Source organism: Bombina bombina, chromosome 8, assembly GCF_027579735.1.
Source record: "Bombina bombina isolate aBomBom1 chromosome 8, aBomBom1.pri, whole genome shotgun sequence".
In the NCBI taxonomy this organism is placed as follows: Eukaryota; Metazoa; Chordata; class Amphibia; order Anura; family Bombinatoridae; genus Bombina; species Bombina bombina.
This window is the reverse complement of record NC_069506.1, coordinates 218,679,604-218,823,782: the sequence shown is the minus strand read 5'-3', so window position 1 is coordinate 218,823,782 and position 144,179 is coordinate 218,679,604. Positions and strand designations below refer to the sequence as shown.

Below are 144,179 nucleotides of genomic sequence, written 5' to 3'. Positions count from 1 at the left end.
ATCTCCTGGCAAACAAACACCCCCAGGAGGTTGAGAGGAACTGCAAGGGACTGTATGTAAAACTATAAGGGCTTGGGACATCTGAGGAGAAAGCTGAGGCATATCAGGAACAGTCTTAGATAAGCATGCTGCGCAAAATTGCACAGGGGGTACAAACTGAGCCTCCAGACAAAGCAAACATTTGTCAAAGGAAATAGATGTATTTTGGTCTGAACCCATAATTACAGAGCCGATTCACAAATTTTGAAATATTTATATAAAATTCCTACTACCAGTACGGTATATAGAACAGCCACAAACACTTTTTGCAGCAACAAGAAAAAAGTTTTTAAAACATTTTCCTCACCCCTTTATACATCAGTCTAGCAGAGGAGTCTTACCACACATGGACCAGAGTCGCCACTAGTAACTGCAAGGAGACTCTCTGCTTGCTTCAGATCCGCTGTCAGATTTGGCTGTCAGACTTGGAAAGCTGTATTTTCAAGCAGATCCGGTTCAATCAAGCTAGAAGCCAACACAGAGATATGCGATGTGATTGCTAGTACAAAACACTCACTGCCTAACTCGCTCCGCACTACAAATTAATTAAAACTGAAGAGCGGAGAGTCACGTGATCGGACCAAGAAAATAAATTGCACCACTGTAAAAGCGCACATTTCTGTCCGACACTGAATACTGAAAACTTAAGTCTCACCCTTTCGTTAACCATATACTTGCAGAGAAAATAAAGAATGTATAATCTTTTCTAGCCAGATATGAGAAATCCATAATTCACCCTTCAGTCAATCTCTCTATTTTAAGGGTAAAAAGTATTAACCCCTTACCGTTTCACATACACAAGTGCCTGCCCAACTGTTAACCCCCTCTATAAAGGTCAAAACGTGTCCCAGATGTTGATCCACTAGAGGAATTAACCTCCAAAGTGCTGTCCTTCAGTACCTAGAAGGCAAAGGCACTTACCTGTGGATCCAGCTTCCTAGGTGTGACAGATACTCCACTCTCTATCAGGGACCTAAAGAAAAAGAAAGGAGTAATCAACCCTGGTTTTCTATAAAGGAGTAGCAATAATGTTAGAAATAAAGCAGACTACTTCACCGCTTTCTAACTGCTAATAGCCACCATTACTCTTACTAAAGAAATTGACATGGACACAGCATAGCCCCAATCCTTTCTTGCAGGGAAAAGTACTCAGAAAAGGATTAAATATCTTCAGACATCATCTACGCACATCCTCCCTTGACAGAGGCAAAGAGAATGACTGAGGGTTATGGGTAAGGGAAGTGACACTTAAGAGCTCTGCTGGCCAGGAGTTGAATATCCCACTAGTAATTGGAATGAAGTCGTGGACTCTCCATGCCATAGGAAAGAGAAGGGATCAAATAAAGTTTCTATCCCCTAGCTTATAATAAAAGAAGTAAAAATAATATCCCTTATTAACCCTTCAGCCAGTCTCATGTCTTAATTTAAGGGTAACTCATTAACCCCTTAAGTCTCACTACATTAACCCCTTTCACATACATAAGTGCCTGCGATGCAGCCCAATTTTATTTACCCCAAATAAAAATGATAGATTATGTCCCAAACAATGATCCACTTGAGGAATTAACATCCAAAGTGCTGCCCTTCAGTACCTAGAAGGCAAAGGCACTTACCTGTAGATCCAACTGCAGGGCAGAAAAACATAATTTATGTAACAACTTACCTGATAAATTCATTTCTTTCATATTAGCAAGAGTCCATGAGCTAGTGACGTATGGGATTTCTACATTCCTACCAGGAGGGGCAAAGTTTCCCAAACCTCAAAATGCCTATAAATACACCCCTCACCACACCCACAATTCAGTTTAACGAATAGCCAAGAAGTGGGGTGATAAAAAAGGAGCGAAAGCATAAAAAAAATAAGGAATTGGAATAATTGTGCTTTATACAAAAAAAAATCATAACCACCACAAAAAAGGATGGGCCTCATGGACTCTTGCTAATATGAAAGAAATGAATTTATCAGGTAAGTTCTTAGATAAATTATGTTTTCTTTCATGTAATTAGCAAGAGTCCATGAGCTAGTGACGTATGGGATAGCAGATACCACGCAAGAGTCACTAGAGAGGGAGGGATAAAATAAAGACAGCCAATTCCGCTGAAAAATTAATCCACAACCCAAATTAAAAAGTTTTAATCTTATAATGAAAAAAAACCCTGAAATTATAAGCAGAAGAATCAAACTGAAACGGCTGCCTGTAGTACCTTTCTACCAAAAACTGCTTCAGAAGAAGAGAAAACATCAAAATGGTAGAATTTAGTAAAAGTATGCAAAGAAGACCAAGTTACTGCTTTGCAAATCTGATCAACAGAAGCTTCATTCCTAAAAGCCCAGGAAGTAGAAACTGACCTAGTAGAATGAGCCTGTCAGGTATTCCTCTGGTTACCTGCCTACCTTGGTAACCCCTCCCACCTTACCTTTATATCCTGACTACGCCCTGTTCCTAGTGCTTAGTAATTTTGAGTTTGTGCTATGAAGTCAGACTATCCTAAGCTGCTGTCCTCACAGAAATTTCTGTATTGCCTTTTCTCGTTAAGAGATTTTCACCTTTTGACAACCCTGCCATATATTGGATTACAACTTGCTGATTCTAGGCTGAATCTTTACTTTCTGCAACGTTTGATTCATTTTTCCTAATCCTGCACCACCTTCCTAACCGGAGCTTCCTAAAAATAATAATCCAAAAGACATATCAATTCCACTCAAAAGGGAATCCTGCTTTCGGAAAGTCATTGCTGTGAAGCCAGGTATTTAACGCTCTACTTATAAGCGTTTGTTTCAGATAAACCGCCGCTCAGCAGCGGCAGCAGAGAAACGTGACGTCACCTGTCACTCAAACTGAAGGCCGTCTGAAACGCCCAGATACACGCTGCATCATCGGAGCAGCTGTCCGCTCTCACAGCTTTCGCTTGTACCCACAGAGACTTCCAACTGTGTTGCATCAGTTCTAACAGCTCACGCTGAAGGAGGAATACAGGTACTCAACTCCTCAATACCTAAAAGCTATATTTAGAGTCTCACCACGTATCTTCCGGAACTGCACTTATCTTACAAGCATAACAGTTATTCTCACAACTATATCTGATCTCACTTATCAATTACTTGTAATAGAAATACTATTACAGAAAGAATCTTCACACTATCAACTCCACTCACTAAACAGGCCTCTATCTAAGATAATAGTTGCCTTAACAGTCAGTGGTACATATAAATATTTGCAGGTTTGCAGCTGTGACCAGAATAATTAAGGAAGAAGGAGATAGGTGACGTATTTCAATACTAACCTGTATCAACCTTACATAAAATGCGATTACCTTACGCCTTCCGGATTCTCTAAAGATTCATCCGACATTCCATGTGTCTCTGTTAAAACCGCACACCTCTACTAGGGCTCAGGGTGTCATCCTACCTCCTACCCCTCCTCTTTCTCAGTTGGATGAATATGAAGTGGGAGAGATTCTCGACTCTCGGTTGGTAAATCATCAACTCCAGTATTTGGTACATTGGGCTGGATACTCTTCTGAGGAAGATTCATGGGAGCCTTCTCAGAATGTTCATGCTCCACGAAAGGTTTCCTTGTTCCATCGGCGACATCCGGACCGTCCGGGTCCCTGACCTCTGTCTCTCCTTGGGGGGGGAAACATGTCAGGTATTCCTCTGGTTACCTGCCTACCTTGGTAACCCCTCCCACCTTACCTTTATATCCTGACTACGCCCTGTCCCTAGTGCTTAGTAATTTTGAGTTTGTGCTATCAAGTCAGACTATCCTAAGCTGCTGTCCTCACAGAAATTTCTGTATTGCCTTTTCTCGTTAAGAGATTTTCACCTTTTGACAACCCTGCCATATATTGGATTACAACTTGCTGATTCTAGGCTGAATCTTTACTTTCTGCAACGTTTGATTCATTTTTCCTAATCCTGCACCACCTTCCTAACCGGAGCTTCCTAAAAATAATAATCCAAAAGACATATCAATTCCACTCAAAAGGGAATCCTGCTTTCGGAAAGTCATTGCTGTGAAGCCAGGTATTTAACGCTCTACTTATAAGCGTTTGTTTCAGATAAACCGCCGCTCAGCAGCGGCAGCAGAGAAACGTGACGTCACCTGTCACTCAAACTGAAGGCCGTCTGAAACGCCCAGATACACGCTGCATCATCGGAGCAGCTGTCCGCTCTCACAGCTTTCGCTTGTACCCACAGAGACTTCCAACTGTGTTGCATCAGTTCTAACAGCTCACGCTGAAGGAGGAATACAGGTACTCAACTCCTCAATACCTAAAAGCTATATTTAGAGTCTCACCACGTATCTTCCGGAACTGCACTTATCTTACAAGCATAACAGTTATTCTCACAACTATATCTGATCTCACTTATCAATTACTTGTAATAGAAATACTATTACAGAAAGAATCTTCACACTATCAACTCCACTCACTAAACAGACCTCTATCTAAGATAATAGTTGCCTTAACAGTCAGTGGTACATATAAATATTTGCAGGTTTGCAGCTGTGACCAGAATAATTAAGGAAGAAGGAGATAGGTGACGTATTTCAATACTAACCTGTATCAACCTTACAGAGCCGTAATCCTTTGAGGCGGGGATTAACCCGACTCCACATAAGCATGATGAATCAAAGACTTTAACCAAGACGCCAAAGAAATGGCAGAAGCCTTCTGACCTTTCCTAGAACCAGAAAAGATAACAAATAGACTAGAAGTCTTCCTGAAATCTTTAGTTACTTCAACATAATATTTCAAAGCTCTAACTACATCCAAAGAATGTAAAGATTTCTCCAGAGAATTCTTAGGATTAGGACACAATGAAGGGACAACAATTTTCTCTACTAATGTTAGAATTCACAATTTTAGGTAAAAATTTAAATGAAGTCCGCAACACCGCCTTATCCTGATGAAAAATCAGAAAAGGAGATTCACAAGGAAGAGCAGATAATTCAGATACTCTTCTAGCAGAAGAGATGGCCAAAAGGAACAAAACTTTCCAGGAAAGTAATTTAATATCCAGAGAATACATTCAAACGGAGGAGCCTGTAAAGCCCTCAGAACCAAATTGAGACTCCAAGGAGGAGAAATTGACTTAATGACAGGCTTGATTCGAACCAAAGCCTGTACAAAACAATGAATATCAGGATGATTAGCAATCTTTCTGTGAAAAAGAACCGAAAGAGCAGAGATTTGTCCTTTCAAGGAACTTGCAGACAAACCTTTACCCAAACCATCTTGAAGAAATTGTAAAATTCTAGGAATTCTAAAAGAATGCCAAGAGAATTTTTGTGAAGAACACCAAGAAATATAAGTCTTCCAGACTCGGTAATAGATCTTCCTAGACACAGATTACGAGCCTGTAGCATAGTATTAATCACTGAATTAGAGAAACCTCTATGACTAAGTATTAAGCGTTCAATCTCCATACCTTCAAATTTAATGATTTGAGATCCTGATGGAAAAATGGGCCTTGAGATAGGTCTGGCCTTAACGGAAGTGTCCAAGGTTGGCAACTTGCCATCCGAACGAGATCCGCATGCCAAAACCTGTGCGGCCATGCTGGAGCCACCAGCAGTACAAATGAACGCTCCATTAGGAATTTGGAAATCACTCTTGGAAGAAGAACTAGAGGCGGAAAGATATAAGCAGGTTGATAATTCCAAGGAAGTGACAACGCGTCCACCACTTCTGCCTGAGGATCCCTGGGTCTGGACAGATACCTGGGAAGTTTCTTGTTTAGATGAGAGGCCATCAGATCTATTTCTGGAAGCCCCCAGATTTGTACAATCTGAAGAAATACCTCTGGGTGAAGAGACCATCCGCCCGGATGTAACGTCTGGCGACTGAGATAATCCGCTTCCCAATTGTCTATAGCTGGGATGTGAACCGCAGAAATTAGACAGGAGCTGGATTCCGCCCATACAAGTATCCGAGATACTTCTTTCATAGCCTGAGGACTGTGAGTCCCCCCTTGATGATTGACATATGCCACAGTTGTGACATTGTCTGTCTGAAAACAAATAAACGATTCTCTCTTCAGAAGAGGCCAGAACTGAAAAGCCCTGAAAATCGCACGGAGTTCCAAAATATTGATTGGTAATCTCACCTCCTGAGATTCCCAAACCCCCTGCGCTATCAGAGATCCCCATACAGCTCCCCAACCTAAAAGACTCACATCAGTTGAGATCACAGTCCAGATTGGACGAACAAAAGAGGCCCCTTGAACTAAACGATGGTGATCCAACCACCAAGTCAGAGAAGAACGAACATTGGGATTTAAGGATATTAATTGTGATATCTTTGTATAATCCCGGCACCATTGATTCAGCATACAAAGCTGGAGAGGTCTCATGTGAAAACGAGCAAAAGGGATTGCGTCCGATGCAGCAGTCATGAGACCTAAAATTTCCATGCATAAAGCTATCGAAGGGAAAGACTGAGACTGAAGGTTTCGACAAGCTGAAACCAATTTCAGACGTCTCTTTTCTGTCAGAGACAAAGTCATGGACACTGAATCTATTTGGAAACCTAAAAAGGTTACCCTTGTCTGAGGAATCAAGGAACTCTTTGGTAAATTGATCCTCCAACCATGTCTTTGAAGAAACAACACAAGTTGATTCGTGTGAGATTCTGCAGAATGTAAAGACTGAGCAAGTACCAAGATATCGTCCAAATAAGGAAATACCGCAATACCCTGCTCCCTGATTACAGAGAGAAGGGCACCGAGAACTTTCGAAAAGATCCTTGGGGCTGTAGCTAGACCAAAAGGAAGAGCAACAAACTGGTAATGCTTGTCTAGAAAAGAGAATCTCAGGAACTGATAGTGATCCGGATGAATTGGAATATGAAGATATGCATCCTGTAAGTCTATTGCTGAACAAAAGGCAGAATAGTCCTTATAGTCACCATCTTGAATGTTGGTATTTTTACATAACGATTCAATATTTTTAGATCCAGAACTGGTCTGAAAGAATTATCTTTCTTTGGAACAATGAACAGATTTGAATAAAACCCCAGGCCCCGTTCCAGAACTGGAACTGGCATAATTACCCCAGCTGACTCCAGATCTGAAACACATTTCAGAAACGCTTGAGCCTTCACTGGGTTTACTGGAATGCGTGAAAGAAAAAATCTTCTCACAGGCGGTCTTACCTTGAAACCTATTCTGTACCCTTGTGAAACAATGTTCTGAATCCAAAGACTTTGAATCGAATTGATCCAAACATCTTGGAAAAATCGTAACCTGCCCCCTACCAGCTGAGCTGGAATGAGGGCCGCACCTTCATGCAGATTTGGGAGCTGGTTTTGACTTTCTAAAAGGCTTGGATTTATTCCAGACTGGAGAAGGTTTCCAAACGGAAACTGTTCCTTTAGAGGAAGGGTCAGGCTTTTGTTCCTTATTCTGATGAAAGGAACGAAAACGATTAGCAGCCCTATATTTACGTTTAGATTTTTTATCCTGAGGTAAAAAGGCTCCCTTCCCCCCAGTAACAGTTGAAATTATTGAGTCTAACTGAGAACCAAACAATTTATTACCTTGGAAAGAAAGAGACAGCAATGATGACTTAAAAGTCATATCTGCTTTCCAAGACTTAAGCCATAAAGCTCTTCTAGCTAAAATAGATAAAGACATATACCTGACATCAATTCTAATGATATCGAAAATGGCATCACACAAAGTTATTAGCATGTTGAAGGAGTTTAATAATGCTATAAACATTATGGTCTGACACTTGTTGCGCTAAAGCCTCCAACCAGAAAGTTGAAGCTGCAGCAACATCAGCCAAAGAAATAGCAGGTCTAAGAAGATTACCTGAACATAAATAAGCCTTCCTTAGAAAGGATTCAAGCTTTCTATCTAAAGGATCTTTAAACGAAGTACTATCTGCCGTAGGAATAGTAGTACGTTTAGAAAGAGTAGAAATAGCCCCATCAACTTTGGGGATTTTATACCAAAACTCTAACCTGTCAGATGGCAAAGGGTACAATTTCTTAAACCTTGGAGAAGGAGTAAATGAAGTACCCAGACTATTCCATTCCCTAGAAATTACTTCTGAAATAGAATCAGGAACTGGAAAAACTTCTGGAATAACCACAGGAGGTTTAAAAACTGCATTTAAACGCTTAGTAGTTTTAATATCAAGAGGACTAGACTCCTCCATATCTAAAGCAATTAACACTTCCTTAAGTAAAGAACGAATAAACTCCATCTTAAATAAATATTAAGATTTATCAGTGTCAATATCTGAGGTAGAATCTTCTGAATCAGATAGATCCACATCAGAAATAGATACGTCAGAATGATGGCGGTCATCTAAAACTTCATCTGAAATATGTGAAGTTTTAAAAGACCTCTTACGTTTAGCAGAAGGAGGAATAACAGACAGAGCCTTCTGAATAGATTTAGAAACAAATTCTTTAACATTAACAGGAACATCCTGAACATTAGATGTTGAAGGAACAACAACAGGTAATGGATTATTACTAATGGAAATACTATCTGCGTTTGAAAGCTTATCATGACAAGAATCACAAACAACAGCCGGAGGAACAGTTACCAAAAGTTTACAACAAATGCACTTAGCTTTGGTAGAACCGACATCAGGCAGAGTCTTTCCAGAAGTAGATTCTGATCCAGGGTCAGGTAATGACATCTTGCAATATGTAAAATAAAAAACATATAAAGCAAAATTATCAAATTCCTTAAATGGCAGTTTCAGGAATGGGAAAAAAATGCAAAATGAAACAAGCTTCTAGAAAACCAGAAGCAACTGAATAGTGAGACTGAAATAGTGTGAAAAAAACATAATTTATGTAAGAACTTACCTGATAAATTCATTTCTTTCATATTAGCAAGAGTCCATGAGCTAGTGACGTATGGGATATACATTCCTACCAGGAGGGGCAAAGTTTCCCAAACCTCAAAATGCCTATAAATACACCCCTCACCACACCCACAAATCAGTTTAACGAATAGCCAAGAAGTGGGGTGATAAGAAAAAAGTGTGAAAGCATATAAAATAAGGAATTGGAATAATTGTGCTTTATAAAAAAAAATCATAACCACCTCAAAAAAGGGTGGGCCTCATTGACTCTTGCTAATATGAAAGAAATTAATTTATCAGGTAAGTTCTTACATAAATTATGTTTTCTTTCATGTAATTAGCAAGAGTCCATGAGCTAGTGACGTATGGGATAATGACTACCCAAGATGTGGATCTTTCCACGCAAGAGTCACTAGAGAGGGAGGGATAAAATAAAGACAGCCAATTCCGCTGAAAAATAATCAACACCCCAAAATAAAGTTTAAATCTTATAATGAAAAAAACTGAAAATATAAGCAGAAGAATCAAACTGAAACAGCTGCCTGAAGTACTTTTCTAGCAAAAACTGCTTCAGAAGAAGAAAACACATCAAAATGGTAGAATTTAGTAAAAAGTATGCAAAGAAGACCAAGTTGCTGCTTTGCAAATCTGATCAACCGAAGCTTCATTCCTAAATGCCCAGGAAGTAGAGACTGACCTAGTCGAATGAGCTGTAAGCCTTTGAGGCGGAGTTCTACCCGACTCGACATAAGCATGATGAATCAAGGATTTTAACCAAGATGCCAAAGAAATGGCAGAAGCCTTTTGACCTTTCCTGGAACCGGAAAAGATAACAAATAGACTAGAAGTCTTTCGGAAATCTTTAGTAGCTTCAACATAATATTTCAAAGCTCTAACTACATCCAAAGAATGCAACGATCTTTCCTTAGAATTCTTAGGATTAGGACACAACGAAGGAACCACAATTTCTCTACTAATGTTGTTAGAATTCACAACCTTAGGTAAAAATTGAAATGAAGTTCGCAAAACCGCCTTATCCTGATGAAAAATCAGAAAAGGAGACTCACAAGAAAGAGCAGATAATTCAGAAACTCTTCTAGCAGAAGAGATGGCCAAAAGAAACAAAACTTTCCAAGAAAGTAATTTAATATCCAGCGAATGCATAGGTTCAAACGGAGGAGCTTGAAGAGCCCCCAGAACCAAATTCAAACTCCAAGGAGGAGAAATTGACTTAATGACAGGTTTTATACGAACCAAAGCCTGTACAAAACAATGAATATCAGGAAGATTAGTAATCTTTCTGTGAAAAAGAACAGAAAGAGCAGAGATTTGTCCTTTCAAGGAACTTGCAGACAAACCTTTATCCAAACCATCCTGAAGAAACTGTAAAATTCTAGGAATTCTAAAAGAATGCCAAGAAAAATGATGAGAAGAACACCAAGAAATGTAAGTTTTCCAGACTCGATAATATATCTCTCTAGACACAGATTTACGAGCCTGTAACATAGTATTAATGACGGAGTCAGAGAAACCTCTATGACTGAGAATCAAGCGTTCAATCTCCATACCTTCAAATTTAAGGATTTGAGATCCTGATGGAAAAAAGGACCTTGCGATAGAAGGTCTGGTCTTAACGGAAGAGTCCACGGTTGGCAAGTAGCCATCCGAACAAGATCCGCATACCAAAACCTGTGAGGCCATGCTGGAGCCACCAGCAGAACAGACAAACGCTCCTTTAGAATCTTGGAAATCACTCTTGGAAGAAGAACTAGAGGCGGAAAGATATAGGCAGGATGATACTTCCAAGGAAGTGACAATGCATCCACTGCTTCTGCCTGAGGATCCCTGGATCTGGACAGATACCTGGGAAGCTTCTTGTTTAGATGAGAAGCCATCAGATCTATTTCTGGAAGTCCCCACATTTGAACAATCTGAAGAAATACCTCTGGGTGAAGAGACCATTCGCCCGGATGTAATGTTTGGCGACTGAGATAATCCGCTTCCCAATTGTCTATACCTGGGATATGAATCGCAGAAATTAGACAGGAGCTGGATTCCGACCATACAAGTATTCGAGATACTTCTTTCATAGCCAGAGGACTGTGAGTCCCTCCTTGATGATTGACATATGCCACGGTTGTGACATTGTCTGTCTGAAAACAAATGAACGACTTTCTCTTTAGAAGAGGCCACGACTGAAGAGCTCTGAAAATCACACGGAGTTCCAAAATGTTAATTGGTAATCTCGCCTCCTGAGATTCCCAAACCCCTTGTGCTGTCAGAGACCCCCATACAGCTCCCCAATCTGTCAGACTTGCATCTGTTGAGATCACAGTCCAGGTCGGAAGAACAAAAGAAGCCCCCTGAACTAAACGATGATGGTCGGTCCACCACGTTAGAGAGTGTTGTACAATCGGTTTTAAAGATATTAATTGTGATATCTTTGTATAATCCTTGCACCACTGGTTCAGCATACAGAGCTGAAGAGGTCGCATGTGAAAACGAGCAAAGGGGATCGCGTCCGATGCAGCAGTCATAAGACCTAGAATTTCCATGCATAAGGCTACCGAAGGGAATGATTGAGACTGAAGGTTTCGACAAGCTGAAACCAATTTTAGACGTCTCTTGTCCGTTAGAGACAGAGTCATGGACACTGAATCTATCTGGAAACCTAAAAAGGTTACCCTTGTCTGAGGAATCAACTAACTCTTTGGTAAATTGATCCTCCAACCATATTCTCGAAGAAACGATACAAGTCGATTCGTATGAGATTCTGCTAAATGTGAAGACTGAGCAAGTACCAAGATATCGTCCAAATAAGGAAATACCACAATACCCTGTTCTCTGATTACAGATAGAAGGGCACCGAGAACTTTTGTAAAAATACTTGGAGCTGTTGCTAGGCCAAACGGCAGAGCCACAAACTGGTAATGCTCGTCTAGAAAAGAAAATCTCAGAAACTGATAGTGATCTGGATGAATCGGAATATGCAGATATGCATCTTGTAAATCTATTGTGGACATATAATGCCCTTGCTGAACAAAAGGCAGAATAGTCCTTATAGTTACCATTTTGAATGTTGGTATCCTTACATAACGATTCAATATTTTTAAATCCAGAACTGGTCTGAAGGAATTCTCCTTCTTTGGCACGATGAATAGATTTGAGTAAAACCCCAGCCCCTGTTCCAAAACTGGAACTGGCACAATTACTCCAGCCAACTCTAGATTTGAAACACATTTCAGAAATGCTTGAGCCTTCACTGGATTTATTGGGACACGGGAAGGAAAAAATCTTCTTGCAGAAGGCCTTATCTTGAAGCCTATTCTGTACCCTTGTGAAAGAATATTCTGAATCCAAAGATTGTGAATCGAATTGATCCAAATTTCTTTGAAAAAACGTAATCTGCCCCCTACCAGCTGAGCTGGAATGAGGCCCGCACCTTCATGTGGACTTGGGAGCTGGCTTTGGCTTCCTAAAAGGCTTGGATTTATTCCAGACTGGAGATGGTTTCCAAACTGATACTGCTCCTGTAGGGGAAGGATCAGGTTTTTGTTCCTTATTGTGATGAAAGGAACGAAAACGATTAGCAGACCTAAATTTACCTTTAGATTTTTTATCCTGTGGTAAAAAAGTTCCTTTCCCCCCAGTAACAGTTGAAATAATAGAATCCAACTGTGAACCAAACAATTTATTACCCTGGAAAGAAAGGGAAAGCAGAGTAGACTTAGAAGACATATCAGCATTCCAAGTTTTAAGCCATAAAGCTCTTCTAGCTAAAATAGCTAAAGACATATACCTGACATCAACCCTAATGATATCAAAGATGGCATCACAAATAAAGTTATTAGCATGTTGAAGAATATTAACAATGCTATGAGTATTATGATCTGTTACAGAAAGTTGAAGCTGCAGCAACATCCGCCAAAGATATAGCAGGTCTAAGAAGATTACCTGAACATAAGTAAGCTTTTCTTAGAAAGGATTAAATTTTCCTATCTAAAGGATCCTTAAAGGAAGTACTATCTGCCGTACTAATAGTAGTATGTCTGGCAAGAGTGGAGATAGCCCCATCAACCTTAGGGATTTTGTCCCAAAACTCTAATCTGTCAGATGGCACAGGATATAATTGCTTAATCCGTTTAGAAGGAGTAAATGAATTACCCAAATTATTCCATTCCCTAGAAATTACTTCAGAAATAGCATCAGGGACGGGAAAAACCTCTGGAATAACTACAGGAGGTTTAAAAACTGTATTCAAACGTTTAGATTTAGTATCAAGAGGACCAGATTCCTCTATTTCTAATGCAATTAAGACTTCTTTAAGTAAAGAACGAATAAATTCCTTTTTAAATAAATATGAAGATTTATCAGTATCAACCTCTGAAACAGAATCCTCTGAACCAGAAAAATCATTATCAGAATGATGATGTTCATTTAAAAATTCATCTGAAAAATGAGAAGTTTTAAAAGACTTTTTACGTTTACTAGAAGGGGGAATAACAGACATAGCCTTCTTAATAGATTTAGAAACAAAATCTCTTATGTTAACAGGAACATCCTGAATATTAGATGTTGATGGAACAGCAACAGGTAATGGAACATTTCTAAAGGAAATCTTATCTGCATTAACAAGTTTGTCATGACATTCATTACAAACAACAGCAGGAGGAACAGTTACCATAAGTTTACAACAAATACACTTATCTTTGGTAGATCCAGCATCAGGCAGCAATTTTCCAGAAGTATCTTCTGATTCAGGGTCAATCTGAGACATCTTGCAATATGTAAGAAAAAAACAACATATAAAGCAAAATTGATCAAATTCCTTAAATGACAGTTTCAGGAATGGGAAAAAATGCCAGTGAACAAGCTTCTAGCAAGCAGAAGCAAATAAACAATGAGACTTAAATAATGTGCAGACAATAATGACGCCCAGATTTTTTAGCGCCAAAAAAGACGCCCACATTTTTTGGCGCCTAAATGCTTTAAGCGCCAAAAATGACGCCACATTCGGTGACGCCGACATTTTTGGCGCAAAAACGTCAAAAAAATGACGCAACTTCCGGCGACAGGTATGACGCCGGAAATGACAAAGAAATTTTTTTGCGCCAAAAAAGTCCGCGCCAAGAATGACGCAATAAAATGAAGCATTTTCAGCCCCCGCGAGCCTAACAGCCCACAGGAAAAAAAGTCAAATTTTTAAGGTAAGAAAAATTGATTATTCAAATGCATGATCCCAAATAATGAAACTGACTGTCTGAAATAAGGAATGTTGAACATCCTGAATCAAGGCAAATAAATGTTTAAACACATATATTTAGAACTTTATATAAAAGTGCCCAACCATAGCTTAGAGTGTCACAAAAATAAGATTTACTTACCCCAGGACAATCATCTACATGTAGTAGAAAGCCAAACCAGTACTGAAACGAGAATCAGTAGAGGCAATGGTATATATGAGAGTATATCGTCGATCTGAAAAGGGAGGTAAGAGATGAATCTCTACGACCGATAACAGAGAACCTATGAAATAGACCCCGTAGAAGGAGATCATTGAATTCAAATAGGCAATACTCTCTTCACATCCCTCTGACATTCACTGCACACAGAGAAAAACCGGGCTCCAGCCTGCTGCGAAGCGCATATCAACGAAGAATCTAGCACAAACTTACTTCACCACCTCCATGGGAGGCAAAGTTTGTAAAACTGATTTGTGGGTGTGGTGAGGGGTGAATTTATAGGCATTTTGAGGTTTGGGAAACTTTGCCCCTCCTGGTAGGAATGTATATCCTATACGTCACTAGGCTCATGGACTCTTGCTAATTACATGAAAGAAAAACTGGCGCCAGGAATGACGCCCATATTTTTGGCCGCCAAGATAACGCCCACACATTTTGGCGCCAAGAATGACGCCCATATTTTTTTTGGCGCCAAAAAAACGTCCGCAATACACATACGTCAAAAATGACCTCTTACGTTTAGCAGAAGGAGGAATAACAGACAGAGCCTTCTGAATAGATTTAGAAACAAATTCTTTAACATTAACAGGAACATCCTGAACATTAGATGTTGAAGGAACAACAACAGGTAATGGATTATTACTAATGGAAATACTATCTGCGTTTGAAAGCTTATCATGACAAGAATCACAAACAACAGCCGGAGGAACAGTTACCAAAAGTTTACAACAAATGCACTTAGCTTTGGTAGAACCGACATCAGGCAGAGTCTTTCCAGAAGTAGATTCTGATCCAGGGTCAGGTAATGACATCTTGCAATATGTAAAATAAAAAACATATAAAGCAAAATTATCAAATTCCTTAAATGGCAGTTTCAGGAATGGGAAAAAAATGCAAAATGAAACAAGCTTCTAGAAAACCAGAAGCAACTGAATAGTGAGACTGAAATAGTGTGAAAAAAACATAATTTATGTAAGAACTTACCTGATAAATTCATTTCTTTCATATTAGCAAGAGTCCATGAGCTAGTGACGTATGGGATATACATTCCTACCAGGAGGGGCAAAGTTTCCCAAACCTCAAAATGCCTATAAATACACCCCTCACCACACCCACAAATCAGTTTAACGAATAGCCAAGAAGTGGGGTGATAAGAAAAAAGTGTGAAAGCATATAAAATAAGGAATTGGAATAATTGTGCTTTATAAAAAAAAATCATAACCACCTCAAAAAAGGGTGGGCCTCATTGACTCTTGCTAATATGAAAGAAATTAATTTATCAGGTAAGTTCTTACATAAATTATGTTTTCTTTCATGTAATTAGCAAGAGTCCATGAGCTAGTGACGTATGGGATAATGACTACCCAAGATGTGGATCTTTCCACGCAAGAGTCACTAGAGAGGGAGGGATAAAATAAAGACAGCCAATTCCGCTGAAAAATAATCAACACCCCAAAATAAAGTTTAAATCTTATAATGAAAAAAACTGAAAATATAAGCAGAAGAATCAAACTGAAACAGCTGCCTGAAGTACTTTTCTAGCAAAAACTGCTTCAGAAGAAGAAAACACATCAAAATGGTAGAATTTAGTAAAAAGTATGCAAAGAAGACCAAGTTGCTGCTTTGCAAATCTGATCAACCGAAGCTTCATTCCTAAATGCCCAGGAAGTAGAGACTGACCTAGTCGAATGAGCTGTAAGCCTTTGAGGCGGAGTTCTACCCGACTCGACATAAGCATGATGAATCAAGGATTTTAACCAAGATGCCAAAGAAATGGCAGAAGCCTTTTGACCTTTCCTGGAACCGGAAAAGATAACAAATAGACTAGAAGTCTTTCGGAAATCTTTAGTAGCTTCAACATAATATTTCAAAGCTCTAACTACATCCAAAGAATGCAACGATCTTTCCTTAGAATTCTTAGGATTAGGACACAACGAAGGAACCACAATTTCTCTACTAATGTTGTTAGAATTCACAACCTTAGGTAAAAATTGAAATGAAGTTCGCAAAACCGCCTTATCCTGATGAAAAATCAGAAAAGGAGACTCACAAGAAAGAGCAGATAATTCAGAAACTCTTCTAGCAGAAGAGATGGCCAAAAGAAACAAAACTTTCCAAGAAAGTAATTTAATATCCAGCGAATGCATAGGTTCAAACGGAGGAGCTTGAAGAGCCCCCAGAACCAAATTCAAACTCCAAGGAGGAGAAATTGACTTAATGACAGGTTTTATACGAACCAAAGCCTGTACAAAACAATGAATATCAGGAAGATTAGTAATCTTTCTGTGAAAAAGAACAGAAAGAGCAGAGATTTGTCCTTTCAAGGAACTTGCAGACAAACCTTTATCCAAACCATCCTGAAGAAACTGTAAAATTCTAGGAATTCTAAAAGAATGCCAAGAAAAATGATGAGAAGAACACCAAGAAATGTAAGTTTTCCAGACTCGATAATATATCTCTCTAGACACAGATTTACGAGCCTGTAACATAGTATTAATGACGGAGTCAGAGAAACCTCTATGACTGAGAATCAAGCGTTCAATCTCCATACCTTCAAATTTAAGGATTTGAGATCCTGATGGAAAAAAGGACCTTGCGATAGAAGGTCTGGTCTTAACGGAAGAGTCCACGGTTGGCAAGTAGCCATCCGAACAAGATCCGCATACCAAAACCTGTGAGGCCATGCTGGAGCCACCAGCAGAACAGACAAACGCTCCTTTAGAATCTTGGAAATCACTCTTGGAAGAAGAACTAGAGGCGGAAAGATATAGGCAGGATGATACTTCCAAGGAAGTGACAATGCATCCACTGCTTCTGCCTGAGGATCCCTGGATCTGGACAGATACCTGGGAAGCTTCTTGTTTAGATGAGAAGCCATCAGATCTATTTCTGGAAGTCCCCACATTTGAACAATCTGAAGAAATACCTCTGGGTGAAGAGACCATTCGCCCGGATGTAATGTTTGGCGACTGAGATAATCCGCTTCCCAATTGTCTATACCTGGGATATGAATCGCAGAAATTAGACAGGAGCTGGATTCCGACCATACAAGTATTCGAGATACTTCTTTCATAGCCAGAGGACTGTGAGTCCCTCCTTGATGATTGACATATGCCACGGTTGTGACATTGTCTGTCTGAAAACAAATGAACGACTTTCTCTTTAGAAGAGGCCACGACTGAAGAGCTCTGAAAATCACACGGAGTTCCAAAATGTTAATTGGTAATCTCGCCTCCTGAGATTCCCAAACCCCTTGTGCTGTCAGAGACCCCCATACAGCTCCCCAATCTGTCAGACTTGCATCTGTTGAGATCACAGTCCAGGTCGGAAGAACAAAAGAAGCCCCCTGAACTAAACGATGATGGTCGGTCCACCACGTTAGAGAGTGTTGTACAATCGGTTTTAAAGATATTAATTGTGATATCTTTGTATAATCCTTGCACCACTGGTTCAGCATACAGAGCTGAAGAGGTCGCATGTGAAAACGAGCAAAGGGGATCGCGTCCGATGCAGCAGTCATAAGACCTAGAATTTCCATGCATAAGGCTACCGAAGGGAATGATTGAGACTGAAGGTTTCGACAAGCTGAAACCAATTTTAGACGTCTCTTGTCCGTTAGAGACAGAGTCATGGACACTGAATCTATCTGGAAACCTAAAAAGGTTACCCTTGTCTGAGGAATCAACTAACTCTTTGGTAAATTGATCCTCCAACCATATTCTCGAAGAAACGATACAAGTCGATTCGTATGAGATTCTGCTAAATGTGAAGACTGAGCAAGTACCAAGATATCGTCCAAATAAGGAAATACCACAATACCCTGTTCTCTGATTACAGATAGAAGGGCACCGAGAACTTTTGTAAAAATACTTGGAGCTGTTGCTAGGCCAAACGGCAGAGCCACAAACTGGTAATGCTCGTCTAGAAAAGAAAATCTCAGAAACTGATAGTGATCTGGATGAATCGGAATATGCAGATATGCATCTTGTAAATCTATTGTGGACATATAATGCCCTTGCTGAACAAAAGGCAGAATAGTCCTTATAGTTACCATTTTGAATGTTGGTATCCTTACATAACGATTCAATATTTTTAAATCCAGAACTGGTCTGAAGGAATTCTCCTTCTTTGGCACGATGAATAGATTTGAGTAAAACCCCAGCCCCTGTTCCAAAACTGGAACTGGCACAATTACTCCAGCCAACTCTAGATTTGAAACACATTTCAGAAATGCTTGAGCCTTCACTGGATTTATTGGGACACGGGAAGGAAAAAATCTTCTTGCAGAAGGCCTTATCTTGAAGCCTATTCTGTACCCTTGTGAAAGAATATTCTGAATCCAAAGATTGTGAATCGAATTGATCCAAATTTCTTTGAAAAAACGTAATCTGCCCCCTACCAGCTGAGCTGGAATGAGGCCCGCACCTTCATGTGGACTTGGGAGCTGGCTTTGGCTTCCTAAAAGGCTTGGATTTATTCCAGACTGGAGATGGTTTCCAAACTGATACTGCTCCTGTAGGGGAAGGATCAGGTTTTTGTTCCTTATTGTGATGAAAGGAACGAAAACGATTAGCAGACCTAAATTTACCTTTAGATTTTTTATCCTGTGGTAAAAAAGTTCCTTTCCCCCCAGTAACAGTTGAAATAATAGAATCCAACTGTGAACCAAACAATTTATTACCCTGGAAAGAAAGGGAAAGCAGAGTAGACTTAGAAGACATATCAGCATTCCAAGTTTTAAGCCATAAAGCTCTTCTAGCTAAAATAGCTAAAGACATATACCTGACATCAACCCTAATGATATCAAAGATGGCATCACAAATAAAGTTATTAGCATGTTGAAGAATATTAACAATGCTATGAGTATTATGATCTGTTACAGAAAGTTGAAGCTGCAGCAACATCCGCCAAAGATATAGCAGGTCTAAGAAGATTACCTGAACATAAGTAAGCTTTTCTTAGAAAGGATTAAATTTTCCTATCTAAAGGATCCTTAAAGGAAGTACTATCTGCCGTACTAATAGTAGTATGTCTGGCAAGAGTGGAGATAGCCCCATCAACCTTAGGGATTTTGTCCCAAAACTCTAATCTGTCAGATGGCACAGGATATAATTGCTTAATCCGTTTAGAAGGAGTAAATGAATTACCCAAATTATTCCATTCCCTAGAAATTACTTCAGAAATAGCATCAGGGACGGGAAAAACCTCTGGAATAACTACAGGAGGTTTAAAAACTGTATTCAAACGTTTAGATTTAGTATCAAGAGGACCAGATTCCTCTATTTCTAATGCAATTAAGACTTCTTTAAGTAAAGAACGAATAAATTCCTTTTTAAATAAATATGAAGATTTATCAGTATCAACCTCTGAAACAGAATCCTCTGAACCAGAAAAATCATTATCAGAATGATGATGTTCATTTAAAAATTCATCTGAAAAATGAGAAGTTTTAAAAGACTTTTTACGTTTACTAGAAGGGGGAATAACAGACATAGCCTTCTTAATAGATTTAGAAACAAAATCTCTTATGTTAACAGGAACATCCTGAATATTAGATGTTGATGGAACAGCAACAGGTAATGGAACATTTCTAAAGGAAATCTTATCTGCATTAACAAGTTTGTCATGACATTCATTACAAACAACAGCAGGAGGAACAGTTACCATAAGTTTACAACAAATACACTTATCTTTGGTAGATCCAGCATCAGGCAGCAATTTTCCAGAAGTATCTTCTGATTCAGGGTCAATCTGAGACATCTTGCAATATGTAAGAAAAAAACAACATATAAAGCAAAATTGATCAAATTCCTTAAATGACAGTTTCAGGAATGGGAAAAAATGCCAGTGAACAAGCTTCTAGCAAGCAGAAGCAAATAAACAATGAGACTTAAATAATGTGCAGACAATAATGACGCCCAGATTTTTTAGCGCCAAAAAAGACGCCCACATTTTTTGGCGCCTAAATGCTTTAAGCGCCAAAAATGACGCCACATTCGGTGACGCCGACATTTTTGGCGCAAAAACGTCAAAAAAATGACGCAACTTCCGGCGACAGGTATGACGCCGGAAATGACAAAGAAATTTTTTTGCGCCAAAAAAGTCCGCGCCAAGAATGACGCAATAAAATGAAGCATTTTCAGCCCCCGCGAGCCTAACAGCCCACAGGAAAAAAAGTCAAATTTTTAAGGTAAGAAAAATTGATTATTCAAATGCATGATCCCAAATAATGAAACTGACTGTCTGAAATAAGGAATGTTGAACATCCTGAATCAAGGCAAATAAATGTTTAAACACATATATTTAGAACTTTATATAAAAGTGCCCAACCATAGCTTAGAGTGTCACAAAAATAAGATTTACTTACCCCAGGACAATCATCTACATGTAGTAGAAAGCCAAACCAGTACTGAAACGAGAATCAGTAGAGGCAATGGTATATATGAGAGTATATCGTCGATCTGAAAAGGGAGGTAAGAGATGAATCTCTACGACCGATAACAGAGAACCTATGAAATAGACCCCGTAGAAGGAGATCATTGAATTCAAATAGGCAATACTCTCTTCACATCCCTCTGACATTCACTGCACACAGAGAAAAACCGGGCTCCAGCCTGCTGCGAAGCGCATATCAACGAAGAATCTAGCACAAACTTACTTCACCACCTCCATGGGAGGCAAAGTTTGTAAAACTGATTTGTGGGTGTGGTGAGGGGTGAATTTATAGGCATTTTGAGGTTTGGGAAACTTTGCCCCTCCTGGTAGGAATGTATATCCTATACGTCACTAGGCTCATGGACTCTTGCTAATTACATGAAAGAAAAACTGGCGCCAGGAATGACGCCCATATTTTTGGCCGCCAAGATAACGCCCACACATTTTGGCGCCAAGAATGACGCCCATATTTTTTTTGGCGCCAAAAAAACGTCCGCAATACACATACGTCAAAAATGACGCAATTACGTAAAAACTTCCGGCGCCAACTATGACGAAATTCTTTGCGCCAAAAAAGTCTCGCGCCAAAAATGACGCAATAAAAAGAAGCATTTTCTGCACCCGCGAGCCTAACAGCCCGCAATTTTTGAAAAAAGTCAATTGAAAATTTAAGGTAAGAAAAATGAAATTTATTTGCATTTTCCCAAAAAATTAAACTGACAGTCTGAATGAAGGAATACTGATTATCCTGAATCATGGCAAATATAAGTTTAAACACATATTTAGAACTTTACATATAAAGTGCCCAACCATAGCTTTGAGTGTCATAAATGGAAATAAGATTTACTTACCCTAAGACACTCATCTACATAAAGTAGATAGCCAAACCAGTACTGAAACGAGAATCAGTAGAGGTAATGGTATATAAGAGTATATTGTCGATCTGAAAAGGGAGGTAGGAGAAGAAATCTCTACGACCAATAACAGAGAACCTATGAAATAGATCCCCTAGAGGAAGACCATTGTATTCAAATAGGCAATACTCTCTTCACATCCCTCTGATATTCACTGCACTCTGAGAGGAAAACCGGGCTTCAGCCTGCTGTGAAGCGCATATCAACATAGAAATCTAGCACAAACTTACTTCACCACCTCCATGGGAGGCAAAGTATGTAAAACCGAATTGTGGGTGTGGCGAGTGGTGTATTTATAGGCATTTTGAGGTTTGGGAAACTTTGCCCCTCCTGGTAGGAATGTATATCCCATACGTCACTAGCTCATGGACTTAATTACATGAAAGAAATAGCTATTTAGGTGTGATAGACACTCCACTCTCTGTCAGGGACCTGCAGAGAAAGAAAAAACAGAGTAACCAACCCTGGTTCCCTACAAAAGGGTAGCAATGGTGTTAGAAGCAAAGTAAATACAACTTTGCCGCCTTCTAACTGCTAAAAACCACCATTACTCTTACTAAAGAGATTGACATGGACACAGCTTGACCCCAATCCTTGCTTGCAGGGAAAAGTACCCACTAAAGGATTAAAATCTTCAGACACCAACTTCGCACATCCTCCCGATGATAGAGGCAAAGAATGACTGGGGGTTATGGGTAAGGGAAGTGACACTTAACAGCTCTGCTGGGATGCTCTTTGCCTCCTTCTCCTGCTGGCCAGGAGTTGAATATCCCACTAGTAATTGGAATGAAATCGTGGACTCTCCATGCCATAGGAAAGAAAATGCCTTTTACCCATTCCCCAGTTTTGCATAACCAACATATATTTTAATACACTTTTTACCTCTGTGATTATCTAGTATCTAAGCCTCGGCAGACTGCCCCCTTATTTCAGTTCTTTTGACAGACTTGCATTTTAACCAATCAGTGCTGACTCATAAATAGCTCCTCAGAAGTGAGCACGTTATTTATACGGGACACATGATCTAGCACTGTCTGCCTTTGAAAAACTAAAAATGCACTGAGATAAGAGGCGGCCTTAGAAATTAGCATATGAGCCTACCTAAATTTAGCTTTCAACATAGATTAGCAAGAGAACAAAGACAATTTGATGATAAAAGTTAATTGAAAAGTTGTTTAACATTGAATGCCCTATCTAAATCATGAACGTTTCATTTTTACTAGACTGTCCAAGGTCCAGAGATCCCACAAGCAGAGTAAGTGGATGCTCTAGTAACTCCTTGGTCTTTTCATCTGGCCTACCGTTTTCCACCAACTGTCCTCTCTAGAGTCATCTCTCGGATCAGATCAAGCAGGAGAGATATCATCTGTGTTACTGATCGAAGAGCTTGGTATACAGATCTAGTTCTAATGTCATGTTCTCCATCTTGGTCTCTTCCTTTATGACACAACCTTCTGTCTCAAGGACCATCTTATCAACAGGATCTCGAGCCTCTCAGCTTGATGGCTTAGATCTTTCTAGTAACTGGTTTAACCTCAACTGAAAATCAATTATGTTAAATCAAGTGTTCAATCTCCATCACAAGATATGAAAGATTTTTCTATTGTGGTGTGAAAGGAAGAAGGTTAAAGTGGCATTCTTTCAGGAATCCCAGAATTCTCCAGTTTCTACAAGAGGAATTTGGATAAAGGTTAATCTTCAAGCTCTCTTAAGGGCCAAATATCAGCTTTATCTGTTTTATATCATATAAATATTGTGAGACTTCCTGATATTCAAAATTTTGTTCAGGCTCTGACCAGAATTTGTCCGGTGATTAAACCTATTTCCCCAACATGGAATTTGAATTTGGTTCTTAGAATCGTTTAAGCTCCATCATTTGAACCAATGCATTCTTTAGATATAAAATTTCTTTCTTGGAAAGTTTTATTTTTGCTTGTAATCTCTTTTGCAAGGAATGTATCAAAATTATCTCTATCCAGTGAACCTTCTTATGCTATTTTTAATCAAGATAACATAAATTATGCTTACCAGATAATTTCCTTTCCTTCTGTATGAGGAGAGTCCACGGCTTCATTCCTTACTTGTGGGAATACAGAACCTGGCCAACAGGAGAAGGCAAAGACACCCCAGCCAAAGGCTTAAATGGGCAGTAAACTAATGTTATATATTAGAATTATATAACACATTAGCTTACCGGCAGCTTTATACATTAAATTATTGCAAAGAAATTCTAAGTAAATGCTCATTTTACCAGAACTCCGCTCTTTGTTCTACTGAGCGGGTCTGGTTTTTCCACAGCGCATCCGGCAAAACTGTCTAGTTACAGTGTGCCCAGTCGCGCTATTAAAATGAATGTAGCTCGCTCCTGCTACTAGACCAGAGTGGGAGTGAGCTACATTTATTTTAATGGCGTGAACAGGCACACTGTGACTAGACAGTGTTGCCGGATGCGCTGTGGAAAAACCAGACCCGCTCAGTAGAACAAAGAGCAGCGTTCTGGTAAAAGGAGCTTTTACTTAGAATTTTTTTGCAATAATTTAATGTATAAAGCTGCCGGTAAGCTAATGTTATATAATTCTGCAATATGTGCAGAATTATATAACTTTAGTTTGTAAGTTTACTGCCCTTTTAAATACCTCCCCCACTTCCCTCATATCCCAGTCATTCTGCCAAGGGAACAATGAACAGTATGAGAAATATCAGGGTATAAATGGTGCCAAAAGAACAAAACAAAAATTTAGGTCCACTCAACAGAGAATACGGGCGGGGGCCGTGGACACTCCTCATACAGAAGGTAAGGAAATTATCTGGTAAGCATAATTTATGTTTTCCTTCTTAATATGAGGAGAGTCCATGGCTTCATTCCTTACTTGTGGGAAACATATACCCAAGCTCTAGAGGACACTGAATGAACCAGGACGGTAAAAAGAGATTCAGACCCTTATTCTGAGGGCACCACAGCCTGCAAAACCTCTCTCCCAAAAGCTGCTTCAGCCAAAGCAAAAACGTAAAACTGCCGCCCTACAAATCTGATCCATAGAGGACTCATTCTTGAAGGCTCAAGAAGACACTGCTCTAGTTGAATGAGCTTTAATCCTCTGAGGAGGCTTATGTACCGCTCTCTTATAAGTTAATCAAATACTCCTCCTCAACCAAAAAGACAAGGAAGTGGACAAGGCTTTCTGCCCCTTACGCTTCCCAGAATAGACAACAAAGAAGTCTGTCAAAACTCCTTCGTAGCCTGAAGATAGAACTTCAAGGCCCGAACCACATCCAAATTATGAAGTAACCGCTCCTTTGAAGGAGGAGGATTAGAACACAAAGAAGGAACCACAATCTCCTGATTGATGTTGCAATCTGAAACAACCTTAGGAAGAAAACCTAACCCAGTATGAAGAACAGCCTTATCGGCATGGAATACTAGGTAAGGGGGCTCACATTGCAAGGCAGCCAACTCAGATACTCTGTACGTCGAAGCAATAGACAGTAGAGAAAGAACCTTCCAAGACAGTAATTTAATGTAAACTCCAAGGAGGAGCACTAGATCTAAACACAGGCCTGATTCTAGTCAGAGCCTGGACAAAAGACTGGACCATCTGAAAGCTCAGCGAGCCTCTTGTGCAGTAAAACAGATAGGGCCGAAATCTCCCCCTTAAGGGAGCTAGCAGAAAGGCCCTTCTCCAGACCATCCTGGAGAAAGGAAAGAATCCTAAAAACCCTGACCTTATGCCAGGGAAATCACCGTTCTTCACGCCAGAATAAGTAGGTCCTCCACACCTTATGATAGATGCGACGAGTCACCTGCTTACGAGCTTGAATAAGAATATCAATAACACTCTCAGAGAAACCCCTCTTGGCGAGGACTAAGTGTTCAATCTCCACGCAGTCAGCCTCAGAGAATCTAGATTTTTATGAACAAAAATGACCTTGGCTCCAGCAGATTCCTGCAAATCCCCACATGATCCGCGAACCACATCCTTCGCGCCCAAGATGGAGCAATTAGAATCACTGATGCTTGTTCCTGCTTGATGCGGGCTACTACCCGAGGGAGAAGTGGTAACGGTGGAAAAATGTAAATCAGATTGAACCTCCAAGGCACTGCTAATGCATCTTTAAATATAAGATTAGCAGCGCTAAAAAGCTCGGATAAAGTGGAATATCAAATGTTGGGTTTATAACCAAATTAATATAAAATATAGGATATAAAACTGTCTAACTATCCATATAGGGACGTATCCCAATGTAAAACAAGGCAGGTACACAAACAAATAAAATGTAATAAAATGTAGCAGCACAGTTAATAAATGTGGTAACTATAAATGTCACAATGTTGCAACAAAGAGAAAAAACAATTTATGTAAGAACTTACCTGATAAATTAATTTCTTTCATATTGGCAAGAGTCCATGAGCTAGTGACGTATGGGATATACAATCCTACCAGGAGGGGCAAAGTTTCCCAAACCTCAAAATGCCTATAAATCCACCCCACCACACCCACAAATCAGTTTAATGAATAGCCAAGCAATGGGGTGATAAAGAAAGGAGTAAAAAGCATCAACAAAAGAAATTTGGAAATAATTTTGCTTTATACAAAAAATGATAACCACCATAAAAAGGGTGGGCCTCATGGACTCTTGCCAATATGAAAGAAATGAATTTATCAGGTAAGTTCTTACATAAATTATGTTTTCTTTCATGTATTGGCAAGAGTCCATGAGCTAGTGACATATGGGATATCAATACCCAAGATGTGGAAATCCACGCAAGAGTCACTAGAGAGGGAGGGATAAAAATAAAAACAGTAATTTTCAGCTGAAAAAATTAATCCACAACCCAAAAAAATAATTTTATTCTCATAAATGAAAGAAAAAAACAAATCAAAAGCAGAAGAATCAAACTGAAACAGCTGCCTGAAGAACTTTTCTACCAAAAGCTGAAAATACATAAAAACGGTAGAATTTAGTAAATGTATGCAGAGGGGACCAAGTTGCCGCTTTGCAAATCTGATCAACTGAAGCTTCATTCTTAAAGGCCCATGAAGTGGAGACTGATCTATTAGAATGAGCTGTAATTCTCTGAGGCGGGGCCTGACCCGACTCCAAATAAGCTTGATGAATCAAAAGTTTCAACCAAGAAGCCAAGGAAATAGCAGAAGCCTTCTGACCTTTCCTAGGACCAGAAAATAAAACAAATAGACTGGAAGTCTTCCTGAAATCTTTAGTAGCTTCCACATAATATTTCAAAGCTCTTACCACATCCAAAGAATGTAAGTATCTTTCCAAAGAATTCTTAGGATTAGGACACAAGGAAGGGACAACAATTTCTCTACTAATGTTAGAATTCACAACCTTAGGTAAAAATTTAAAAGAAGTCCGCAAAACTGCCTTATCCTGATGAAAAATCAGAAAAGGAGACTCACAAGAAAGAGCAGATAGCTCAGAAACCCTTCCAGCAGAAGAGATAGCCAGAAGGAACAACTATTTCCAAGAAAGTAGTTTAATGTCCAAAGAATGCATAGGCTCAAATGGAGGAGCCTGTAAAGCCTTCAAAACCAAATTAAGACTCCAAGGAGGAGAAATTGATTTAATGACAGGCTTAATACGAACTAAAGCCTGTACAAAACAGTGAATATCAGGAAGTATAGCAATCTTTCTGTGAAATAAAACAGAAAGAGCAGAGATTTGTCCATTCAAGAAACTTGCAGACAAACCCTTATCCAAACCATCATGAAGAAACTGTAAAATTCTAGGAATTCTAAAATAATGCCAAGAGAATTTATGAGAAGAACACCATGAAATGTAAGTCTTCCAAACTCTATAATAAATCTTTCTAGAGACAGATTCACAAGCTTGTAACATAGTATTAATCACTGAGTCAGAGAAACCTCTATGACTTAGTACTAAGCGTTCAATTTCCATACCTTCAAATTTAATGATTTGAGATCCTGATGGAAAAACGGACCTTGAGACAGTAGGTCTGGACTTAAAGGAAGTGGCCAAGGTTGGCAACTGGACATCCAAACCAGATCCACACACCAAAACCTGTGTGGCCATGCTGGAGCCACCAGCAACACAAACGATTGTTCCATGATGATTTTGGAGATCACTCTTGGAAGAAGAACTAGAGGCGGGAAAATGTAAGCAGGATGATAACACCAAGGAAGTGTCAGCGCATCCACTGCTTCTGCCTGAACATCCCTGGACCTGGACAGGTATCTGGGAAGTTTCTTGTTTAGATGAGAGGACATGAGATCTATCTCTGTAAGACCCCACATCTGAACAATCTGAGAAAACACATCTGGATGGAGAGACCACTCCCCTGGATATAAAGTCTGATGGCTGAGATTATCCGCCTCCCAATTGTCTACACCTGGGATATGCACCGCAGAGATTAGACAGGAGCTGGATTCCGCCCAAACACGTATCCAAGATACTTCTTTCATAGCTTGGGGACTGTGAGTCCGACTCTGATGATTGACATGTGCCACCATTGTGATATTGTCTGTCTGAAAACAAATTAACGGTTCTCTCTTTAACAGAGGCTAAAACTGAAGAGTTCTAAAATATTGATTGGTAATCTCGCCTCTTGAGATTTCCAAACCCCTTGTGCTGTCAGAGATCCCCAGACAGCTCCCCAACCTGAAAGACTCGCATCTGTTGTGATCACAGTCCAGGTTGGCCAAACAAAAGAAGCCCCTCAAACTAAACGATGGTGATCTATCCACCACGTCAGAGAGCGTCGAACATTGGGATTTAAGGATATTAATTGTGATATATTTGTATAATCCCTGCACCAATGGTTCAGCATACAAAGCTGTAGAGGTCTCATGTGAAAACGAGCAAAAGGGATTGCATCCGATGCTGCAGTCATGAGACCTAAAACTTCCATGCACATAGCCACTGAAGGGAATGACTGAGACTGAAGGTGCCGGCAGGCTGCAACCAATTTTAAACGTCTCTTGTCTATTAGAGACAGAGTCATGGACACTGAATCTATCTGGAAGCCTAAAAAGGTGACCCTTGTCTGAGGAATCAAACTTTTTGGTAAATTGATCCTCCAACCATGTTTTCGAAGAAACAACACTAGTTGATTCGTGTGAGATTCTGCAGAACGTAAAGACTGAGCTAGTACCAAGATATCGTCCAAATAAGGAAACACCGCAATACCCTATTCTCTGATTACAGAGAGTAGGGCACCTAAAACCTTTGAAAAGATTCTTGGAGCTGTTGCTAGGCCAAATGGAAGAGCAACATATTGGTAATGCTTGTCTAGAAAAGAGAATCTCAGGAACTGATAATGTTCTGGATTAATCGGAATATGAAGGTATGCATCCTGCAAGTCTATTGTGGACATATAATGTCCTCGCTGAACAAAAGGCAGAATAGTCCTTATAGTCACCATCTTGAAAGTTGGTACTCTTACATAACGATTCAAAAATTTCAGATCCAGAACTGGTCTGAATAAATTTTCCTTCTTTGGGACAATGAAAAGATTTTAATAAAACCCCAAACCTTGTTCCTGAAAAGGAACTGGTATGATTACCCCTGAAGACTCAAGGTCTGAAACACACTTCAGGAAAGCCTGAGCTTTTACTGGATTTGCTGGGATACGCGAGAGAAAAAATCTTCTCACAGGAGGTCTTACTCTGAATCCTATTCGATACCCTTGAGAGACAATGCTCTGAATCCATTGATTTTGGACAGAATTTATCCAAATATCTTTGAAAAAACCTTAATCTGCCCCCTACCAGCTGAGCTGGAATGAGGGCCGCATCTTCATACGGACTTAGGGGCTGACTTTGGTTTCTTAAATGGCTTGGATTTATTCCAATTTGAGGAAGGCTTCCAATTGGAAACAGATTCCTTGGGGGAAGGATTGGGTTTTTGTTCCTTATTTTGACGAAAGGAACGAAAACGGTTAGAAGCCTTAGATTTACCCTTAGGTTTTTTTATCCTGAGACAGAAAAACTAAATTTATGCTTACCTGATAAATTACTTTCTTTTATGATATGACGAGTCCACGGATTTCATCCTTACTTGTGGGACATTAACCTCATGCTAACAGGAAGTGGCAAAGAGCACCACAGCAGAGCTGTACATATAGCCCCTCCCCTTCCCCTCCACATTTAATCATTCGGCCGAAGGTATAGGAAGAGAAAAAGGAAAGGCTAAAAGGTGCAGAGGTGACTGAAGTTTACAAAAAATATAAAGAAAAATGGTCTTAAAAAGAACAGGGTGGGCCGTGGACAGGTCATATCGTAAAAGAAAGTAATTTATCAGATAAGCATAAATTTAGTTTTCTTTCACAAAGATAGGATGAGTCCACGAATCTCATCCTTACTTGTGGGAAACCAATACCAAAGCAATAGGACACGAATGAAAGGGAGGTACAAGACAGGAACCTAAACGGAAGGCACCAATGCTTGAAAAACCTTTCTCCCATAGACAGCCTCAGAAGAAGCAAAAGTATCAAATTTGGAAAATTTGGAAAAAGTGTGAAGGGACGACCAAGTCGCAGCCTTACAAATCTGTTCAACAGATGCATGGTTTTTAAAAGCCCATGTGGAAGCCACAGCCCTAGTAGAATGAGCCGGAATTCTTTCAGGAGGCTGCTGTCCAGCAGTCTCATATGCCAGGCGGATGATACTTCTCAGTAAAAAAGAAAGAGTTAGCCGTAGCTTTCTGACCCCTACGCTTTCCAGAATAAACAATGAATAATGAAGATGATTGACGGAAATCCTTAGTTGCCTGTAAGTAAAACTTTAAGGCACGAACCACGTCCAAGTTATGTAACAGACAATCCTTCTTAGAAGGATTAGGACACAAGGAAGGAACAACAATTTCCTGATTAATATTCTTATTCGAAACAACCTTAGGAAGGAACCCAGGTTTGGTACGTAAAACCACCTTATCAGAATGAAATATGAGATAAGGCGAATCACACTGTAATGCTGAAAGCTCAGAAACTCTTCGAGCAGAAGAAATAGCAACCAAAAACAAAACTTTACAAGATAATAGTTTAATATCTATGGAATGCATAGGTTCAAACGGAACTCCTTGTAGAACTCGAAGAACTAATTTCAAACTCCAGGGAGGAGTAATAGGTCTAAATACAGGCTTAATTCTAGATAGAGCCTGACAAAAAGACTGAACATATGATACATTTGCCAAACGTTTGTGAAACAGAATTGACAAAGCTGAAATTTGTCCCTTTAAGGAACTTGCCGATAACCCTTTCTCCAATCCTTCTTGGAGAAAAGACAAAATCCTAGGAATCCTAACTTTACTCCATGAGTAACCCTTGGATTCACACCAATAAAGATATTTACGCCATATCTTACGATAGATTTTTCTAGTGACAGGCTTTCTAGCCTGTATCAAAGTATTGATAACTGAATCAGACAATCCTCGCTTCGATAAAATCAAGCATTCAATCTCCACGCAGTCAGTTGCAAAGAAATTAGATTTGGATGTTGGAAAGGGCCGTGAATGGAAGGTCCTGTCTCATCGGAAGTTTCCATGGTGGCAGAGAGGACATGTCCACTAGATCCGCATACCAAGTCCTGCGTGGCCACGCAGGCGCTATCAGGATCACTGAAGCTCTCTCCTGTTTGATTCGAGCAATCAGGCGTGGGAGGAGAGGAAACGGCGGAAACACATAAGCTAGGCTGAACAACCAAGGTACTGCCAAGGCATCTATCAGTTCGGCCTGAGCACCCCTTGACCGGGATCCGTATCTTGGAAGCTTGGCATTCTTGACAAGATGCCATCAAATCCAATTCCGGTCTGCCCCATCTGAGAATCAATTGGGCAAATACCTCCGGGTGAAGTTCCCACTCCCCCGGATGAAAAGTCTGTCAACTTAGAAAATCTACTTCCCAGTTCTCTACCCCTGGGATGTAGATCGCTGACAGATGACAAGAGTGGGCGTCTGCCCAACTAATTATCTTGGATACTTCTATCATCGCTAAGTAACTCCTTGTTCCCCCCTGATGATTGGCATATGCCACAGTCGTTATGTTGTCTGACTGGAATGTGATGAATTTGGCCGAAGCCAACTGAGGCCACGCCTGAAGCGCATTGAATATTGCCCACAGTTCCAAAATATTGATTGGAAGCAGAGACTCCACTTGAACCCAAACACCCTGAGCCTTCAGGAAATTCCAAACTGCACCCCAGCCCAGAAGGCTGGCATCTGTTGTCACTATCACCCACAAGGGTCTGCGGAAACAAGTCCCCAGGGACAGATGATCCGGCGACAACCACCAAAGAAGAGAGTTTCTGGTCTCTAGATCCAGACTTATCTTTGGAGAGAAATCCGCATAATCCCCATTCCACTGACCGAGCATGCACAGTTGCAGAGGTCTGAGATGAAAGCGAGCAAACGGAACGATGTCCATTGCCGCTACCATTGATCCGATTACCTCCAAACACTGAGCCACTGATGGACGAGGAATGGACTGAATTGCTCGGCAAGTATTCAAAATCTCTGATTTTCTGATTTTCAGAAATACTTTAATGGCTACCGAGTCTATCAGAGTTCCCAAGAAAGGAACCCTCGTCTATGGAACAAGTGAACTCTTCTCTATGTTCACCTTCCAGCCGTGAGTTCTCAGAAAAGACAATACTGTGTCCGTGTGAGATTTTGTCAGATGATATGTTGACGCCTAAATCAGAATATCGTCCAGATAAGTCGCCACCGCTATCCCTTGCGGTCTTAAAAACCGCCAAAAGAGACCCTAGAACCTTTGTGAAGATTCTGGGTGCTGTGGCCAACCCGAAAGGAAGAGCCACAAACTGATAATGTTTGTCCAAAAAGGCAAACCTTAGAAACCGATGATGATCTTTGTGGATTGGAATATGAAGGTAAGCATCCTTCAAATCAACGGTAGTCATATATTGACCCTCATGGATCATTGGCAAAATCGTTCGAATTGTCTCCATCTTGAATGATGGAACTCTTAGAAATTTGTTTAGACACTTGAGGTCCAAAATGAGTCTGAACGTTCCCTCTTTTTTTGGGGACCACAAATAGGTCTGAGTAAAACCCCTGTCCCTGTTCCAATTTTGGAAAAGGACAGATTACTCCCATAGTAAAAACATAATTTAGGTAAGAACTTACCTGATAAATTCATTTCTTTCATATTAGCAAGAGTCCATGAGCTAGTGACATATGGGATATACATTCCTAACAGGAGGGGCAAAGTTTCCCAAACCTCAAAATGCCTATAAATACACCCCTCACCACACCCACAAATCAGTTTAACGAATAGCCAAGAAGTGGGGTGATAAGAAAAAAGTGCGAAAGCATAAAAAATAAGGAATTGGAATAATTGTGCTTTATACAAAAAAATCATAACCACCATAAAAAGGGTGGGCCTCATGGACTCTTGCTAATATGAAAGAAATTAATTTATCAGGTAAGTTCTTACATAAATTATGTTTTCTTTCATGTAATTAGCAAGAGTCCATGAGCTAGTGACGTATGGGATATAAATACCCAAGATGTGGAATTTCCACGCAAGAGTCACTAGAGAGGGAGGGATAAAATAAAGACAGCCAATTCCGCTGAAAAATAATCCACAACCCAAAAAAGTGAAACAATTTGATTGAAACTATAAGCAGAAGAATCAAACTGAAACAGCTGCCTGAAGTACTTTTCTACCAAAAACTGCTTCAGAAGAAGAAAAAACATCAAAATGGTAGAATTTAGTAAAAGTATGCAAAGAAGACCAAGTAGCTGCTTTGCAAATTTGATCAACTGAAGCTTCATTCCTAAACGCCCAGGAAGTAGAAACTGACCTAGTAGAATGAGCTGCAATTCTTTGAGGTGGAGTTTTACCCGACAACATAAGCATGATGAATCAAAGACTTTAACCAAGATGCCAGAGAAACGGCAGAGGCCTTCTGGCCTTTCCTGGAACCGGAAAAGATAACAAATAGACTAGAAGTCTTTCGGAAATCTTTAGTAGCTTCAACATAATATTTCAAAGCTCTAACTACATCCAAAGAATGCAACAATCTTTCCTTAGAATTCTTAGGATTAGGACATAATGAAGGAACCACAATTTCTCTACTAATGTTGTTAGAATTCACAACCTTAGGTAAAAATTTAAATGAAGTTCGCAACACCGCCTTATCCTGATGAAAAATCAGAAAAGGAGACTCACAAGAAAGAGCAGATAATTCAGAAACTCTTCTAGCAGAAGAGATGGCCAAAAGAAACAAAACTTTCCAAGAAAGTAATTTAATATCCAGCGAATGCATAGGTTCAAACGGAGGAGCTTGAAGAGCCCTCAAAACCAAATTCAAACTCCAAGGAGGGGAAATTGACTTAATGACAGGTTTAATATGAACCAAAGCCTGTACAAAACAATGAATATCAGGAAGATTAGCAATCTTTCTGTGAAACAGCACAGAGAGAGCAGAAATTTGTCCTTTCAAGGAACTTGCAGACAAGCCTTTATCCAGACCATCCTGGAGAAACTGTAAAATTCTAGGAATTCTAAAAGAATGCCAAGAAAAATGATGAGAAGAACATCAAGCAATGTAAGTCTTCCAGACTCGATAATATATCTTCCTAGACACAGATTTATGAGTCTGCAACATAGTATTAATGACGGAGTCAGAGAAACCTCTATGACTGAGAATCAAGCGTTCAATCTCCATACCTTCAAATTTAATGATTTGAGATCCTGATGGAAAAAAGGACCTTGCGAAAGAAGGTCTGGTCTTAAAGGATGAGTCCAAGGTTGGCAAGCAGCCATCCGAACAAGATCCGCATACCAAAACCTGTGAGGCCATGCTGGAGCCACCAGCAGAACAAACGAACGCTCCTTTAGAATCTTGGAGATCACTCTTGGAAGAAGAACTAGAGGCGGAAAGATATAGGCAGGATGATACTTCCAAGGAAGTGACAATGCATCCACTGCCTCCGCCTGAGGATCCCTGGATCTGGACAGATACCTGGGAAGCTTCTTGTTTAGATGAGAAGCCATCAGATCTATTTCTGGAAGTCCCCAGATTTGAACAATCTGAAGAAAAACTTCTGGGTGAAGAGACCATTCGCCCGGATGTAACGTCTGGTGGCTGAGATAATCCGCTTCCCAATTGTCTATACCTGGGATGTGAACCGCAGAAATTAGACAGGAGCTGGATTCCGCCCATACAAGTATTTGAGATACTTCTATCATGGCCAGAGGACTGTGAGTCCCTCCTTGATGATTGACATATGCCACGGTTGTGACATTGTCCGTCTGAAAACAAATGAACGATTCTCTCTTCAGAAGAGGCCACGACTGAAGAGCTCTGAAAATCGCACGGAGTTCCAAAATGTTGATTGGTAATCTCGTCTCCTGAGATTTCCAAACCCCTGCGCTGTCAGAGACCCCCATACAGCTCCCCAACCTGTCAGACTCGCATCTGTTGAGATCACAGTCCAGGATGGAAGAACAAAAGAAGCCCCCTGAACTAGAGGATGGTGGTCTGTCCACCACGTCAGAGTGTGTCGAACAATCGTATTTAAAGATATTAACTGTGATATCTTTGTATAATCCCTGCACCACTGGTTCAGCATACAGAGCTGAAGAGGTCGCATGTGAAAACGAGCAAAGGGGATCGCGTCCGATGCAGCAGTCATAAGACCTAGAATTTCCATGCATAAGGCTACTGAAGGGAATGATTGAGACTGAAGGTTTCGACAGGCTGAAACCAACTTCAGACGTCTTTTGTCCGTTAGAGACAGAGTCATGGACACTGAATCTATCTGGAAACCTAAAAAGGTTACCCTTGTCTGAGGAATCAATGAACTTTTTGGTAAATTGATCCTCCAACCATGTTGTTGAAGAAACGATATAAGTTGATTCGTATGAGATTCTGCTAAATGTGAAGACTGAGCAAGTACCAAGATATCGTCCAAATAAGGAAATACCACAATACCCTGTTCTCTGATTACAGATAGAAGGGCACCGAGAACCTTTGTAAAAATCCTTGGAGCTGTTACTAGGCCGAATGGCAGAGCCACAAATTGGTAATGCTTGTCTAGAAAAGAGAATCTCAGAAACTGATAGTGATCTGGATGAATCGGAATATGCAGATATGCATCCTGCAAATCTATTGTGGACATATAATGCCCTTGCTGAACAAAAGGTAGAATAGTCCTTATAGTTACCATTTTGAATGTTGGTATCCTTACATAACTATTCAATATTTTTAAATCCAGAACTGGTCTGAAGGAATTCTCCTTCTTTGGCACGATGAATAGATTTGAGTAAAAACCCAGCCCCTGTTCCAGAACTGGAACTGGCACAATTACTCTAGCCAACTCTAGATCTGAAACACATTTCAGAAACGCTTGAGCTTTCACTGGATGTAAGGGAACGCGAGAAAAAAAAAATCTTCTTGCAGGAGGCCTTATCTTGAAACCTATTCTGTACCCTTGTGAAACAATGTTCTGAATCCAAAGACTGTGAATCGAATTGAACCAAATTTCTTTGAAAAATCGTAATCTGCCCCCTACCAGCTGGGCTGGAATGAGGGCCGCACCTTCATGTGGACTTGGGAGCTTGTTTTGGCTTTCTAAAAGGTTTGGATTTATTCCAGACCGGAGATAGTTTCCAAACAGAAACTGTTCCTGTAGAGGAAGGATCGGGCTTTTGCTCCTTATTCTGACGAAAGGAACGAAAATGATTAGCAGCCCTATATTTACCTTTAGATTTTTTATCCTGCGGTAAAAAAGTTCCTTTCCCCCCAGTAACAGTTGAAATAATAGAATCCAACTGTGAACCAAACAATTTATTACCTTGGAAAGAGAGGGAAAGCAAAGTTGACTTAGAAGACATATCAGCATTCCAAGTGTTAAGCCATAAAGCTCTTCTAGCTAAAATAGCTAAATACATATACCTGACATCAACCCTAATGATATCAAAGATGGCATCACAAATAAAGTTATTAGCATGTTGAAGAATATTAACAATGCTATGAGTATTATGATCTGTTACTTGTTGTGCTAAAGCCTCTAACCAGAAAGTTGAAGCTGCAGCAACATCTGCCAAAGATATAGCAGGTCTAAGAAGATTACCTGAACATAAATAGGCTTTTCTTAGAAAGGATTCAATCTTCCTATCTAATGGATCCTTAAAGGAAGTACTATCTGCCGTAGGAATAGTAGTACATTTAGCAAGAGTAGAGATAGTCCCATCAATTTTAGGGATTTTGTCCCAAAACTCTAATCTGTCAGATGGCACAGGATACAATTTTTTAAACCTTTTAGAAGGAGTAAAAGAATTACCCAGATTATTCCATTCCCTGGAAATTACTTCAGAAATAGCATCAAGGACAGGAAAAACTTCCGGAATAACCACAGGAGGTTTAAAAAACGTATTTAAACGTTTAGATTTAGTATCAAGTGGACCAGATTCCTCTATTTCTAATGCAATTAAGACTTCTTTAAGTAAAGAACGAATAAATTCCATTTTAAATAAATATGAAGATTTATCAGTATCAATCTCTGAAACAGACTCATCTGAACCAGAGAAATTATCATCAGAAACAGAATCAGAATGGTGATGTTCATTTAAAAATTCATCTGAAAAATGAGAAGTTTTAAAAGACCTTTTACGTTTACTGGAAGGAGGAATAACAGACATAGCCTTCTTAATAGATTTAGAAACAAAATCTCTTATGTTAACAGGAACACCCTGAGCATTAGATGTTGAAGGAACAGCAACAGGTAATGGAACATTACTAAAGGAAATATTCTCTGAATTAGCAAGTTTATCATGACATTTATCACAAACAACAGCTGGAGGGACAGTTACCACAAGTTTACAACAAATACACTTAACTTTGGTAAATCCAGCATCAGGCAGCGAATTTCCAGAAGTAGCTTTTGATTCAGGGTCAACCTGAGACATCTTGCAATATGTAATAGAAAAAATAACATATAAAGCAAAATTTATCAAATTCCTTAAATGACAGTTTCAGGAATGGGAAAGAATGCCAATGAACAAGCTTCTAGCAACCAGAAGCAAATAAACAATGAGACTTAAATAATGTGGAGACAATAATGGCGCCCATATTTTTTAGCGCCAAAAAAGACGCCCACATTATTTGGCGCCTAAATGCTTTGGCGCCAAAAAATGACGCCACATCCGGCGACGCCGACATCTTTGGTGCAAAAAACGTCAAAAAAATGACGCAAATACAAAACAACTTCCGGTGACACGTATGACGCCGGAAAATTTGCGCCAAAAAAGTCCGCGCCAAGAATGACGCAATAAAATGAAGCATTTTCAGCCCCCGCGAGCCTAACAGCCCACAGGAAAAAAGTCAAATTTTTTAAGGTAAGAAAATTTTAATATTCAAATGCATTATCCCAAATAATGAAACTGTCTGAAATAAGGAATATTGAACATCCTGAATCAAGGCAAATAAATGTTTGAACACATATATTTAGAACTTAATATAAAAGTGCCCAACCATAGCTTAGAGTGTCACAGAAAATAAGACTTTCTTACCCCAGGACACTCATCTACATGTAGTAGATAGCCAAACCAGTACTGAAACGAGAATCAGTAGAGGTAATGGTATATATAAGTATATCGTCGATCTGAAAAGGGAGGTAAGAGATGAATCTCTACGACCGATAACAGAGAACCTATGAAATAGACCCCGTAGAAGGAGATCATTGAATTCAAATAGGCAATACTCTCTTCACATCCCTCTGACATTCACTGCACACAGAGGAAAACCGGGCTCCAGCCTGCTGCGAAGCGCATATCAACGTCGAATCTAGCACAAACTTACTTCACCACCTCCAAGGGAGGCAAAGTTTGTAAAACTGATTTGTGGGTGTGGTGAGGGGTGTATTTATAGGCATTTTGAGGTTTGGGAAACTTTGCCCCTCCTGGTAGGAATGTATATCCCATAAGTCACTAGCTCATGGACTCTTGCTAATTACATGAAAGAAAATGTATTTTACACAGTGTAAGAACGCCTTGCAGATAATTTTGAAAGATGAAATCTCCCTCTTGGGAGAAAATCCTTGAATTCCAATTGATAACGTGGGTCACTATTTTCTAGTGCCCAGGAATCCTGAACATCTCTTGCCCAAGCCTGAGCAGAGAAAGAAAGTCTGCCCCCAACTAGATCCGGTCCCGGATCAGGGGCCACCCCTGTCTTAGGACCAGCAGTGGGTTTTTTTGGATTGTTTACCCTTATTCCAGTTCTGATTGGGTCTCCAGACTGACTTAGATTGGGAAAAATTCCCTTCCTGCTTTGTGGAAGAAGAAGAAGCGGGGAGTCCTCCTTTAAAGTTCCGAAAGGAACGAAAATTATTCTGTTTACCCCTCATTTTAACCGACCTATCCTGAGGTAGGGCATGGCCCTTACCTCCTGTAATATCAGAAATGATCTCCTTCAATTCTGGCCCAAAAAGGGTCTTACCTTTAAAGGGAATAGCTAAAAGCGTATGTTCTGATGACACATCAGCAGACCAAGATTTGAGCCACAATGCTCTACGTGCTAAATTGGCAAATCCTGCATTTTTTGCCGCTAATTTAGCAATTTGAAAAGCGGCATCAGTAATAAAAGAATTAGCTAGCTTAAGAGCCTTAATTCTATCTAGAATGTCATCTAATGGAGTCTCAACCTAAGAGACTCTTCTAGAGCCTCAAACCAAAAAGCACTGCAGTAGTTACTGGAACAATGCAAACCGTAGGTTGTAAAAGAAATCCCTGATTAACAAATAATTTCTTTAGTAGACCCTCTAATTTCTTATCCATAGGGTCCTTGAAAGCACAACTATCCTCAATGGGTATAGTAGTACGCTTAGCTAGGGAAGATATAGCTCCCTCTACCTTAGGGACCGTTTGCCATGAGTCCCGAATGGTATCTGATATAGGAAACATTTTCTTAAAATTAGGAGAGGGAGAAAACGGTATACCTGGTCTATCCCCATTCCTTACTAATAATTTCCGAAAATCTCTTAGGAACCGGAAAAACATCAGTGTAAGTAGGAACTTCCAAATATTTATCCATTTTACACAATTTCTCTGGAGGAATCACAATAGGATCACAATCATCCAGAGTCGCTAAAACCTCCCTAAGCAACAGGCGGAGGTGTTCAAGCTTAAATTTAAATGACATAGCATCTGAATCTGTCTGAGGCAAAACATTCCCTGAATCAGAAATTTCCCCCTCAGACATTAATTCCCTGATCCCCAACTCAGAGCACTGTGAGGGAACATCAGAAATGGCTAATAAAGCATCAGAGGATTCAGTATTAACATTAATACTTGACCCACTGCGTTTACCCTGCAACACTGGTAATTTAGACAATACCTCTGTAAGGGTAGTTGACATAACTGCAGCCATCTCCTGCAGAGTAAAGGAATAAGATGCACTAGAAGTACTAGGCGTCGCTTGTGTGGGCGTTAAAGGTTGTGACACTTGGGGAGAATTAGATGGCATATCCTGATTCTCTTCAAACTGAGAATCATCCTTAGGCACACTTATTTTATTTAAAATATGCTTTCAGTACAAAAGTTACACAATGTTAGAGGGGGTTGCACAATAGCTTCTAAAGACCTCAATGTCAGACATGTTGGACTAGTAATACCACAAGAGTCGTTTAAACACTTATTTATAGCATAAAATAAACATTAGGAAAAACGTGTACTGTGCCTTTAAGATAAGAAAAAGTGAACAATTTTTCCAAAATGCACAAAAAATGTTATTTAATTAATTAAAAATTATTCCCAAATATAACAATATCGTTGGTTAATCAAAAAATTACTGCACCCAGAAGCAAGGGCAGAAATAAGGCTTTTGAAGTACTTATATCAATATGTAGTCAAAAGATAGATGAAAAATACCCTCTGCAGCTCTGCTGTGGCGCCTACCTGCCCCCAGGGTACTTCGAATCAAGTTTCCAACCCTTCAGACCAGCTACAGAGTCCAGGAGCCACCGAGTTACTGTTTGCTGCTGCTAAGCCTGAAGGAAGTGCGCCAAAATAGGCTCCGCCCCTTGAGGTCAAAAGTCGGAGTAGGCCCAAACACCACCGCATGGGAATGCGGTTTTGCACTAAAGTAAAAATACACACACAATTACAACCCTCAAGCATAAAACCAATAAGTTTTAAGTGCCAAAAATAAAAAAAAAAACATAAAACATTGCTTTTTATATTGTCTACCATGTCACATAATGCCCAAATATCAACTAATGATAAATATAATATAGGGACTCCAGTAACACCCCTCTTATTAAAATAAGTTTTATTGCTTACCCCATCCAGGGAAATAATGCCAACCAGTTCTGATACACCAAGTCTCCTTAGAAAAAAAGGCTACACATACCTTAAAGCTGCTTGTAGCATGAAACAAGTCTCCACACTGAAGATGTCTCATGGTTATCTTCAGAAGTCTTGTGGGAACCAGCGTGGATCTTATTTACAAATGCTAAGATCATCAAACCTCAGGGCAGAAATCTTCTTCCATATCCCCCTGAGGAAAATAGTACACACCGGTACCATTTAAAATAAAAAACTTCTTGATTGAAGAAACTAAAACTAATACCTCACTTTACCATGTCTTCCTACTATAACACAGGCAAAGAGAATGACTGGGGGTGGAGGGGAAGGGAGGGGCTATATATACAGCTCTGCTGTGGTGCTCTTTGCCACTTCCTGTTAGCAGGAGGTTAATATCCCACAAGGATGAAATCCATGGACTCGTCATATCTTTGTAAAAGAAAGAACAACAATCACCTGATTAGTGTTCCGATCAGAAACAACCTTAGGAATAAATCCTAACTTAGTACGTTAAACTACCTTATCTAAATGGAAAATAAAATAAGGAGAATCATACTGTAATGCCGAGAGCTCTGACACTCTCCGAGCAGAAGAAGTAGCAACAAGAAATAAAACCTTCAAAGATAACAGCTTGATATCTAAGGAATGCATAGGCTCAAACGGAGCCCCTTGAAGAACTCTGAACTAAATTCAGACTCCATGGAGGAGCAACTGGTTTGAACACAGGCCTGATCCTGACCAAGGTCAGACAAAATGATTGTACATCTGTCAGACGTTTGTGTAACAAAATAGATAGAGATTTAACTCTTTAGGGAACTTGATGAGAAACCTCTCTCCAAACCATCTTGGAGAAAAGACAAAATTCTAGGAATCCTAACTCTACTCCATGAGTAGCTGATGGATTCACACCAATAGATATATTTACGCCATATATTATGATAAATTCTTCTAGTGACAGGCTTACGAGCCTGAATCATGGTCTCAATGACCTGGTCAGAAAAAACCCGCTTAGATAATATTAAGCGTTCAATCTCCAAGCAGTCAATTTCAGAAAACAGATTTGGGTGGAGGAGGGACCCTTGAATTAAAAGGTCCTTCCTCAACGGAAGTCTCCAAGGTGGCAGAGATGACATGTCCACCAGATCTGCATACCAAATCCTGCGAGGTGAAGCTGGTGCTATGAGGATCACCGATGCCCTCTCCTGCTCGATTCGAGCAATGATCCGAGGAAGAAAAGCAAACTGAGGAAAAAAGCTGGAGAACACTTCCGGTTGGAGTTCCCACTCCCCCGGATGAAAGGTCTGTCTGTTCAGGAAATCCGACTCCCAGTTGTCCACCCCTGGGATGTGGATCACCGACCGGCAGCAAGAATGGGCTTCCGCCCACTGATTATTTTGGATACCTCTCATCGCTAAGGAACTCCTCGTTCCTCCCTGATGATTGATGAAAGTCACTGACGTTATTTCGTTCGACTGGAAACTGATAAACTGGACCAAGGCCAACTGAGGCCAGGCCAGAAGAACATTGTAGATCACTCTCAGCTCCAGAATGTTTATGGGAAGAACAGACTCTGTCTGAGTCCAAACCCCCTGAGCCTTTAGGGAGCCCCGGACTGCTCCCCACCCTAGAAGGCTGGCCTCTTATTGTCATAATCACCCAAGATGGTCTGCGAAAGCAGGTTCCCTGGGAGAGATGGTCCAGAGACAACCACCATTGAAGAGAATCCCTCGTCTCTTGCTCCAGTAGTATACGAGTAGACAAATCTGTATAATCTCCGATCCATTACCTGAGCATGCTTAACTGCAGAGGTCTAAGATGGAACTGAGCAAACGGGATGATGTCCATCAGCCCGATAACCTCCATGCACTGAGCCACTGAAGGCCGAGGAGTGGACTGAATGACTAGACCAGTATCAATACTCTGGTTCCCTGACATTGTCAGAAAAATCTACATTAATATGGAATCTATTATGGTTCCTCAGAATGTTAGCCTTGTGAATGGGACTGAGGAAGCATTTTCCAAATTTACCTTCCACCTGTGAAATCGCGGGAAGGATACCATGTCTATGTCACATCTTACTTGCTGTAAGGATGGAGTCCCGATAGAGCGCCACTGCAATGCCCCGAAACTGAAGCACCGCCAACAGTGATCCCAGAGCCCTTGTGAAAACTAAGAGCTATGGCAAGCCCGAAAGGAAGAGCCACAAACTAGAAGCATTTGTCCAGAAAGGCAAACCTTAGAATATTGAGACGATTCCTGAGAATGGCACATGAAGGAAAGCGTCCGTTAAATCCACTGTTGTGATAAATTGACCCTCTTGGATCAAGGGAAGAATGGAACGAATAGTTTCCATCTTGGACAGTATACTAAGAAATTTGATTAGACTCTTGAGATCTAAAAGTGGTCTGAAGGTTTCCTCTTCTTTGGGAACCACAAACCGATTGGGACAAAAAACCCAGACCCTGAACCCGGAGGGAACTGGAACAATCACTCCCAGGTCTGAGAGGTCTCCAACGCAGTGTAAGAACGCCTCTCCTTTTATCTGATCTGCAGATAATCTTGAAAGAGTTTTCCTCCAGAGGCAGGTTTCTGCTGATTTGTGTTCCTGGGACATTATTTGCTATTGCCCAGGGATCCTGAACATGTCGAACCCAAGCCTGAGTGAAGACAGAAATTCTTTAAATTCCAAAGGATATTACCTTTGTCAAGCCAAATCTCAACAAGGTCTTCCCCTTGTAAGGAATCGCTAAAAGCTGAAACTTAGAGTATACATCCGTAGAACAAAGTTCTAACCATAAGACTCTGAGCTGGAACAGAGAAACCTGAAACCTATGCTCCCAGTTTGATCACTTGAAGGGAATAATTTGAAATAAAGGAATTAGCCAGAAAGTTTTTATCCTATACTGGTTCTTTATCCAGGGGAGTTTCTGACACAGTAGCATCAGACAACGCATCAGACCTATATGCCATCAAACAAGTGACGGTAGCAAAGTACACAGCTGGTTGCCATTGTAAGCCCTGGTGTACATCCCTTTTTTAATTCTTGTCCATAGGACCTTTGAACCCAACTATCCCCTAAGGGTATCAGTTCTCTTAGCTAAGCTGGAAACTACTCCTTCCACTCTAGTTAATGTTTGCCCAGCTTCCTTAGCTAAGGCGGCCATCGAAAAACTTTTTTTTAAAACATTTTTTTGTAAAGATAGGGAATGTGGTTCCTTTTATCCTATCCTTTTTTCGGCTAATCACCCGTAAGGGTCTCAAGGCGCTGCTCATTTTATCAACCTCAGAAGAATGAAAGGCTGAATGGACCTTGTCAGGGATCGAACCTGCAACCCTTGGGTTGCTACAGAGCTCAGCCACAGTGCACTTAGCATGCTGAGCTATCTGGCCTGTCCTAATAACTTATTGGACGCACTAGCATAGATAACACCGGTAGTGTTGGGGTTGCCCAGGGTAGCTAAAACCTCCTAAAGTAACAAATGGAGGTGATCAAGCTAAAAAAACAAAGAAAAACAACCTCAGGATCAAACAAAGATATTATTACAACTGAGTCTGAGAATTCTCTTTCATATAATCCCGAAGTATCTTCCTCTTTCCGTTAAAAGGGAAGAAACAGATGGGATAGCAAATACTGAATCAATCATCCCTAACTGATTGAAATTAATTCCTATAGTAATGTTTTCTACCTCTTGGTAAAAACCTATAATGTATGAAATGCAAAGTAATTCCAATTGTAGTGTTAGAGGAAGCGCAGGGCACTGCATGTGGGCAATAACATTTTGTGGGACACTATAGGAGAAATTTGTGAGTCTGTTGATCTATGCCACAAACAGCAAAAAAAAAAAACCTTAGTAGGAGAAGGTTCAGTTTATTTTTTTTTTATAAAAATTGACACAAAAGTTACTGTCTCTTTAAATTAAAAAGTAACTCATTTTTTGTGTGTTCTTATTCCATCCTAAGACACAAAGGATGGATTAAACAAGTAGACAATGAAATTATTTTAATAAAGATTAACAGAGAAAACCGCTACTGTCTCTTTAAATTAAAAAAATAACTATTTTTTTGTGTGTTCTTGTTCCATCCTACAACACAAAGGATGGATTACACAAATAAACAGTGAAATTCTTGTAATAAAGATTAACAGATAAAAATGTTACTGTCTCTTTAAATTTTAAACAGTAACTTTTTATCCTTGTGTGCAGAGAAGTGCTTAGAATAGCATGCAAATGTAGAAAACACCGACTGAAACCTCAGTTAAAAATAGAGGAGCCCTCCTAATACTCATACCCCTTTAGAACTTCATGTACCTAAGAAGGACATGCCTTAGATTCTAAACTGATCCGGAGCGCAGTGTAGCGCTATCCGGATCCACCGAAGTGAAAGCAGTAAGTATTGAGATAGAAAGGAATAAGAACCTTTCTCCAGAAACCTCTGTTATAGGGCATATCCCTCTGTATCCAGCTCGAATTAAGTGCCCCCAGAAGCCACTCTCCTCAGCCCCAGTGCCTGCTATTAACATGCTGCCAGATAATCCTCCTTAATCAATATACAGGAGATATTTGTCCCAGTAAAGTGCTATACTTCCTCTGTCCTGAATCCTATGTGTGCTTCAGACCTAGAATAAAAAAAAGTTAGCACTTACCTTTGTATTCTGCCCGACAGCAGGGCAGCTCAGCAGGTTTAGGAGGTCCTCTCCCTCCCATAGCCCTGTGAAAATGATAAGGCCTGAGTTAAGTGTGCTCAGTGGCGTCACTAGGGGGGGGCGGGCCGCACCCGGGTGACACACTCCAGGGGGTGACACCAAAAAAAAAAAAATTTTTTTTTTTTTTTTTTTACATTTTATTGAAATTCAAAGAAATACAATGTTGAGATGCATAGATTATTTTATTAGAGGCTGGCATTTGTGAACATTAGTGGGACTGGGGAAGTTGTAGACACAATTTTTTTGCCCCTTGAGCCAGTGCTGCAATTTCAACAAATAGTTTTGTTTGTACTTTGCTCCTCCCCTGCCCAATTTCACTATGAAGGTTGTGGGTGTGCCGTGGGGCTTGCAAAGTTGCGCTGCTAGCCTAAACCTGCCTGCCTATCTGTGCTCACTGCTCAGTGACATGCGGCCCAGGGCTGTGCACTGACAGACTTGGAACAGAGTCAGAGAGCAGAATTTTCATAGTATGCGTGCCTAAACCTTTTTGTTCAGTGATTTATTTTAGAGTGCTCTGTTTATCTTTCATTTGATGTTCTGCTGAGCCAGGGAGCAGCTCTAGGCATGAGCTTCATAATTAATGCAGTGCAGTTTACATATTTTGTATGTGTGTGTCTGAGTTTTTGTGTGTCTCAGTGTTTTTGTGTGTGTGTTTTTGTGTGTGTGTCTGAGTGTGTTTCCGAGTGTTTGTGTGTGCATCTGAGTATGTTTTTAAGTGTGTCTGAGTGTTTGTATGTGTGTTTGCCTGTGTTTTTGTGTGTGTCTGCTTTCTGGGGGGGGGGGTGACACCATGACTTACCGCACCGGGTGACGCCACTGAGTGTGCTTAGGCTATCAGGAGAAGGGCAGCGTAAATGTATAGGAGGCTCTGAAGCCACCAATAGCTCTACTGTAGAGACTGATATGGACTACGGCTACACTCTAGAACAAAGCAGCACAATCTTGCCCTACTTAAAAAAAAATAATAAACTTTTGATTGAAGAATCTAATCTAACACCTCACTTTACCTCTTCCTATCACTAACGTAGGCAAAGAGAATGACTGGAGTGGGAGGGTAGGGAGGAGCTTTTTAACAGCTCTGCTGTGGTGCTCTATGCCTCCTCCTGCTGACCAGGAGGTTAATATCCCATTAGTAATTAAGATGAACCGTGGACTCATTGTGTCTTAAAAAAGAAACAAAGCAGAAGACAGACGAAAGAAGTCCTTAGTCGCCTGAAGATAAAACTTCAAAGCATGCACAACATCTAGGTTGTGCAACTAACGCTCCTTAGGAGAAGGATTAGGACAAAGAAGGAACCACGATCTCCTGATTAAAATTCTTGTTTGAAACCACCTTAGGTAGGAAACCTAATTTAGTACGTAGAACCACCTTATCAGAATAAAAAAAATAAGATAAGGAGAATCAAACTGCAGAGCCGAGAGTTCCGAAACTCTCAGAGCAGAAGAAATAGCAACAAGAAACAAAACCTTCCAGGTATGGATGCACCGAAATTTCGGCCGCAGAAAGTTTCGGCCGAAAATGGCATTTTTGGTTATTTCGTTTTTTTTGCCTTTTATTTTCAGTAAAATTATTGTGTAGCATATTTCAAATTTGATGCCAGCCCAGAGCTGCTGTTTGAGTTCATTACTTGACTTTCCGTTTGCATATAATAGTTTTCTAGGACTATACTTTATTTTGATAATTGGTAAGAAAAACAAACGGTTAAATCTGATTCTGTAACACAGAACTAAATAAAGAATAATACTAGCGATGCACCAAAATTGGGGCCGCCGAAAATGTGCAATTCCAATTTCGGCCCAAAGAGGACCAAAATGGCTAAAAATATATAGCCCTCCCCTGTTCTATTAAGTTAAATGTCTATCCTTAGCATAAGGTAAGCAGCACAGCACTGGCATGGTACACAGAGCACACACATATAAGTACCATGACATGATGATATTTGAAACCAGCAGTGCCCTTTTTTTTTTTTTTTTTTAAGAAGGAAACCAAAGTTCTGAATACAGTTATTAAAGGAGGATAAGTAACATGTTTATAAACACTTGATATTATCAGATACAGTCCTAAGCACACACAGTGAATATGTGTAAGCCTTATATATACAGTGCTCATACATCAGCCTCCTGTGCGTAGACATTCTATTCGCCTGAGGCAAATATGCGTGCACACTATATATGCATAAGCCCCAAGCTCACACACAGTTGGTACAAATTAGCACCCACCAGTGTATACAAAAAAAGCACAGTAACTTTCAATAACCACCTTGCACGTAAGGTCGTAGCTAAGTCCGGTGGTCCTAGTGATAGGCAGACTACATTTGGGGCTCCGGACATATAATCTGACGGGTTAGTGTTAGACCCAAACCAGGAACTAGGCGGAGATACGATGAAACGATCAGGTGCAGCCACGCCCATCACACAGATAACTACATCCAAAAACAAAACATGTCCACCTCATATTGTTGTATGGCTATAACCACACTCTCCCTTGTAGAGCTCCACCAGTTTCACTGCAGATCACTCCCTACGGTACAAGTGACCACGCCCATTTATTGGAGCTTTCCCGCCTACAAGCTCTCTCAGCCACACACACACACACTGTAGTTAAAAAAAAGAAAAAACATTTTTGTTTCGGTTCTCAGCCAGGGGCATCCTGAATTTTCGGTATCAGTTTCGGTCCAGAATTTTCATTTCGGTGCATCCCTACTTCCATGATAATATCTTAATGTCTAAGAAATGCATAGGTTCAAACAGAGCCCAATGTAAAACTCTAAGAACAAGGTCAAGACTCCAGGGAGGAGTAACGAGCTTAAACACAGGCCTGATCCTAACCTGACAAAAAGACTGCACATCTGGCGCATCCGCCAAAAGCTTATGCAATAAAATAGAGGAAGACTTCACGGAGGTAGAGATGACATTTCCACTAGATTGGCATACCAGGTCATGCGAGGCCACGCCGGCGCTATGAAAATCACTGACGCCCTTCTCCTGCTTGATCCAAGCAATTATTCTTGGCAGGAGAGTGAACAGAGGAAATATATAAGCTAGACTGAAATTCCAAGGGACCACCAGAGCATCTATCAAGAAAGCCTGTGGATTGATTGACCTCCAGCCGTACCTCAGAAGCTTGGCATTCTGCCGAGAAGCCATGAGATCCAGTTCTGGCTGCCCCCAATTGAGGATTAGACTGTAAAAAACTTCCGGATGGAGTTCCCACTCCCTCCCCCATATGTAAGGTCTGTCGACTCAGAAAATCCGCCTCCCAATTGTCCACTCCTGGGATGTGAATCGCAGAAAGACAACAGTTGTGAGATTCCACCCACTGGATTATCCGGGCCACTTCTGTCATGGCCAAGGAACTCAGAGTTACCCGCTGGTGGTTGATGTACGCCACCGATGTTATGTTGTTCGACTGGAACCTGATAAACCTGGCTAAGGCTAGGCCAGTAGAGCATTGAAAATTGCTCAGTTCTAGAATGTTTATAGGGAGAACTGACTCCTCCCGAGCCCAAAGACCCTGAGTCTTCAATGACCCCCCCCAATTGCTCCCCAACTTAGAAGGCTGGCATCCGTGGTCACGATCACCCAGGAAGGTTTCCAAAAGCAAGTTCCCTGGGAGAGGTGATCCTGAGACAACCACCACAGATCAGACACCAAAACTTCCCCTCCTCCTTGCACCGCAGGCAAAAAAAATAAAGACTGGGGATTAAGGATAAGGGAAGTGACATATATAGCAGCTTTACTGTGGTGCTCTTTGCCTCCTCCTGCTGGCCAGGAGTGATATTGCCATTAGTAATTGATTCCGTGGACTCACCATATCTTAGGAAAGAAAACATTTGCAGTTTGTATCTATTTTGAATAAAAAAGATTACAACCCCCATTGGACTCAAACATATTGTTTGTTAAACTACTATAATAAATAAAAAAATTTACAAACCTTTTTTGGACATGTTAGTTCAGTCATGTAGAGATGCAATATTTAGACCTACATATAAGCAAGGACGGATCTACTCTTAACACTGAGGTATGCAGGCCATGGCAACTAAGAGTCTACTGCAGGCAACTAGTCAACATCAACCTAGTCTTAAAGCAGGAATAAGGAGGTACTGTTCCTCTATAGAGAGATTTGAGGAACAGGCTCATGAGCTAGCGGAAAGGCTTTGCAGACGAGAGTACTGAATACTGTAGATCAATTTTTAGGGACTGGAATAGGGAAAGATATTCATCTAAACAGTTTGTTACACCCTCATAAAGAACCAGATGTATGTCAACAGAAGTCAGCAGGAAGTAGTACCAGTAGGAGGGATGAGCCCTTAAAGGGACAGTTCACCCAAAAAAATTCTCCCCTTTAAATTATTCCCAATGATCCTTTTAACCTGCTAGAGTGTATTAAATTGGTTACAAGTAGCTCCTTTACTCCTATTTCAACATTTGAAATAGCTGATTTAGCCTGTGGTATCGCCTCCTACGCTGAACAAATTAATACTGGAGTATAGGCTATTGAAAAGCCTACGTATACACAGCCAGCAGAAGAGATTACACTCTCAGTGGGATGCAGTATAGTTAAGTAATAATATGATCATTTTCCATTGTTCTCTCTATGTATTGAGCTTTGGTGTTCCAGCCAAATAAAAGATAAGGAAGCAAGTCTGTTTACACAAACTTAGAACATAATGAGATCTGATATCACCTTTAAGTTCAACCCATTGTAATAGGCTGTGGTTTCAAAGCACAAAATCAGCTACTTCATATACACAAATAAGCATGAAAATGGAATTTCTCAAATATTTTATACTCTGCAGTTGGTATAACAAGTCATTTAAAATACATTAATGGAAAAACAATTTTACAGTGTACTGTCCCTTTAAGAAGACCTCAGATTCCTTTAGCCTTTAAAATATCCTAATACCTCACAGTGCACATTCATAGTTTTATTTTTTTACTACACACAGTGTTCTCCCCAGGACCTTTTGAACGGGTGCATCAACAGGCTGATTTAACCGACCACCAGGCTAAAATGTTAGCTAAGCTAAAGTTTGATATTAAAAAAAGGAAATTTATGCTTACCTGATAAATGTATTTCTTTTTCGATACGATGAGTCCACGGATTTCATCCTTACTTGTGGGATATCGCCTCCTGGCCAGCAGGAGGAGGCAAAGAACTCCACAGCAGAGCTGTATAAATAGCTCCTCCCTTCCCTCCCAACCCAGTCATTCGACCGAAGTTAGGAAGAGAAAGGAAAAGCCAAGGAGCAGGAGGTGTCTGAAGTTTAACAAAATGTTAATAACCTGTCTCAATAGAACAGGGCGGGCCGTGGACTCATCGTATTGAAAAATAAATAAATTTATCAGGTAAGCATAAATTTCCTTTTCTTTTTCAAAATACGATGAGTCCACAGATTTCATCCTTACTTGTGGGATACAATACCAAAGCTATAGTACACGGATGAAAGGGTAGGGACAAGACAGGGAACCTAAATGGAAGGCACCACTGCTTGAAGAACTTTCCTCCCAAAAACAGCCTCAGCAGAGGCCAAAGTATCAAATTTTTAAAATTTGGAATAAGTGTGAAGAGAAGACCAAGTTGCAGCCTTGCAAATCTGTTCAACAGAAGCATTTTTGAATACCCATGAGGAAGACACAGCCCTAGTGGAATGAGCCGTAACCCTCTCAGGAGGATGCTGCCTAGCATTCTCATATGCAAAACATATGCTACTCTTCATCTACTCAGAAAGAGAATAAGTTGCAGCTTTCTGACCCTTACGTCTACCAGAAAAAACTATGAGCAAAGGAGAGGACTGAAGAAAGTCCCTAGTCGCCTGAAGATAAAACTTCAGGGCCCGAACCACATCTAAATTGTGAAGAAGTCTCTCCCCATGGGAAGAAGGATTAGAACACAAGGAAGGAACAACAATTTCTCTGTTAATGTTCCTATCCGAAACGACTTTAGGAAAAAAACCTAAGTTTGTTCTAAAACACTACCTTATCTGAGTGGAAAATAAGGTATGTAGAGTCGCATTGTAGCGCAGAGAGTACTGAGACTCTTCGCGCAGAAGAAATAGCAACCAGAAAAAGAACTTTCCAAGATGGCAACTTGATATCTAAGGAATGCATAGGCTCAAACTGAGCCCCTTGAAGAACTTTGAAAACTAGAAGAAGACTCCATGGAGGAGTAACTGGTTTGAACAAAGGCCTGATTCTTACCAAGGCTTGACAAAAAGATTGAACGTCTGTTACACCTGCTAGACGTTTGTGAAACAAAAATGGATAGAGACGAAATTTGACCCTTTAGGGAACCAGCAGAGAAACCCTTCTCCAGACCTTCCTGGAGAAAAGACAAAACTCTAGAAATCCGAACTCTACTCCAAGAGGAGCCCCTGGATTCACACCAATAAAAGTATCTATGCCAATTCTTATGGTAGGTTTTTCAAGGTACAGGCTTACGAGCCTGAATCAAGGTCTCTATGACCGGATCAGAGAACCCATGCTTGGATAAAATTAAGCGTTCAATCTCCACGCAGCCAGCTTCAGAGAAGCTAGAATTGGATGAAGGAAAGGACCCTGAGTGAGAAGGTCCTTTCTTAACGGTAGTCTCCAAGGTGGTAGAGATGCCATGTCTATCAGGACCACATACCAAATTCTCTGAGGCCATGCCGGTGCCATGAGTATCACCGATGCCCTCTCCTGATTGAGTCGGGCAACTACCCGATGAAGTGCAAATAGAGGAACAGGTATGCTAGATTGAAGTTCCAAGGAACCGCCAGAGCGTCTATTAATTCCGCCTGAGGGTCCCTGGATCTCAACCCATATCTCGGAAGTTAGGCATTCCTTCGAGATGCCATCAGATCCAACTCCGGCTGTCCCCACTTGAGGATCAGCTCGGAAAACACCTCCGGATGGATCGTCTGTCTGCCCAAGAAATCCGCCTCTACGTCTGTCATCGCTAGGGAACTTCTTGTTCCCCCCTGATGATGGATGTAAACCACAAAAGTTATATTGTCCGACTGGAACCCGATAAATTTGGCCACGGCTAACCGAGGCCAGGCCAGAAATCACTCAGTCCTAGAATGTGTATAGGGAGAACCGACTCGGAGTCCAAAATCCCTGAGCCTTCAGGGAGTTCCAGACAGCTCACCACCCCAGAAGGCTGGCGTCTGGTGACACAATTTCCCAAGCCAGCCTGCGAAAGCAGGTTCCCTGGGATAGATGATCCAGAGACAACCACCACTGAAGAGAATCCCTTGGCCCCTGATCTAGAGTTATCAGAGGAGACAGGTCTGTAAAATCCCTGTTCCATTGCCTGAGCATGCTTAGCTGTAGATGTCTGAGATGGAACCGAGCAAAAGGGATGATATCCATTGTCGCCACCAGCAGCCCAATTACCTCCATACATTGAGCCACCGAAGGCCGGAGAGTGTACTGAAGGGCACGACAGGTATGTAACCCCATTGTTTTCCTGACCTCTGTAAGAATTTTTTTTTTTACCGACAGGGAATCTATTATGGTTCCTATAAAGGTTACCCTTGTACTCTGAAACAAGGAGCCTTTTTTACAAGATTTAACTGCCACCCATGAGTACACAGGAAGGATAATACCAGGTTGGTATGGGATCTGGCTTGTTGAAAAGATGGCGCTTGAATTAGAATGTCGTCCAGATACGGCGCCACTCCAATGCCCTGTGATCGAAGAACCGCCAGAAGAGATCCCAGCACCTGTGTAAATATTTTTGGAGCAGTGGCCAGGCCGAAAGGTAACACCATGAACTGAAAGTGTTTGCTAAGAATGCAAACCTAAGAAATTTGTAATGGTCCCTGTGAATGGGAACATGTAGGCATGCGACCTTTAGGTCCACTCTGGTCCTGAACTGACCACCTAGAATCAGTGATAGCATTGAACGTATAGTTTCCATCTTGAAAGACGGAACTCTGAGAAATTTGTCTTAGACTCTTGAGGCCCAAGATTGGTCTGAAGGTTCCCTCTTTTTTGGGAACCACAAACAGAACCGAGTAAAAACCCTGTCCCTGTTCCTGCGCTGGAACGGGAACGATTACTCCCCTGTCAGAGAGATCCTCTACGCAACGTAAGAATGTCTCTTTTTATCTGGTCTGCAGATAATCTTGAAGGCAGTACTGGACGCACTAGAGAACACCAGCAGAGTCGGAGTAGCCCCTGGCAGCTAAAAAAAACTCTAAAAGTAACAAATGGAGGTTTTTATCAACTGTGCCTGAGGATTCTCTATCAGATAATCCAGAAGTATCTTCCTCTTTCCTGTAATAGGGAACAAACAGCTGGGATAGCAACTATTAAATCTATCACCCCTACCGAGTGAAATTAATTCCTCTAATGCATACTGCCTCGTTGCAAAAACAATCATATAAGAAATGCAACGTAAGAGCAAGAGGAAGTGCAGGGCACTGAAGGAGAAATTTGTGGCATAGAATGACCAAAGTCAAAAGACTCCCATTAGTAGGAGAATGTTCAGATAGGACAGAATCCGTTTTCTAAATTTTTTTTTTTTTTTTTAAATCAACACAAACGTTACTGTCTCTTTAAAATCAAAAGTAAATCTTCTGTTGTGTGTACTTGTTCCATCCTAAGACACAAATGATGGAGCAAGCAAATAAACATTGAACATCTTTAAAGACTAACAGATAAAAACTGTTACTGTCGCTTTAAATATAAAAAGCAACTCATTGTGTGTACTTGTCCCATCCGAAGACACAAAGGATGGAGTAAGTAAATAAACATTGAACATCTTTAAATAAAGATTAACAGATAAAAACTGATACTGCTACGCATTGTATGCGTTGATTGCCCCAGTCAGAAAACTGCTCTAACTCCGAGTAACTGGAAGAGCAAGCCCAGGCTAAGACCCAACGTAGCTCCGCCCTTCGTGGGCGTGATAATCACGTCCCAGAGCCTGAACCAAAGCAAAAAGGGAACTGGAAATTGCGCTGCTGTAACAAAAAAACGGCGCGAAAAACAAAATTTATGTTTACCTGATAAATTTCTTTCTCCTACGGTGTGTCCGGTCCACGGCTTCATCCTTACTTGTGGGATATTCTCATTCCCTACAGGAAGTGGCAAAGAGAGCACACAACAGCAGAGCTGTCCTTATAGCTCCCCCTCTAGCTCCGCCCCCCAGTCATTCGACCGACGGTCAGGAGAAAAAGGAGAACCATATGGTGCAGTGGTGACTAATGTACAAAAACTAAAATTTTAAACCAGACTAAAAGCCAGGGCGGGCCGTGGACCGGACACACCGTAGGAGAAAGAAATTTATCAGGTAAACATAAATTTTGTTTTCTCCTACATTGGTGTGTCCGGTCCACGGCTTCATCCTTACTTGTGGGAACCAATACCAAAGCTTTAGGACACGGATGAAGGGAGGGAGCAAGTCAGGTAACCTAAACGGAAGGCACCACTGCTTGCAAAACCTCTCTCCCAAAAATAGCCTCCGAAGAAGCATAAGTATCGAATTTGTAAAATTTGGCAAAAGTATGCAGAGAAGACCACGTCGCTGCCTTACAGATCTGTTCAACAGAAGCCTCATTCTTGAAGGCCCATGTGGAAGCCACAGCTCTAGTAGAATGAGCAGTAATTCGTTCAGGAGGCTGCCGTCCGGCAATCTCATAAGCCAATCGGATGATGCTTTTTAACCAGTAGGAAAGAGGTAGCAGTAGCTTTCTGACCTCTCCTCTTACCAGAATAGACGACAAACAATGAAGATGTCTGTCTGAAATCCTTTGTTGCTTCTAGATAGAATTTTAAAGCACGAACCACATCTAGATAGTGTAACAAACGTTCCATCTTAGAAACTGGATTAGGACACAGAGAAGGAACAACTATTTCCTGGTTAATATTCCTATTGGAAACCACCTTTGGAAGAAAACCAGGCTTGGTACGTAAAACTACCTTATCTGTATGAAAAATCAGATAGGGTGAATTACACTGCAGAGCAGACAATTCAGAAACTCTTCTAGCAGAAGAAATAGCAACCAAAAACAAAACTTTCCAAGATAGTAACTTAATATCTATGGAATGTAAAGGTTCAAACGTAACCCCTTGAAGAACTGAAAGAACTAAGTTTAGACTCCATGGAGGAGTCACAGGTCTGTAGACAGGCTTGATTCTGACCAACGCCTGTACGAACGCCTGAACATCTGGCACAGCTGCCAGACGTTTGTGTAACAAGACAGACAGAGCAGATATCTGTCCTTTTAAAGAACTAGCTGACAGACCTTTCTCCAAACCTTCTTGGAGAAAGGAAAGAATCCTTGGAATCCTAATTTTACTCCATGAGTAACCCTTGGATTCGCACCAATAGAGATATATCTACCATATCTTATGGTAAATTCTCCTGGTTACAGGCTTTCTAGCCTGAACCAGAGTATCTATAACTGATTCCGAAAATCAGAATCAAGCGTTCAATCTCCAAGCAGTCAGTTGCAGAGAAACTAGGTTTGGATGTTCGAATGGACCTTGCACTAGAAGGTCCTGTCTCAATGGTAGCTTCCATGGTGGAACCGATGACATATTCACCAGGTCTGCATACCAAGTCCTGCGTGGACACGCAGGAGCTATTAGAATCATCAAAGCCTTCTCCTGTTTGATCCTGGCTACTAGCCTGGGGAGTAGAGGAAACGGTGGAAAGACATACGCTAGATTGAATGACCAAGGCGCCACTAATGCATCTACCAATGTCGCCTTGGGATCCCTGGACCTGGACCCGTAGCGTGGAACCTTGGAGTTCTGACAAGACGCCATCAGATCCAGATCTGGAATGCCCCATAGTTGAGTTAACTGGGCAAAGACCTCCGGGTGAAGTTCCCACTCCCCCCGATGTAAAGTCTGACGACTCAAATAATCCGCCTCCCAGTTGTCTACTCCTGGGATGTGAATTGCAGATAGATGGCAGGAGTGATCCTCCGCCCATTTGATGATCTTGGATACTTCTCTCATCGCCAGGGAACTCTTCGTTCCTCCCTGATGATTGATGTACGCTACAGTTGTCATGTTGTCCGACTGAAATCCTATGAATTTGGCCTTCGCTAGTTGAGGCCAAGCCATGAGCGTATTAAATATCGCTCTTAGTTCCAAAATGTTTATCGGGAGAAGAGATTCTTCCCATAGACCCTGAGCTTTCAGGGAGTCCCACACTGCGCCCCAGCCTAGAAGACTGGCGTCGGTCGTGACAATGATCCACTCTGGTCTGCGGAAACTCATTCCCTGCGACAGGTGATCCTGAACCAACCACCAGAGAAGCGAGTCTCTGGTTTCCAGGTCCATCTGTATCTGGGGAGACAAGTCTGCATAATCCCCATTCCATTGCTTGAGCATGCACAATTGCAGTGGTCTTAGATGAATTCTGGCAAATGGGACAATGTCCATTGCCGCAACCATTAGACCGATTACCTCCATGCACTGAGCCACAGACGGCTGAGCAATGGCATGAGGGACTCGACAAGCTTTTGAGAGTTTTGACTTCCTGACCTCCGTCAGAAAGATTTTCATTTCTACCGAATTTATTATTGTTCCCAGGAAGGGAACCCTTGTGACCGGGGACAGAGAACTCTTTTCTACGTTCACCTTCCACCCGTGAGACCTTAAAAAGGCTAGAACAATATCCGTATGAGCCTTGGCTCTGGGAAGAGACGACGCCTGTATTAAGATGTCGTCTAGGTAAGGTGCTACTGCAATGCCCCGCGGTCTTAGCACCGCTAGAAGGGACCCTAGCACCTTTGTGAAAATTCTTGAAGCGGTGGCCAACCCGAAAGGAAGGGCCACAAACTGGTAATGTTTGTCCAGAAAGGCGAATCTTAGGAACTGATGGTGATTTATGTGGATTGGAATATACAGGCATGCATCCTTTAGGTCCACAGTAGTCATGTATTGACCCTCCTGGATCATAGGCAGAATTGTTCGAATCGTTTCCATCTTAAATGATGGAACTCTGAGAAATTTGTTTAGGATTTTTAAGTCCAGAATTGGCCTGAACGTTCACTCCTTTTTGGGAACTACAAACAGGTTTGAGTAAAAACCCTGTCCTTGTTCTGCTTTTAGAACTGGGTGAATCACTCCCTTTTTGAAAAGGTCTTCTACGCAATGTAAGAATGCCTGTCTCTTTGTCTGGTCTGAAGACAAGTGAGAAATGTGAAACCTTCCCTTTGGAGGAAGGTCCTTGAATTCTAGGAGATACCCCTGAGAGACAATCTCTCAAGCCCAGGGGTCTGGGACATCTCTTGCCCAAGCCTGAGCAAAGAGAGAAAGTCTGCCCCCTACTAGATCCGGTCCCGATCCCGATCCGGATCGGGGGCTATCCTTTCATGCTGATTTGGTTGGAGCAGCAGGCTTCTTGGCCTGTTTCCCCTTGTTCCAGCCTTGCAATGGTTTCCATGCTGGCTTGGGCTGGGAAGTGTTACCCTCTTGTCTAGAGGCTTGAGAGTTAGAAGCTGGTCCGTGTTCCTGAAGTTGCGAAAGGAACGAAAATTAGACTTATTCTTTGCTTTGAAAAGCCTATCCTGTGGAAGGGCATGGCCCTTTCCCCCAGTGATGTCTGAAATAATCTCTTTCAACTCTGGCCCGAATAGGGTCTTACCCTTGAAATGAATATTAAGCAATTTTGTTTTGGACGACACATCCGCCGACCAAGATTTTAGCCAAAGCGCTCTGCGCGGCACTATTGCAAAACCTGAATTTTTCGCCGCTAATTTAGCCAATTGAAAAGCGGCATCTAAAATAAAAGAATTAGCCAACTTCAGTGCGTGAATTCTGTCCATGACTTCATCATATGGAGTCTCCTTCTGTAGCAAATTTTCTAGTTCATCGAACCAAAAAGACGCCGCTGTGGTGACAGGAATAATGCACGAAATTGGTTGAAGAAGAAAACCTTGCTGAACAAAAATTTTCTTAAGCAATCCTAATTTTTTATCCATCTGATCTTTAAAAGCGCAAATGTCCTCTATTGGAATAGTTGTGCGCTTAGCTAATGTTGAAACTGCCCCCTCTACCTTAGGAACCGTCTGCCATGCTTCCCTTCTGGGGTCAACTATGGGGAACATTTTCTTAAATATAGGAGGGGGAACAAAAGGAACACCTGGCTTCTTCCACTCCTTAGTCACTATATCCGCCACCCTCTTGGTTATCGGAAAAGCATCAGTGTGCACTGGGACCTCTAAGAATTTGTCCATTTTGCACAATTTCTCTGGAATCACCAAAGGATCACAATCATCAAGAGTAGCTAGCACCTCCTTAAGCAGAGCGCAAAGGTGTTCTAGCTTAAATTTGAATGCAACAATATCAGGCTCTCCTGCTGAGAAATCTTTCCTGTGTCAGAAATTTCTCCTTCAGACAGGCCCTCCCTCACCGCCAAATCAGATTGATGTGAGGGCATAATAGATAAATTATCCTCAGCGTCTGCTTGCTCATCCTCTATATTTAAAACTGAGCAATCGCGCTTTCTAGGAAAAGCTGGCAGTTTGGATAAAAAAAGCTGCTAGTGAATTATCCATTACTGCTGCCAATTGCTGCATAGTAACCGCCATTGGCGCGCTAGATATACTAGGTATCGCTTGCGTGGGCAATTCTGGAGTTGACACAGAAGGAGAGGATGATGAACTATCCCCACTACCTTCATTTAAAGAATCATCTTGGGCAACATTTTTAAATGCGACAGTACTGTCCTTAATTTGTTTGGCCCCTATGGCACATTTCGCACAAACATTTAATGGTGGAACCACCTTGGCCTCCATACACACAGAACATAGGCTATCTGAAGGCACAGACATGTTAGACAAACCTAGGCAGCTTTTTAATGCAAGAAAAGTAATTTTATACAAAACCGTTACTGTCTCTTTAAATAATAAAGGAGCACACTATTACTGAAACGTCAGAAAAACATCAAAGAAATATCCGATCTTTCTGAAATTTTCACCGTAGTGTCTTAAAGCTTTGAAAGTATTGCACAACAATTTTCAGACCAATTGACCCTTAAATGCCCAAACCGGAGCTAATAACAGCAATTAACCGGTTAATACACTACAGTCCCCTGCCACAGTCTCCACCCCAGCTTTTACCTTCCTTATGGGTTAACCGAAAACAAAATAAACCTCTTATAAGTCCTTTTCTAAGCCTCTTGACCTTCCACGTGAAGCTGCATGAACCTGCTGATGAAAGGCAGCTGCGCAACTGAGGCGCGAAAATGAGGCCTCCTCCCTCTGCATTCCAGAGTGAAGGGGCCTTTCTGACAAAATTAGGTGTCTAAACGGCTGCCAGGCGCAAATAACATACCCAAAAGTGTTTTAACGTTTGAAAAAAAAAAAAAACACTTCAAGTCACATAAACATGATAAAAAATAAACGACTTAGCCCACAATAGTGTCAACCAGCATAGAGCCCAAATTATAAGCCTTAATTCTGTTACTGAGTCTAAGAAAATGGCTTACCTATCCCAGAAGGGATAACTGACAGTCTTCTAGCATTACTTGGTCTTGTTAGAAAAGTGACTGATCATACCTGAAGCAGATAAGCCTGCAAACTGTTCCCCCTTGAAAGTTCTCTGGTTTAACAGTCCTGCGTGGGAACAGCAATCGATTTTAGTTACTGGTGCTAAAATCATACTCCTCTAACAGAAATCTTCATTTTCTGTTGCAGAGTAAATAGTACAAACCGGCACTATTTTAAAATAAACTCTTGATAGAAGAAATAAAAAACTACAACTAACACCACATACTCTTTACCACCCCCATGGAGATGCTACTTGTACAGAGCGGCAAAGAGAATGACTGGGGGGCGGAGCTAGAGGGGGAGCTATATGGACAGCTCTGCTGTTGTGCTCTCTTTGCCACTTCCTGTAGGGAATGAGAATATCCCACAAGTAAGGATGAAGCCGTGGACCGGACACACCAATGTAGGAGAAACTAACACCCGCCCTTCGTGGGCGTAATATACCTGCTCTCCCGGTCGCCATTACTATATGAAGGATAGACTGCCGGGACATTACACACTGAACCTGGGGGCTAACAAAAGGCACATACAACTGAAGCAAGCCAGTTGAAAAAATTACAAATACAAAATTAACATACTAAACAGTTTAGCCCTCACAGATAAAGGGCATTATCCTCAGGTTTTCTTTTCAAATTAAAAAAAACCCTCAAGCCATTCTCCTAAGCCTCTGCAAGCGGTCAAAAAAATCCTCCCATAACTGTAATTAGGAGATCTATCTCCCATTAAGGTGCTATACTTCCTCTGTGTGCTTCAGACCCAGAATAAAAGTTAGCATGGCAGTCCAGCAGGTTTTCAGAGGTCCTCTTCCTCCCACAGCCCTGAGGACAAAGATCAGCCTGAGTTAAAAGTGCTAAGGCCATCTATAGTAGGACAGCAAATATGTATAGGAGGCGCAGTGAGAATTATGTCCCACCAGTTCCTATTGACTTAAAGCCATCAAATGCTTCTCTTTTTACTGAAGAGTGATCTGGTCTAGGATACACCCTAGCACAAAGTAGCACTCAGTGGCACTTCTTTAAAAAAATAATAAACACTTGATTGAAGAATCTATAACCAACACCTCACTTTGCCTCTTCCTATCATTAACACAGGCAAAGAGAATGACTGGCTTGGGAGGGAAGGAGCTATTTATACAGCTCTGCTGTGGAGCGCTTTGCCTCCTCCTGCTTGCCAGGAGGCGATATCCCACAAGGATGAAATCCGTGGACTCATCGTATCTTGAAAAAGAAATTCAGTTTTTATTGCACAAAAATTCATTATACATTTATGTTAAATGATGCACTTAATTTGTGCTTTGCCTAAATGATTAGAAAAGAAAATTTATGCTTACCTGATAAATTTATTTTTTACAATATGACGAGTCCACGGATTATATCGCCTCCGGGAAAAGGCAAGGTGCAGAGGTGACAAGTTAAACAAAAATAAAGACCTGTCTTAGAAAAAACAGGGTGGGCCGTGGACTCGTATCGTAAAAGAAATAAATTTCAGGTAAGCATAAATTTCCTTTTCTTTTACAAGATACGAGTCCATGGATTTCATCCTTACTTATGGAATACAATACCAAAGCTATAGGACACGGATGAAAGGGAGGAACAAGACAGGAACCTAAACAGAAGGCACCACTGCTTGAAGAACCTTTCTCCTAAAAGCAGCCTCGGACGAGGCAAAAGTATCAAATTTGGAAAATTTAGAAAAAGTGTGAAGAGACGACCAAGTTGCAGCCTTGCAAATCTGTTCAACAGAAGCATTTTTAAATGCCCATGAGGAAGCCACATCCCTAGTGGAATGAGCCGTACTTCGTTCTTGAGGCTGCTGTCCAGCAGTCACATATGCAAAACGGATTATACTCTTCAGCCAAAAAGAAAGAGGTAGCCGTAGCTTTCTGACCCCTACGTTTCCCAGAAAAAACAACAAATAATGAAGATGATTGACGAAATTCCTTAGTCGCCTGCAAGTAAAACTTCAGGGCACGGACTACGTCCAAATTATGTAACAGACGCTCCTTCTTAGAAGGATTAGGACACAATAAAGGAACAACAATTTCCTGATTAATATTTTTGTTTGAAACAACCTTAGGAAGAAACCCAGGTTTGGTAAGCAACACTACCTTATCGGAATGAAAAATAAGATAAGGAGAATCACATTGTAATGCCGAAAGCTCAGAAACTCTGCAAGCAGAAGAAATAGCAACCAAAAATAAAACTTTCCAAGATAACAACTTAATATCTATGGAATGCATAGGTTCAAACGGAACCCTTGAAGAACATTAAGAACTAAATTCAAACCCCAAGGAGGAGCAATTGGTCTAAACACAGGCCTGATTCTAGTCAGCGCCTGACAAAAGGATTGAACATCCGGAACATCTGCCAGACATTTGTGTAGCTAAATAGATAGAGCAGAAATCTGTCCCTTCAAGGAACTTGCTGACAACCCTTTCTCCAATCCTTCTTGGAGAAAAGACAAAATCCTACGAATCCTAATCTTACTCCATGAGCAGCCCTTGGATTCGCACCAATAAAGATATTTACACCATATCTTATGGTAAATATTTCAAGTAACAGGCTTATGTGCCTGAATCAAGGCATCAATGACCGAATCAGAGAACCCTCGCTTGAATAAAATAAAGCGTTCAATCTCCAAGCAGTCAGCTGCAGATAAATTAGATTTGGATGATGGAAGGGTCCCTGAATGAGAAGGTCCTGCCTCAATGGAAGCTTCCACGGTGGCAGAGATGACATGTCCACCAGATCGGCATACCAAGTCCTGCGAGGCTACGCAGGAGCGATGAGGATCACCGAAGCCCTCTCCTGTTTGACTCGAGCAATCACTCGGGGAAGGAGAGCAAACGGAGGGAACACATTAGCTAGGTTGAACAACCAAGGCATTTATTAGTTCGGCCTGAGGATCCCTGGACCTGGATCAGTATCTCGGAAGCTTGGCATTCTGACGAGACGCCATAAGATCCAGCTCCAGTCTGCCCCATCTGAGAATCATGTTGGCAAAGACCTCAGGATGGAGTTCCTATTCCTCGGATGAAACGTCTGTCTGCTCAAAAAATCCGCCTCCCGGTTGTCCACTCCTGGGATGTAGATTGCTGACAGATAACAAGAGTGAGTTTCCGCCCACTGAATTATCCTGGATACTTCTGTCATCGCTAAGGAACTCCTTGTTCCTCCCTGATGATTGATGTAAGCCACAGTCGTGATGTTGTCCAACTGGAACCTGATAAATTTGGCCGAAGCCAACTGAGGCCAAGCCTGAAGCGCATTGAATATTTCTCTCAACTCCAGAATATTGATGGGAAGTAGAGACTGTAACCGAGTCCATACACCCTGAGCCTTCAAGGAATTCCAGACTGCACCCCATCCCATCAGGCTGGTGTCCGTTGTCACTATCACCCATGAGGGTCTGCGGAAACACGTCCCTTGGGACAGATGATCCGGCGACAACCACCAAAGAAGAGAGTCCCTTGTCTCCTGATCCAGATCTATTTGAGGAGACAAATTTGCATAATCTCCATTCCATTGTCTGAGAATGCTCAGTTGTAGAGGTCTGAGATGAAAATGCGCAAAAGGAATGATGTCCATTGCAGCCACCATCAATCCAATTGCCTCCATGCACCGAGCCACTGATGGCCGAGGATTGGACTGAAGGGATCGGCATGTATTCAGAATCTTTAACTTTCTGACTTCCGTCAAAAAGATTTTCATGGATAGAGAGTCGATTAGAGTTCCCAGGAAAGGAACCCTTGTCTGTGGAATTAGTGAACTTTTCTCTAGATTCACCTTCCACCCGTGAGTCCTTAGAAAGGACAGAACAATGTCGGTATGAGATTTTGTCAGCTGATAAGACGATGCCTGGATCAGAATATCGTCCAGATAAGGCGCCACTGCAATGCCCCGCGGCCTGAGAACCACCAGCAGAGACCCCAGAACCTTTGTGAAAATTCTGGGTGCGGTGGCCAGACCGAAAGGAAGGGCCACGAACTGAAAATGTTTGTCCAGAAAGGCAAACCTCAGGAACTTGTGATGATCTCTGGATAGGAAATATGAAGATAGGCATCCTTTAAACCCATGGTAGTCATATATTGACCCTCCTGGATCAATGGAAGAATTGTCCGAATAGTCTACATCTTGAAGGATGGAACTCTGAGAAACTTGTTTAGACTTTTGAGATCTAAAATGGGTCGGAACGTTCCCTCTTTTTTGGGAACAACAAAGATTTGAGTAAAACCCCTGCCCTTGTTCCCGTATTGGAACGGGACAAATTACTCCCATGGAGGAGAGGTCTCTTACACAACGTAAGAACGCCTCTTTATCTGGTCTACAGACAATCGTGAAAGAAGAAACCTTCCTCTGGGGAAGGAATTTTTTTTTAACTATAACTGATACCCTTGAGACACGATTTCTAGTGTCCAGGGATCCTGAACGTCGCCCCTTCATGCTGTCTTGGTAGCAGCAGCAGGCTTATTGGGTTGTTTACCCTTGATCCAAGCCTGGTTGGGTCTCTAGGTGGACTTGGCTTGAGAAAAATTCCCTTCCTGTTTAGCGGAAGAGGGGATCCCCTTGAAATTTCGAAAGGAACGAAAATTACTCTGTCGTCCCCTTTGCTTAGATGTTTTATCTTGAGGGAGGAGGTGACCCTTACCTCCCGTAAAGTCAGGCCTGAATAGGGTCTTTCCCTTGAAAGGAATAGCCAAAAGCTTGGATTTAAAGGACACATCCGCAGACCAAGATTTTAACCATAAGGCTCTTCGTGCTAAGATAGAGAATTCCGAAATCTCAGCCGCCAATTTGGTGATCTGAAAGGAAGCATCCGTAATAAAAGAATTAGCCAGCTTAAGGGCCTTATTTCTATCCTGTATTTCCTCCAAAGAAGTCTCAGTCCTAAGAGACTCTTCTAGAGCGTCAAACCAAAAAGCAGCCGCAGTTGTGACTGACAATGAAGGCCGCCGGGTGAAATAAGAACCCTTGATGAACAGAGTTTTTTGAGAAAACCCTCCAACTTCTTATCCATGGGGTCTTTGAAAGCACAACTGTCCTCGATGGGGATAGTCGTACGCTTAGCCAGGGTAGAGATAGCTCCCACCACCTTAGGGACCGTCTGCCAAGAATCCCGAACGGTGTCAGCTATAGGGTACATTTTCTTAAAATTAGGGGAAGGGGAGAACGGAATACCCGGTCTTTCCCATTCCCTAGCAATAATTTCCGAAATTCTCTTAGGAATCGGAATAAGAAGGAACCTCCAAGTATCTGTCCATCTTACTCAATTTCTCTGGTGGGACCACAATAGAGTCACAGTCGTCCAGAGTCACCAAAACCTCATGTTGCAAAAGGCGGAGGTGTTCAAGCTTAAACCTGAAGGACATGACGTCCGAATCTGTCGGAGGCAATGCACTTCCTGAGTTAGACAGTTCCCCCTCAGACAGGGCCTCCCTACCCCCAATTCAGAGCCCTGGGAGAGTACATCAGAGATCGCCATCAAAGCATCAGAAGTCGCAGGGACCACATGGGCCTCTGACCTACTGCGTTTACCTTGTAAAGCTAGCAACTTAGATAAAACTTCTGAAAGAGTGGATGACATAACTGCAACTATATCTTGCAGGGTGAATGAAGTGGGCACAGTTGAACACGGCATCGCCTAAGCGGGCATTAAAGGCTGTGACGCTTGGGGAGAAAGTTGCGGCATACCCTGAGTCTCATCAGTCTGAGAAACATCCTTAGATATACTTGCATTAAAGAAAATTTGTTCTTTAAACTGTAAAGCCCTCTCAGTACGAGGGACAAAAAGGAAAAGGGGGTTCCAAATTGGCATCTAAAACACATAGAACATGTACTTTCCTGAAGGTCAGCCATAACAAAAACAAGCAATAGCAATATTGGTCGTGGTACTGCAATTAAAAGTGTACTGTGTCTTTAAAAATTAAAACTGTATAGTTTATATAAGTGTATACTCTAACAATGCATAACATCTTAGAGACAAAATTTAGCACTTGCACCTAAGACCGCTTTTGAGATTACAGACACAAGCTGACTTAGGCCACACCGGAGCCTCTAGACATGTTGCCGCAATCGCAAGTATCCGGATATCAACTGCGCGGCTAAGCGCGCAAAACGCTAAGCCTCACCCATAGTGGGCGGAAACTAACTCCGGAAAGTAGAGACCGCATGGGAATTAACATGTCGGAAACAAAATACCTGTCCCACACAACTTATATAAAGTGTACCGTGACCACCAATGTGCCCCCTTGAGCAAAAAACACAACCCTGTCCTGCCATTAGCTTAGTAACAGTTAAGGTTAGGACACCTGGGTCAGCCACAATCTCCTAGCGTCAAGCCCACAATCTATGTGTATCCGCAGGCTAATACTCATTAGGCCTTAGATAAAGCTTCTGCCACTTATAGTACGGCTTAACTTCAGCTTATTGAATAAAAAGGGTAGACCCATGCACACAATTTATCCCTGTGCAAACTGATAACCCCTTCCCGGTATAGGGAATAAATGCCAGTCTGTTCTGAGTTACTCAGTCTCTCCCAGAAGCAAAACGACTGTACATACCTTAATACGGAGCGCAGCACAACGATGTTCTTTCATCACCTCCAGCAGATCTGTGGGAACAAACAGGGTCTTAGATAATATCTGCTAAGACCATCAGCAGGGCAGCAAACAGTATGGGAGTCGCAGAAAGAATGAAAATCTTCCCAGTCTTGCTGAAAAGCCATTAGCTCTAGTCCTGAGAAAAATAATATACATTGGGAACATTTTAAATAATAAACTCTTGATTGAAGAATCTAAACTAACACCTCACTTTACCTCTTCCTATCACTAACAAAGGCAAAGAGAATGACTGGGGTGGTAGGAAAGGGAGGAGCTATATATACAGCTCTGCTGTGGTGCTCTTTGCCTCCTCCTGCTGACCAGGAGGCGATAACCCATAAGGATGAAATCCGTGGACTCGTATCTTGTAAAAGAAAATAATATACTGCCCCCACCCGGCAACTTCATAATGCCACCTGCTTGTCAATTTTCTGTGAAGACCACTGATATTTAGAGAGATAATTTTTATTTATGACTATTTAAATAATAATGTAAATTCAAACTATTACCACAAATAAGCCTTCTCGTTGATTGTAATTTGTAGCCGATTAATCAGAACCCCCCCTCCCAGACTTGTCACCACAAATAAGTCAGAGCACAAGATTTTCATGCCAATAATTTATTGAAGATCGCTGTACACTTTCAGAAACCAGAACAACCCAGATAAACAAGAAGCTGGGCTCCTAGCAAACTACATTCTGGTTTTTGTTTTGCTTCTAACAACAATACAGTATTCACTTCTTGATTCTAAAACAGGAATAAAAAGGAGAGGGGAGGGTAAATAAAATGTTTTTTTTTTAAAAAAGGGCTTTGAAAGGTAAGGGAAATAGGAAGGACCTCAACATTTTCATTAAGAAAAAAAATGAACATATTTACAAAGAAATTATCAGCTACATTTTCTCAGTTAAAAGAATTTGTAGAATGAGAAAAAAAAAAATCTAAATATATATATTTACAAAAGGAAAATAAAATTCAAAATCCGACCCAGAAACAATAAAAATTGACATAAAATCAACTAAAATATCTTTTTTTTGGGGGGGGGAGTTAAAAGATTGGGGATAAAAAGGTGTTAATCAAGCTTCAAGAACCCCCTATATTCATCTTTTAACTGCCAAAAGAAACTTGCACTAACCCCTGGAGTTGGAAGCATGGAGAGCACTATTATGGGCAATTCTCCTTGGAAAATGAAGCAAATACTGGTTATCATGCCAGACTAGCAGCACTCAGGGGAGCTTCAGACTAAATATGACCTGAAGTAGTTGTCAGGAGCAATCCCAATTACTCAAAAAAAAAAAAAAAAATATATATATATATATATATATTAAAAATGCACCAGCACCCCTTTATAGGATGTTCAGGGTGCACTGAATAGCTTGTGGCAAATGGAGTCACACAGAGAAGATATAAATTTATAGAACTTCACTAATACACACAAACTATGCTTGCATCTGGTAACGAGGCACATTGTTAAGAAAATATTAGAAGCAACATGTTGCTTTTTTGTATTTCAAGCATGGCTTTTTTTTTTTTCTCAAATTTAAAAAATTGACCTTCCATTTATAAGTTGTATTGTTTTTTTATGAAAACCATAGGATGAACCTTTCCTAGCATGCAAAATTTAGAATATTTTTTTGGGGCGATGTTGCAGGACAAAGAAACAATATTGTATGGGAAGGGGCACTTACTGATTTAGTCTTCACACTGGCTGTTTAGTAAAAGTAACTTGTTTAAAGCCATAGCTGGAAGGGGTATTAACTATATACTGCAAAATGAGTGATTATGTGTGTACTTGTGTGTTTGTATATAAAAAAATAAATCACTGCAGTATCAGCAATGCTATGAATGTAAAAGTTTAGTATACTGCTTTTGCAATTCTAAAAGAGTATAGGTACCTCTGCCCCTAGACTCATGTCCTTTCTATAAAATATAACCAATAATAAAGCCAGGACACAAATTTGTCATACTTTCTCAGATTGCTTGATCTAGATTCAGAAGTCATCTGTCTGTAGAAAGAGTTAATGTTTATGTATTGTAAAAGCAGTGATAATAGTTTTACTTCTACATCAGTTCAATATATTAAAGAAAAAAAAAACCATTAGGCCTACTTAACTTTTAATTGTTAGAGCAGATGCAAATACAGTTCATGCGCATAAAGAAAACACTCTAAGTGACTTCATCTGTATCAAAATGTTCATGCTATGAGCTTAAAGGGACACTGAACCCAAATTTTCTCTTTCGTGATCCAGATAGAGCATGCAGTTTTAAGCAACTTTCTAATTTACTCCTATTAGCAATTTTTTTTTCCTTTCTCTTGGTATCTTTATTTGAAAAGCAAGACTAAGTTTAGAAGCTGGCCCATTTTTGGTGAACAACCTGGGTTGTTCTTGCCGATTGGTGGATAAATTCACCCACCAATAAACGAGTGCTGTCCAGGGATCTAAACCTAATTATTGCCTGGCTCCTTAGCTTAGATGCCTTTTTCAAATAAAGACCGCAAAAGAAGAAAAAATAGGAGTAAATTATTAAGTTGCTTAAAATTGCATGCTCTATCTGAATCACAAAAGAAAACATTTGGGTTAAGTGTCCCTTTAATATAACAGGAACATACAATAAATCCTATAAATATAGTAGAATTACTTGTCATGTTCATTCCCCCCACCCCCCAGTGTGGACAGAAACATTACGGCTAGGCAAAATAAGTGCAGTTTTGATGAGCAAAACAGGGCGATTATACTGCTACCCAGATAAAAGGCATGTACTTGTGCATACACAAACATGCAAAAGACTATGTCTGCAACTCACTACAGTGCAAGATTGCTCCAACAGGACTTACGAGGAGGGGAAGCTATATAAATTGCCCAATGTAGATTGAATAAGGTTTACTTAATTCACTGCTGTGATTGGAGTAATTTTATAATGAAATAAGGTTTAGCATGTACAAGGTTTAATATAATTTGGGAGATTGTCAAAACTATACCCCTGCTCAAACCTTATTTTTCACAACGTTTTTCCACTGGATTTGGGTTTTACAGCTTATAAACCTGGCCTAAATACCATAACACTACCCTGAAATATTTAAATCATCATCATCTAAAAGGCTGCTACAAATAACACTGAGTATATACTCCTGGTCCATCCCTTCAGCAAACTGTGTGCTTACCACAAGAGGCTCATGTTGAATTCTTTAAAAGGATGGTAATAGTGGGTAAGGTTAAAGTTATATCGGATTTCCGTTAAAGAGATTCAGAGAGAAACAAATTGCTCATAAAATGTACAGCTATAGGTGAGTGAAAGCACTCTACATAATAGAGAGATGTTGCTCTGCATCAGGACAGTTCCCTCTTGACAGTTAAGTGGTTAAATATATGGGGAGCTCACTTTATCCTTTCTGTTGCTGACCCAGTGACTAAGATATAAGATGGGCACTGAAGACAATTAAAACAACCCGTGTCTTGCTCCCTGCATGTCACAACCTCCCCATCAAGGGAATACAAGGTGAATGCCTGATGAGAGCAGGAAAGGTAATGGTGCTGATAATTTGACGGGAAAGGGGCGGCGAGGCACTCCTCAGGAGGTGTTCAATTCTGCCACATCACTGGTTTTGAGTCTGTCCGATCCAGGTCTTCCCTCACCTGTGAGTAGATAAAGAAATGAGAAGGGCAAAAAGATAGATAATAGATGAAGACATAAAACAGTAAGCAACACTGCTTACTGTGATATTAGTTTAAATCCAAAAAGTCCAGTTCCACTAGAATACAGAGATTAACGATACATCCGGTCTTAAAAGCAAACCTACAAATCTGTTCTATTCTTAAGATTTTGAGGGTGAGCTATAGCCTGATCAGTAATGCACCTACCATGCAAGTGTGACAGCTGTAGATGGGGGGGTATGAGGATGGAGTTCAGCGAGGGCTGTATGGAGAGCTCTGAAAGTAACAAAGTCAGACTCAGCACAATTACCCAAGACAGCAGTAATTCTAAATTCTCTCAGTTAAAGTGCCATAAAACAGGTTGAGATATGTGCATATCCTAAAAGGGCTAAGTAAGTAAAATTAGTCTGCATTAAAAAAAAAAAGTGTTTAACAATGGCTTGCAAGTATTTTAAAATAATTTTCAAAAATAAGCAAAATTGCTTACAAAGCCATGCTGTCTGGAGAAGATTGATCCGCCCCTCATTATCAGAAACACAGGAATTGTATTCAATTGAGTTCATAGCAGCTCATTTGCTTCTAGGCAAGCTCCAGCAGGTAATTACTGTTAAAGTCTTGCATTCTACCATATCAATGGTGGATAAAGATGCAACCATAAAAGGAATTGTGTGGGGGGGAGTTAGAGCTGTACAATTCAGAAACTTAAAAGAAATGGTTAATGGCGAGGAAGTGCAGTATAAAATGTGTAGGTAAAGCAATTAAAGTACATATTACATGTTGTCTCTATCCCAACTTGTTTTATGTCACTTTAAGTAAAATCATAGTATCAACAAAAGGGAACAGTCTTAGCCAACAATCAAGAGACGACAACTCTACCACTTACCAACAGAGCTGAAGTTGAAAATTGGAGGCAGCTCCCTTCCACTTGGAAGTCGTGTGTTAGGGTCACGCAGCTCATCAAAAAAGGAGTTTGCACAGGCCTGTAACGGAGATAGACGAGTATCTGGAGTGTACTCCAGGAGTCGGCTGCACAGGGTAATTGCCTCTGCGGAGGTACGGGGTTTAAATACCTGCATGACAGTGGGTATATATGGATTCAAACTGGAGGATTTTTATTTTTTTTAAATGCTCGATAACATTAAAGCATATGCTAAACAATTTGCATTACAACAAGAGATATTAAAAACATTGAGACCATTATAAAATGCCATCCACTCAAGAACAGTGATGTGAAAGATCTAATTGCTATGATAGCGGTTTTACAAAACACCCCCCCCCCCCAAAAAAAAAAGTATGCATTGTTTTGTTTTATAATATAATAAAATATATTAGTTTCTTATATTCCAATTAATTCATTGCTCGTTAGTCCAGGGGAAATGATTAGTGTAAAACAATTATATCACAGCAGCTCCGCTCCTTTGACTAGTATAGGAAGTCTGAATACCTGCAATGCAAATGTCTTTAGAGCATAAACACACAGCATAACTCTGCTTGGGATGTCACATGCTTAACACATGCACATTAGCAAGTTTACCCAGGTAGACCCCGTGATAGGACTTGCATTAATCCTACAGGGGTTAAGAAAAAAAACAAAAAAAAACACCTTAAATTATGCTTACCTGATAATTTTCTTTTCTTCTGACGGGAAGAGTCCACAGCTGCATTCATTACTTTTGGGAATTCAGAACCTTGGCACCAGGAGGAGGCAAAGACAACCCAGCCAAAGGCTTAAATACCTCCCCCACTTCCGTCATCCCCCAGTCATTCTGCCAAGGGAACAAGGTTACAGTAGGAACAATATCAGGGTGAAAAGAAGTGCCAGAAGAATAAAAAAACTAAAATACAGCCTCCCCATAGATAAAATGCGGCCGGGGAGCTGTGAACTCTTCCTGTCAGAAGAAAAGAAAATCAGTTAAGCATAATTTAAGTTTTTCTTCTTAAATGGGAAGAGTCCACAGCTGCATTCATACTTTTGGGAAAATACCCAAGCTAGAGAGGACACTGAATACAAACAAAAGGGTGGGTACAGGAGGCGGCCCCGTTGAAGGGCACCATAGCCTGAAATTAACTAACACCCAATAGATAATAAAAAAACAAAAAAACACTTAGAACAAGGGGTTAAAAACCTGAAAGGACAAAGTAACTGCCCATCCGTTAAACACCTGCAAGGCCGTCCTAGAGACTACTCAATCTCTAGAATCCATTGAGCACAAAAAAACAACAAAAAACAACCCACAGAGGAGCTAAGTCCCGCAAGCTTTCTGATCGCATAAAACTAACCCCCGACCCGAAGGAAGAAAACCTACACCTACCATCAAAGGGGAAGACGGAAAACCTATAAAGGTATCCAAAGAACCACCAACAATGGTAAAAAAAAAAAAAACTCTCAAAACGACTTAAGCAAACCCAGAGTTGCTAAAAAGACAACCCAGCCAGGGAAATGACTCAGTAGAAGAACAAGGACCAGGGATCAACTCCACACCTATGAAATGGCGATCATGGGAAAGAACCAAGGTCTACCTTCAGATCCCTGACACAACACCATACGACTTATAGCGCTTCAAGGAAGCCACAGGCTCCCTACAGAAACATAGTTAAGCAGACACAACCGCTAAAAGTAGACAACATAGGAAGAAACACCTACGAAGCCAAAGAAATTTGGAGCCTGTAGACAAGTATAGGAACAAACTAATTATCCAATGGCTATCTTGTGAAAACACACAGCCACCTCTAAGCTCCGGCCTCATGGCAGCAAAGCTGACCCTAAGTCATCGTGGGAGATCATCCCTCAGAGAATATCAAAAATATATCAACGGCAACTCTCGTCCAGGAAACAATCCAGACCCTAGAAGAACATCCAACACCAGCAGCATATGAATCAGTGGAGGGATGAAAACACAGTGAACCCCCACCGCAAGCAGGAGACCAGAGTAGGAAACTGCCACAGCAGGACTCAAACTCCAAGCCTTCAGCTACTAGGCAGGGTAGAGATCCCTTGAGTCTATGAATAAGCGCCACTAGGGGGCGTGAAAAGTGTTAGACTGTTTCTAATTATGCCTGCCCTCTGTTTGGGAACCTCTCATGTTTTAATTGTACAATAAAAAGGTACGTTTTATTTTTTAAACTTAACCCGAGTGCCTGCATCCATTATTTCTCCTCCAGCACTTTCACGGACTGATCAGCCGGTTGGCTACGGCACTCCAAATAGCTTTATACAGCAGCTTCTTTCAAATATTGCCTACACTGACTGATGGCCTGACCGTGTTCCGGACACCCCTATCCTTGTATCCCTTAAGCTACCTAGACCTGCATCAACTGGAAGTACATGGTCAAGACTCAGCAGAGCAGTCAGATCCCCAACCCCCACTCGGAGGAAATGGACTCAGTCCAAAAGGATTGGCAACGTCCAAAAACAAAGAATACAAAATTCTTTGAACCACACCTCAGAAGAATAAGGAGGGGACTAAAAGGGGACAACCCCAAAGGGGAACAACTCTGTCATGGCTTGTGGTAGCAGCAAGATTCAAATAGTGGTCAAACACTACGTGCTCGGGTTCCAGAACCCCTACACGGCTTCCTCCTAACCAGGGAGATCGACACTAAACTACAGCGTCCCAGTCCCAGAATCCAACCCCATGACCTCTTGCATGCAAGGAGGGCAGAACCCCTCGGAAACTAGAAGGATCTTGGAGCCTCCAATGGAAACTGTCCTCCTTTGGGGAGATTTCTGAATACAAACGCAAAGGAACAGCTTCCCCAGCCATAGGCATGGAGAAGAGATGAAAGAACGGTGAAACTATGTGATAAGAGACCATTCATTCATACCGACAGCTCAGTCGAAACATACAACCACAAGCTCAAATCAAGGCGCAATAACTGCCCCTGACAACCACGGTCAGATCCCACTGGAGAGACAGCAAGCTAACCCTCAGGCAGATACCAGAAGGGAGAAGCGGATGTTTTAAACCTAAAAGGTTTGAAGCTGAATAGCCCAGGACAGATTCAGATACGGACTCTTAACTCTCAGGCAAGAGACATGGTCATAAACTAGACCCCCAGAACCCGAGACTGGTTCAAACCCCCTGAGGAACTGACAAATTACCTCACACAGAGAAGTGCACCCTTCGCAGTGCATCCACATCCTAATGTCCTTGAACATTGGACGCCCCTACAAACCCAAAAGGTTAGATCTCCTAGAGAGTCGAAGGGGAACACCCCCCTCTATAAGTCACGGGATTAAACAGAACAGGTATCATTTAAAAATGATGAAGGGCTGAGTCAGCCCTGCCGGAATTTGGACCTGTGACCTTGGATCTGTGAAACAGGCTTTATTGTAGTAAGGGTTCTTTACCAACTGAGCTACCTCGCCGGCCTACAAGCCTTAAGGATGAAGCGATATCACCAAGACCCCTAAAGGATTATCCTCCCGGAAAATCCTGTATCTATCAGGAAAAACTGAGGGAGCCACACAACTCTTGGCAGACAAGTCAAACAGGAAATGCCGGGGGAAACAGGGAGTAACCGCAACCCCTGCGTTCTCTAGAGAGCGCGCTAAAAAGGAGAGTAGTAAGGACCTACACAAACTTCCAGACACGGATGACCTACCATCCAAGAAGGGCAACAAGTAGCCTCAGCAACCTACGAGAGGTACCTGTGAGTAGGCCACGACAAAACAGACATCCAGAAGTTACCAAGAGTGAAAAACGAAAAATAGTCATCCATCTGGTACCCCCGACGCCCATAGGTCATCCAAATCTCAAAGTCCACGGGAAATGGAGGGACTTATCGATTCCAAAGCCAAAAGGCCTCTCACAAGGAGCCTCAGCAGGCTCTGAGACCGGAACCCCCTCGACAGTAGGAACGGGAGGAGGACTGCTGTAGTCCATCCGTCTCCAAGAATGGTAACAAGAACAAACTAACACTTATCAAAGTTAACAACCCAGCACCCGACAAGGTAACCAGCACCACATGGGTGACATGAACTGTAAGGAACAGCAGCTAGTGCCCGACCAGTAGCCGCCTGGTACGAGAACACTCCGAAACCGTCCAAGAAAAATCGAAGCCCCCTAAGGGATCGATAAACTATAAACATAATGTCATTATATAGTACTGCGCAACTTCCGAGAAAGTGCTCATGCGACCACAAAATCGCAAGTATCTGTTCCAGAGCAGAAACGTTCCGAAAACAGAAAATCATAACAGACATGAGCTCCATAAAACAAAATAAACCCAAGGAGAATGGGCGCTCTAAAAAGGACCAACTGATCAGAGGCCCTAATCTCCTAAACTCAGAACTGGAACAGATACTTAAAAGAAAAATTGAGACATCAAGGAGATTGGCTTCTTCCCCATACGTCTAACCCAGTTTGCCATCCGGCACGGAAGACCAAGGATCCCTCTGCCTAGTAGGAATGGAATCCTCCAGCACCGCCAAAACATGCCTTAGTAGTACACAAAGACGTGCCAGTCTATAACAGAAGGCAAAATGTTCCCCTGCTGGATCAATGGACGACCCCGGCCCGAGGGAGGGGCCCTGAAGCCTCAGAGGCCATCGCTTCCCCAGAAGGACGAACTGACTCAGACGATCTCACGCTTGACGGACCCTGGTTAACGGAACACGAACAGTATCTTAAAAATACTTATCTTGGGAGATCTAAATGTGCCAGCACCATAGATATGGCAGTACGGAACCGTGCCATAATCTCTGGAGGAAACAGGACACCTTCCGGAGGAGTAATTGCCATAGGGACACATGCTTGTGTAGCAAAAGAAGGTTCTGGGGCACGCTCCTCACAGAACATGAAATCCTCAGGGGCAGATGGCTCAACACACTCTACATTCCCTGATTCGGGGGAAGAGAGTACTCTAGAATGGCAACCGGAACATAACTGATGGGCATGGATAACCCGGCCCATTTCATACCAATAGTCGAAAAGGTCCGTCACAAAAAAAAAAAAAAAAAAAAAAAAAAAAAAAAAAAAAAAAAAATCAGAATCCTCCATAACTTGGAGATTGCAAATATGGACTAAAGGTAAACGGCACCTTACACCACCAATGGCTGGGGCACTCACCATCTCTTGTGAACCAGACAACTAACAGACTCTCTCCATTGCCACTCGGGTCAGGGTACGAAAATGGAATTAGGTAATCACACCCGGTCACGAGGAGCACCGTGTAAGCCAGCAAAAAAGGTGCGCCAGTCCAAACAGACCGCGCAATCCGATAAGGCCATTATGTTCCAAATAGCCATGAGCCCAAGCATCACTACACATTAGCAGACAGAACACAAACATGACTAAAGTCCCCCCTGTTCAATAACCCCCCCACAGGAGATATTAACCCTTTATTCCATTTTAAGATAAAGGAGTACCACTGGGACCCTGACTTCTTTCGTTAACATTACATTCACATATCGAAATAAAATGAAACAATCTTACCGGAATCTACGCCGTGGAACAGTAACACGGCTCTTCAATTGTGACAGATAGTAGCATCGCTTCTGACGTGGACTTGAGTGAACAAAGGCAGGCAGCTAAACTAGTCAACGCTGATTGCCAAGAATCTGTTAACATGAGCCAGGATGGTTTTGCAGAGACGACAATCCCTGCATCTCTGGACTCAGCCTTTCAGTGAGAGCTTGGATGAAAGTTAGACAGGATTACTTAAAACTCCAGTCCCATTGCGTAGAGTACAACCCTCCATAAGAAACTATCTTCAATCTTCTGACACTTCTCTGCCAACCTCCTGTGGTGAAAGGCAAAGAATGACTGGGGGATGACAGAGAGGTATTTAAGCCTTTGGATGGGGTGTCTGACTCCTCCTGGTGGCCAGGTACTGAATTCCGAAAAAGTAATGAATGCAGCTGTGGACTCTTCCCATTTAAGAAGAAAATTACATTCTTTAACAAAAGATAGCGAGACGAGGGCCAATTAAAACAAGAAAGTATTTGATTAAATTATTGTCAGGAAACAATTTTGAAGGTTCATTTTTTTTTTTTAAAAATTGTTTTTGAGTTTCATATACCTTTAATTCCGAGATAGCATTCAGAACTGTAAAAACCTCTAGAGAAAGAGCAGCAGGTTTAAAAATCAAATCCAATTGCTTAACAGACATCCTCAAAAACCTGAGTATCCTTAAGCACTAAGGTATATAATTTAAGCCCTCAATAAGCAAGTGCTATCCATGGTGCTGAGCCTAACATGGGCTGGCTGCTAAGATTTACATTCCTGCTTTTAAAATAAAGATAGCAAGAGAATGAAGAAAAATGAATAGCAGTAAATTAGAAAGTTGCTTAAAACTGGCATGCTCTATCTGAATTGCAAAAGAAAAAATTTGGGTTCAGTGTCCCTTTAAGTAAAGTGACAGGATAAAACAAAAAGCCAATAAATGGGAAGACTAGGTCTTACGCGTTTCAGCTGAGAGCTGCCTTAGTAATAGACCTACAAAACAAACCACATACTCACCTATTGAACACACATACTACTGGACTTTACAACTTGCAGTAAATAGCGAATCCAGTGCTGTATGAGTGACAGCAGAGTATCTATGTATGTGGCGTACAACAATAATCCAACAGGAGTCAGCTAGGGACTAGTCCCCGCAACCCCTGTGGTAGGGCTTATGACCAACTCCCACTGGGTGTAATTGTGCCATTACACTAGACTACAAAAGCTTCCCACTGTCAAACAGTAGCTCCCGGAGGGTAAACTGGGCCTCATATTGGTCTGAGCACCCCTATCTGTATAACATCTGGAGCACCTGTTACAGTAAGGTGGAAGGGGTTTTAAGGGCTCTTGGGGTTTTGGGAATCTGACACTTCCTAGTGGTCAATAGAGGTATATCCCTAAGAGTAATGGCTCGTGGAGTCTTACCACCTTTATGAAATATATACTTGTGCATCAGTTTCAGTAACCGCTATAAAATCAAACTATGCTTACCTGATCATTTAATTTCCTTCTGTATGAGGAGAGTCCACCGCATTATTCCTTACTGTTGGGAAATACTGAACCTGAGAACCAGGAGAAGGCAAAGACACCCCAGCCAAAGGCTTAATTACTCCCCCTACTTCCCTCATATCCCAGTCATTCTGCCAAGGGAACAAGGAACAGTAGCAGAAATATCAGGATATATAAATGGTGCCGGAAGAGAAACAAATTTTTCCACACCATACCATTGAAGTATATGGTGTGGACTCTGCTCATATAAAAGAAAATTTAATAATCAGACAAGCATAATTTATGTTTTCCTTCTTAATATGAGGAGAGTCAACTGCATCATTCCTTACTGTTGGTAAAACTATACCCAAGCTCTAGAGGACACTGAATGATAACAGGAGGGGTAAAAGGAAGGCAGACCCTAATCTGAGGGCACCACAGCCTGTAAAACCTCTCCTCCAAAAGCTGCTTCAGCCGAAGCAAAAATGTAAATTTGTAGAATTTTGAAAAAAATAAAAAAAAGTATGTAAGGAGGACCAGGTAGCCGCCTTACAAATCTGATCCATAGAGGTCTCGTTCTTAAAGGCCCAAGAGGAAGCCACTGCTCTAGTGGAATGAGCCATAATCCTCTGAGGAGATCTAAGTCCCGATGAATTGTAAGATAAGCGTAAAACACTTCTCAACGAAAAAGATAAGGAAGTTGAAGAGGCCATCAGACCCTAACGCTTCCCAGAGTAGATAAACAAGGAAGAAGCTTGCCTAAAATCTTTAGTAGCTTGAAGATAAAACTTCAAAGCTCGAACCACAACCAGATTATGAAGTAAACGTTCCTTTGAAGAAAAAAAGATTAGGACATAAGGATGGAACCACAATCTCCTGATTGGTCACACACCACCTTAGGTAGAAAACCCAAGTGGGGACGTAGAACAGCCTTATCAGTGTGGAACACCAGATAAGGAGGGTCACATTGCAAGGCAGCCATTTCAGAAACTCTGCGTGCTGACACAATAGCCAATAGAAAAAGGACATTCCAAGACAATTTAATGTCAACCGAATGCATAGGCTCACACGGAGCCAGTTTCAAAAACATAAGAACAAAATTCAAACTCCAAGGTGAAGCGTTGGATCTAAACACAGGTCTGATCCTATCAGAGGCTTAACAAAAGATTGCACGTCAGGGATCTCTGCGAGCCTCTTGTGCAGCAAAACAGAAAGGGCCAAAATCTTTCCCCTCAGGGAATTGGCAGAAAGGCCCTTCTCCAGACCCTCCTGGAGAAAAAAGTATCCTGGCACCCTTAAATTTATGCCAGGGTAAACCACGTTCTTCACAACAGAATAAGTAAGCTCTCCACACCTTATGACAGATGTGACGAGTAACAGGCTTACAAGCCTGAATAAGAGCATCAATAACCCTCTCAGAGAAACATCTCTTGGCTAGGACTAAGTGTTCAATCCCCACGCAGTCAGCCTCAGAGAATCTAGATTTTGATTAACAAAAGGACCTTAATCCAGCAGATCTATGCAACAAGGTAACTTCCACGGAGGAGATGACATCCCCACCAGGTCCGCATCCTTCACGGCCACGATGGAGCAATCAGTATTACCGATGCCTGCTTGATGTGGGTCCACTACAAAAGGAAAAAGTGGCAACTGCGGGAAAATGTAAATTAGATTGAACCTCCAAGATACTGCTAATGCATCTATTAGCTCTGCTCGAGGATCCCTGTACCGCGACCTATATTTGGGTAGCTTGGAATTGAGCCGGGACGCCATGATGATTTCTATATCCGGCACCCCCCATTTGTGGCAAATCTACCCCGGATGAAAGGATTGTCTGCTGAGGAAATCCGCTTCCCAGTTGTCCACACCCGGAATGTGGATCGCCGACAGCGAGCAGTTGTGGGCCTCCGCCCACTCCAGAATCAGAGATACTTCCCTCATTGCTAGGGAGCTCCTTGTTCCCCCCTGATGGTTGATGTAAGCCACCAAGATTATGTTGTCTGATTGGAATCTGATAAACTGGGACAAACTCAGAAGAGGCCAAGCCTTCAGAGCATTGAAGATTACTCTAAGTTCCAGAACGTTGATCGGGAGAAGGGATTCCTCTTAAGTCCACAGGCCCTGTGCTTTCCTGGCAAGCCAAACAGCTCCCCATCTTGATAGACTTGCGACCGTAGTCACAATCTCCCAGGATGGTTTCAAAAAGGATGTCCCTTGGGACAGATGAGCTGGACAGAGCCACCAGTAGAGCGTTTCTCTCGATCGGTTGTCCAAAAAAAAAAAAAAAAAAAATCTGTTGAGACAGATCCGAATGATCGCTGTTCCACTGTCTCAGCATGCACAGCTAAAGTGGTCTCAGATGGAATCTGGCAAAAGAAATGTCGTCTATGCTGGACACCACAAGATCACCTCCATACACAGAGCCAAAGAGGGCCTTAAGAAGGTCTAGAGGGCAAGACGAGCGGATGTTAGCTTGCAACGTCTCTGGTCTGTAAGGAATATTCTCATGGATATGGAGTCTATTATAGTACCCAGGAATTCCACCCTGGTACGGGGAATAAGAGAACTCTTTTCTTAGTTTATCTTCCATCCATAAGATCGAAGAACAAAAAGAAGAGAGATTTCGAATGGTCTTCTGCAAGACAACAAGATGGTGCTTGAACCAGTATATCGTCAGAATATGGAGCTACTGCTATACCTCTAGTTCTGGCCACTGCAATCAGAGCCGCTAGAAACTTCGTAAAAACTATTGCAGTAGTAGCTAGACCAAACAGAAGTGCAATAAACTGGAAGTGCTGGTCCAAGAACGCAAACCTTAGGAACTTGAAGTGTTCCTTGTGTATTGGAACGTGAAGGTAAGCATCCTTCAGATCTATCGTGTTCATGAACTGTCCTTACTGAACTAAGGGAAGGATGGACCTTATATCCATCTTGAACGAGCAGACAGATAAGAATTTAAGCACTTTAGGTCCAGAATCGGGCAGAAAATTCCCTCTGGGTCTTGCATGTCCCCAAACCAAGCTACCGAAAAGAGTGAAAGTCTGCCCCCTACAAGATCCAGAGCCGGATCGGGGGCCGCCCCTTCATGCCGACTTTGTCTCGGCAGGCTTCTTGTTCTGCTTGGATTTATTCCAGGACTGAGCCAGCTTCCAAGTCCCCTTGGATTGCTCAGGGTTTGCAGAGGGTTGCCGACGTTGGTATTTATCCGAACTAAAGGAACGAAAATTAGGACCTTGTCCCTTAGGTTTGTTGTTCTTATCCTGCGGTAAAAAGGAAATTTATGCTTACCTGATAAAATTGATTTCTTCTACGATAAAATGAATCCACGGATTCATCCTTACTTGTGGGAATATTATCCTCCTGCTAACAGGAAGTGGCAAAGAGCACCACAGCAGAGCTGTCTATATAGCTCCTCCCTTGACTCCACCCCCCCAGTCATTCGACCGAAGGTATAGGAAGTAAAAAGGAGAAACTAAAAAAAGGTGCAGAGGTGACTGAAGGTTTGAAAAGTAAAATAAAATGTGTCTAAAAAGACAGGGCGGGCCGTGGACTCGTATCGTAGAAGAAATCAATCAGGTAAGCATAAATTTCGTTTCCTTCTACAAGATACGACGAGTCCACGGATTCATTCTTACTTGTGGGATACAATACCAAAGCAACAGGACACGGATGAACGGGAGGGACAAGACAGATACCTAAACGGAAGGCACCACTGCTTGAAGAACCTTTCTCCCAAAAATAGCCTCCGAGAAGGAAGCAAAAGTATCAAATTTGTAAAATATGTGAAAAGTATGAAGGGAGGACCAAGTCGCAGCCTCAAAAATCTGTTCAACAGAAGCATCGTTTTTAAAAGCCCATGTGGAAGCTCTAGTGGAATGAGCCGTAATCTTTTCAGGAGGCTGCTGTCCAGCAGTCTCGTATGCCAGGCGGATGATGCTTTTCAGCCAAAAAACAGAATTTATGTTTACCTGATAAATTTCTTTCTCCAACGGTGTGTCCGGTCCACGGCGTCATCCTTACTTGTGGGATATTCTCTTCCCCAACAGGAAATGGCAAAGAGCCCAGCAAAGCTGGTCACATGATCCCTCCTAGGCTCCGCCTACCCCAGTCATTCGACCGACGTTAAGGAGGAATATTTGCATAGGAGAAACCATATGGTACCGTGGTGACTGTAGTTAAAGAAAATAAAATATCAGACCTGATTAAAAAAACCAGGGCGGGCCGTGGACCGGACACACCGTTGGAGAAAGAAATTTATCAGGTAAACATAAATTCTGTTTTCTCCAACATAGGTGTGTCCGGTCCACGGCGTCATCCTTACTTGTGGGAACCAATACCAAAGCTTTAGGACACGGATGAAGGGAGGGAGCAAATCAGGTCACCTAAATGGAAGGCACCACGGCTTGCAAAACCTTTCTCCCAAAAATAGCCTCAGAAGAAGCAAAAGTATCAAACTTGTAAAATTTGGTAAAAGTGTGCAGTGAAGACCAAGTCGCTGCCCTACATATCTGATCAACAGAAGCCTCGTTCTTGAAGGCCCATGTGGAAGCCACAGCCCTAGTGGAATGAGCTGTGATTCTTTCGGGAGGCTGCCGTCCGGCAGTCTCGTAAGCCAATCTGATGATGCTTTTAATCCAAAAAGAGAGAGAGGTAGAAGTTGCTTTTTGACCTCTCCTTTTACCTGAATAAACAACAAACAAGGAAGATGTTTGTCTAAAATCCTTTGTAGCATCTAAATAGAATTTTAGAGCGCGAACAACATCCAAATTGTGCAACAAACGTTCCTTCTTTGAAACTGGTTTTGGACACAGAGAAGGTACGATAATCTCCTGGTTAATGTTTTTGTTAGAAACAACTTTTGGAAGAAAACCAGGTTTAGTACGTAAAACCACCTTATCTGCATGGAACACCAGATAAGGAGGAGAACACTGCAGAGCAGATAATTCTGAGACTCTTCTAGCAGAAGAAATCGCACTAAAAACAAAACTTTCCAAGATAATAACTTAATATCAACGGAATGTAAGGGTTCAAACGGAACCCCCTGAAGAACTGAAAGAACTAAATTGAGACTCCAAGGAGGAGTCAAAGGTTTGTAAACAGGCTTGATTCTAACCAGAGCCTGAACAAAGGCTTGAACATCTGGCACAGCTGCCAGCTTTTTGTGAAGTAATACCGACAAGGCAGAAATCTGTCCCTTCAGGGAACTTGCAGATAATCCTTTTTCCAATCCTTCTTGAAGGAAGGATAGAATCCTAGGAATCTTAACCTTGTCCCAAGGGAATCCTTTAGATTCACACCAACAGATATATTTTTTCCAAATTTTGTGGTAAATCTTTCTAGTCACAGGCTTTCTGGCCTGAACAAGAGTATCGATCACAGAATCTGAGAATCCTCGCTTCGATAAAATCAAGCGTTCAATCTCCAAGCAGTCAGCTGGAGTGAAACCAGATTCGGATGTTCGAACGGACCCTGAACAAGAAGGTCTCGTCTCAAAGGTAGCTTCCAAGGTGGAGCCGATGACATATTCACCAGATCTGCATACCAAGTCCTGCGTGGCCACGCAGGAGCTATCAAGATCACCGACGCCCTCTCCTGCTTGATCCTGGCTATCAGCCTGGGGATGAGAGGAAATGGCGGGAACACATAAGCTAGTTTGAAGGTCCAAGGTGCTACTAGTGCATCCACTAGAGCCGCCTTGGGATCCCTGGATCTGGCCCCGTAGCAAGGAACTTTGAAGTTCTGACGAGAGGCCATCAGATCCATGTCTGGAATGCCCCACAGGTGAGTGACTTGGGCAAAGATTTCCGGATGGAGTTCCCACTCCCCCGGATGCAATGTCTGACGACTCAGAAAATCCGCTTCCCAATTTTCCACTCCTGGGATGTGGATAGCAGACAGGTGGCAGGAGTGAGACTCCGCCCAAAGAATAATTTTGGTTACTTCTTCCATCGCTAGGGAACTCCTTGTTCCCCCCTGATGGTTGATGTACGCAACAGTCGTCATGTTGTCTGATTGAAACCGTATGAACCTGGTCCTCGCAAGCTGGGGCCAGGCCTGGAGCGCATTGAATATCGCTCTCAGTTCCAGAATATTTATCGGTAGAAGAGATTCTTCCCGAGACCAAAGACCCTGAGCTTTCAGGGATCCCCAGACCGCGCCCCAGCCTATCAGACTGGCGTCGGTCGTGACAATGACCCACTCTGGTCTGTGGAACATCATCCCTTGAGACAGATTGTCCAGGGACAGCCACCAACGGAGTGAGTCTCTGGTCCTCTGATTTACTTGTATCTTCGGAGACAAGTCTGTATAGTCCCCATTCCACTGACTGAGCATGCACAGTTGTAATGGTCTTAGATGAATGCGCGCAAAAGGAACTATGTCCATCGCCGCCACCATCAACCCGATCACTTCCATGCACTGAGCTATGGAAGGAAGAGGAACGGAATGAAGTATCCGACAAGAGTCCAGAAGCTTTGTTTTTCTGGCCTCTGTTAGAAAGATCCTCATTTCTAAGGAGTCTATAATTGTTCCCAAGAAGGGAACCCTTGTTGACGGGGATAGAGAACTCTTTTCCACGTTCACTTTCCAGCCGTGAGATCTGAGAAAGGCCAGGACAATGTCCGTGTGAGCCTTTGCTTGAGGAAGGGACGACGCTTGAATCAGAATGTCGTCCAGGTAAGGTACTACTGCAATGCCCCTTGGTCTTAGCACCGCTAGAAGGGACCCTAGTACCTTTGTGAAAATCCTTGGAGCAGTGGCTAATCCGAAAGGAAGCGCCACGAACTGGTAATGTTTGTCCAGGAATGCAAACCTTAGGAACCGATGATGTTCCTTGTGGATAGGAATATGTAGATACGCATCCTTTAAATCCACCGTGGTCATAAATTGACCTTCCTGGATGGAAGGAAGGATAGTTCGAATGGTTTCCATCTTGAACGATGGGACCTTGAGAAATTTGTTTAAGATCTTGAGATCTAGGATTGGTCTGAACGTTCCCTCTTTTTTGGGAACTATGAACAGATTGGAGTAGAACCCCATCCCTTGTTCTCTTAATGGAACAGGATGAATTACTCCCATTTTTAACAGGTCTTCTACACAATGTAAGAACGCCTGTCTTTTTATGTGGTCTGAAGACAACTGCGACTTGTGGAACCTCCCCCTTGGGGGAAGTCCCTTGAATTCCAGAAGATAACCCTGGGAGACTATTTCTAGCGCCCAAGGATCCAGAACATCTCTTGCCCAAGCCTGAGCGAAGAGAGAGAGTCTGCCCCCCACCAGATCCGGTCCCGGATCGGGGGCCAATATTTCATGCTGTCTTGGTAGCAGTGGCAGGTTTCTTGGCCTGCTTTCCCTTGTTCCAGCCTTGCATTGGTCTCCAAGCTGGCTTGGCCTGAGAAGTATTACCCTCTTGCTTAGAGGACGTAGCACCTTGGGCTGGGAAAATTAGGTCTATTTTTTGCCTTGAAGGGCCGATCCTGAGGAAGGGCGTGGCCCTTACCCCCAGTGATATCAGAGATAATCTCTTTCAAGTCAGGACCAAACAGCGTTTTCCCCTTGAAAGGAATGTTTAGTAGCTTGTTCTTGGAAGACGCATCAGCCGACCAAGATTTCAACCAAAGCGCTCTGCGCGCCACAATAGCAAACCCAGAGTTCTTAGCCGCTAACTTAGCCAATTGCAAAGAGGCGTCTAGAGTGAAAGAATTAGCCAATTTGAGAGCATTGATTCTGTCCATAATCTCCTCATAAGGAGGAGAGTCACTATCGAGCACCTTAAGCAGTTCATCAAACCAGAAATATGCGGCTGTAGTGACAGGGACAATGCATGAAATGGGTTGTAGAAGGTAACCCTGCTGAACAAACATCTTTTTAAGCAAACCTTCTAATTTTTTATCCATAGGATCTTTGAAAGCACAACTATCCTCTATGGGAATAGTGGTGCGTTTGTTTAAAGTAGAAACCGCTCCCTCGACCTTGGGGACTGACTGCCATAAGTCCTTTCTGGGGTCGACCATAGGAAACAATTTTTTAAATATGGGGGGAGGGACGAAAGGAATACCGGGCCTTTCCCATTCTTTATTAACAATGTCCGCCACCCGCTTGGGTATAGGAAAAGCTTCTGGGAGCCCCGGCACCTCTAGGAACTTGTCCATTTTACATAGTTTCTCTGGGATGACTAAATTTTCACAATCATCCAGAGTGGATAATACCTCCTTAAGCAAAATGCGGAGATGTTCCAATTTAAATTTAAATGTAATCACATCAGATTCAGCCTGCTGAGAAATGTTCCCTAAATCAGTAATTTCTCCCTCAGACAAAACCTCCCTGGCCCCCTCAGATTGGGTTAGGGGCCCTTCAGAGATATTAATATCAGCGTCGTCATGCTCTTCAGTAACTAAAACAGAGCAGCCACGCTTACGCTGACAAGGGTTCATTTTGGCTAAAATGTTTTTGACAGAATTATCCATTACAGCCGTTAATTGTTGCATAGTAAGGAGTATTGGCGCGCTAGATGTACTAGGGGCCTCCTGAGTGGGCAAGACTCGTGTAGACGAAGGAGGGAATGATGCAGTACCATGCTTACTCCCCTCACTTGAGGAATCATCTTGGGCATCATTGTCATTATCACATAAATCACATTTATTTAAATGAATAGGAATTCTGGCTTCCCCACATTCAGAACACAGTCTATCTGGTAGTTCAGACATGTTAAACAGGCATAAACTTGATCAGAAAGTACAAAAAACGTTTTAAAATAAAACCGTTACTGTCACTTTAAATTTTAAACTGAACACACTTTATTACTGCAATTGCGAAAAAACATGAAGGAATTGTTCAAAATTCACCAAATTTTCACCACAGCGTCTTAAAGCCTTGAAAATATTGCACACCAATTTTGGAAGCTTTAACCCTTAAAATAACGGAACCGGAGCCGTTTTAAGCTTTAAACCCCTTTACAGTCCCTGGTATCTGCTTTGCTGAGACCCAACCAAACCCAAAGGGGAATACGATACCAAATGACGCCTTCAGAAGTCTTTTATAAGTATCAGAGCTCCTCTCACATGCGACTGCATGCCATGCCTCTCAAAAACAAGTGCGCAACACCGGCGCGAAAATGAGACTCTGCCTATGCTTTGGGAAAGCCCCTAAAGAATAAGGTGTCTAAAACAGTGCCTGCCGATATTATTAAATCAAAATACCCAGAATAAATGATTCCTCAAGGCTAAATAAGTGTTAATATCAATCGATTTAGCCCAAAAAAAGTCTACAGTTTAAATAAGCCCTTGTGAAGCCCTTATTTACAATCGTAATAAACATGGCTTACCGGATCCCATAGGGAAAATGACAGCTTCCAGCATTACATCGTCTTGTTAGAATGTGTCATACCTCAAGCAGCAAGAGACTGCAAACTGTTCCCCCAACTGAAGTTAATTGCTCTCAACAGTCCTGTGTGGAACAGCCATGGATTTTAGTTACGGTTGCTAAAATCATTTTCCTCATACAAACAGAATTCTTCATCTCTTTTCTGTTTCTGAGTAAATAGTACGTACCAGCACTATTTGAAAATAACAAACTCTTGATTGAATAATGAAAAACTACAGTTAAACACTAAAAAACTCTAAGCCATCTCCGTGGAGATGTTGCCTGTACAACGGCAAAGAGAATGACTGGGGTAGGCGGAGCCTAGGAGGGATCATGTGACCAGCTTTGCTGGGCTCTTTGCCATTTCCTGTTGGGGAAGAGAATATCCCACAAGTAAGGATGACGCCGTGGACCGGACACACCTATGTTGGAGAAAGAGAGGTAGCCGTAGCTTTTTGACCCCTACGCTTCCCAGAATAAACAAATAGGGAAGACGTTTGACGGAAATCCTTGGTCGCTTGTAAGTAGAACTTCAAGGCATGAACCATGACCAAGTTATGTAACAGATGTTCCTTCTTAGAAGAAGGATTAGGACACAAGGAACGAACAACAATTTCCTGATTAATATTCTTATTGGAAACAACCTTAGGAAGAAATCCAGGTTTAGTACGCAAAGCCACCTTATCAGAATGAAATATAAGATAAGGTGAAGCACATTGTAACGCAGAAAGCTTGGAAACTCTTCGAGCAGAAGAGATAGCAACTAAAAACACTTTCCAAGATAACAGCTTAATATCTATGGAATGCATAGGTTCAAACGGAACCCCTTGAAGAACATTGAGAACTAAATTCAAACTCCATGGCGGAGCAATAGGTTTAAACACAGGCTTGATTCTGATTAAAGCCTGACAAAAAGCCTGAACGTCTGGGACATCTGCCAGACGCTTGTGAAGTAAAATTGACAAAGCAGAAATCTGTCCCTTTAAGGAACTAGCTGATAATCCCTTCTCCAATCCTTCTTGGAGAAAGGACAAAATCCTAGGAATCCTAACCTTACTCCATGAGTAGCCCTTGGATTCGCACCAATAAAGATATTTACGCCATATCTTATGGCAAATCTTTCTAGTGACAGGCTTGTGAGCCTGAATCAGAGTATCAATGACCGACTAAGAAAATCCCCACTTAGATAAAATCAAGCGTTCAATCTCCAGGCAGTCAGCTGGATTTGGATGTTGGAACGGACCTTGAATGAGAAGATCCCCCTCCTAGATCAGTTTGTACGAATAGTCTCCATCTTGAACAATAGGACTCAGAGAAATTTTTTTAGACATTTGAGTTTTAAGATTGGTCTGAAGGTTCCCTCTTTTTTGGGAACCACGAATAGATTTGAGTAGAACCGCTGACCCTGTTCCAGCTTTGGAACTGGGCAAATTACACCCATTGTATAGAGGTCTTTTACACAGCGTAAAAACGCCTCTCTTTTTGTCTGGTCTACAGACAAACGTTAAAGGTGAAATCTCCCCCTTGGGAGAAAATCCTTGAATTCCAGCTGGTACCCCTGGGTCACTATTTCCAAATGCCCAGGGATCCGGTACGTTCCTTGCACAAGCCTGAGCAAAGAGAGAGAGTCTGCCACCTACTAGATCCGGTCCCGGATCGGTGGCTGCCCCTTCATTGGTAGCAGCAGCGGGCTTCTTGGCTTGTTTACCTTTACTCCAGGCCTGGTTAGGTCTCCAGACCGACTTGGATTGAGCAAACATAGCCATGTGAAACCCCAGAATCGCAAACATTACCAGCCATGAACTGTTTCATATAAAAAAATAAACGTTAGGCTGCCCCAGTGTCTAATAATCAGCCCTGAATTTTCTGTGCATCATGACAAAGTTAGACTCCATAGGTTTACTACTTACCCCTTCCCAACTTGGGAAACATGTCAGCCAATTCTGATATACTATAGTCTCTCTAGAATAAATGACTGCACATACCTCAATGCTGCTTGTAGCATGAAAACGTTCCCCACACTGAAGATGTCTCCTGTACTCCTCAGCAACTCTGTGGGAACCGACATGAATCTTAGTGACATCTGGAAAGATCATCAACCTCATGGCAGTAATCTTCTATCTCCTGCCTGAGGAAAAATAGAACTCCCCGGTACCATTTAAAATAAAAAACTTCTTGATTGAAGGACTAAAAAACTATTATTCTATCACCACTTTTACTTTACCCTTCCTATTACTAGCATAGGCAAAGAGAATGACTGGGGGTGGAGTCAAGGGAGGAGCTATATAGACAGCTCTGCTGTGGTGCTCTTTGCCACTTCCTGTTAGGAGGATGATATCCCACAAGGATGAATCCGTGGACTCGTCGTATCTTGTAGAAGAAAAGGCACCTTTAAGCCACACTGTGACCCTGTCTTCTTGCATCATCATATGTGTATAAAAAAATTAAACGATCTTACCGGAATCTATGCCATGGAACAGAACACAGCCTCTCAAGTTTGACAGTCTTGTAGCATCGCTCCAGACATGGACTTGAGTGATGGAAGCAGGCAGTGTAACTCGTCAACACTGTTTGCGTAGGAGCTGTTAATACGAGTCTGGATGGGTTTGCAGAAAGAAAAAGACTCTCCCTGCATCTCAAGACTAACTTTCATCAATGCTCTCACTGAGAGGCTGACAAGACTACATAAAACTACAGTCCCATTCCGAAGGGTAGATACCCTTCATAAGGAACTACTCAGAATCTGACATTTCTCTGCCAACCTCCTGTGACGAAAGGCAAAGAATGACTGGGATATGAGGTAAGTAGGGGGAGTATTTGTCTTTGCCTCCTCCTGGTGGCTAGGTTCAGTATTTCCCGACAGTAAGGAATGATGCCGTGGACTCTACTCATATTAGGAAGGAAAACCTACAGCCCAAGCATAGCAAAATTTGTAAAAACGTAGTATTAAAGTGATCAAAAGGTCAAAAGTGAAATGTGCATGGGTGCATTTCAATAATAGCATTTTAAAAATAAAAACTTCCATTAGCAAAAATGCTTTTAGTAAAAACCAAAAGTCCCCCCCCCAAAGGCATATACACATATGCTGTAGGCCCTGTGCAGTATTAAAAACACTGAGTCAGTAGTTGGTTACTTATAACAGAAATTAAATCTTCATAGGACACTAAACACACCACCCCAACTCAGAGTGTGAATGGGCCATGACAGCATATGTGTGTATGCAGCTGAAAAGCGGTAATAACTTAGTAGAAACATTTTTGCTAATGAAAGTGTATTGCAAACAATGCTATTTAAAATTTAAATTAACATTTTTTCCCTTTCGATCTCTTTAAGCCAGTAATTCCATCCATGCAGTATTTGGTGTAGCTGCTATAATTAAAAAAAATAGTGACAAAATAATCTAATTTTGGAGGTATTTTTTCTTTTTTTACACTAGTTGTGTTAAATTATAAAGTGCCACAAAAAGAATAAAAAAGTCTATATATTATATATAAATAAATTTAACACGTTTCATTTGAAGCACTGAAAATGGGAAAAACCGCTCTCCTTAAGTGGTTAATGGTTTCTAGACAAAAAGCTAAGAAAAGCATTACTGCTTAGGAGTTTGATTATTGATTGATTAACAGCCTTACTTATCTGCTGTAGTGATACAATAGTTCTACATTTGGATGTCATAAAAGGGCCACTTTATGCAGTAGAATTGCATCATTAACAAGTACATAATAGAAAGACTTTGATAAGCCACTCTGAGGAAACAAACGCTAGATAAAATGATGTATTCAGAGCAAAAGTTTAGTCTAAAAATATGCAGATTAAAAAAAAATATAGCAGTTTATATTGAAAGCCTGTTCTCCTAATCTCATATTGTCTGTTAAAGTGAAAGTCCCCTTTATTTGTTTTCAGCCTAGCGTTTGTAAAACGCTATGATTGAAACAAATAGGGAACTTTCATTCATGAAGTATAAGAGACACTTCCTGTAGAAAGCGCCTTTGTTTTAAAAGATGGCCGTTGTTAGCTGCTACAGCAGCCCACGGCTAAAAAATTTATTTTACTAAGAGGTAACGTTTTCACCTCTTAGCCAATAGCCGTACGGTAAATCCGGCTTGGCGCCCATGGGAGCTGGATTTACTGCACGCTATTGGCTAAGAGGTGAAAACATCACCTCTTAGCAATAATTTTTTTTTAGCCATGGGCTGCTGTATCAGCAAAAAACGGCGATCAGTTAAAACAAAGGAGCTTTCTACATGAAGAATCTTATACTTCATGAATGAAAGTCCCCTTTATTTGTTTCAAAAGTCAATCCTAGCGTTTTACAAATGTTTACTTTCACTTTAAGAGTAGTTATAAATGAGCTAATGTAACGGTTTAAAAAGGGAAAGTTCACCCAAAAGTTCTCCCCTTTAAATTATTTCCAATGATCCATTTTACCAGCTAGAATGTTTTAAATTTCCCATTATTCTCTCTAAGTATTGAGCTTTGGTTTTCCAGACAAATATAAGATAAGGAAGAATAGGTGTGTAAAAAAAAAAAGTGATAACATAATGATTACCTTTAAGTTCAACGCACGGTAATAGGCTGTGGTTTAAAAGCACAAAACCAGTTAACTTCATATACACAAAATAAACCTAAAAAATGCTATTTCTTAAATATTTTATACTCATCAGCTGGTATGACAAGTCATTGAAAATACCTTAATGAAAAACAATTTTACAATGTACTGTCCCTTTAAGTATGAGAGATCTAAAGAAGGGGGTGTAAAACACGGGCCGAACACTACCTAAATGTCTTGCCATTGCTGTGTATGTTTATGATACGTATCAAGTGTCTTTAACCCTTTTGTGCCTGGCAAAAGTGTTTACATCAGAACTTTTTTTTTTTTTTCCTGATGTTAAACAGTTGCTGCAAAAACAAAAATGTATGCTTACCTGATACATTTTTCTTTCCGGGCATGGTGAGTCCACAGCGTCATTCCAATTACTAGTGGGATATTCAACTCCTGACCAGCAGGAGGCGGCAAAGAGCACCCCAGCAAAGCTCTTAAGGGTAACGTCCCTTACCCATAATCCCCAGTAATTCAGCCGAAGGAAAATGGAAAAGGGAGAAATGTTTATGTAAAGAGGTTTATGGGAAGAGAAGACTCTTCCCGAGACCACAGACCCTGATCTTTCAAAGAACCCCAAACAGCTCCCCAGCCTGACGTCCGTAGTCACAATCACTCAGGAAAAGAAAGACAGAGACTCGTTAGGGGGTCCAGATTTATCCTCTGCGATAAATCTGAATGGTCTCTGTTCCATTGATGGAGCATGCAAAGCTGCAGAGGTCGCAGATTGAACCGAGCAAAATGAATGTTGTCCATGGAAGCCACCATCAGAACAATCACCTCTATGCATTGAGCCACTGATGGACGAACAGACTGGAGGGAAAGGCAAGAAGTTTGGATTTTCTGACGTCCGTCAGCAAAATCTGCATGGACAGAGATCCTATGATTGTCCCTAGGAAAATCACTCATAGTTGGAACCAGAGAACTATTCCAGATTCACATTCCACCCGTGGAAATGTAGAAAAGACAACATCTCTGTATGAGATTTTGCTAGTTGAAAAATGACGCCTGAACCAAGATGTCGTCTAGAAAAAGGAACCACCGTAATTCCCTGGGATATGATCACTGTCAAGAGCTCCCAGAACCTTTGTGAATATTCTGGGAGCTGTGGCAAGACCAAACGAAGTGCAATAAACTGAAAATGCTTGTCCAGAAAGGCAAACCTTAGAAACTAGTAATGATCCCTGTGAATGAGAACATGTAAGTACGCGTCCTTCAAGTCTATGGTCGTCATGAACTGACCTTCCTGAACCAATGAGAGAATTGAACAAATAGTTTTCATCTTGAAGGACGGAAACATGAGGAATTTGTTTAGGCACTTTAGATCTAGGATGGGACGAAAAGTTCCCTCTTTTTTGGGAACTACAATTAGATTTGAAAAGAATCTTAGACCTTGTTCCTCAAGAGGGACTGATACAATAACTCCCAGGGAGGATAGGTCTTTTACGCAATTTAAAAATGCTTCCCTCTTTACCTGGTTTGAGGATAGTCTTGACAGGAGAAATGTGCCCCTTGAAGGGCAAGACTTGAATCCTATTTTATAACCCTGGGATACTATGTCCACAGCCTATGGATCTGGGACATTGCGTATCCAAGCCTGTTGGAAAAGAGAAAGTCTGCCCGCCCCCCACCTGATCAAAAAATCGGATCGGGGCAGACCATTCATGCTGATTTAGAGTCAGCAGGCGGCTTTTTGTTATCCCTTTTCCCGGGCTGGATGGATTTCCAAGTGGACCTGGATAGGTCTGGTTTGGAAGAAGAGGACAAAGTCTGTCCATTAAAGTGAAAGGAACGAAAATTAGAAGTCTGTCGACCCTTAGGTCTATTCTTCTTGCCCTGAGGTAGGAAAGATCACTTTCCACCCGTAATCTCTGAAATGATCTCTGCCAGACCGGGCCCAAACAAAGTCTTACCCTTATAAGGTAAAGCCAAAAGATTGGCCTTTGAAGAAACATCAGACAACCAAGATTTGTCTATGAGTAAGGCTGACATCAAGCCGAAACGCGTAAGACAGTACTGCTCCAGCTGATCTTATGAAAATATACTGTTTTTAAGAAGCATTTACTCACTTGTTTGTGAAGAGAAAAAAGAAAAGGAAAAAAACTTTATTTATAATAAAGCTGCAAGAGTTTTATTAAAAAATATGCCTTGAGACTCAACCGGTTTATTTCGCAAATTGCTCTAATTATACTTACCGGGTTGGATTTCGGCATACCATATGTCACCGTTGTGCTAGGGGCTACGGTAACGTAGTAGGGGATTCCATTGGTCGTGCTGTACGATACAGACCGGAAGTGCATGGATCTTGACCAATCACAGCGGAGTTAATCGCAACAGCGTGAAGGACGCCGAAGACAGCACAGAGTGCAGAGCTCCTATGGAGAAGCGGGACGGTAAGCAAACAATCGGATGTTGAGGCAGTTAACACCCTGGTGAGTTATTGCCTTTTCTTTAATCTCCGATACTGCTACCATTAAAGTATACCGCAGGACACTACTGATAAGGACTTTGAGATCCAATATTGGGACACAGCATATTACACATGCATCTTTCTTCTACCGAACACATTGCACATATAAACTTTGGGATCCCCTCCCCGCTTACATCTTGAGCCTCACTAGGGAGAGTCTTCTACCTTTGCTAATTAACCAAGATTTTAACCAGAGAGCTCTGCGAGCTAGCAATGTGAAGCTAGACATTTTAGCTCCCAGTCTAAATACCTGCATGTTCGCATCACAGATAAAAGGTATTGGCCAGTTTAAGAGCATTGATCTTATCTTGGATCTCCTCTACCGTAGTCTCTCCTCAAATACGATCAGACAGGGCATCACACCAATAAGATGCTGCTCCCGCAACCGTGGCAATACTCGACGCAGGTTGCCACTGTAAATCCTGGTGGATGTACATCTTTTTTAAGTAAGCCTCTAAGCTTCTTATCCATTGGATCCTTAAAACAACAACTGTCCTTTATAGGAATGGTAGTTCTTTTAGAGATGGCTCCTACTTTATGTGCGGTGCGCCGAATCTCGAATAGGGGAAGGGGAAAAAGGAACCCCTGGCTTATCCCATTCCTTAGAGATAATTTCAGATATTTTCCTAGGAACAGGAAAAACATCAGAAGATGGAGAATCATAAACTATCTAGTTTAGAAGACGTCTTGGGGTTGGCAGCAAATAAAGGTTCAGAGTCGTCCAAAGTAGCTAGAACCTCTTTCAGTAGTAACCAGAGGTGTTCAAGCTTAAATCTAAAATTAACCTCTTCATATTATGAAGTTTTGGCCGTCAAAGTGTCAGAGTCTGAAATTTCACCTTCAGAAGCTTCTGAAGTATTTTCAGACAATTCAGAAAGGTTGACCAGCACAGATTTAGAGTCGTCAGAAGCCTTACTAACGGAAAAATGTTTAGATTTCCTCTAACCCTGAAGAAGGGAAAGCTGCCAAAGCCGCCAATACTGCAGAACTAATCTGAGCGGCAAAATCCCCAGGAGGTTGAGAGAACACAGATGACACAGCATGGGAGACAATTAAAGTGTCAGTAAATTTTGGTGTATAAAGTTTAAAATCTAGGTAGGCTCTATTATTGTAATCGCTAATTTTTTGTAATCTTTACTTGGGACATTTGAGGAGAAAGCTGAGGCATGTCACGCACAGCATTATCCTGAGAGACATTAGGCTCAGAAGGGAGTAATTTGTCTTTAAATTTTAAAGTTTTAGATAAGCATGAGGAACAGAAATGCATTGGTAAAACTATTTGAGCCTTAAAACATAGTAAGCATTTATTAACAGACTGATCTAATGCTGAATCCATAATTACAGAATTCAGCTTTTAAATAATATTGTAAAAGAAAATAAATCTTTACATTTTATTAGAATTTTAGAAAGCAATAAAAAGATCCTTCAAAGCAACCTCAGATTGCCTGAAGCTCCTACCAGACAGGATTGACACCCCACTAGTCAGAAGAAACGAAAACTTCCTGTAAAGATCTTCTCCCTATTAGCACATAACGATCCGTTGATGAGAAAAATGTCAAAAACTTAAATCCGACAGAGCTCCACAATGCAATACACTTCAACGCAATGCAAGCTCACTAAGCTCCACTCCGATATTACGAAAGTGCAGGCGTCATGTGAGCGGACTGAAAATCTGCCACTTGAAAGAGCGCAAAAAAAGTAAACGGCTCACAGTTTTGACCGTTCAAAACTATATTCTCTTCAAAATATGTTAGTCACATGAATACATATAATAAAATGCCCTGCATTCCGCTAATTTAATCAGAATGCTGCATCACTCCTCTATTGATTCACAATAAAGGTTATGAGCCCCCAGCCAAATAACGTCTCACAACACCTTTAACCAATACAGTGTCATATCCTCCAAAGAATGTATCCTTAACTAATAAGGATATCTAAGTTCCAATTTGTGCCATAATCTGTCCAAAATAAGTATCCTTAATTAAAAAGAATATCTATGTCCCAATTGGGATCCATGTGAGGATCAACCTCTTAAGTGCTGCTGTCTTACAATACCTAGAAGGAAAAAGGCACTTACCTTAGATCCAGCTGCAGGACAGATGCTGTTACATAGGAGTGACAGGCACTTCGTTCCCTGTCATGGACCTGTAGGAAAAGAAACAGTAACTCTGGCTTTCTACAAAGGGGTAGCAAAATGTTTAAAGTAAAGCAAAGACCACCTCGCCGCCTTTTAACTGCTAAAAGCCACCACTACTCTTACTATAGAGATTGACATGGACACAACAAGACCCCAAACCTTGTTTGCAGGGAAAAGTAACCATAAAAGGATTAAATATCTTCAGACACCAACTTCGCACATCCTCCATTGACAGAGGCAAAGAGAATGACTGGGGGTTATGGGTAAGGGAAGTTACACTTAACAGCTTTGCTGGGGTGCTCTCGGCCTTCTCCTGCTGGCCAGGAGTTGAATATCCCACTAGTAATTGGAAACACGCTGTGGACTCTCCATGCCATAGGAAACAAAAGAAAATCCTGCAAACGTCTATGCTAGGCACACCCCCAGTCCACCTTATAAGATAGGTTGTTCCATGCCATCCTTTGACGATAAAGCCCAGTACTGTTAGGTTGGCATGGAATGTCCTACATGAGTGAAGGGGATGATGTTATATTATTTGGCAACACTAATCAATTCTTTGCAAATAAGGCCAGTTTGACACCACTTATCTATAGGATCATCGATCGTGTCAGCTGACATCCTAGCAATAAGTCATGAGAAACCATCAATGCTTGCAATAAAAAAAGACAAAAAGGAGTTTGTGATTGATCATTGTGCCTTATGTACATGAGGCAACCATCCGTGTTACAAGGAGTGCACTATTCTAGTAAAAAAAAAAAAAAAAGCCGTAGTAAATGTCTTACACGGTGCACAGTATAAATAAAAAATGCAGATTTATTAGATTTACCTTGATACTGACTCAAGATTGAAGATATGGCAGGTCACTCTAATGAGACATGTCTCCCTGTGGTCCATAGAGAGCAGAGTTAGTAGAAAAGAACCCTCAAAAAAAGTATTTAAAAAAGGGACACCGTACTAGAAAATGTGTTTCAAATGACGAATGCTAACTATTGCAGAGTATTAAATGTTATTCTTTTTTTGTGTTTAAAATGGCTAATTTTACACATTCACCTGTATTCTACAGAACATGCACATAATAATGCGTTGAACCTGCAAGTAAAGTAGACTTGATAATGTTATTTAAAGGGACAGTCTACACCAGAAGTTGTTGTTATAAAAGATACATAATCCCTTTATTACCCATACCCCAGTTTTGCATAACCAACAGTTATATTAATATACTTTTCTGACAGCCCCCTGATCACATGACTTTGTATTTATTATCCATTGACTTGCATTTGATCACAATGTTATCTATATGACTCGCATGAACTAGCACTCCCCTGTTGTAAAAAGCTAATACAAAAGCATGTGATAGGATAGGTCTTTAATTGCTTAGAAACAGGCAGAAATGTAGAGGTTTAAATGTTATAAAGTATATTACTATAACAATGTTGGTTGTGCAAAGCTGGGGGATGGGAAGTAAAGGCTTTATCTTTGTAAACTATAACAATTTTAGTGCTGACTGTCCCTTTAACGTTATTTCAATACCTAATTATGGCTAGGGGATTGAATAATCACATACAGCTATATCATATACAAAATCTCTCTCGCTCCTCATACCCCAATACTGGGAGGTTAAACTGCGCCATTGCCTTCTCTTTACATAGCTTTTCTACAGAGAAAACATTTGGTACTCAATGTCAGAATAGGTGGAGATCTAACAGGCAAAAAGTAACTATTTCAAAAACAGCACATAAAAGTAAAATGAGCTATTTTCAAACAAATCCAATCCTGTGGGTAAAACGTACCATTTGTTACACATTAAAAAAGGGAGAACATTTTAGAATACAATGTGCCTTTAAAGACATACTTTTGAAATAGAGCAAGGATCTGGTAAAATAAGTTTGCACCCTCCTGAGCAGCTATAGGAAACTTTTTCCAGGAAAACCCCCCGCAGAATTTGAGTCCCCTGGAGGTCCATAAAACCAGAACCTAACTGATCACAAGAGCAGGGTCTGAGGGTGAAACTTTGGATTGCACAATATAGGTGAGAGAAAACCAATCAGACAGTACACTGCAGGATAAAGCAAATCATTTATAGTATACAAGTGGCAGAAAAGAACCAGACAGAAGCATTTATTGTACATAAAGCAAGAGGGGGAAAAAAAACGGCATCTTAACCTGATGGGTGAATGTTTCAGAGTAGTCTCCTGGATTCTTAAACCAGCCAGGAAGATATGAAAAGGCTGTGCATCATACATAGTAAAAAACAAAATAATACCAGAAGGTAAGAGAACACAGGGACTCTACCATTGACTCTCTGTACGGCCTGATAATACTATCAATATAAAACCAGATGAAAGCTGCTCAGTTTCACCAATAAGCAGAAATCTCAAGAAACAAGCTGAGTGGGAGAGAGGAAAGGAAGAGAAGCAAATACACAAACGTTACTAACTTTCTAATGTGGGTGTTGAATTTATAACTTTTGTCCACATTGTAGCCTAGCTTTTTGTTCCGTCAACCATTCTGATTTCTACCATTTCATAAACTATTAAAATCGCCACAACTCTCCTCTCGCATACCTTTGTCCAGGGATGTGCTTTAATTTGTGGAAATTTGAATTCTGTGTAATTTGGGTTCATCTCTCTGATTTGTTCCCGAGTGGGAGTTCCCAAAACCTGCATGAACAAGAAAATGTATAGCTTGTGATTGCTTGCTGGGCTTACCTAATGTCTTAACAAATGTGCTGGCCAACTAAACCCATTTCTATCAAATAATCTTACCTTTAAAAAAAAAATAAAAAAAATATTCACCCTATTTACAGAACTCCAAGATAACTCCTACCCATATATATTTTCAGAGCACCTTTATTTAGTTAGTGCCAAGTAATCAAACATCAAGCAGAATGCATCTATCAAAACCATGAGGATATAAAGAGATCAAATCACCTTTATAATTTCCACCAGCTGGTCCACTCCACTGTCTCCAGGGAAGATGGGCTGCCCCAGGAGAAGCTCTGCAAGGACACACCCAGCTGACCATATATCTAAAAGAAGAAAAAAAAAAAATTCCGTATACATTTGTGGCCAAAAGGAATAAACCAGTCTCATATAGTACCAGAATGCCGAGGTATTTTTATATTACTTTTCAGCAAAATAATCTTACCAATGTTTGCGGTGTAATCTGTGGCACCGAAAATCAACTCAGGAGCTCTGTAATACCGTGAGCATATATAGGATACATTAGGTTCCCCTCGAACCAGTTGCTTTGCACTGTAAAGTGGAAGAATGAAAGATATAGATCCATATATACATACACACATAGATAGAGATTATGATTATATATATATATATATATATATATATATATATATATATATATATATACATATATACATATATACATATATATATATATATATATATATATATATATATATATATATATATATATATATATATATACACACATATATATATATATATATATATACATACACATATATACATACATTCGATAGATAGATACACACACACACAGTGGATAAAAAAAAAAAAAGTCTACACACCCTTGTTAAAATGTCAGGTTTCTGGGATGTAAAAAATTAGACAAAGATAAATCATTTCTGAACTTTTTCCACCTTTAATGTGACCTATAAACTACACAACTCAATTGAAAAACAAACTGAAATCTTTAAGGTGGAGGGAAGAAAACAAAACAAAAATTATGTGGTTGTAGTCGTGTTCAAAATTAAGCAATCACATTCAAAACCATGTTAGAGTCATCACACACACCTGCCATAATTTAAAGTGCCTCTGATTAACCCTGAATAAAGTTCAGCTGCTCTAGTAGTTCTTGCCTGACATTTTCTTAGTCGCGTCCTACACAAAAGCCATGGTCCGCAGAGAGCTTCCAAAGCATCAGAGGGATCTCATTGTTAAAAGGTATCAGTCAGGAGAAGGGTACAAAATAATTTCTAAGGCATTAGATATACCATTGAACACAGTTAAGACAGTCGTCATCATCAAGTGGAGACCATATGGCACAACAACATAATTTATCTAAGAACTTACCTGATAAATTAATTTCTTTCATATTAGCAAGAGTCCATGAGCTAGTGACGTATGGGATATACATTGCTACCAGGAGGGGCAAAGTTTCCCAAACCTCAAAATGCCTATAAATACACCCCTCACCACACCCACAAATCAGTTTAACGAATAGCCAAGAAGTGGGGTGATAAGAAAAAAGTGCGAAAGCATAAAAAATAAGGAATTGGAATAATTGTGCTTTATACAAAAAAATCATAACCACCACAAAAAGGGTGGGCCTCATGGACTCTTGCTAATATGAAATAAATGAATTTATCAGGTAAGTTCTTACATAAATTATGTTTTCTTTCATGTAATTAGCAAGAGTCCATGAGCTAGTGACGTATGGGATAATGACTACCCAAGATGTGGATCTTTCCACGCAAGAGTCACTAGAGAGGGAGGGATAAAATAAAGACAGCCAATTCCGCTCAAAAATAATCCACACCCAAAATAAAGTTTAAATTTTATAATGAAAAAAACTGAAATTATAAGCAGAAGAATCAAACTGAAACAGCTGCCTGAAGTACTTTTCTACCAAAAACTGCTTCAGAAGAAGAAAACACATCAAAATGGTAGAATTTAGTAAAAGTATGCAAAGACAAAGTTGCTGCTTTGCAAATCTGATCAACCGAAGCTTCATTCCTAAACCGATTTGTGGGTGTGGTGAGGGTGTATTTATAGGCATTTTGAGGTTTGGGAAACTTTGCCCCTCCTGGTAGGAATGTATATCCCATACGTCACTAGCTCATGGACTCTTGCCAATTACATGAAAGAAAATGACATTACCAAGAACTTGATGTCCCTCCAAAATTGATGAAAAGACGAGAAGAAAACTGGTCTGGGAGGCTACCAAGAGGCCTACAGCAACATTAAAGGAGCTGCAGGAATATCTGGCAAGTACTGGCTGTGTAGTACATGTGACAACAATCTCCCGTATTCTTCATATGTTTGGGCTTTGGGGTAGATGGCAAGACGGAAGCCTTTTCTTACAAAGAAAAACATCCAAGCCCAGCTAAATTTAGCAAAAACACATCTGAAGTCTCCCAAAAGCATGTGAGAAAAGGTGTTATGGTCTGATGAAACCAAGGTTGAACTTTTTGGAAATAATTCCAAATGATATGTTTGGCGCAAAATCAACACTGCATATCACCAAAAGAACACCATACCCACAGTGAAGCATGGTGGTGTCAGCATCATGCTTTGGGTCTATTTTTCTTCAGAAGGAACTGGGGCCTTATTCAAGGTAGAGGGAATTATGAACAGTTCCAAATACCAGTCAATATTGGCACAAAACCTTCAGGATTCTGCTAGAAAGCTAAACATGAAGAGGAACTTCATTTTTCAGCATGACAACCACCCAAAGCATACATCCAAATCAACAAAGGAATGGCTTCACCAGAAGAAGATTAAAGTTTTGGAATGGCCCAGCCAGAGCCCAGACCTGAATCAGATTGAAAATCTGCGGGGTGATCTGAAGAGGGCTGTGCACAGGAGATGCCCTCGCAATCTGACAGATTTGGAGTGTTTTTGCAAAGAAGAGTGGGCAAATCTTGCCAAGCTGATAGACTCATACCCAAAGAGACAGTGATGTAATAAAATCAAAAGGTGCTCCAACAAAGTATTAGTTTAAGGGTGTGCACACTTATGCAACCATATTTTATTTTTTATTTTTACTTCCCTTCACCTAAAAGATTTCAGTTTGTTTTTCAATTGAGCTGCATAGTTTATAGGTCAAATTAAAGGTGGAAAAAGTTCTGAAATGATTTATTTTTGTCTCATTTTTTTATCATCACAGAAGCCTGCCATTTTAACAGGGGTGTGTAGACTTCTTATATTGTATGTATGTATGTATGTATGTATGTATGTATGTATGTATGTATGTATGTATGTATGTATGTATGTATGTATGTATACACACACTATATTATATAGATCGTCCGCACCTGCCCTCTCACTGTTTATGTGCTACAACTCTAAGCTTGAATAAACCACTTGTTATTTCTCGATTCCTGACTTTTGTGTATACACACACACACACACACACAAATGTAGCACAACAGCAACAACACACACTGGCAGACACAAGGCACACAGAAACCAGTTGACAGGTTGTTAGAGCTTAGGAAAAGGGGCCCTGTATTTGTGAAACTATAAACCACACATCTCTGCAACATTTGAGAATAGGTAAAGCATAAGATTTACACACAACTAATACAAATGCATTAAACAAGTCCCAATTAATTTACCTGCCGAAGTCACAAAGTTTAAGTACTGCAGTGTCTGGGTCCACTAGCAGGTTCTGCGGCTTGATGTCTCGGTGACAGACACCCTGAGAATGTATGTATGCCAAACTGCGAAATAACTGGTACATGTATACCTGTATAATGCAGAGGGGGGCAAGATTACAAATATGTCACAAGAAAAAAAAAAAAAAAGGAGGCAACACTTCTTAACAGAGCCCAAACAGATATAGTTCACCTTCACATAGATGGACGGCAGTGTTGATTTGGCTTTTGCAAAGTGCCGGGCTACACGATATACAGTCTCAGGAACAAAATCCAGGACCAAATTCAGGTACACCTCGTCTTTCTACAAAGAAAGAACAGTCTCAACCTAAAACTGAAAATTGTACAACATACATCTTATACAGATAGTGGAAAAGAAACTGTGCTGTTTCTATAAGATAAAAAATAGGCAGATGAAAAGCACAATATTAGTAAAGTGAATGCATAAAGTAATGAGTATTTCAAGCAAAAAAATAAACAGAACAAATCTGATAAAAATATACTAAACAGGTGGGCAAGGACAGACAGCAGCTATAAGCATACCCGAAATCTAAATAAGCAGTTAGAAGTGAGGATTTGGGTGTCTAACCTTCTCTCCGCTTGAGTAAAAAAAGTATCGTAGGCGCACAATATTACAATGGTCCAATCTTCGCATGATCTGGAGTTCTCGGTTCTAACAAAGAAAATAAAAAAAATAAAAAAAAAATCGGTAAAGTAAACCAACATACCTTAAAGGGACATAAAAAAAAAAAAATTGATAGATGCAGGTCACATTCATAGAAAGAGTTAACAGAAGTTACCAGAATCACTTGACATTAGAAATATATGTTTGTAGGATGCATAAACAAAATTAAACACCTATGTGCATTTCAGTTTTTAATATAATACCCCTTTAAAAGTGTTTATACAAAATAAAATGTGTAAAGTGAAGGTCAAGTCCGGGTGGCTTGCTCACGTTTTTATAGTCCTTTTCAAAAAATAGCTGAACCTTCATTCATCATTTTTTAAACAATCCTATGTAAAACTATCTTTATTTTTACCTTTCTAAATGCCCTCCGTTAATGTTCAATCCTCCGCCCGCCATTTTCTATATGTGATTGAGAGGCTTGTCCTATTCAATTGTACAATGGCCGTTTTCCCCCGGGGGAATCAAGCTCATACTGTAAACGTCACTTGATTGTTCTGCGCATGCGTTAAAGTTCCGACATCACAGTGAGTTTCTCATGCTCGTTCATGAGACACGCATGCGTAGTCTGACTGACATGAAGAATTAAGTAATGAAGAATAGGATTATATATTGACGAATGACAGACTAAAAATGTCAATACTTAGCGTTTTTCTACTAATATATTGACCAAAAGTTTTAAAATTAATATCGGAACAGACAAGCGCATATGATTGGGAGATTATCGTGAACGCGCTTGGGGCCGATGTAGAGCGGGTGGGACCACTCGCTATGTCACAACTAGAAAACAAGGAAGTGGTGCGGGGGAGGAGTCGCTGTAAGGTACGGGAATTTATATAATATTTTATTAAAAACAAAATGAGATAAACGTAAAAATAAGGTAGCGACTAAATAGCTGTAATATGGCTCAATGCATTGCGGTAGTCGATTGGTGGAAAATTGACCTTCACTTTAAAGAAATGCAAAAGATAAACAGCTGTTATTGCTAGCAATATTATTATTATACTTTATTTATGAAGCGCCATCATATTCCGCAGCGCTGTCCATGGATACAGATCATTTAAATAAAACAATAGTATAAAACTTCTAAGACTAAGAGACAGGACAGAATTTACAAACACATACAGGAGGAATCGAGGGCCCTATTCCCGTGGGAACTTACAATCTAGAAGGGTAGGAGGTTGGGAAACATGAGGTGAGGACTGCAAGATTTGCAGTTTATAAGTGTAAGAAACACCCTTTGAAAGAACTGAGTGTTAAGAGACTGTGTGAAATCCCCCTAAAAAATGAAACCTATTTTAAGGTGGTTAAACAAAGACAAATCTTAAAATGTGTCGAGGCCAGTTACAGGTACTTTGTGATTAAGCGTTGAGTACATAAACTGGCTCAAAACATGCAAGATTTGTCTTTGAATAGTCCACAGTCCTCAACCTGCTGTTGTAAGGTTTATGCAGTCCCTCTCTCCTATTTGATATTAGCTTGAACAGCAAAAGGCCTTTGAACAGCATTTTTTCCACAAGCCTTGAGCATGGTTAATCTGATTGCCTTTGCTGTGGCCAGTCAAGAAGATTCAGAAATAATAAATGTGCATCTGGATTTGCAAAATCCACTCCAGCTTTTAGTCCCAGCATAATATCACAAATAACTTGTCTATATTAGAAAGAGAAAACAAAAATCTCTATCTACATTCAGTTTTAAAGCCAAAACCATGTTCACATCACATGCAGCCCTATTACCAGATCAGCACCAGATAAGGTAACTGACTTCGATTTACAATTTGAGTTAAATAAAAAGATATGATATACTATAAGTATATGATCTGGCCAAATCTAAATCTGACTGATTCCAGACCATCTTCTCTGGTTAGTCCAATTTTCAGCTTTACCCAACACCACCTGGTTGTCTAATGGTTAGACTGAGACCTGGAAAGGCCTACAAGTCAGTGTCCTCACACCTACTGTGAAATTTTGTAGAGGGCCGATGAGGATCTGGGGGTGTTTCAGCAAGGCTGGAATCTGGCAGATTTATCTCTGTGAAGGACGCAGGAATCAAACCACGTACACAAGGTTATCTGGAACAAAACTTGCTTCCTTCTGCTCTGACAATGTTCAGAAACTCTGAGGATTTGTTTTTCCAGCAGGACAATATACTCCATGCCACACAGCCAGGTCAATCAAGGTGTGGATGGAGAACCACCAGATTTAAAGACCCTGACATGGCCACCCCAATCTACAGACCTGAACCCCATTGAAAACCTCTGGACTGATCACAAGGTCTATAGATGGTCACAAGCCATCAAACAAAGCCGAGCTGCTTGAATTACCCAACAGCAATGTGAAAGACTGGTGTAGAGCATGCCAAGACCCATGAAAATCATGTTATATTTCAAACGGGGGGGGGGGGGAAGAGATAGATATATATATATATATATATATATTTTAACTATGTACCTCAAATAGGTACTAGAACTTTTATTAAATTACTCCAAAAAAAAAATGTATTTATAATATATGAAATTTCATCAAATGATCTTTTTGATGGGTTTTTTTTTTTAATTTTATAAAAAACATAATTTATGTAAGAACTTACCTGATAAATTCATTTCTTTCATATTAACAAGAGTCCATGAGCTAGTGACGTATGGGATATACATTCCTACCAGGAGGGGCAAAGTTTCCCAAACCTTAAAATGCCTATAAATACACCCCTCACCACACCCACAAATCAGTTTAACGAATAGCCAAGAAGTGGGGTGATAAGAAAAAAAGTGCGAAGCATATAAAATAAGGAATTGGAATAATTGTGCTTTATACAAAAAAATCATAACCACCACAAAAAAGGGTGGGCCTCATGGACTCTTGTTAATATGAAAGAAATGAATTTATCAGGTAAGTTCTTACATAAATTATGTTTTCTTTCATGTAATTAACAAGAGTCCATGAGCTAGTGACGTATGGGATAATGACTACCCAAGATGTGGATCTTTCCACACAAGAGTCACTAGAGAGGGAGGGATAAAATAAAGACAGCCAATTCCTGCTGAAAATAATCCACACCCAAAATAAAGTTTAACGAAAAACATAAGCAGAAGATTCAAACTGAAATCGCTGCCTGAAGAACTTTTCTACCAAAAACTGCTTCAGAAGAAGAAAATACATCAAAATGGTAGAATTTAGTAAAAGTATGCAAAGAGGACCAAGTTGCTGCTTTGCAGATCTGGTCAACCGAAGCTTCATTCCTAAACGCCCAGGAAGTAGATACTGACCTAGTAGAATGAGCTGTAATTCTCTGAGGCGGAATTTTACCCGACTCAACATAGGCAAGATGAATTAAAGATTTCAACCAAGATGCCAAAGAAATGGCAGAAGCTTTCTGGCCTTTCCTAGAACCGGAAAAGATAACAAATAGACTAGAAGTCTTACGGAAAGATTTCGTAGCTTCAACATAATATTTCAAAGCTCTAACAACATCCAAAGAATGCAACGATTTCTCCTTAGAATTCTTAGGATTAGGACATAATGAAGGAACCACAATTTCTCTACTAATGTTGTTGGAATTCACAACCTTAGGTAAAAATTCAAAAGAAGTTCGCAACACCGCCTTATCCTGATGAAAAATCAGAAAAGGAGACTCACAAGAAAGAGCAGATAATTCAGAAACTCTTCTAGCAGAAGAGATGGCCAAAAGGAACAAAACTTTCCAAGAAAGTAATTTAATGTCCAATGAATGCATAGGTTCAAACGGAGGAGCTTGAAGAGCTCCCAGAACCAAATTCAAACTCCAAGGAGGAGAAATTGACTTAATGACAGGTTTTATACGAACCAAAGCTTGTACAAAACAATGAATATCAGGAAGAATAGCAATCTTTCTGTGAAAAAGAACAGAAAGAGCGGAGATTTGTCCTTTCAAAGAACTTGCGGACAAACCCTTATCTAAACCATCCTGAAGAAACTGTAAAATTCTCGGTATTCTAAAAGAATGCCAAGAAAAATGATGAGAAAGACACCAAGAAATATAAGTCTTCCAGACTCTATAATATATCTCTCGAGATACAGATTTACAAGCCTGTAACATAGTATTAATCACGGAGTCAGAGAAACCTCTTTGACCAAGAATCAAGCGTTCAATCTCCATACCTTTAAATTTAAGGATTTCAGATCCGGATGGAAAAAAGGACCTTGCGACAGAAGGTCTGGTCTTAACGGAAGAGTCCATGGTTGGCAAGATGCCATCCGGACAAGATCCGCATACCAAAACCTGTGAGGCCATGCCGGAGCTATTAGCAGAACAAACGAGCATTCCCTCAGAATCTTGGAGATTACTCTTGGAAGAAGAACTAGAGGCGGAAAGATATAGGCAGGATGATACTTCCAAGGAAGTGATAATGCATCCACTGCCTCCGCCTGAGGATCCCGGGATCTGGACAGATACCTGGGAAGTTTCTTGTTTAGATGAGAGGCCATCAGATCTATCCCTGGGAGCCCCCACATTTGAACAATCTGAAGAAATACCTCTGGGTGAAGAGACCATTCGCCCGGATGCAACGTTTGGCGACTGAGATAATCCGCTTCCCAATTGTCTACACCTGGGATATGAACCGCAGAGATTAGACAGGAGCTGGATTCCGCCCAAACCAAAATTCGAGATACTTCTTTCATAGCCAGAGGACTGTGAGTCCCTCCTTGATGATTGATGTATGCCACAGTTGTGACATTGTCTGTCTGAAAACAAATGAACGATTCTCTCTTCAGAAGAGGCCAAAACTGAAGAGCTCTGAAAATTGCACGGAGTTCCAAAATATTGATCGGTAATCTCACCTCCTGAGATTCCCAAACTCCTTGTGCCGTCAGAGATCCCCACACAGCTCCCCAACCTGTGAGACTTGCATCTGTTGAAATTACAGTCCAGGTCGGAAAAACAAAAGAAGCCCCCTGAATTAAACGATGGTGATCTGTCCACCACGTTAGAGAGTGTCGAACAATCGGTTTTAAAGATATTAATTGATATATCTTCGTGTAATCCCTGCACCATTGGTTCAGCATACAGAGCTGAAGAGGTCGCATGTGAAAACGAGCAAAGGGGATCGCGTCCGATGCAGCAGTCATAAGACCTAGAATTTCCATGCATAAGGCTACCGAAGGGAATGATTGAGACTGAAGGTTTCGACAAGCTGTAATCAATTTTAGACGTCTCTTGTCTGTTAAAGACAGAGTCATGGACACTGAATCTATCTGGAAACCCAGAAAGGTTACCCTTGTTTGAGGAATCAAAGAACTTTTTGGTAAATTGATCCTCCAACCATGATCTTGAAGAAACAACACAAGTCGATTCGTATGAGACTCTGCTAAATGTAAAGACTGAGCAAGTACCAAGATATCGTCCAAATAAGGAAATACCACAATACCCTGTTCTCTGATTACAGACAGAAGGGCACCGAGAATCTTTGTGAAAATTCTTGGAGCTGTAGCAAGGCCAAACGGTAGAGCCACAAATTGGTAATGCTTGTCTAGAAAAGAGAATCTCAGGAACTGATAATGATCTGGATGAATCGGAATATGCAGATATGCATCCTGTAAATCTATTGTGGACATATAATTCCCTTGCTGAACAAAAGGCAATATAGTCCTTACAGTTACCATCTTGAACGTTGGTATCCTTACATAACGATTCAATAATTTTAGATCCAGAACTGGTCTGAAGGAATTCTCCTTCTTTGGTACAATGAAGAGATTTGAATAAAACCCCATCCCCTGTTCCGGAACTGGAACTGGCATAATTACTCCAGCCAACTCTAGATCTGAAACACAATTCAGAAATGCTTGAGCTTTCACTGGATTTACTGGGACACGGGAAAGAAAAAATCTCTTTGCAGGAGGTCTCATCTTGAAACCAATTCTGTACCCTTCTGAAACAATGTTCTGAATCCAAAGATTGTGAACAGAATTGATCCAAATTTCTTTGAAAAAACGTAACCTGCCCCCTACCAGCTGAACTGGAATGAGGGCCGTACCTTCATGTGAACTTAGAAGCAGGCTTTGCCTTTCTAGCAGGCTTGGATTTATTCCAGACTGGAGATGGTTTCCAAACTGAAACTGCTCCTGAGGACGAAGGATCAGGCTTTTGTTCTTTGTTGAAACGAAAGGAACGAAAACGATTGTTAGCCCTGTTTTTACCTTTAGATTTTTTATCCTGTGGTAAAAAAGTTCCTTTCCCACCAGTAACAGTTGAAATAATAGAATCCAACTGAGAACCAAATAATTTGTTTCCCTGGAAAGAAATGGAAAGTAGAGTTGATTTAGAAGCCATATCAGCATTCCAAGTCTTAAGCCATAAAGCTCTTCTGGCTAAGATAGCCAGAGACATAAACCTAACATCAACTCTAATAATATCAAAAATGGCATCACAGATAAAATTATTAGCATGCTGGAGAAGAATAATAATATCATGAGAATCACGATTTGTTACTTGTTGCGCTAGAGTTTCCAACCAAAAAGTTGAAGCTGCAGCAACATCAGCCAATGATATAGCAGGTCTAAGAAGATTACCTGAACACAGATAAGCTTTTCTTAGAAAAGATTCAATTTTTCTATCTAAAGGATCCTTAAACGAGGTACCATCTGACGTAGGAATGGTAGTACGTTTAGCAAGGGTAGAAATAGCCCCATCAACTTTAGGGATTTTGTCCCAAAATTCTAACCTGTCAGGCGGAACAGGATATAATTGCTTAAAACGTTTAGAAGGAGTAAATGAATTACCCAATTTATCCCATTCTTTGGAAATTACTGCAGAAATAGCATTAGGAACAGGAAAAACTTCTGGAATAACCGCAGGAGCTTTAAAAACCTTATCCAAACGTATAGAATTAGTATCAAGAGGACTAGAATACTCTATTTCTAAAGCAATTAGTACTTCTTTAAGTAAAGAGCGAATAAATTCCATCTTAAATAAATATGAAGATTTATCAGCATCAATCTCTGAGATAGAATCCTCTGAACCAGAAGAGTCCAAAGAATCAGAATGATGGTGTTCATTTAAAAATTCATCTGTAGAGAGAGAAGATTTAAAAGACTTTACGTTTACTAGAAGGAGAAATAACAGACAAAGCCTTCTTTATGGATTCAGAAACAAAATCTCTTATGTTATCAGGAACATTCTGCACCTTAGATGTTGAGGGAACTGCAACAGGCAATGGTACATTACTAAAGGAAATATTATCTGCTTTAACAAGTTTGTCATGACAATTATTACAAACAACAGCTGGAGGAATAGCTACCAAAAGTTCTACTGCATTCAATAGGCAATACTCTCTTCACATCCCTCTGACATTCACTGCACGCTGAGAGGAAAACCGGGCTCCAACTTGCTGCGGAGCGCATATCAACGTAGAATCTAGCACAAACTTACTTCACCACCTCCCTTGGAGGCAAAGTTTGTAAAACTGATTTGTGGGTGTGGTGAGGGGTGTATTTATAGGCATTTTAAGGTTTGGGAAACTTTGCCCCTCCTGGTAGGAATGTATATCCCATACGTCACTAGCTCATGGACTCTTGTTAATTACATGAAAGAAAAGTCTATGGGTACTTTTGTTGGTTAATAGTTTAACACAAATGTTAAAGGATTAAGTTCAGTCCCTATATGGTTAAAAGGGATAGTAAACCCTGAAAATGTTCTTTTAGGATTCAGATAGAACATACAAATTTTAACAACTTTCCAATTTAATTCTATTATCAAATTGTCTTCATTCTCTTGTTATCCATTGCTGAATGGACAGCATTGCACTACTGACAGGAAGCTGAAAATATATTTTTAGCCAATCACAAGAGACAAATGTGTGCAGGCACCAAGTAGAAGCAGCTCCCACTAGTGTATGATGTGTGTATTCTATTTTTTAACAAGGGATACTAAGAGAACAAAGCAAATTTGAAAATAGAAGTAAATTTAAAAGTGTCTTAAAATAACCTGCTCAATCTGAATCGTGAAAGTTTAGTTTTGACTTTGCTATCCCTTTAATGCCTTATAAAGCTCACACAGTTAAAATGAGCTCCAGAAACAAATTAAGCTAATATAAGCTAAAATTGTGGGGGGTTTATGGAAATCAAAATTCCTAGTGCAGGATGAAATCTAAAAATACAACGCTCCTAGACAGTCATTAACACAAGCATACTGCCCTGTATGCAGCAGTTCATCATCCATAAAAATAAGATGATATTGTGCTTACCTTAAACCTTTTGTCCTGTAAGACTTTTTTAATGGCTACCATCTCACCGCAGTCTACTAGTCGTGCCTGGTATACCACTCCAAAGGACCCGTTTCCAATAACCTTGACATCAGTGTATGACACTTCTTGTGGACGGTCTGGTCCCTGACCAGGGGTGGCCACTACAGTTGTCACTTTGCCATTGTCTCCTTTGGAATAAACAGAAGATGTCCGTTACCATTTTTTATTTAAATAAAAAATACAAAATTATGCCAGTGTGTGTGTGTGTAATATCTCTCTCTCAAAAGATAAAGTTCCATCTTTATTTGAACAGGCCACTCAATGTATTTATAAACTACTAACACAAGATAAATAATTTGTCCAAATTAACAGGTATAAATTCTGATACAAAAATAGAAAAACTGTTATTGTGGTAGTTTTGGATTTACTGTTATTCTTCATTTCTTACATTAGCGCAATGTCATGGGGTAAATTTTAAAGCAAGGCTTTAAAGACCCCAGTATGCAGGAAATTATTGTTATACAAATACCATTGTTCAGTCCCCAAGGCGTTTTGCTGGTTTCTAAATTTGAATGCATTTATTAAAGCTTGGGGCCCAAGAAAGCTATAAATGTGTTTGTAGCTCTGTAAAAATTATGGGGGAAGAAAAGAAAAAAAAACAAAAAAAAAAACCACAACCTCTTAACACTGAAAATTTATTTCTTCAGGACATGACATTTAAAAGGGAGCGCTAATAAAATGTTCAGCACAGTGATCCCATAAAGAAGTATGCTCGGCAACAGATTCAAAAGTTATCTAGCAGGATTATGGGATAGTCTAGTCAAAATGTTCATGATTCCAATAGAGCATCGAATTTTAAACAATTTTCCAATTCACTTTTGTCATCAAATTTGCTTTGTACTCTTGATATTCTTTGTGGAAAGGTAAACCTAGATAGGCTCATATGCTAAATTTCTAAGCAATTGAACTACCTCTTATCTCAGTGTATTTTGACCGTTTGACACTGCTAGTTCATATAGATAACATTGTGCTCACCCCCATGGAGTTATTTAAGAGACTGCACTAATTAGCTAAAATGCAATTCTGCCAAAAGAACTGAGATAAGGGGCAGTCTGCAGATGCTTAGAAACAAGGTAATCAGAGGTAAAAAGTGTATGAATATAAAAAAATGTTGATGATGCAAAACTGGGGAATGGGTAATAAAGGGATTATCTATCTTTATGAACAATAACATTTCTGGAGTAGAATGTCTAGAATTCCAAGTCATTGCTTTATAGAGAAAGTTAAAGGAATACAAACTGAAAATACCAAAATTCAATTGCAAAAAAAAGTTTTTATTTGTTTATTTGATTTTGGGGGGGGGGGGGGGAGAGAGAATGTGAACTTCTAGACAACAAGAAGAGGGGGGGCAAAACACATTTAGGATCAGGCTTCAGAGCAGACCCATTCTGTGATTTTTTTTTTATTTTTTTTTTTTAAAAAGGGGGTTAAACACATAAAGGTCAAAAGTAGCAATGCTCTACTGGGACCATACAGAATAGAAGGGCTGAGCCAATGACAAGAGGGATACGTACATAGACACCGTCCAACTAGCCAACTACCAGTAGTGCATTGATATTACCAGGTATGTTTTCAGCAAAGGATGCCAAGATTAAATAGTACATTTAATAAGAGTAAATTGAAAAATAATGAAAGAAAAAATATGCATGATCTGAACCATGAAAGTTTGGTCTTTCAAGTCCTCTTATGTCAACTTTATCAGACAAAAGCCAAAAATTAATATAAATAGCCTAACAATACCTAAAAAAAACTGACTTTCCCCAAAATACCACCCAAATAAAGTTTTAGAAATGATTGAGTATCCCCCTTACTAGCCAGTATGGCACATTCATTTTGTGTTGGGGTCATCAAACTGCTTAGGATGCTCATGCATATGGCTATAAGAAGTATGTGTGAACTGCCAAAGATTAACACATTCCCACCACTTCAAAAGGATCACCACAAAATAAATATAATGAACAAGATATCTGTCATTTGCATAGACCATTCTAATAGGCAGGGTTGTCAAAATAAATAACAGCCTGAGGAATTCAATTTAGAAAAGTGTAAAAATGCTAAATATTTTGCTACACACTTGATAAGCTTTATTTAGGGTTACTTTTTTGTTAATAAGTGGGACAACATAGGCTCCATGTGATGCTTCTTTATTTCAATCACTTTAGCTGCCAGGAAGCGTAATAAAAGGGACATTAAATAAATACAGTATGGCAAGAGCTCAGTATACAATATATATAATTTTAAGGACAGGAGCATACCTGCTGAAAAAGTCTCCTGTATTATTTATGTTATCTATGTTACAATAGCTAATTATGGACAGATATAAAGGAAGTCCAACTAATTAAACAATCACTGTGAAGTGTTGTAGTAGCAACAGTAGGGGGGGGGGGGGTCAGTTCAATTACAGAAGAAATGGTAAAAAAAAATTGTATATATACACTATTACAATGTCCTGCTGGCCATATAAACGTTATAAGGTATTCACTGTGGAGTTTAAGGTCCCTTTAAGGACCATGGGTGATAAAGCAGAGGCCTTTGACAAAATGTTAGACATAAAAAGAAATAACATGGGGCTATTATCAAGGGCCATTAAGCCCAGGTGTTACTAAGGCAGCACAACACAAAAAGGCCAGTAAATTGCAAGTTACCAACACTCAGATTTCAACAAAGCCACGGCTCTACTTATGGGATCATTAACACGGGGTTTGAACGGAACATTCACACATTCGGTGTAAATACAAAACACCCAGATTAGGTCGTGTCATTACACGCATCGTCACATTTAAGATTATGAATACTCACTGCCTAGTTTGATAGCGCTGAAGCCCCCAGGCACAGACGGTCCGCCGCCCGCAGCTCCCGCAGACACGGGCACCTTGGCAGCCCCAGCCTGGCCTTGGTCGCCGAAGGCCTCGGTCCGGGGCCGATTGGTGCCGCTCATGCTGAGGAGCAAGGCGTACAAGCGATGAATGGTGCCGGGCTTGGCGGCTCCCCTCCCCGCGGCCGCCACACACACTCAGCCCCAGGCTCCAGGCCGCACCGCGCGGCTCCCTGGGAATCAGAGTCCACAGTGAGTTCCACAGAAAACTCCACCAATCACATCCCGGCTCAGACAGACTACAACTCCATCAATCTTTACGACTGTAACGCACCGCAAGGCACGATGGAACTTGAAGACGCCGCTCTACCCGGTTCCACAATAAAATGAAAGTATTTACTACAATTCCCAGAATGCCTTGCAAAACGAGAAACAAGTCATACGGATCAACGATCACTTAACCATTTAGCGACCAAAGGGGACTGTGAAGGAAGAAAGAAATAGCAAGGAACCTCAGCTCAGCCCTCTAAATCAATACAAATCGTTCAGACAGCTAGACCGGAAGTGTAATGTCGCCATGTATATTGGGGCGGAAAAGTAATCAGAGCGCGAAAAAATAAAACGGTGCCAGATTTGGCAGTAAATTAATAGTATATCAATTTGATGCTGTGCCAAATATGGAACCGATCACAGGTGTCTCGTATACTCGAACACCAGTTCAGTAGCACAGTAGCAAAATATTGTATATTACAACATTCGCACATTTTAAAAGGTTTATGTAAATGATTCATCACAATGTAATACCAGTTTATTCCCCATTTTATTAAAGGGATGGTAAAGTCAAAATCAAACGTTTTAAACTACTTTATAGTTTTAAGCTAATTACGAAATTTGCTTTGTTCATTTTGTATCCTTTGTTGAAAAGTAAGTCTAGACAGGCTCATAGGAGGGCAGGAGTGTGTGCTATAGTACTCTATAGTAGCAGCAGTGATTGCAACAATTTATAGCAGGACTTCAATTTTGCAAAACACTGCTGCCATAGAGTACTAAAGATGTGCACACTCCTGAGCCTACCTATATTTACTTTTTAAACCCATATGGATGTAGGTACTAAGTCACACTACTTTATCCAACGTCCTTCATATGTTAAGGGAGAACTGATTGCGCTCCCCTAATATATGAAACCAGATAGAGTGACACCGTCTATGTCACTCTGAAACAAATCATCCGTTGGTGCAGAGTGGGAGCAGTAGGAGGGAGGCAGGTGGGGTTCCCTACACTACAGACTTTTTAAAGGGCGAGCAGGGTATGGGACCCTAACTTATGGAAAAATATTGGGGAGAGGGGATCCTACACCACAGGAAAAAAAAGGGATATATGAGGAAACTAACGGCAAGAAATGTCAAGAGTGGCGCGCAGATGCATTTAGTGGTCCTCTAATTTCCAAAAATCAATGGCAAAGTCCTGCATGTCTGCTGTTTCTGAACAAAGGGGACCCCAGGGAAGCTTTTACAATTATTTGTCTTATGGCTGCAGTCATTGTGTGTAAATAATTTAAGTGAGAAACCCAAGCTTTGTGAAAATGTTGATTTTTTTTATTTTATGTTCATATTTGCCAGCCAAATAGGGATATCAAACATATCAAAATGGACCTAGATCTACCTTGGGCTGTCTACTTTAAAAAAAAACAATTTATTCTTGATAAATGTATTTCTTTCCGGATATAGCGAGTCCACGGAATCATCAATTACTAGTGGGAATATCACTCCTGGCCAGCAGGAGGAGGCAAAGAGCACCACAGCAAAGCAGCTATATATGTCACTTCCCTTACCCATAATCCCCAGTCATTCGGTCGAAAGAAAATGGAAAAAGAAGATAACACAAAAAGGAGTAGGGGTGCCTGAAGTTCTTTTTTTAAAAAATAACTGTCTTAAATAAAGGGAGGGCCGTGAACTCACCATATCCAGAATTTTTTTTTTATCAGGTAAGTATAAATTATGTTTTCTTTCCTAAGATATGGTGATTCCACGGAATCATCAATTACTAGTGGGAACCAATACCCAAGCTAGAGGACACAGATAAGGGAGGGACAAGACAGGTAACCTAAACAGAAGGCACCACTGCTTGAAGAATCTTTCTCCCAAAAGAAGCCTAAGCCGAGGCAAAATAATCAAATTTATAGGATTTGGAAAAAGAATGCAAAGAGAACCAAGTAGCAGCCTTGCAAAACTGTTCCACAGAATCCTCATTTATGAAGGCACAGGAAGAAGAAACAGCCCTCGTGAAATGAGCTGTGATCCTCTCAGGAGGTTGCTGTCCAGCAGTCTCATAGGCCAAACAAATAACACTCTTCAACCAAAAGGAAAGAAAAAGTAGCCGTAGCTTTCTGACCCTAATGTTTCCCAGAAAAACAAAATAAAAGCAGAAGACTGACAAAAGTCCTTATTCTTTTGCAGATATATATCAGAACACGCAGCAAACACTCCTTATAAGAAAAAAGGTTAGGAAAAAAGAACAAAAATGTCTTGATTAATATTCCCAACCAAAACAACTTTAGGTAGTAAACCAAACTTAGAACGCAGGACCACCTTATCAGAATGAAAGAAAAAAAAAAGGGGGAATCACACTGCAGCGCCGAGTTTTTAAAAAAATCTCAAAACAGAAGAAATAGCAACAAGAAACAAAACCTTCCAAGATAATATCTTAATATCTAAGGAATGCATAAACTCAAACAAAGCCTGCTGCAAAACCTTAAAAACAAGGTTAAGACTCCAGGGAGGAGAAACAGGTTTAAACACAGACCTGATCCTGACCAAGGCCTGAGAAAAAGATTGCACGTCTTGCACATCCACCAGACGCTTATGCAACAAAATAGATAATGCAGAAATCTGACCATTCAGAGAACTAGCAGACAAACCCTTCTCCAGACCATCCTGGAGAAAGGACAAAAGCCTATGAATCCTGACTCTACTCCAAAAACAGCCTCCAGATTCACACCAATAGAGATTGATATTTACGCCATATCTTATGGTAAATCCTTCTAGTCACAGGCTAACGAGCCTGGATCAAGGTCTCAATGACCGACTCTGAGAACCCACGCTTAGACAAAATAAAGCGTTCAATCTCCAAGCAGTCAGCTTCAGAGAAGTGAGATTTGGATGAAGGAAGGGACCGTGAAATAGAAGATCCTTCCACAGAGGTAGTCTCCAAGGTGGAAAAGATGACATTTCCACTAGGTCTGCATACCAGAACCGGTGAGGCCACGCCAGAACTATGAGAATCACTGAAGCCTTCTCCTGCTTTATCTGAGCAATGACTTGAGGAAAAAAGAGTGAACGGGAAAAAACAGGTAAGCAAGACTGAAAATCCAAGGGACCACCAGAGTATCTATCAAGACGGCCTGTGGATCCCTTGACCTCGAACCATACCTCGGGAGCTTGGCATTCTGTCGAGATGTCATGGGAACCAGCTCCAGCCACCCCCATTTGAGGGCCAAAACTGGAAAACACTTCCGGATGGAGTTCCCACTCCCCAGGAAGAAAATCCTGTCGGCTTAGAAAATCTGCTTCCCAATTGTCCACTCCTGGGATGTGGATCGCAGAGAGACAGCAGTTGTGGGTCTCCACCCACTGAATAATTCAGGCCACCTCAGACATGACCAAAGAACTCAGAATTCCTCCCTGGTGGTTGATGTACGCCACCGATAATATATTGTCTGACTGGAATCTGATAAACCGGGTTAAAGCTGAGGCCAAGCCAATAGAGCACTGAAGATCGCTCTCAGCTCTAGAATGATAAAAGGGAGATCTGACTCCTCCCAAGTCCATAGACCCAGAGCCATCAACGAGCCCCAGACTGCTCCTTAACCCAGCAGACTAGCATCCGTGGTCACAATCACCTAGGAAGGTCTGCGGAAGCAAGTTCCCAGGGAAAGGTAATCCTGAGACAACCACCACAGAAAAGAGTCTTATGTCGTCTGATCCAGATCTATTCACGGAGACAGATCCGCATAGTCCCTGTTCCACAGTCTTAGCATGCAAAACCACGGAGAACCAAACAAACGTGATTATGTCTATGGAAGTTACCATCAGACCAAATGCCTCCATACACTGAGCAACTGACAGACGAGGAGAGGACTGATAGGCAAGGCTCGAAAAAATGTTAACCTTCTGGCCTCTGTCAAAAAAAAATAAAAAATCTTTATAGATAAGGAATCTCTTATGGACCCCAAGAACACTACCCTTGTAGCTAGAATCCACTTTTTTTTTTCCAGATTCACCTTCCATCCATGGGAGAGCGAAGAAAAGATAACAAAATCTCTGAATGAGAGATTGCTTGCTAAAAAAGTTGACGCCTGAACCAGAATGTCGTCCAGATATGGCACCACTGCAAAGCCCAGAGATCGGATCACAGCCAAAAAAGCCCCCAGAACTTTAGGAAAAAAATTCTGAGTCCAAGAAGGCGAGTCTCAGAAACTTGTGATGATCCTTGTAAAAAGGAACATGAAGGTACACATCCTACAGGTCTATGGATGTCATGGACTGACTCTCTTAAACCAAGGGAAGAATGGAACATATAGTTTCCATCTTGAAGAACGGTACTCTGAGGAACTAGTTTAGACATATCCGGTCTCAAAAAGGTCTGAAAGTTCCCTCCTTTATGGGAACCACAAACAGAATCCCAAACCCTGTTCCTGCACAGGAACGGAACTGAAAACGCCTCTCCCTTTATCTGGTCTACAGATAATCTTGAAAGAAGGAACCTGCCTCTGGGAGGAAAAGTCTTGAATACTATATAGTACCCCTGGGATACGATGTCCATCGCCTGCGGGTCCGGAACATCTCGTATCCAGGTTTAAGCGAATTGAGAAAATCTTCCCCCAACTGAATCCGCTCCTGGATCGGGGGCCAACCCTTGGTGCCGACTTGGAATCAGCTGCTGGTTTCTTAGACTGCTTCCCCTTGTTCCAAGACTGACTAGACTTCCAGGAAGACTCTGACTGTTCTTGCTTGGAGGAAGGAAGAGAGGGGTTACCTCTAAAGTTACAAAAGGAACGAAAAATACTCTGACATCCTTTCTGCTTATTTTTATCTAGAGGAAGAAAAGAACCCTTTCCTTCTGAAAAAATATTACAGCCAAGCCATGCCCAAACAAGATCTTACACCCCTAGTGGATCGCTAAGAGCTTGGACTAAGATAAAATATCCGCAGACCAAGACTTAACCACAAGGCTCTGCAAGCTAAAACCAGACATTTTTGCTCCCAGCTAAAAGACTTGTAAGGAAGCATCCGCAAAAAAGGAATTGGCTAACATAAGGGCCTTAATCCTGTCCTGGATCACCTTAAAAAGAGTATCTGTCTGAATGGAAACAGACAAGGCATCAAACCAGTAGCGCTGATGACAGAGGCAATACACACCACAGGCTTAAGACCCTGGTGAACACACTTTTCTTTAGCAATGCCTCCAACTTCTTATCCATTGATCCTAAAAAGAACAACTTACGTCTATGGGAATAGTAGTCCTCTTAACCAAAGTAAAGATCTCCCCCTCCAATTTAGGAACCGTCTGCCATGACGGAAAAATAGAGATGGAGAAAAGGAAATGCCAGGTTTCTCCCACTCCCGAGCAATAATCTCTGTAGCATGGACTAGTACAGGGATTACCTCCACCGTTGAGGAAACATCAAAGTACTTATTCAGCTTACTAGACTTTTTAGGGTTGACTACGACAGTCGCATCGGAATTGTCCAAGGTAGCCAAAACCTCCTTAAGAACCAGAGGTGTTCCAGCTTAAATCTGAAGGATAAAACCGCATCAGAAAAAGGAATTATACGGTCTGAATCTGAGATTTCACCCTCAGATGCTACTGAAGTGCCTTCCTCCTCAGACTTCTGAGAGGAAATACCCAGAGTAGCCACAACCAGATAAGAAACCTTACTCACTGATTTTTTACAATTCCTTTAGCACTTTCCATGCAGCATTGGAAAAGCAGACAGCGCCTCAGATACCGCAGAGGATATGTGGGTAGCAAGGTCTTGCAAAGAAAACTCCTACCGAAGCGAGAGAGGAAACGCAGGGCACTGCATGTGTAGAGACGCTTGAGGAGAAAGCTGCGGCATATCTGCAACAGGAAACACCTGAACAGTATCCGACTTAGCTAATGGAGGCTCAGTATCAAAAAAGGTCTATCCCTGAAAAACAAAGTTCTTTTTAAAAAAAAAAAGAACAAAAAGGTACTGGTGGTTCCACCTGTGATAAGTGTCACATGTAGTTTGTGTTTTAACTCAAAGTCTCCCCATCTTTATCCCCTTAAAGAAGAATAAGAAATTCATTTCTTTCATATTAGCAAGAGTCCATGAGCTAGTGACGTATGGGATATACATTCCTACCAGGAGGGGCAAAGTTTCCCAAACCTCAAAATGCCTATAAATACACCCCTCACCACACCCACAAATCAGTTTAACGAATAGCCAAGAAGTGGGGTGATAAGAAAAAAGTGCGAAAGCATAAAAAATAAGGAATTGGAATAATTGTGCTTTGTACAAAAAAATCATAACCACCATAAAAAGGGTGGGCCTCATGGACTCTTGCTAATATGAAAGATGAATTTATCAGGTAAGTTCTTACATACATTATGTTTTCTTTCATGTAATTAGCAAGAGTCCATGAGCTAGTGATGTATGGGATAATAAATACCCAAGATGTGGAACTTCCACGCAAGAGTCACTAGAGAGGGAGGGATAAAATAAAGACAGCCAATTCCGCTGAAAAATAATCCACACCCCAAACAAAGTTTAAATCTTATAATGAAAAAAAACTGAAATTATAAGCAGAAGAATCAAACTGAAACAGCTGCCTGAAGTACTTTTCTACCAAAAACTGCTTCAGAAGAAGAAAACACATCAAAATCGTAGAATTTAGTAAAAGTATGCAAAGAAGACCAGGTTGCTGCTTTGCAAATCTGATCAACCGAAGCTTCATTCCTAAATGCCCAGGAAGTAGAAACTGACCTAGTTGAATGAGCTGTAATCCTTTGAGGCGGAGTTCTACCCGACTCAACATAAGCATGATGAATCAAAGACTTTAACCAAGACTCCAAAGAAATGGCAGAAGCCTTCTGACCTTTCCTAGAACCAGAAAAGATAGACTAGAAGTCTTTCGGAAAACCTTAGTAGCTTCAACATAATATTTCAAAGCTCTTACTACATCCAAAGAATGTAATGATCTTTCCTTAGAATTCTTAGGATTAGGACACAATGAAGGAACCACAATCTCTCTACTAATGTTGTTAGAATTCACAACCTTAAAAAAAAAATTAAATGAAGTCCGCAACAATGCCTTATCCTGATGAAAAATCAGAAAAGGAGATTCACAAGAAAGAGCAGATAACTCAGAAACTCTACTAGCAGAAGAGATGGCCAAAAGAAACAAAACTATCCGAGAAAGTAATTTAATATCTAGAGAATGCATAGGTTCAAAAGGAGGAGCTTGTAGAGCTCCCAGAACCAAATTCAAACTCCAAGGAGGAGAAATTGACTTAATGACAGGTTTGATATGAACCAAAGCCTGTACAAAACAATGAATATCAGGAAGATTAGCAATCTTTCTGTGAAACGGCACAGAAAGAGCAGAAATTTGTCCTTTCAAGGAACTGGCAGACAAACCTTTATCCAGACCATCCTGAAGAAACTGTAAAATTCTAGGAATTCTAAAAGAATGCCAGGAGAATTTATGAGAAGAACACCAAGAAATGTAAGTCTTCCAGACTCGATAATATATCTTCCTAGACACAGATTTACGAGCCTGTAACATAGTTGTAATTACGGAGTCAGAGAAACCTCTATGACTAAGAATCAAGCGTTCAATCTCCATACCTTCAAATTTAATGATTTGAGACCCTGATGGAAAAATGGGCCTTGAGATAGAAGGTCTGGTCTTAACAGAAGAGACCAAGGTTGGCAACTGGCCATCCGAACAAGATCCGCATACCAAAACCTGTGAGGCCATGCTGGAGCCACCAGCAGTACAAACGAACGCTCCTTTAGAATCTTGGAAATCAATCTTGGAAGAAGAACTAGAGGCAGAAAGATATAGGCAGGGTGATACTTCCAAGGAAGCGATAATGCATCCACTGCCTCCGCCTGAGGATCCCTGGATCTGGACAGATACCTGGGAAGTTTCTTGTTTAGATGAGAAGCCATCAGATCTATTTCTGGAAGTCCCCAGATTTGAACAATCTGAAGAAATACCTCTGGGTGAAGAGACCATTCGCCCGGATGTAACGTCTGGCGACTGAGATAATCCGCTTCCCAATTGTCTATACCTGGGATGTGAACCGCAGAAATTAGACAGGAGCTGGATTCCGCCCATACAAGTATTCGAGATACTTCTTTCATAGCCAGAGGACTGTGAGTCCCCCCTTAATGATTGATATATGCCACGGTGGTGACATTGTCCGTCTGAAAACAAATGAACGATTCTCTCTTCAGAAGAGGCCACGACTGAAGAGCTCTGAAAATCGCACGGAGTTCCAAAATGTTGATTGGTAATCTCGCCTCCTGAGATTCCCAAACCCCCTGCGCTGTCAGAGACCCCCATACCGCTCCCCAACCTGTCAGACTCGCATCTGTTGAGATCACAGTCCAGGTTGGAAGAACAAAAGAAGCCCCTTGAATTAAACGATAGTGATCTGTCCACCTCGTCAGAGAGTGTCGTACAATCGGATTTAAAGATATTAACTGTGATATCTTTGTATAATCCCTGCACCACTGGTTCAGCATACAGAGCTGAAGAGGTCGCATGTGAAAACGAGCAAAAGGGATTGCGTCCGATGCAGCAGTCATAAGACCTAGAATTTCCATGCATAAGGCTACCGAAGGGAATGATTGAAACCGAAGGTTTCGACAGGCTGAAATCAATTTCAGACGTCTATTGTCCGTCAGAGACAAAGTCATGGACACTGAATCTATTTGGAAACCTAAAAAGGTTACCCTCGTCTGAGAAATCAATGAACTCTTTGGAAAATTGATCCTCCAACCATGTTCTTGAAGAAACGACACAAGTTGATTCGTATGAGATTCTGCTAAATGTGAATACTGAGCAAGTACCAAGATATCGTCCAAATAAGGAAATACCACAATACCCTGTTCTCTGATTACAGATAGAAGGGCACCGAGAACTTTTGAAAAAATCCTCAGAGCCGTTGTTAGGCCGAACGGCAGAGCCACAAATTGGTAATGCTCGTCTAGAAAAGAGAATCTCAGAAACTTAAAGTGATCTGGATGAATCGGAATATGCAGATAAGCATCCTGCAAATCTATTGTGGACATATAAATGCCCTTGCTAAACAAAAGGCAGAATAGTCCTTATAGTTACCATTTTGAATGTTGGTATCCTTACATAACGATTCAATATTTTTAGATCCAGAACTGGTCTGAAGGAATTCTCCTTCTTTGGTACAATGAATAGATTTGAGTAAAACCCCACCCCCTGTTCCAGAACTGGAACTGGCACAATTACTCCAGCCAACTCTAGATCTGAAACACATTTCAGAAATGCCTGAGCCTTCACTGGATTTATTGGAATGCGAGAAAGAAAAAATATCTTCTTGCAGGTGGCCTTACCGTGAAACCTATTCTGTACCCTTGTGAAACAATGTTCTGAATCCAAAGACTGTGAATCGATTTGACCCAAATTTCTTTGAAAAATCGTAATCTGCCCCCTACCAGCTGCGCTGGAATGAGGGCCACACCTTCATGTGGACTTGGGAGCTGGCTTTGGCTTTCTAAAAGGCTTGGATTTATTCCAGACTGGAGACGGTTTCCAAACGGAAACCGTTCCTTTAGGGGAAGGATCAGGCTTCTGTTCCTTATTTTGACGAAAGGAACGAAAATGATTAGCAGCCCTATATTTACCTTTAGATTTTTTATCCTGAGGTAAAAAAGTTCCTTTCCCCCCAGTAACAGTTGAAATAATAGAATCCAACTGAGAACCAAACAATTTATTACCTTGGAAAGAAAGGGAAAGCAAAGTTGTCTTAGAAGACATATCAGCATTCCAAGTTTTAAGCCATAAAGCTCTGCTGGCTAGAATAGCTAAAGACATATACCTGACAACTCTGATGATATCAAAGATGGCATCGCAAATAAAGTTATTAGCATGTTGAAGAAGTTTAACAATGCTATGAGAATTATGATCTGACACTTGTTGTGCCAAAGCTTCCAACCAAAAAGTGGAAGCTGCAACAACATCAGCCAAAGAAATAGCAGGCCTAAGAAGATTACCTTAACATAAATAAGCTTTCCTTAGAAAGGAATCAATCTTCCTATCTAAAGGATCCTTAAAGGAAGTACTATCTGCCGTAGGAATAGTAGTACGCTTAGCAAGAGTAGAGATAGCCCCATCAACTTTAGGGATTTTGTCCCAAAACTCTAATCTGTCGGATGGCACAGGATACAATTTCTTAAATCTCTTAGAAGGAGTAAAAGAATTACCCAGATTATTCCATTCCCTAGAAATTACTTTAGAAATAGCATCAGGGACAGGAAAAACTTCCGGAATAACTACAGGAGGTTTAAAAACCGAATTTAAACGCTTATTAGATTTAGTATCAAGAGGACTAGAATCCTCAATTTCTAAAGCGATTAAAACTTCTTTAAGTAAAGAACGAATAAATTCCATTTTAAATAAATATGAAGATTTATCAGTGTCAATATCTGAGACAGAATCCTCTGAACCAGAAAAATCCTCATCAGAAACAGACAAATCAGAATGATGATGTTCATTTAAAAATTCATCTGAGAAATGAGAAGTTTTAAAAGACTTTTTACGGTTACTGGAAGGAGGAATAACAGACATAGCCTTCCTAATAGATTTAGAAACAAAATCTCTTATATTAACAGGAACATCCTGAGTATTAGATGTTGATGGAACAGCAACAGGTAATGGAATATTACTAATGGAAATTGAATCTGCATTAGCAAGTTTATCATGACATTCATCACAAACTACAGCCGGAGGAACAGATACCACAAGTTTACAACAAATGCACTTAACTTTGGTAGAACCAGCATCAGGCATCTGAGACATCTTGCAATATGTAAGAGAAAAAACAACATATAAAGCAAAATCTATCAAATTCCTTAAATGACAGTTTCAGGAATGGGAAAAAATGCCAATGAACAAGCCTCTAGTAACCAGAAGCAAAAGAAAAATGAGACTTAAATAATGAGAAAAAAAAAGGTGGAGACAAAAATGACGCCCACATTTTTTAGCGCCAAAAAAGACGCCGAGAATGACGCCACATCCGGTGACACCGACATTTTTGCCGCAAAACGTCAAAAAAATGACGCAATCACGAACAACTTCCGGCAACAAGTATGACGCCGGAAATGACAAAGAAATTTTTTGCGCCAAAAAAAGTCAGCGCCAAGAATGACGCAATAAAATGAAGCATTTTCAGCCCCCGCGAGCCTAACAGCCCACAGAGAAAAAAGTCAATTTAAAAAAGGTAAGAAAAAAAATTGATAATTCATATGCATTATCCCAAATAATGAAACTGTCTGTCTGAAATAAGGAATATTGATCATCCTGAATCAAGGCAAATACATTTTTAAACACATATATTTAGAACTTTAACATAAAAGTGCCCAACCATAGCTTAGAGTGTCACAAAAATAAGATTTACTTACCCCAGGACATTCATCTACATGTAGTAGAAAGCCAAACCAGTACTGAAACGAGAATCAGTAGAGGTAATGGTATATAAGAGTATATCGTCGATCTGAAAAGGGAGGTAAGAGATGAATCTCTACAACCGATAACAGAGAACCTATGAAAAAGATCCCGTAGAAGGAGACCATTGAATTCAAATAGGCAATACTCTCCTCACATCCCTCTGACATTCACTGCACACTGAGAGGAAAACCGGGCTCCAGCCTGCTGCGAAGCGCATATCAACGTAGAATCTAGCACAAACTTACTTCACCACCTCCATGGGAGGCAAAGTTTGTAAAACTGATTTGTGGGTGTGGTGAGGGGTGTATTTATAGGCATTTTGAGGTTTGGGAAACTTTGCCCCTCCTGGTAGGAATGTATATCCCATACGTCACTAGCTCATTGACTCTTGCCAATTACATGAAAGAAAAAAGTTTTTTATTTCACCTTTAAAAAAAACCCCAGAATTTATGCTTACCTGATAAATTACTTTCTCCAACGGTGTGTCCGGTCCACGGCGTCATCCATAACTTGTGGGAATATTCTCTTCCCAAACAGGAAATGGCAAAGAGCACAGCAAAAGCTGTCCATATAGTCCCTCCCAGGCTCCGCCCCCCCAGTCATTCGAACGACGGTTAGGAGAAAAAAAGGAGAAACTATAGGGTGCCGTGGTGACTGTAGTGTATAGAGAAAGAAATTTTTCAAACCTGATTAAAAAACCAGGGCGGGCCGTGGACCGGACACACCGTTGGAGAAAGTAATTTATCAGGTAAGCATAAATTCTGTTTTCTCCAACATTAGTGTGTCCGGTCCACGGCGTCATCCATAACTTGTGGGAACCAATACCAAAGCTTTAGGACACGGATGAAGGGAGGGAGCAAATCAGGTTACCTAAACAGAAGGCACCACGGCTTGCAAAACCTTTCTCCCAAAAATAGCCTCCGAAGAAGCATAAGTATCAAATTTGTAGAATTTGGCAAAAGTGTGCAGAGAAGACCAAGTCGCTGCCTTACATATCTGATCAACAGAAGCCACAGCCCTAGTAGAGTGAGCTGTGATTCGTTCAGGAGGCTGCCGTCCGGCAGTCTCATAAGCCAATCGGATGATGCTTTTCAGACAGAAAGAAAGAAAGGTAGCAGTAGCTTTTTGTCCTCTCCTCTTACCAGAATAAACGACAAACAAAGAAGAAGTTTGTCTGAAATCCTTTGTTGCTTCTAAATAGAACTTTAAAGCACGGACTACATCTAAATTGTGTAACAAACGTTCCTTCTTTGAAACTGGATTCGGACACAAAGAAGGAACAACTATTTCCTGGTTAATGTTCTTGTTGGAAACAACTTTTGGAAGAAAACCAGGCTTGGTTCGCAAAACAACCTTATCTGAATGGAACACCAGATAGGGTGGGTCACACTGCAAAGCAGATAATTCAGAAACTCTTCTAGCAGAAGAAATAGCAACCAAAAACAAAACTTTCCAAAATAGTAACTTGATATCTAAGGAATGTAAGGGTTCAAACGGAACTCCTTGAAGAACTGAAAGAACTAAATTTAGACTCCAGGGAGGAGTCAAGGGTCTGTAAACAGGCTTGATTCTAACCAAGGCCTGTACAAAAGCTTGTACATCTGGCACAGCTGCCAGTCGTTTGTGTAACAAGACAGATAAAGCAGAAATCTGTCCTTTTAGAGAACTCGCTGACCATCCCTTATCCAAACCTTCTTGGAGAAAGGAGAGGATCCTAGGAATTTTAATCTTACTCCAGGAGAATCCCTTTGATTCACACCAACAGATATCTTTTCCATATTTTATGGTAAATCTTTCTAGTCACAGGTTTTCTGGCTTGGACCAGAGTATCTATCACTGAATCTGAAAACCCACGCTTGGATAAAATCAAGCGTTCAATTTCCAAGCAGTCAGCTGCAGAGAAACTAGATTTGGATGTTCGAATGGACCTTGTACTAGATGATCCTGTCTCAAAGGTAGCTTCCATGGTGGAGAGGATGACATATTCACCAGGTCTGCATACCAAGTCCTGCGCGGCCACGCAGGAGCTATCAGAATCACAGAGGCCTTCTCCTGTTTGATCCTGGCTACAAGCCTGGGAAGGAGAGGGTACGGTGGAAATGCATAAGCTAGGTTGAACGACCAAGGCGCCACTAATGCATCCACTAGTGTCGCCTTGGGATCCCTGGATCTGGACCCGTAGCAGGGAACCTTGAAGTTCTGACGAGACGCCATCAGATCCATGTCTGGAATGCCCCATAATTGAGTCAACTGGGCAAACACCTCCGGGTGAAGTTCCCTCTCCCCCGGATGGAAAGTCTGACGACTCAGATAATCCGCCTCCCAGTTGTCTACTCCTGGGATGTGGATTGCAGATAGGTGGCAGGAGTGATCCTCCACCCATTTGATGATTTTGGACACCTCTCTCATCGCCAAGGAACTCCTTGTTCCCCCCTGATGGTTGATGTAAGCTACAGTCGTCATGTTGTCTGACTGGAATCTTATGAATCCGGCCTTCGCTAGTTGAGGCCAAGCCCGGAGAGCATTGAATATCGCTCTCAGTTCCAGGATGTTTATTGGGAGAAGAGACTCTTCCCGAGACCATAGACCCTGAGCTTTCAGGGAATCCCAGACCGCGCCCCAGCCTAATAGACTGGCGTCGGTCGTGACAATGTCCCACTCTGGTCTGCGGAAACTCATTCCCCGGGACAGGTGATCCTGGGTCAACCACCAACGGAGTGAGTCTCTGGTCATCTGGTCTACTTGAATCATTGGAGACAAGTCTGTATAGTCCCCATTCCACTGCTTGAGCATGCACAGTTGTAATGGTCTTAGATGAATTCGAGCAAAAGGAACTATGTCCATTGCTGCAACCATCAACCCTACTACTTCCATGCACTGAGCTATGGAAGGCTGCAGAATAGAGTGAAGAACTTGACAAGCGTTTAGAAGCTTTGACTCTGTCAGGAAGATCTTCATTTCTAAAGAATCTATTATTGTTCCCAAAAAGGGAACTCTTGTCGACGGAGACAGGGAACTCTTTTCTACGTTCACCTTCCACCCGTGAGATCTGAGAAAGGCTAGAACAATGTCTGTATGAGCCTTTGCTTTGGAAAGAGACGACGATTGGATTAGAATGTTGTCCAGATAAGGTGCCACTGCAATACCCCTTGGTCTTAGAACCGCTAGAAGGGACCCGAGCACCTTTGTGAAAATCCTTGGGGCAGTGGCTAGCCCGAATGGGAGAGCCACGAACTGGTAATGCTTGTCCAGAAAGGCGAACCTTAGGAACTGATGATGATCTTTGTGGATAGGAATATGTAGATACGCATCCTTTAAATCCACGGTAGTCATAAATTGACCCTCCTGGATTGTAGGTAAAATTGTTCGAAAGGTTTCCATTTTGAACGATGGAACTCTGAGAAATTTGTTTAGAATTTTTAAATCCAGAATTGGTCTGAAAGTTCCCTCTTTTTTGGGAACTACAAACAGATTTGAGTAAAACCCCTGACCTTGTTCCACAGTTGGAACTGGGTGTATCACTCCCATCTTTAACAGGTCTTCTACACAATGTAAAAATGCCTGTCTCTTTATTTGGTTTGAAGATAAGTGAGACATGTGGAACCTTCCCCTTGGGGGTAGTTCCTTGAATTCTAGAAGATAACCCTGAGAAACTATTTCTAGTGCCCAGGGATCCTGAACATCTCTTGCCCAAGCCTGAGCAAAGAGAGAGAGTCTGCCCCCTACTAGATCCGGTCCCGGATCGGGGGCTACCCCTTCATGCTGTTTTGGTAGCAGCAGCAGGCTTCTTGGCCTGTTTACCCTTGTTCCAGCCTTGCATTGGTTTCCAAGCTGGTTTAGTCTGGGAAGCGTTACCCTCTTGTCTAGAGGCTGCAGAGTTGGAAGCCGGTCCGTTCCTGAAATTGCGAAAGGAACGAAAATTGGACTTATTCTTAGCCTTGAAAGGTCTATCTTGTGGGAGGGCATGGCCCTTTCCCCCAGTGATGTCTGAAATAATCTCTTTCAATTCTGGCCCAAAAAGGGTCTTACCTTTGAAAGGGATATTAAGCAATTTTGTCTTGAAAGATACATCCGCCGACCAAGACTTTAGCCAGAGCGCTCTGCGCGCCACAATTGCAAACCCTGAATTTTTCGCCGCTAACCTCGCTAACTGCAAAGCGGCGTCTAAAATAAAGGAATTAGCTAACTTAAGTGCGTGAATTCTGTCCATGACTTCCTCATACGGAGTCTCCCTACTGAGCGACTTTTCCAGTTCCTCGAACCAGAACCACGCTGCTGTAGTGACAGGAATAATGCACGAAATACGTTGAAGGAGGTATCTTTTTAAGCAAACCCTCCAATTTTTTATCCATAGGATCTTTGAAAGCACAATTGTCCTCAATAGGAATGGTCGTGCTTGGCTAGTGTAGAAACCGCCCCCTCGACCTTTGGGACTGTTTGCCATAAGTCCTTCCTGGGGTCGACCATAGGGAACAATTTCTTAAATATAAGAGGAGGGACAAAAGGTATGCCTGGCTTCTCCCACTCCTTATTCACTATGTCCGCCACCCGTTTAGGTATCGGAAAAGCATCAGGGTGCACCGGGACCTCAAGGAACTTGTCCATCTTGCACAATTTTTCTGGGATGACCAGGTTGTCACAATCATCCAGAGTAGATAGCACCTCCTTAAGCAGTGCGCGGAGATGCTCTAATTTAAACTTAAATGTCACAACATCAGGTTCTGCCTGCTGAGAAATTCTTCCTGTATCAGAAATTTCCCCATCTGACAAACCCTCCCTCACTGCCACTTCAGATTGGTGTGAGGGTATGACAGAAAAATTATCATCAGCGCCCACCTGCTCAACAGTGTTTAAAACAGAGCAATCGCGCTTTCTCTGAAATGCTGGCATTTTGGATAAAATATTAGCTATGGAGTTATCCATTACTGCCGTCAATTGTTGCATAGTAACAAGCATTGGCGCGCTAGAAGTACTAGGGGTCGCCTGCGCGGGCATAACTGGTATAGACACAGAAGGAGATGATGTAGAACTATGTCTACTTCCTTCATCTGAGGAATCATCCTGGGCAACCTTACTTTGTTTGGACGCTATGGCACAATTATCACACATATTTGAAGGGGGAACCACATTGGCTTCCATACATAAAGAACATGATCTATCTGAAGGTACAGACATGTTAAACAGGCTTAAACTGGTTAATAAAACACAAAAACAGTTTTAAAACAAAACCGTTACTGTCTCTTTAAATGTTAAACAGGGCACACTTTATTACTGAATATGTGAAAAACTATGAAGGAATTATCCAATCTTTACCACAGTGTCTTAATGCATACAAAGTATTGCACCCTAATTTTCAAGCTGTTAACCCTTTAAATGTGGAAACCGGAGCCGTTTGCAATTTTAACCCCCCTACAGTCCCAGCCACAGCCTTTGTTGCGACTTCACCAATCCCAGGGGGGTATACGATACCAATTGAAGCCTTCTAGGAACGTTTTCAGTGGATACCAGACCCTCACACATGCAGCTGCATGTACTGTACTCAAAAGTAACTGCGCAATAATGGCGCGAAAATGAGGCTCTGCCTACTACAGAGAAAGGCCCTTCCTGACTGGGAAGGTGTCTTAACAAGTGCCTGGCGCTAAAAACGTTCCCCAATATTCAAAAAGTGTGAAATTCACTTCAAACTGCATATAATACTTAAATAAAGCAATCGATTTAGCCCCTAAAAGTGTCCACCAGTTTATAGCCCATAATAAGCCCTTTATTCTGTTTGAGTCTAAGAAAATGGCTTACCGATCCCCATGAGGAAAAAATGACAGCCTTCCAGCATTACACAGTCTTGTTAGAAAATGGCTAGTCATACCTTGAGCAGAAAAGTCTGCAAACTGTTCCCCCCAACTGAAGTTCTCTCAGCTCAACAGTCCTGTGTGGGAACAGCAATTGATTTTAGTTACTGCTGCTAAAATCATACTCCTCTTTTAAACAGAACTCTTCATCTCTTTCTGTTTCAGAGTAAATAGTACATACCAGCACTATTTTAAAATAACAAACTCTTGATAGAAGAATAAAAAACTACAACTAAACACCACATACTCTTCACCATCTCCGTGGAGATGCTACTTGTTCAGAGCGGCAAAGAGAATGACTGGGGGGGCGGAGCCTGGGAGGGACTATATGGACAGCTTTTGCTGTGCTCTTTGCCATTTCCTGTTGGGGAAGAGAATATTCCCACAAGTTATGGATGACGCTGTGGACCGGACACACCAATGTTGGAGAAAAAAGGTTTATAGAAAAAAACGATACTGCCCCTTAAAATTTAAAAATTTAGTTAAAACGAAAAAAACGGAGCAGTTCCAAATTAAAACCCTCAGGAACCAACTACACCTCAGCACTCATGCTGAGGTTCCTAACTATCCTGCTGACAAATTTTATAGAAAAGATCCAGCTCCGACTCCGAAACTGCGATAAACACTTGCACATTCCCCATCAGCTGAGTGAACTTTAATAGCAGAGAGCCGCTGAAAACAATAGCACCACAACTCCAGTACTCAAAGTGAATCCGGAAGCGCATAAAAATGACTGCCGCCTCTAAAGGGAGCCGCCTCTCTGTATACAGAGGCGGTCCCGACGGCCATTAAGATATATAGCAGTCGTTACAGAAAATGCTGTAGAAACTTACACACTGACTCTGTAAAAACATTTCCATGAAAAAATCAGTACACTACCAACAAAGTCCCTGACCGGGTCCAAACCGTATCTAAGGACAGATACTGAGCCTAAAATAAAGTTTTTGGAAAAAAACACTCCACAGTGCCTGCTTTATCTGCCTGTACAATTAACCCGCAGTAGGACCAATGGTGCACACATCCCTATGTAGCTATAACTACTGAAGTGCCAGATTTTCCCCATATTAAAGAAATATATATTGGCACTTAACTGAACTCCAATCTGTCCGGCAGAAGGACAGCTCACCTGGTTTGAGAGGATGCCATCCCTCACATGGACCTGTGGAAAAAGAGAGACTGAGTAAGCTTACTCAGGCTATCTGAATAGGGCAGCAAAACGGTTTGAGAAAACGCAGTGGGGCTTGTACCCCACAAGTTCCCAATTGCTTAAAAGCCACCACTGCCCTACTGAAGAGACTGGCATGGGCTAAGGCTAGACCCCAGGAACGATCAGAGTAAACCTACTCTGCTTTAAAATAAAAAAAATAAAAAAACTTTGATTGTAGTATCAGACGCCGAAAACTTCACTTCCTCCTTGCAACACAGGCAAAGAGAATGACTGTGGATTATGGGTAAGGGAAGTGACATATATAGCAGCTTTGCTGTGGTGCTCTTTGCCTCCTCCTGCTGGCCAGGAGTGATATTCCCACTAGTAATTGATGATTCCGTGGACTCACCATATCTTAGGAAAGAAATAGTTTTCATCTGTAAATCAAAAAAACTAAATCTATGTTTTTGTTTAAACAGAGTGATAGCAAAAATGATAATTTTCTCCAGTACTTTTGGGGAAGTTTTTCTTTGAAAATTCCTGGTAGCAAAGAGGTTTAAAAATCTATTTAAAGTGATGGTAAATGCTGGTGTTTGTGAAACGCTAGGATTTACCATTGGAACAAAGAAAAGGGAACTTTCAGTCATTAAGTATAAGATACTTCATGCTGAAAGTTCCTTTATTTATTTGAAGCGTTCGCCGCACTGAGCTGCTCAGACAGCCCATGGCAGAACGCTATTTTGTTGTGAGGCGACGTCTCCACCTCTTGGCAAACAGCCGTGCTGGCCAGCCGGCTCCAAGTCAGATAGCCCACACGTTTATTTCTTGTTATCCTTTGTTGAAAAGCAGGAAGGTAAATTAAGGAGCGTTCACGTGTCTGCAGAACTATATGGCAGCAGTTTTGCAATAATGTTATTCATTAGCAGGAGCACTAGATGGCAGCACTATTTCCGGTCAGGTAGTGTTCCAGACAAGCTACCTATCTAGATATCAACAAATAACATGAGAACAATGCAAATTTAATAGAAGTAAAATGTAAAAAAAAAATATGCATTCTCTTAAAGGATTACTTTCTGTTATAATTTTTAAGCTAAACTACTAACATATTAAAGTTAATAAACATTAATTAAAACCTACTGACCTATATTTTCTCCAAAACGAAGTTTCATAACGTTCTAAAAGTTATATCTTTTATTCGCCGATGATGTCACATTATCCTGCCCACTATTTTCAGCACTGTGTGTTCAAAATACTTAAACCAATAACTTTGTGTTTAAAGCGCCATTTTGAAACCTAGGTATTGTAAACGGATTGGTACAGAGCAAAGGATACCCACGGAGTGGGTTTGGAAAACAATTAAATTTGCAGACAAGATTTCTGATATACGGTAGAGATATGTTAATGAAATGCTATTGATAAAAAGCGTATTTGGGGTAGTTAGTTAGTAACAGGCATAGAAAATATTTACTTACAGTGGCCCTTTAATCATTAAAGAACAAACATGGGTTTAATTTCCCTTTAACAAAGGATACCAAGAGAACTAAGCAAAATTGATAATAAAAGTACAATTGAAAGTTGTTTAACATTGCATGCTGTATCTGAATCACGAGTGCTTTATTTTGACTTTACTGTCCCTTTATAGAACCATGGACGCAGAAACCAGGCACTTCTCACGCTTTGAAATCCTCATGAGATAATAGTTTATTTTGCCCCCTTATTCTGTAATTTAACTCTTAAATGAATTGCAAAATGCACACTTTCCAAAGGGCCTTTATAGTAAAATGAAATCCATTAGAGCATGTCGTTTTTAAGACTATTAAATCTACACTACTGTGTTTTTAAAAGGGATAGAAAGGTCCAAAATGAAGTGTCCATGGGTGCATGAAGTATAAGCATTTTCACAATATACGTACATTAGCAAAAATGCTATTGAAAAAGCCATTACTGGTTTTCTGAGGCATATGCACATATCCTATGAGGGCCTGTGCACCAGTATTCAAACCCCATGCCTGCTCAGAAAGGTGGCAGTGGTGTGTATTGCTTCTGAAGAGTTTGTGTTATACAAGTCACTGCTGACTTTCTGAGCAGGCATGGTGCATGGGCCCTTGCAGGATATGTGCGTATGCCATATGAAAAACAATTCAGACTTACTAGAAGCATTTTTGCTAATGTAAGTATACTGCAAAAATGCTTCTATTTCAAATTGAAACGCACCTATGCTTACTTTATTTTTGACCTTTCTATTCCTTTAACCTCCGTAAAAGGTGTAAAGAAATACCACTTGTTACTCGCAGAGCACTGTTGGTCCTGAGTGGAAAACGCCACTGACCCAATCGGCTTTGTTAGTCACACAACTTGTATGTGCAATTAGCATTGTGATTGGATCAAAGGCATTTTCTGTTCAGGACCAGCAGTTCTCTGCAAGTCACTAGTGGTATTTCTACTGTGCCTTCAACTCCTTTACAGAGGTTAAACACACAGCCTAGGATCAATACTTAAAATTACATGCTTTAACGGATTAGAGAGAGAGAATGTCATTTGTTTGGTTATTGCAGCCCTTTAAAATTGGAAGTGTATATTCTAGCCTAACCCTGCTACATTCTACACAGTGATTGTTTGATTAACATCGTAGTAGCTCAGTTGATAAAATTAGATGCTTTTTTAAAATAAAAATAAAAACTTATGTCCCTGTACTGCAATGCATATGTTGCTTATTGTTAATGTTTTAACACATTTACCTTTTGTAATCCTATAAATTAAGCTTGGCTTTAAATTAAAATAAAAAAGGTACAAAAGTAAACATAATGAAAAAAGCACAATGTCAGACTAAATTATTTTAAATGTCTCAGACAATTTGCATGCAACATTATGGGGAAAAAGTTCATAAAAGGATTGGTTGAGTGTGTGTGTGTATAAAACCATAATTTATGCTTACCAGATAAATTCCTTTCCTTCCGGACAGGGAGAGTCCACGGCTTCATTCTTTACTTTTGGGAAATACAACACCTGGCCACCAGGAGGAGGCAAAGACACCCAAGCCAAAGGCTTAAATATCCCTCCCACTTTCCTCATTACCCCAGTCATTCTGCCGAGGGAACAAGGAAAAGTAGGAGAAACATTAGGGTATAAATGGTGCCAAAAGAATAAAATAAATAGGTGACCGCCCATAGACAAGAAAAAACGCGCGGGGGCCGTGGACTCTCCCTATCCAGAAGGAATTTATCTGGTAAGCGTAAATTATGTTTTCCTTCCTAAGATAGGGAGAGTCCACGGCTTCTTTCCTTACTGTTGGAAAAACTATACCCAAGATCCAGAGGACTCTGAATGAATAATGGGAGGGAACAAAAAGGAAGAGGCGGACCCTATTCTGAGGGCACCACAGCCTGCAAAACTTTTCTCCCAAAAGCTGCTTCAGCCAAAGCAAAAACATCAAACTTATAAAATTTTGAAAAAGTATGCAAGGAGGACCAGGTAGCCGCCTTACAAATCTGATCTATAGAGGCCTCGTTCTTAAAGGCCCAAGAGGAAGCCTCTGCTCTAGTGAAATGAGCCGTTATCCTCTCAGGAGGACGATGTCCCGCTGACTCATAAGCTAAGCGGATGACACTCCTTAACCAAAATGATCGGGAAGTCGAAGTAGCCTTCTGCCCCTTACGCTTCCCTGAATAGACAACAAAGAGGAAGATTGTCTAAACTCCTTAGTAGCCTGAAGTCAGAACTTCAAGGCGCGAACCACATCCAAATTGTGAAGTAAGCGTTTCTTTTATGAAGAAGGATTAGGACACAAGGAAGGAACCACTATCTCCTGATTGATGTTGCGATCTGACACAACCTTCAGAAGAAAACCTAATTTAGTACGTAAAACTGCCTTATCTGCATGAAAAATCAGATAAGGGGGCTCACATTGCAAAGCAGAGATCTCAGAAACTCTGCGCGCAGAGGCAATAACCAACAAAAATAGAACCTTCCAAGATAATTTTGTCAACGGAATGCAGAGTCTCAAACGGAACCTGTTGCAAAACCCGAAGAACAAGATTTAGGCTCCAAGGAGGAAACCCAGATCTAAATACATGTCTGATCCTAATCAGAGCCTTAAAGGACTGCACGTCTGGAAGCTCAGCCAGTCTCTTGTGCAATAAAACTGACAGGGCCGAAATTTGTCTCCTCAGGGAACTAGCAGAAAGACCCTTCTCCAGCCCATCCTGGAGAAAAGACAAGATCCTGGCAACCTTAACTTTGTGCCAAGAAAAACCACGCTCACTAGGGAAGGACAAGACAGGTAACCTAAACAGAAGGCACCACTGCTTGAAGAACCTTTCTCCCAAAAGAAGCCTCAGCCGAGGCAAAAGTATTGAATTTTTAAAATTGAGAACCAAGTTGCAGCCTTGCAAATCTGTTCCACAGAAGCTTCATTTTTTGAAAGCCCAAGAAGAAGAGACAGCCCTAGTGGAGTGAGCTGTGATTCTCTCAGGAGGCTGCTGTCCAGCAGTCACATACACCAAACGAATAATACTTCTCAACCAAAGAGAGAGAGAGAGAGAGAGAGAGAAAAAGCAGTAGCTTTCTGGCCTTTCCCAGAAAAGCAAACAAACAAAAACAGAAGACTGGCAAAAACACTCCTTAGTCGCCTGCAAATAGAATTTAAGAGCACGCACATCTAAATTATGCATCAAACGTTCCTTATAAGAGAAGGAAGAACAATTTCCCGATTGGTTTTCTTAATAAAATTGTTTTGGATAGAAATATTAAACTTGGTACGAAGTACAGCCTTATCCGCATGAAATATGAGATAAGGCGATTCACACTACAAGGCTGAGAGTTCAGAAACTCTCCGAGCAGAAGAGAGAGCAATAAGAATCAGAACCTTCCAAGATAACAACTTAATATCTATGGAATGCATTGGCTCAAACTGAGCTTGTTGTAAAACTTTAACAACAAGATTAAGACCTCAAGGTGGAACAACTGATTTAAACACAGGCCTGATTCTGACCAAGGCAGCCCTGACAAAAAGATTGCACATCTGCCAGAAACTTGTGCAGCAAAACAGATAAAGCAGAAACCTGACCCTTCAAAGTGCTGACAAACCCTTCTCGAGACCCTCCTGGAGAAAAAAAAGACAAAATTCTTGGAATCCTGACCCTACTCCAAGAGTAGCCCTTGGATTCACACCAATAAAGATATTTACGCCATATATTATGGTAAATATTTCGAATAACAGGCTTATGAGCCTGAATCATGGTCTCAAGGACTGACTCAGAAAAGCCACGCTTAGATAGAATCAAGCGTTCAATCTCCAAGCAGTCAGCTTCAGAGAAACGAGATTTGGATGAAGGAAGGGACCCTGAAATAGAAGGTCCTTCCTTAAGGGTAGTCTCCACGGAGGCAGAGATGACATTTCCACTAGGTCCGCATACCAGATCCTGCAAGGCCATGCCGGAGCAATTAGAATCACTGATGCTCTCTCCTGCTTGATAAGAGCAATGACTCGTGGGAGGAGAGCAAACTGAGTAAATAGGTATACCATCCTGAAGTTCCAAGGAACTGCCAACGCATCAGGAAGGCCTGAGGATCCCTTGACCTTAAACCATACTTTGGAAGTTTGCCGTTTTGTCAAGACGCCATCAGATCCAAATCCGGTACCCCCATTAGATGGTTAAACCTGAAGAACACCTCCGGATGGAGTTCCCACTCTCCGGGGTGAAAATTATGTTTTCTCAGGAAGTCCCAGTTGTCCACTCCTGGAATGTGGATGGCAGATAGACAGCAATTGTGAGCTTCCGCCCACTGAAAGATCCGAGCCACCTCCTTCATGGCTAAGGAACTCCGAGTTCCCCCCTGGTGGTTTATGTAAGACACTGAGGTTATGTTGTCTGACTGAAACCTGATAAACCGGGCTAAGGCCAGCTGAGGACAAGCTATCAAGGCATTGAATATCGCTCTCAACTCCAGAATGTTTATGGGGAGAGCAGATTCCTCCTTGGACCAAAGTCCCTGTGCCTTTAACAAGTCCCAGACTGCTCCCCAGCCCAGCAGGCTAGCGTCCGTGGTCACAATCACCCATGAGGGTCTCCGAAAGCATGTCCCCTGGGACAAATGTTCTTGCGACAGCCACCATGGAAGAGAGTCTCTTGTTGATTGATCTAGAACAATCCTCTGAGACAGGTCTGCATAATCCCCGTTCCACTGACTGAGCATGCATAACTGTAGAGTTTTCAAATGGAATCGGTCAAAGGTAACTATGTCCATGGAAGCCACCATCAGACCAATTACCTCCATACATTGGGCCACTGACTGTCATACAGCAGACTGTAGAGATAGGCAAGAGGAAAGAATCTTGGCTCTTCTGACCTTCTGATCGGGAATCTATAATGGTTCCTAAGAAGACCACCCTTGTACCTGTAAAAAGGGAGATTTTTCCCAAATTTACCTTCCATCCGTGGGAACGCAGAAAAGACAACAAGATCTCTGTGTGAGATTTTGCTAGTTGAAAAGATGGCGCTTGAATTAGAATGTTGTCCAGATAAGGTGCCACTGCAATTCCGAGACCAAATCACTGCCAAAAGAGCTCCCAGGAGCTTTGAGAAAATTCTGTGAGCTGTGGCCAGGCCAAATGGAAGAGCCACAAACTGAAAGCGTTTGTCCAGAAAAGCAAATCTCAGAAATTTGTGATGATCCCTGTGAATGGGAACATGGAGGTACGCATCATTCAGTTCTTTGGTTGTCATGAACTGACCCTCTTGAACTAGAGGAAGAATGGAACGGATAGTCTCCATCTTGAAGGACGGCACTATGAGAAATTTGTTGAGGAACTTTAGATCTAGAATAGGCCTGAAAGTTCCCTCTTTTTTGGGCACCACAAACAGGTTGGAGTAGAACCCGTGACCCTGATCCTGTATTGGAACTGGAACTAGCACTCCCAAGAGGGAAAGATCCTGTACACATTTCAAGAACACCTCTCTTTTTATCTGGTCTACAGATAATCCTGAGAGGTGGAACCTGCCCCTGGGAGGAAAGGTCTTGAACTCTAACTTGTAACCCTGGGATACTATGTCCATGGCCCACGGGTCTGGGACATCTCGTTCCCAAGCTTGAGAGAACAGAGAGAGTCTGCCCCCCACTTGATCCGATCCCAGATCGGGGGCAGACCCTTCATGCTGACTTAGATTGCTTCCCCCTTGTTCCAAAACTGACTGGGCTTCCAAGAAGGCTTGGACTAATCCTGCTTGGAAGAGGAGGGGGAAAACTTACCTCTGAAGTCACAAAAGGAATGAAAATTACTCTGACGTCCTTTCGATTTGTTCTTCTTGTCTCAAGGCAGAAAGGATCCTTTACCACCCGTGATATCGGAAATAATTTCTGCCAACCCTAGCCTAAACAAGGTCTTTCCCTTGTAAGGAATTGCCAAAAGCTTAGATTTAGAAGAAATATTTGCTGACCAAGATTTCAGCCATAGCGCCCTACTGCTTGAAAGCTGCCACAGCCCTACTGAAGAGACTGACGTGGAGTACAGCTAGACCCAGTCTTGTCAGGAAAGATCAGAGCAAACCTGCTCAGGCTTCCAAAATAATAAAATCTTGATAGAATTCTTAAACAGACACCTAAACTTCACCTCCTCCTTGCACTGAAGGCAAAGAGAATGACTGGGGATTGTGGGACGGGAGGTGATACTTAACAGCTTTGCTGTGGTGCTCTTTGCCCCCTTCTGCTGGCCAGGAGTGATATTCCCAACAGTAATTAACAATTCCGTGGACTCACCGTGTCTTAAGAAAGAAATGGCACTTACCTGCACCTCTGGCTGTCCGGCAGGAGGACAGCTCACCCGGTATGAGAGGAAGCCAATCCTCAGAGAGACCTGTGAAAAGAAGAGAGAGGACGGAGTAAACCTACTCTGGCTTTCCATGTGGCAGCAGCAATTTGTTAGGAAAACGCAGTGAGGCCCACCCCACAAGTTCTTAACTGCTTGAAAGCTACCACAGCTCTACTGAAGAGACTGATGTGTAATACAGCTAGACCCAGTCTTGTCAGGAAAGATCAGAGCAAACCTGCTCAGGCTTTCTAAATAATAAAATCTTGATAGAAGAAATTCTTAGACACCAAAACTTCACCTCCAGGATGAAAGGATGGCGCTTGCACCAGAATATTGTCCAAGTATGGGGCTACTGCAATACCCTGAGTTCTGGCAACAACTAGAAGAGCCCCCAGAACCTTCCTAAAGATTCTTAGAACAGTAGCTAGGCCAAATGGAAGGGCAATGAACTGGAAGTGCTGGTCCAGGAATGCAAACCTCAGGAACTGAAAGTGTTCCCTGTGGAACACTTTCAACAAGCAGACAGTGAAACTCATCAACACCGATTACTTAGGAGCCGTTAGCAGTAGTCTGGATGGTTTTGCAGAAAGAAAAGAAAGAAAAAAAAACAAAAAAAAAAACTTTCCCTGCATCTACTCTAGCTTTCATCGATACTCTCACTGAGAGGTTGACATGACTACTTAAAACTCCAGTTCTATCTCAAAGGGAAGATACCTTTTAAAAGGACTCTCCGAATCTTCCGACACTTCTTTGCCATCTCCTAACGTGACGAAAGGCAAAGAATGACTGGGGAAGTGGGAGGGATATTTAAGCCTTTGGCTGGGGTGTCTTTGCCTCCTCCTGGTGGCCAGGTGTTGTATTTCCCAACAGTAAGAAATGAAGACGTGGACTTGCCCTATCTTAGGAAGTATAATATATATATATATATATATATATATATATATATATATATATATATATATATATATATATATATATATATATATATATATATATATATATATATACATAGACATATATATATATATATATATATATATATATATAGACATATATATATATACATATATATATACATATATATATAGACATATATATATACATATATATATATATATATATATATATATATATATATATATATATATATATATATATATATATATATATATAGAGAGAGAGAGAGCACGCCCACTTCTGACGTCACTTCCTGTCCAGGGAGACCAAGCTTCAAACACTTCAGCAACGGACCCTGTCACTGACAGGCTTAAGAATCCACATCCATACGGATATTGTGAGCTATCTAGAGCTCAAAAAACCACAAGGAATCATCATCTAGCTGTATTTACAGCAGTTCATGTAATTATTTATTACGGTTTTCCATCATAAACACCAACTTATCCACCTGAACTCTGGGAGCTTTTAAGAGCTCAAAACCACCACAAGGAATTTACCTCCAGCTGTACTTGCAGCATCCTATACCACAATATCACTAATTTTGATCAGCAAGCTGTTTTTGCACCAGCCCTGATAAAAAAAACTCACTACCGGATTTAAAGAAATATACTACATTTCATCTGCTCACATATTTCTGTCCCTGATCTGGACTATTATCAAAGAGGATTTCTGTTTATCATTTTTTATTGGACATTGGAAAATAAAAGTGATTTTATTTTAAATTTCACTTTGTGTCCTTGCAAGCATCATTTATACACATCTCTAGTGCTGCAATTAATATTCACAATTGATCTCATAGTATGTAAACGGAGCACTAATTGGTTTGCATACATAAAGTTTATACCATACTCCAGAGAGGAGAAGCCTCTCAAGTATAAAGAAGGGGAAAAGAAATAAACAGCAACAAGGAAAGAAATCCAGCAAAAAGAATTAAAGTGTCTCTACCTAACTCCAGAGAGGAGAAGTTTGTCTGAAATACCAACATATTTCTACTCCAGGGATATCAAGATTTCCACCTGCTAAAAGTTTCTGCATACCAGCTGGAAACATCTTTACCACAGATAGGGATTACATCCCCTCCATGCTTCCAACATACCTCACATGTTTGAGGTTAAACAAGGTGAGCACATTTAAATCTCGCGTTTAGTTTTTGGTTTTTGGTTTTGTTTTTCTCCATTCTATGTGCGCTGAACTCTGAAACTCAACTCCATACCTTTTTCCTTCACATTCCATTTGATGATAGTGGAATATTCAGAAACTAGCTGCCATTGAAATATATCAGGAGGAACTAATTAGAGCAAAATAACCATTTGCAACATACACAGCGCAGATCAAGAAACACCCAAGCAACACCCAAGCAACACACACATATATATATATATATATATATATATATATATATATACCTTCCAATTGAAAAGTCCTTTGAGGAGGTAGAATACATTTTTATAAAGGGCTTAAGTAGATTAGAGGAACCTTAAATATTATTACAAATATTCTTACACTTTTTCGTGCCGGTTTCTATGTGCAAAATGCAGTTTTTATTTTTTTAAGTTTTCATAATTTTGAAGGAACAAAAAAATTGCCAAGTCTTTAAAGATAAGA

At 41.0% G+C, this 144,179-nt stretch overlaps 2 protein-coding genes across 2 annotated transcripts in view; one reads left to right on the top strand and one right to left on the bottom strand.

The window, feature by feature from the left end:
- Positions 1–67,395: 67,395 nt before the first annotated feature.
- Positions 67,396–115,563, bottom strand: GSK3A (glycogen synthase kinase 3 alpha). Its single transcript, XM_053690956.1, has 11 exons — positions 115,067–115,563; positions 112,208–112,395; positions 103,894–103,977; positions 103,498–103,608; positions 103,266–103,396; positions 100,091–100,197; positions 99,874–99,971; positions 99,508–99,603; positions 71,326–71,512; positions 70,650–70,718; positions 67,396–70,424 (listed from the first exon to the last, which is right to left on the bottom strand). The coding sequence occupies exons 1-11, from the start codon at positions 115,203–115,205 to the stop codon at positions 70,360–70,362; spliced, it is 1,275 nt and encodes a 424-aa protein (XP_053546931.1). The 5' UTR covers positions 115,206–115,563; the 3' UTR covers positions 67,396–70,359.
- A 24,936-nt stretch (positions 115,564–140,499) lies between these two features.
- LOC128638946 (RB1-inducible coiled-coil protein 1-like) overlaps positions 140,500–144,179 on the top strand; it is a 40,695-nt gene continuing 37,015 nt past the window's right edge. The window contains exon 1 of the mRNA XM_053691077.1: positions 140,500–140,505. Coding sequence (XP_053547052.1) covers positions 140,500–140,505 — 6 coding nt within the window. The remainder of the gene's footprint in view (positions 140,506–144,179) is intronic.

What these genes read in the sequence shown, in the direction of transcription:
- GSK3A (XM_053690956.1), bottom strand. Translation starts at nt 115,205, where the DNA reads ATGAGCGGCACCAATCGGCCCCGGACCGAGGCCTTCGGCGACCAAGGC. An exon ending in TTTACTCAAGCGGAGAGAAG is followed by an intron (nt 103,609 to 103,893) that starts GTTAGACACCCA and finishes CTTTCTTTGTAG; the next exon opens with AAAGACGAGGTGTACCTGAA. An exon ending in AAACTTTGTGACTTCGGCAG is followed by an intron (nt 100,198 to 103,265) that starts GTAAATTAATTG and finishes TCCACTTTACAG; the next exon opens with TGCAAAGCAACTGGTTCGAG.